Here is a 121,896-nt window from a genome sequence, read left to right on the forward strand (position 1 = left end):
CAGCCTTTTGTCAGTTTGTGTGTGTTGGGGAGGGGGTGGATTATCTTGAGTGACACAAGGTTTGTGTAGCCCTGGCAGGCAGGAACTTGCTATCTACCCGAGACTGACCTCAAACTTTTATTCGTGTCTCCCAAATGCTGGAATTAAAGGCTTGTGCCACCATGTCTGGATAATTTTAATGTATATAATAATATATTTTATATTTACTGTTTATGGAGTGTTTGCTGCCATATATATCTGGGCACCAAGAGAGTTGGGTCCCCTGGAACTGGACTTACGGCTGTGAGCCACCATGTGGGGGCTAGGAATGGAACCCGAGTCCTTTGCAAGAGTAACAAGTCCTCTTAACCACTGAGCCATCTCTGTACCATTACTAGCAATGTTTTGACAGGGACTCATGTAACCCAGATTGGTTTAAAACTTGTGCTGTTAGAAAACCTTGAAATCCTGGTCTGCCTGCCTCTACTGCCCCCCGCCCCCCAAACCCCAGTCCCCAGTGCTGGGATTACAAGTGTGTACCACTGTGCTCAGTTGCTGGGATTACAAGTGTGTACCACTGTGCTCAGTTTATGCATTGAGGATAGGATCCAGGGCTTCTTGCATGCTGAGCTAGTGTACTTCCTACTAAAGTCACCCCAAGCCTGAGCATTATTTCTGTGTGTGTGTGTGTGTGTGTGTGTGCGCGCGCGCGTGTGCGCGCCTTGGCTTATATGTGTATGCGTTTGTGTGTGTGTAGGCCAGAAGACAGCCTTCCTGTCAAGTTCCTGTCACTCACCCTGCCCCCCGCCCACCCCCTCCCACACAGTCTCACCTGGAACTTGCCAAGTAGGCTATGCCGGCTGGTCAGTGAGCCTCGGAGAACTTGCCTGGCCCCATCTCCAAGTGCTGCTATGATAAGCATGTGCTACTCTACCCGGATTTACTTTTTACTTCCTATTTGAATGCTTTGTCTTCGTGTGTATCTGTGCACCTCTTGTATGGCTGGTGTATGTAGAGCCAAAAGGAGTTGTTGGGTGGATCCCCTGGAACTGGGGGTATAGATGGTTGTGGGAATAAAACCCAGGTTCTCTGGAAGAAGAGCCAGCGCTCTAAACAACAAAAGCATCTCTCCTCAGTACACCGGGTGGCTGAAAAGCCACTTCTTCAGCCCCAGATTTTTTTGGTTTTTTGTTTTTGAATACAGGGTTTCTCTGCGTAGCCCTAGCTGTCCTGGAACTAGCTCTATAAACCACGCTGGCCTCGACCTCACAGAAATCTGCCTGCCTCTGCCTCCTTAGTGCTAGGGAAAAGGCAAGCACTACCATCATCTGGATAACTTTTCTTTAAAAATTGAGTTCTGGGGATAGAACTGAGGTCCTGAGACAGCCATTTCCGATAGATTAATAAATAAATCCCGAAGACTTTATTTCCTGAGAATTTCAAACAATATATTTTGATTATATTCTTTCTCATTCCCCAACTCTTTCCAGATAGTCCCTTACCCTCCTACCCATTCAACTTTATGTTCTCTTGCTTGAACAACAAGAAAGAAAAAGTGTACACACATCTTGTGCAGTGATTTGTGTTGGCCAACTACTTTGTCATACTGATTTAAAGACAAAAGCTCTTGTAGCCCAGACTGGTTTCAAATTCCATAGCCAGGGTTAACCTTAAGATTCCTGGTCCTCCTACCAAGTTGCTTGGATTATAGGTCTGTGCCACCATGCCTGGCTTTAGAATGTTTGTAAAGTTTTTCTTTCCTACGTCAGAAATCATTACAATCATTAACAATGAAAAACAAACAAACAAAAAAGTCCACCCTTCATATAGCATGTACTAGAAAAGACTCCAGAGAGTACTACAGAGCTCAGTCAGGTTCTAATGTGGCCCTGGAGGGCTTACTTGGAGATAGGCAGTGCTGGGATGGGAAGCAGGCCCTCAACACTCACACGGGAAGTTCCTGCTCATTCTTTGCAAGTCTGTCTCCAGATCCTGGGGCTTCCTGAAAAGACAAGCATGGCAACTTGGGCTCCTGGTCTGTAAGATGTGAGCAAGAGGGCTTGGGGGACAGGGTTACTGCTGTCACCCCCTTCCACATCTACTAAACCTTCCCATGTAGTATGACATTTCAGCTCCCAAACTGTGATGTTTTGCATATGCTTGTCCCAGGGAGTGGCATTATGAGAAGGTGTGGCCTTGCTGGAAGAAGTGTGTCACTCTGGGGGTGGGCTTGGAGACCCTCCTCTTAGCTGCCTGAGGATGCTTAGTCTGTTCCTAGCTTTCTTCGGATGAAGATGTAGAACTCTCAGCTCCTCCTGCACCTTGCCTGCCTGCACACTACCATGCTCTCACCTTGATAATATACTGAACCTCTGAACCTGTAAGCCAGCTCCGATTAAATGTTGTCCTTAGAAGACTTGCCTTGGTCATGGTGTCTGTTCACGGCAGTAAAACCCTAAGACACAAACCCTCCGAGCTTCTTTAGCAGGCCTGCCCTTAAGCTCTTCTTCGGGCCAACTCCTAAAGCTGTCCCTAGGGCACTTCCCTTTGCTTCAGGTCCCAGTGGCAATGACAGGAAGCAGGAGCTCTATGGACCAGGCTGCCTGGAGAGCTGACCCTCTAGGATCAGCCCCTTTCCCTGCTCCCAGCTTTGGCGCTGGGTAAACGAGAGCCATGTGATGCACACCTCATGCCCACTCAGGCTCTTCCGGATTTAACTAGATCTGCCAGTGTCCTTAGTGTTGTGCCGATTGCTCTCCCTGCTGGTGATGTATAAAGTGGGACTGAGGGGCAGACCATGGAGCTTGTAAAGAGCTGACCAACCTGTGCAGGCCCTGTGCCAACCGAAGCCTTCCCAGGTGGTTGGAGTAGCGAAGTAAGGTGCCTCTTACCTATTAACCTTCTACTGTGAGAACAGATCAGGAGTTCCTGGCTAGCTTCTGTTACATAGCAAAAAAAAAAAAAAAAAATTTTAAAGATTTATTTAATTTTATGTAAGTACACTGTTGCTCTCCTCAGACACACCATAAAAGGGCATCAGATCTCATTACAGATGGTTGTGAGTCACCATGTGGTTGCTGGGATTTGAACTCAGGATCTCTGGAAGAACATCTTAACCTTTAATGGCTGAGCCATCTCTCCAACCCCAGTTACATAGCAAATTTAAGGCCAGCCTGGACTACATGACATACTATTAAAACAACAACAAACCCCACCCCCCCCAAAGAAAACAGAGAAAAAAAAAAGGTGGAGGGAGTGGGGGTGTGAGCCCACTCTGAGCCTTGGAAGAGAGGAGTGTGTGTGTGTTTAGCTTTTCTTTTGGACAGTCAATTTTGTGTGCCTTGTCTCCAGCTCTTGTATGTCTCCTCAAATGTATAAGCCAAGGTGGGTAACTGTGTGGTGTGAGTTTCCCTCTGAGAGTGTGCTGGGAGCTCCAGTGTGAGCCTCAAGAGCTCCTCTCTCAGCACTCTTAGCCAGGAACACCAAAGCCAGACTGAGAAAGTCACCAGTACCCGGGCTTCCATCTTCCAAAGCCACACCAGGGACACTGGGGGACAGGTAGAGACAGAGACAGCTTGTTGAGTGACAGTTTATTGGTCCTTAGCATTACATCTTAATCTCCAAGTGAAATTCACAGACACAACTGCAGATAAAAACATGTAAAATAATATAAAAATAAATTGAAAGCTACTTTTATATATTTACTAAATTAAGTAGTGTAATAAATACTATAATAAGCAAAAAGCTTCAATCACACAATTCGGTTTCACTGAAGTTATAGTAGTGTTTGTAAATATGAATTTTAAAATTTAAGTTACAAATATTAAAGCATTGAAAAACCAGTATAAAAGTGAATTTTGGCTGTAAGTGAGCTCTTCATTAGTATTTGAAGGTGTGGGACAATGAGAAAGCCACTTCCCACCTATATTTTGAGGTACAGCTATCCGACTAGTCAGCAGCATGGCTGGAATACTTAACAGTTTATAGTCTTTGAATTGAACTTTTTCCCTTTTGAGAAGCCAGAGCTTATTACTGTGCAAAATTTCTCCAAAATCCTAACAGGATTTAGGAGGGACATTTTTATTGATCACAGCCCGAAGGGCTAGTGTGTAGGCCTCAGGTCAGAGAGCCTGAGGCCTTGGTTGGGCTAACTTGTCTCCAATATTTGCTTTCTTTTCTCCCTCCAGTCAACAAGGGGAAATTCGGCAGGAAAACAAAACAGCCCATAACTTCAGTGACTGCACCACTATCACACTCATTCTGTGATAAAAACTGAAGCTGCTAACAGGAAAGCTGGTAGAAAGCATGTAAGCCCCTGGAGGGCTTCTGCCTGTCCTGGAAGCTGATCCCTAAAATCCTTGCTGGGTCCCCTATACCCACTTCTAAGATTAGAGGCTAAGACTATCATAGCTTTGCCTCTGGAGATAGCCTCAGACCACACACTCTGACCCAGAGGATTCGGTGGATGTTAAAACCCACATCAAAGTCAAGGGACCTGCAGGTCATAGGGACGGCACAGGAGCGAGCAGACCCCTCTCCTAGTCCTCAGAACTCACTGTGTGGTGGCTGCCGCCCAGACTTCTGAGCAGGCGAGGGAGCACCCATGGAGGCTTCCGCTAGCTTGCCCTCTTGGCTTAGAAACTGCTGAGCGTTCCTTCTGCCTTTTCTTCAACCACAGTTTTATATTCAAGTTGAGGTAATCAGGTTTCCCTCTGAGGAGGACTGGGGGCGGTGGGGACAGGTTGGTGAAAGCACATGTCTGTGGACAGGGTCAGAAACCGGGTTCACCATGTAGCACAGCCCCAACCCCTCTTTAAAAACTTTTCTGTGCAGCAGCCAGACTGCCAGGCCAAAGCAGCCAGAGCTCTTAATCTAGAGCTTTCACTGAAAACTTCACAGTAACCCGCAGGAAATGAACTGGCCTGTGGTTCTCCCCCCACCCCCAAAGGAAGTAAGATAACTTGTGGTCCCCTTTCCCTTTTCTAAGGCTGCTGGCTCAAAGTTTAGTTTTTAAAAAGAGCTTGGTGAAGATAAAGGGAGCTATAATAACTCATTGCTTATTAATCAATTGCACTTAAGATCTATGTTATTGGCCCCCAGCCAGAAGTCAGGGACTCCCAGCCTAGAGCTCAACAGGAGGGTCCTGGCACCACTGTGTTTTGGAGCTGGGGTTGGAGCATATAGGCCTGAGTCTCACAAGCTTTTCTTAATGCAAGAATTTCTTACCCAATGGGACTTGTAATTTGGTTTGTTCAGTTTCCAATGTTTTTGTCCTAACACAATGTTTTTGTCCTAACACAAGTATATTTTATTGACAAGTCCTTGATTACTACTTTGCTATTTGCCCAAAGAGTGCTGCGTTACCAGGCACACAGACCTATATGCTCCACCTTACATCTCCTCTGTGCCAGGGCCCTTTCTCCAAAACCTCTCTACATTACAGAATTCTATGCTGGTTTTACTATGTGCTTCTTCCTAAGGCATGCAAAAAGTACATGAAACTGAGAAAACGTTTATAGTCCAAGCAGCAGAGGCACTCGTCCTAGCTGACGTCACCTTTAGTGACCTTATTCTTCACAGTACTCAGGAAGGTCGGTCTTGGGAATGTAAATTGGTTTACCTTTGCTGTGCAGTCCAACCTAAATCAAAACCACTGGAGGGACTTGTAATTTAGATATCAGAATGTTTCAAATTCCTGGTCCTGGGGAACCAAGTAAACAAATCCAGGGCCAGGGGCAGTTTTGGGAGGTTTTCTGAAATGTATTGGCTTCCAGGGCAGGGCGTGGAGAGGCTGGGTGCTAGAGATCAACAGTCCCCAAATGGTTCGACCCTGGGCCCGAGACAAACTAGTTACAAGATATCCACCTTAGCCAGGAGGCCAGGGCAGCAGGCTTGTTCTTCTTCCTGAATTAGAGAACCAAATAATGCCACAGAGGAACTCAAGGACCAGCCCCACGAGGTGCTGCTATTAGTGAAGGAGCCTTACATCTCCAAAAGCATCATATCTTACTTCCATTCATCCCACACAAGTGCTCTCATCTAGAAGGCATTGTGGATCTCTGCCTGGCCACTGCTTAGGCAACCAGGGCCCTTCTAAATCCCAGCAGCTACAATGTGCAAGCCAAAGGCTTCTCCTCAGCCTTGCATGGTATCCATCAGTCCAATGCAGTCTTTTGCCAGACCCCCGAGCTGCTGGTACCAGGGCAGTGCTAGCTGCTCATCCTGTGCCCTGCCCTCACTCAGTGGGCCACACAATGCCTTTCAGGGTGCAGAGAGAAGAGAGAATAAAGACAACATGTACTACACTGGCAGGCACAGGCCAGAGAGGACAGAGACAGCCCCTTCAGGAGGGGCCTCCAGGAAAGCTGGACACCATTCATTCATTCATCTCTGGTGGGCACGGGCCCAGCTTTCTTTAGGGCTTCTGCTCAAAGAGGTCCCGGTATTCCTGCTGCTCCAGCTCTCGGTTGTACCTCTCAATCTCCCGATTGGCCTCTTCCACATAATCATTCATGAACTGGTCCATGACTGGCATATGGTTAAGGAGGTGAGGCGTAAACCTGGAGGACAAGGGCAGCTTATCCCAGGGGATCTCGTGGGCAGGTGAGGCATAGGAAACCAAAGTATCTGCCATAATGTATCATAGCTACAGTGAGGTAGCAGCTGTCAGGAAGCCTTAGCCCTGCATTTCACCCTGTCTGTCTCTTCACACATGGGCTGCTCTAACAGCCATCTTCAATTTGTTTGTCATGACCCCAATGTTACCAATGCTGCCTTCAAACCACACTTCACAAAGTAACCATTACAACTGCTCAACAAAGGGCAGATTTAACACCAACTGTGTGCCTGTGGGGTTTGTCCCAATGCCCGCCCCCAGGACTGCAGACCCTGTCTGCTCCTAGAGTACAGCTCTAGGTCCTAGCAGACACCCATTTTGCAGAAGATACTTGTATCTCCCAGATCTTCATACTAGGATCAAACTGTTTCCAAGGATACGTGGGTGAAAATCAGTCTTGTCCCCAAAGAAGTTAACAAACTGGGTGCCATTGTAAAAGTAGCCTGCAGGTAGGGGGTCCAAGTGGCGTTTCACCTGTTGGAAAAGAATCCTGTTGTATTATCTGAATTTTTTATCATTTCTTTTATTCATCCATTCATCCATCCATCCATTCATTCATTCATTCATAACAAACAAACAGAGCTGTTCATGGTGGCCCATGCCTTTAATCCCAGAACCCTGCCGTATATGGATTTCTAGGAGTTTGAAGTTAGCCTGGTCTACATGGTGAGTTCCAGGTCAGCTAACCGCATAGGTGGCTCAATAGTTAGGAGTACCAGCTGCTCTTTCAGAGGGTCCAGATTCAGTTCCAAACACACAAATGACCTGTAACCCCAGTCTCAGGGATCTCAACTTTTTCTGGCTTCTTCAGGCACCAAGCATGCTGCATAGACACTGAGACTAGTGGCAGCCCATGATGGGGCTCAGGCTGTGACTTTTGGTCTTTTGTCACAAGACCCTTGAGAAAAGGCCTCCAAAGGTTGGGAAAGGGGTTTAGGAGTCAGTCTGCTACTAGAAAGGTTCACCCAGAAAAATCTCATTTTGGCTTTAGAATCCCACAGCCGGAAGGATCAGCTCTGTCTATACAGCTTTCTTCTGTGCCTCAGCCGACTTCTGGGTGGTTCATCTTAAGCAGAGATCTTAAGCTACTTGGGCGCCTGGGCCTCCCATTATCCAGTCCTCTTACAGGGACCAGATCTTTTTCACTTCTTCCACAGGTCTCAGCAGCAGTGGCCACTCCACTCACTGAAGCTACAAGGTTAGGCTTCTTGACCAGCCTCCCCTTGTCTCCTGAGAGAAGCGAGACCACCAGGGCATCCTGCAAATAGACCCTTACTCTGGGAAACCAAGACAGTAGAACAAGTCTAGCACAAGCTAGGGCGGGGTACTCACATGGATGTTCTTGATTTCTTGCTGGGTCAGCATGCCCCTGGTTTTCAGAGCTTTCCTCTGAGGCTTCTATGCAGACATAGAGAAAATAGAAACAGACATTTCAACAGAGCTGATGGAGCACAAGGGTAGCCGAAGGCTCCAAAGTGTTTGGGGCCAGTTACATATCAAAGACCCCAGAAGAGGGAAGAGCGTATAAACTGGCTTCCATGGACATGCTATTTTGCTTTTCTATTCCTGAGGAAACTACTTTGCTACCAGAGCCCTGCAAGATAGCCAGGACCAAAGGGTAGTAGCCGAGCCCAGTGCTTTGCAGATGGGAATAATCCTGCCTCTTGGCAGATTCTCATGCACAGAAGACAACAAAGACAGGTAATTCGCAAAAGCCTGAAGTTCCAGTCTATAACATTTAAGACCTCCAAAACAGGGGTGGTGACACAAAGCTGAAATCCCTGTACTTGGGAGGCTGAAACAGGAGGACTAAAAATCTGAAGGAAGTCTGGGCTACATAGTAAGAGTCAGCCTAACCACTGCAGCTGAGACACCCAACCTCCTCAACACACCTCCTTAAACAGAAGCAAGGACAGAGGAGCTCAGCCCACAAGGCAGCCTACCGCCCTGGAAGATCATCACCAATACACAAGACCTGGGACCCAGCAATGCTACTCCTGGCGTTCCAGGATGAGCCAAACCACCAGCACTCTCTGTGCCAGGAGGTTTAGCACCCACGGCTCCTAGAGAGTCTGGGTGGAAAAACGATACAGCATTGAGGCTGGATAGATGGTTCAGCAGTTAAAAATATTGCCTTCTCTTTCAGAGGACCTGGTTTTGATTTCTAGTGCAAAAATTATGTTATCTCCAGTTCCAGGAGTTCTGGCCTCTTCTGGCCTCCACAGGTTCCAAACATGCATGTGGTACAGACATATACGTAAGCAAAGTACCCATACACATAAAATAATAAAAGCTACACTATCGCCTTTAATATCAGCGCTCTGGAGGCAGGAGGATCTCTGAGTTTGAGACCAGCCTGGTCTACAGAGTGAGTTCCAGGACAGAAAGGACTGCACAGAAAAACTCTTATCTTGGAAACAAAACAAAAAACCCAGATGGGTATGGTGGTACATGACTTTGAACCTAGTACTAGGGAGTCAAAGGCAGGTTTGGATCTCTGAGTTTGAGGCCAGCCTGGTCTACAGGATGAGTTCTAGAAGACCTTGTCCAGAAAAAAACAAAACAAAAGCCTCCCCCCATCCCACTCCGCAATACAATATTGCAATGTCTACCTGGAGTTTGTCCCCAAAGGCTTCTTCCTAATCTCAAAATGTCCCTAAAGAGTATTGGCTGAGTCTTGAGGTATAAATAGACTAGGGGGTGACAGAGGGAAGGGTGCCAGGCTCTGTAGGGTGTACTGGTCATATCCAGGCTCAGCTGTGTAGACTTTGTAAGTCACCTGCTTAGCTGACTGCCGAAGCCAGTCTTTGAGGCTGTCTTCCTTCAGGGAGCAGCCAATGAACACGAGGTAGCATTCTGGCTGCCCATTGTCTTGAGGAGTGCTTCTTGAGTTGGGGGGTGGCGTGGGTCCCTCCAAAACTGGCACAATGGTCAAGGAGTTGGTTAAAGTGTTGTGGCAGACCTCCATGGTCTTTTCCGAATCTGCACAGAGAACACATCTGTTCCTGAGACCAAATACCAAAAGAATGCTCCACGGGAACAGTGCTGGCAGAAGAACTGCCAAGATGGAAGGGCTGGGTAGAAGTTCACACTGGGTGGATGCGGGTGATCAGACACACAGTGTTAACGGGCAGAGAGATGTAGGAGGAAGGAAAGGCCAGTTAGGCAAGAGGAGAAGCTGGACCATTCCACCTGGCACCTGCATTGACAGTGACACTCAGGAAGGTGGCGGCCTCTCCTCAGGGCTCAAAGGAGGGCAAGGAGGAAGCCATGGGTGGCTCAAGGGCTGGGGTGCAGTTCTTGAGAATGTAGGAGCTATAGATGTGAGAAAAGTAACTCAAGAGCAGAGGGAAGATTCTCCACTGTGGGAAAACAGGGCTGGAGCAGGAGGTCCTTGGAGCACAGCAATGCCAGAAGGCCAGAAGACACCATGGGCTTATACCGTGGGCCCATGGCCCACACCGTGAGCTGTGAGTGAGCTCGACACCAGGACTCACCCTCTTTACCTGAGAACTTTACTTTGCCAAGGATGTGGTAGATGTTTCCAGAGAAGGGGCTTGGCTTGATGGAAGACTGGATTGCTGGTGGAGAAAAAGGACAGGGGTGTCAGCAATTGGAAGCTGAGGTCAGGCTTAGGCCAACCTAGCTGTATAGGTCAGAGCTGCTATCTCCATCCCTCCATCAAAGTGTGGCCATACACAATAGAAAATGGGCTCTGAGCCATCAAACCCCCAACTTGCTTTTAAGAAAACACCAAGGATACTGACTGAAATGAGGCCATAGGGAAGGTACAACTCTTCCATCTGGGTGAAACATGTCACAGCTCACCTTTACACTTGGCCACAAAGCGGGTTTTCTCCAGGGGACGGTCAAACCACACACAGATCTGAACCATTAGTGGAAAGACGGATCCAGCATCAAATTTACCTTCATACCTTAAAACATTTTTAAATATATAAGGACAAGTATTTTAAATTTATTTTTACTTCATTGTCAGACTCATGTATACACACAATATTGTAGTCCCTTTGCTCCCATCTCATGGGCTCAGTGGCTAGGGATTGGTGCCTTTGGATGAACAATGGGGTCATTTGTTCGCTAAGATCTGATCCCCTCTCACTAAAATATACTATTTTACTTACAACAAACCTCTCTCTCTCTCCTTTCTTTCCTCTCTCTCTTTTCTTCTTCCTCTCCCTCCTCCCCTCCCCCTTAACTAGAGTCTCATCTATCTCTGGTTGGCCTCACTTGCTTTGTAACCAGGGACTAGATGAAGCTTCTGGCCTTGAGCTCACAGATCCACCCACCTCTGCTACAAGAAAGGTGTGCCCACCACACCCGTTTGCTTGCTTTCTTTAATTTATGATTTTAATTTTCGTTTTGAAACAGGATTTTATGCAGTGTAAGCTAGGCTGAAACTTGGTGTGTAGCTGAGGGTGACCTTGAGGCTTTGAACCCCCTTCACAGACTACAAGCACACACCATATGCCTGGGTTGTATGGTGCTGGGGAGAGAACACAGCTCCAAAATGCTAGGCAGCACTCTACAACTGATGTGCACCCTCCAGCCTCCACCGCTTGCTTCTTCTTTTAAGAAAGATCTATTAATATATTATATATAAGCACACTGTAGCTGTCTTCAGACACACCAGAAGAACATTGGATCCCATTACAGATGGCTGTAAGCCACCATGTGGTTGCTGGGAATTGAACTCAGGACCTCTCAGAGCAGTCAGTGAGCCATCTTTCCAGCCCTTCTCGATTCTTCCTAGATAAGATAGAACTATCTTGTTTATACACAAGGATACACCCACTATTAAGGAAGTGTGATATGACTTCAGTCAAAGGTTTCTTCTTAAGAATATGGCTGAAAACTTCTGAGTTTTATATCAACCTGAGGTTATGTATATTTTGAGACAGGGTCTTTCTATCTTAGAACTCAAAGTGATTCTACTGCCTCTGTCTCTGAAATGCTGGGCCAGCAACCAAGGCTAAACCTTAAACTAAGTTTCTAAAAAAAAAAAAAAAACCTTTTCCCGCATGACAGGGTTTCTCTGTGTAGCCTTGGCTATCCTAGAACTTGCACAGTAGAGCAGCCTGGGATTAAAGGCGTGGGCCACCACTGCCCAGATTAAAAACCACTCTGTTTTGTTTTACAGCATAGTGAAGTGTTTAAATTCATATGATAAATGGTGGTAGAGGGGCTGTGTCTGAATAACGTGCCTGGGGAAGTGAGAACAGCAAAGATCATTTACAAAAATAGGAGAGATGAATTCTGGCCAAGTTTTAACAATTTCTCCAATTAAACCTTTCTTCTAAACCTATAAAACGGAAGTATCTATTGTATACAAAAACAAATGCAGCCAGGGTTCAATAAAACCGTCTCTGGAGTCGGAGAGATGGTAACATGTTTGCCAAACCGTTATAAGAACCCACATTTAAATCACCAGCACTCACGGAAACCACATGTGTGATGTGTGCTTGTAACCGCAGTCAAGGGGATGAGATGGGGGTGGGGGAGGTAAACACGTGTCCTAAGAGATTGCTGGCCAGCCAGCGAGCTCCAGGCTTACGGAGACACTGTCTTAAAACACAGAGAAAGCAAGACACCTGACCTTGGCTACATGCTCAGCTCCAGACAAATGCACTTGCACACACACACTTAAGTTTTCTCAGAGGGAAAGAAGAAGTGAGAGGGGGAGGGAAGGAGAGAGGAAGAGAGAGAAGATAGGTTTAGAGCTAGATATGGTGTCTCAGGCCTTAATTCTGGCACTTGGGAAGCTGAAACAAGATGGCCATCATGAGTTCAAGGCCAGCTAGGGTACACAGTGAGATATCCGCCACCCCTCTCTCTCTCTCTCTCACACACACACACACACACACACACGCACGCACACGTACACACCAAAAAGCCTGGCATAGTGGAACAAGCCTGTAATCCCAGCATTTGATAGTTGAAGGCAGGAGAGAGCAGGAAAGGTATGGGGTTCAAGACTAGCTGGGGCATGGTAGGGCTGTGTCTTCAAAGTGGGCTGTGGACTCAGATAACCTGACTGGGTTCTGGCTCTTTAAGTTACTAGTTGTGTTTCTTGGACACATTAGTGAACTTCTTGCTGCTTCTGTTATTTCATCTATAAGATGTGAACAATAATGACATTTATTATATATTATGCTGATATGAGAATAAAGAAGTCAAGACAGGCAAAGCTCTGAGGCAGTTTCCTGCCATTGTGAGAATGCTCTGGTTCTACACTACCCAGGGCTGTGGCCACCAGCCATAGGCAGCCATGATGAACTCTACAGTTTGTTTGAGTTTTACTAATTTATATGTAAGTCACATGCAGCAGCTGTGTGGCTGGTCCAGAGCAGTCTCAAAACAGTGCATGCCCCAGGGATAGCTCACCATGGTGAGCAAGGCTATGGTAGACTGTAAATGGCTCCTTCCCTCTTTCCCTGGAGAGGTCGTGGGCTGTGAGGCAGCTGTGAGAACAGTCCGGAGAGCTCATTAGCAGAAGCCTACCTCTAGATGAGGAGGCAAGAGTACTGACTACTGGGCAGAGTGCTTTTCTACCTTGGGAGTTCAAGTCTTGGTACTTGGCGCCTGCGGGATGACCCGAATGGGAACACCCAGAGAGGCTGATGTGGGGCACCGGCAGCTGAAAGGGTTACTGCCGTGTGACATGTTATCCCGTTAACACATGTGGCCCTTGTGAAGCATGTCTGCCATTCACATCTTGGCTCTCACTGCTGTAGATGAATGAGCCATCTGACTCACAGTTCTTTTAAAGCCACAACTCAGGACAGATACTTGCCAGCCGGGAAACAGTAGGTATCGAGAACGGAGCATCTGGGGACTGGAAAAACTATTTTCTGAGAGAATCAGCTCAATGTCTTCATTCCTTCAAAAACACAGAGAAGACGGGTAATCAGGACGGTCAGTGTTCACCTGTTGCACATGCATGCTTTTCCCCTGACACACTTCTAAATACTGCAATCTGCATCCTCTAAGAATAGCTTTATACAGGCAGAGGCAGGCAGATCGCTGTAAGTTTGAGGACAGCTTGGTTCCACATACACGGTGAGCTTCAGACCAGCTGGGCTACAGAGATCCTGTCTCACAACAAACAACAAAATGAAACAACAACTGCCAAAACCCAAAAAGGATACTTTCTCTTATAGGACCACAATATACTATTATCTGAAGAATCAGCATAATCAGTAATATATATGTTCTATATATAATTCTATATATAATCAGCAGTAGTAAATGTAAAATTTCAGGCCCTTTCCCTAACTGACTGAATCAGATTTTTTTTGATACAAGATCTCCTGTAGCCCAGGCTGGCCTTGAACTCACTAAATAGCTGAGGATGACCTGATCCTCTGAGCTCTCCTTTTTCAAGTGTTGAGACTGTGGACATGAGGCACCAGGCCTGTTCTGTGTGGTGCTGTCTTCGGTAACTCACAGCAGAGAGGCGCACGGCAGCAGAACGCCCTCTTACTGCCTTTGCAGTTCAATCATGTGGTCAACACAGTGCCTGCCAGATCCTAAGAATGTAAAGGTGGGGGCTGGAAAGCTGGCTCAGAACACTTGTTATTCTCACGAGGACATGAGTTTGGGTCAAGGCTCTCCTAGTGGCACACAACCATCCATAATCTTTGTTCCAGGGGATTACACGCCCTTGACTGACCTTCCCAGGACCAAGCAAGCATGTGGTGCACAGTCATGTCTCCAGCCTGCCATCTTTTGTCTCTGTATAAGAAGGGACTGGATCTAGGGTGTTGCACCTGCTGATAAGCACGCAGCACATCACTCAGTCTTTTACATGGGTGCTGAGGTTGACCTGAGGTCCCCCCTTGTATGGCAAGTACTTTACTCACTGAGGTACTTCCCTGGATACCCAAACTATTTTCTTTTAAAACATTTTTTTTTAAAGATTTACTTATTTATTTCATGTATATGAGTACACTGTCTTCAGACACTCCAGAAGAGAGCATCAGATCTCATTACAGATGGTTGTGAGCCACCATGTGGTTGCTGGGAATTGAACTCAGGACCCCTAGAAGAGCAGTCAGTGCTCTTAACCGCTGATCCATCTCTCCAGCCCCTATTTTCTTTTAAATTTATTTTTTGTGGGTTCACACCTGAAGTTGACCTCTGTTTTTCATACCTAGGCCCATAGAGATGCACCTCCCAAATGCTGCTTACGGTGTGTGCACTCATGTGGCCATGGTATGTGTGGATATTCTAGGACAGCTGTGGGAGTCACTTCTCTCCTCTGCAATGTCAATTCTAGGGATCAAACTGCCATGCTTGGTGGCAAGTCCTTTTGCCTGCTAAGTCATGCTGCCTGCCATGGCTGGTCTTATCTTAAGATAGTTCTTAGTATGTAGGCCAGGCTGGTTTGAACTTGAACTCATCTTGGCTTCTCAAATGCTGGGGATTGAGGAACATACACCATGACCAGCGCGCGCACACACACACACACACACACACACACACACACACACACACACACACACACACACACGTGTATATGTGTGTGTGTGTGTGTGTGTGTGTGTGTGTGTGTGTGTATTTATACATAAGGTACTTACATGGTTTGAAAAACTGAAACTATATAAAATACTGTATTCCTTTGAGTCTGCCAGTGCAGAAAAATCAAACTTCAACATAACAAGTGCTTTTTTCTTTTATGAATTCTGGACCAAGACCATGAAGTGAAGAGGTCATTTCTCTGTATTCCACAAGCCACTTCTCTCACACCTTAACACATGGGCCATCAGACACAGTCCTAACTTCTAGTCTGCTATACGTGAGTGACTCTGACAGAGCAAGATATCTAAAGAAGTTGGCATGGTGGTAACCGGCATCTCCGTGGTGACTTTCACGGAACGTTAGAAGTACTGCTGTATTATACAAGAGTGAAGTGGTGACTGATTTTAAGGCACAGCCTAGTAGTGAGCAGAGGCAGGAAGACTCTCTGAGTTCCAAGCCAGCCAGGGCTTTATCAAACAAACAAAACCAGCACTTTACAGGGCTGGAGAGCAGTTAAGAGCACTGGCTCCTCTTCCAGAGGACCCTGGTCCAATTCCTAGCACCCACATGGTAGGTCACAATCATCAATAACTCCAGTTCCAGACACTCGCTTCTGGCCTCCGTGGGCACCAGGCATGCAAGTAAGTGCACACACACACACACACACACACACACACACACACACGGGCACCAGGCATGCAAGTAAGTGTACAGACACACACACAAGCACCAGGCATGCAAGTAAGTGTACAGACACACACACATGGGCACCAGGCATGCAAGTAAGTGCACACACACACACACACATGGGCACCAGGCATGCATGTAAGTGTACAGACACACACATGGGCAAAACACCTGCATACATTAAAAAATATTTAACAACAAATTTTTTATATGTGTGTGCATGTTCATGTGTGTGTGTACCAGCATGCATGGGGAAGTAAGAGGACACTGTGCAGAAGTGTGTTCTGAGATTTAGTGGGAAGACCATGTGATCCAGCCAGGTGTGTCTCCAGGAAAGAAGCAGGGCACTAGAGTGAAGTCTGTACAAGCTTACCTTGTAACAATCCCATTTTCTGCAAGAATGAAGGCTGCCGTAGGATTGGCAGCCCTGATGAGGGTCTGCAGCTGAACAAGGAGAGGGTGCCGCTGCTCCATTGTGTGACTGGTAAAGACCACGTTACTCACCACACCTAAAGAATAAAACAAAAACTTATCAGCCTTCAGAATCCTGATTGGGGATGCAGGCTCATACGAACAGGGTGAACCTCTGCTCCTTCCACTGACCAGCTTTTCTTGGTCACCTCTGCCTCAACATCAACAGATCTGCCATTCTTTCTCCCCTTCTAGGAAGTGCCACATCTTAAGAGTACACGGGCTTCACGTCTTACCCGCCTCACTTCCTACTCTCATATACTTTGTTTTGTGTTTGCTTAGCTTTTGTTTTATTTTTGAATCAGGGTTTCATTTGTAGCTCTGGCTGGCTTGGAACTCACTAAGTAGAACGGAATGGCCTTTAAATAGTGATCGTTCTGCTTCTGCCTCCTGAATGCTGGGATTATAGGAATGTACCACATGGCTGGCTTTTTGCGACATGACTTTACTAAGATGCAGCTCAAACCTGCCTGGAAATCATACTGTACCCAGGGTGGCTGTGGATCCCAGCGGTCCTGACTCGGAAGCCTACATATTGGGATTATAAACTTGGGCCACCAAGCCTAGCTGCTCTTCCATTTTTCACACTCTCAAAAATGTATTGTGCATGTGTACTATAAAAGTTTGCAAGAGCCAGCTCTCTTCCATCACATGGGTAAACAGGAACTGGGTTCATCCTAACCACTAAGCCATCTATCTCACAGGCCTCCAAGCTTATCTAACCTCTTAATTCAGGTTTTGGTAGTTTCTTGGTGTTCTTGAAAGAGCTTTCCTGCATCCTTTACATTCACCCTCATCAGAAACTGGTACCATCTGGCTTCAGTAGCTCAGCCATCTACTTACCACGTACACATTAGGTGCTGACAATTATACTCAGAGTCACACAATTCTATGATCAGTGATGACACAGATATTCATACAATGACATGCTAAGAAAGGAGCCCAAGTAAGGATTTGTAGAATGGGTAGAATGACATCATTTGTAGAATGACATCACTTTTGTGTTAATATCACATCCATGTAACATGGAGAATTTGGTGCCCAGCAAAGGGATTACCCATTCTAACTTAATTATGCTTCTTCTAGATTCATACTTATTTTCACACAGCTATAAACTAAGTTTAGAAACTTCTCTCTGATGCAGGCCATTTCTGCAGTAAGATAATCTGCCTTTTTTGGGGGTGGGGGTCACAGTTTCATATAGCCCAGGATGTCCTAGAACTGAGAATGACCTCGAGGCTTTAATCCTCCTGTTTCTACCTCCTGAGTTCTGGGACTACAGGCACACACTAGTATATGGAGTGTTAGAGACCAAACCTAGAATTTCTCAAATGCCAGGTAGGCACGCTACCAACTGAAACACATCTAGAACCTCTCCAATTACATTTTTGTCAATCAGCAAAATTATTTTTTGAGATAAAGTCTCACTTTATAGCTTTCGCTGGCCTGGAACTCACTATGTAGATTAGATTGGCTTTAACTTTACAGATCACTGCCTGGCTATCCAATATTGTTTAATTAATTAGTTCTTTTTTTTAAAAAAAAGATTTATTTATTTATTTTATAAGTACACTGTCACTGTCTTCAGACACACCAGAAGAGGGCATCAGATCTCAATACAGATGGTTGTGAACCACCATGTGGTTGCTGGGATTTGAACTCAGGACCTCTGGAAGAGCAGTCAGTGCTGTTAACCACTGAACCATCTCTCCAGCCCTAATTAGTTAATTTTTTAAAGAAAGGTTTCTCTGTGTAGCCCTGACAGTCTTGAAAGTCACTCTGTTGACCAGGCTGGCTCTGAACTCAGAGATCTGCCTGTCTCCTGAGTGCTGGGATTAAAGGCATGAACCACCACTGCATGGCTAAATAATTTTTATTTATATCATTTTGTGAGAATTTCAAGCATAGCGGGTTGAAGAGATGTCTTAATGGTTAAGATCACTTGCACTTCTTGCACAGGATCCAGGTTTGGTTTCCAGTAACCATATGGTGGCTTACACTCATTAATAGGCGTGTACATGGTGCATAAACATATATACATGTTTATGTGCATATGCATGCAAGCAAAACACTAATAGAAAAAAATAAAACGACCAAGAAAACTTTGACTATTTTCATGTTACGTTTTGTTTTACATGTACTTTATGCTTATGGTAACTAGTAAGATTTCAATGCGTGCCATCAAACCTTAAAAAAAAATCAAATACTGACAAAGATATATACATATAGTTTTATGCCAAAATGCTTTTAAAAATCTGTATATGTATCTCTCTTTTTTAAAAAATAAAGTTACCCAATCAGGCTCTAAGACCTAGACACTCAGGTTGTAGCACATACCAGATGATTTTTAAGCCAATGTCACATATCAGTGTGGGCCTAAAAGTATGTGCCATCTGCCTAATTTTATTATTTTTATATTTTTAAAGACTTTTATTTATGTGTATGTGTCTGCATCAATTTATGTGCACCACGTGTATGCAGGAGCTCAGAGAAGTCATGTGTTACGACCCCGAGAACTAGAGTTATACGTTGGTAGCCACTATGTAGGTGTTAGGAACCGAACCTGGTCCCTCCAAACAAAAGCAGTAAGTTCTAGTAACTGCTGAGCCATCTCTCTAACGTCTCTTAATTTTTAAATTTATGTGAATGTGTTTGTGTGTATGAAAATAGGTGTATATATAGATCATGGAAGCCAGAAGGTGTTGTGTTTAGGGAACTATGGAAATTGTGAGCTACCACATGGATGCTGGTAACCAAACCTGGGTCCTAATAGAGGAGTAGCAGGTGCACTTAGCCACTCAACTAGCTCTCCAGCCTGTCTCATCTGCTTTAACTCCAAAGGTTCCTCACATTCCCTCTCCTCACTGCCAGTGCCAGGGAAGCCTCCAAACGAGGGCACTCTGGTGGCATCTGTGCTTTGACACCTGTGTTTGGGGAAGGCAGGGAAACACGAAACATCAAGGGCTTGCCTAGAAGGCCGGATGCCAGACACCTGTGCCTTGGTACAGACACAGGAAGCCATTGGAGCCTTTGAATACCGAGTTAAGTCGAGGTCAGAAGGCAATGCCCAAAAAGTGACACCACAGGCAAGCAGAGAGAATTCCTGGAGTATCAGTATATTCTGGATTAGCAGAAAAGGGAGTCAAGGCCTTGCAAAGTGACCAAGCACCATAGGCAGAACAGACAATGTGGTAGGCCTTGTAGTGAGGAGCCAGGAAAAGCTAGCTAAGACCTACAGGGGCCCAGAGACTGTGACATTTCCTTGGCCAAAAGAAGCAAGTTAAATGACTACAAACTTGCCCCTTCTAAGCAGTGTGTACCAGGATCACAGACATAGTCCTAGCCTGACTCCTTTCTTGCCCAGGTTGTGAGGTTTGTTAAGACGAACCTCGGCTAATGTTCTGCTTGCTACATACATACGCTATGGACTCATTTTGCAGGGGAGGATTTTAGGTCAGGAACTGGACACAGAAAGGGGACTTTACTGCACAGTGAAAAAGCAAAAGGATTATCTCTGGCATTCCTTAGCCCAGCTATGTAAACTACTACCTGCCAAGAGGAAATGCCTTCTGTGAGGCAGGTAGAGCTGTTGTTTAGCACACAGGGCAAACAGACCACAGTGAGGAGCTTCACCTTACTGGGGTCAGGAGCTTCTTTCTGCTCTGCATCAAGAGTGAACACCAATAGCCTGGAGAGATGGCTCAGGTCAAGAGCACTGACTGCTCTTCCAGAGGTCCCGAGTTCAAATCCCAGCAACCACATGGTGGCTTACAACCATCTGTAATGGGATCTGATGCCCTCTTCTGGTGTGTCTGAAGACAAGTTCTCATATATAATTAGTATATGTACTCATATATAATGAGTAAATAAATCTTTGAAAAAAACAAAAAAGAGTGAACACCAAGACTAAGATTACCAGCTAAGCTGTAAGCAGGCTGTCTAGCTTGGCCTGTTCCCAAGATCAGAGAAACAGGTTTGCTGTCTTTCAGCAGCCTAGGAATAAACGAAACACCTTTCTTTTATCTATATGCACTTCTAGAGGCAGGGAGTTAAAACATCTCCACTTTGCTTACAGTCAGCTTTATAATGAGCCCTGCTAAACATGATGTGAGCCTTTGCTATCATTAAATGCCACAGAAGATTACGCACAGAAACAGAGCCCACTTCCAAGACAGCCATTGATTCTCTAATGAGAAGGAACACAATTGATGGTTTCTATTTCCTGCCCATACAAGGTGAGCCAAGTCTGTCAGCTCAGAGTCCTCAGGCCCAGAAACAAAGGGAAGATAATTTACCAAGACACTGCAACTCCTTAGTTCCTCAGCATTCAATGGGACAAGATTTGGGTTGTGCGGCAGTATATGCCTGTAATCCAGGAAAGCAGAGGTGGGTGGATCTTATAAGGCCAGCCTGGTCTACCACTAAGTTCCAGGACAGCCAAGGATACACAAAGAGATCCTGTCTCCAGAGAGGAAAAGAATCAGTGGATGGCATCAAGCTCCTCTGCCCACACACCAGCAAGTACAAATTCTGAGACAAACTGCCGTTGAACAGTGTATCGGAAGGGACCGTTCTCTTAGCACTACCAAAAGCTAAGGGAATTCAGCCTGGCTCAGCCTAGAAGGATGGACACTAAAGAGGCTTTCTGCTTGACACAGGTTTCTGCTCTAGGTTTGTGGATAATGAAGTCAGAGCATTTCCTCAAGGCTCTCTGCCAGGGGACCTGACCACCTGTGCTTATGCTCCACAAAGAAAAATGGGAAAACATTAAGATGTGGCTTCAACACTGACAAGAAGACAGGGTCAAGGCAGGTCACCACACTTTTTTAAGCTGTTTGTTCGTGTGAGATGGGATCTCACTTTGTACCAAGGTGCCCTTGAACTTGTGACAATTCTCCTGCTTCAGGCTCCTAAGTCTGTGATTGTCAGTGTGAGCCACCAAGCCCAGGTTGGTCAGCGAGTGCTACCTGCCAAGTTAATGCTCCCTCCCTCAGCTTCCTCAGAAGTTATCGTTGTCTAGCTGGCCTTTATTTCCCAGCTGTAGATGTAGACTCTCAGATGTCCTCTATCCAGACAAGTGGCTTTCTTAGCCCACAGGCTTACTTTTCAGTGAATGACTCAGAAAAATATAACTGTTTTTTAAAGACAGGGTCTCACCTGCCAATAGGTGGTGTTGCACACCTTTAATACCAGCAGTCGGGAGGCAGAGGCAGGTGGATCTCTGTGTTCCGGGCCAACCTCGTCTACAGAGAGAGTTGCAGGATAGCCAGGACTACACAGAGAAGCTCTGCCTTGAAAACCATGAATGAATGAATGAATGAGTGAATGAATGAATAAATGCAGAAGAAAATTAGTTCTGTGACTGCTACTCTCTGACAGAAATGGCAAAAGTTTTCTCAGACTGACCTGGAACTTACTATATGTTTCCTCTAACTCAGAGAGATCCACCTGCCTCTGCCTCCTGACTTATGATGAAAGGTGTGTTAGAATGAACGCCATGTTAGAAATGACAGGTTTTTAAAAGTATCACACTCTGGCTGTCACTGCCCGAAGCCCTGACGTTCCCACTCCCTCACCTGCGATGTCTAACTGGTTATTCTAACTCAGCTTCCTTCACTTCTCACCTATCTACTCAGATATTCCTGTGAGGTCACCAGTGCACGTCACACTTGCAAAACCAATGGGTTTTGTTGTTGTTATTTTTAAATCGTTTTCCCTTGAGGTCTCTGCAACATTGAACATAACTGGATTTTCCAATCTCCTTACAATATCTGTCTGGGCCTTTTAATCATGACTTTCAAGTCCAGAACCAAGGGCCAGAAAGCCTCCCTTCTTATCTCCCGCTCCAGTGTTTTCTCCAAGTACACGGATCTGCAGCTTTCCTAACCCTCTAAACTAGAAAGCAGAATATCCTTTTCCTGAATATCTCTTTTCCAATTTATGCCCTACAACTAGTTTGTCAACAGGTACTACTAACTGAAGACCAGGTATGGTGGTCTACACCTTTAATCCCTGCAATTGGGAGGCAGAGACAGGTAGATCTCTGAGTTTGAGGTCAGCCAGGTCTACGGAGTGAGTTCTAGGACAGCCAGGCTACTCTGACTTGAAAAACCAAACCACAGCCACCAAACCCAACACATCCTGAATCTACCCGGATTAGACATTATGGATATGCCCAGGCAGCCTTCCTTTTACTCTTGCTGCTGCTGAAGGCAGGTGTGACTGTTTACACAACCACTGCACGTGGGAGGTTGAAGCAGGAGGATCAGGAGTCCAAGGCTAATTTGGGATTCACAGTAATTTGAAGCCAGGTGGGACTACGTGCGATTCTGTCTCAAAAAAGCCAAGGGGCACTGCCTCTATCTGGTATACCAAGTCCAACAAGAACATTCTTCCTCCTTAGCCTCCTGCCTGCACAGCAGCTAGCTCAGCTGTCTGCCAAGACAACAGTTTTTGCTGTCCCCGTGGACTGGCAATGGGATCAGCAGGACACAAGTACACTGGGGACACCAAGCTGTTTTCTTCTATCACATATTTGCTTGCTGGGCTGATTCAGAAAGCTTAATCTCAACAAACGTATCCCCAGTCAGCACCCCCAACCCCCGGCATATCCCCTGTCACACACACCTCCACACACCCCAAGCACATCTCCTGAGAGAACTGAGTGTCTCAGCAGCACCACAGGGACTTTATAATTTATTCTGGATCTCCAGGACCCCTAAGGATCTTGCTGATTTAGAGGTTCCATGTACTGTTCATTGGCTGCAAGGCCAGGGCAGGAATGCTGCTGCTGCTCCGAGGGAGCTTTAGTGCATTAAGAGAAATCCTGAGCACGATGTCTATCCAGCAGGATATGAGGAAGTTGCCAGAGTTTTCCCTGAACAAGTCCATATGCTGTAGTTGATCAGAATGTGACGGGCATAGAAACAGAAACATATTGCTTACCTTGTGAACACTGGTCAAGACATTTAGGAAAGAGAAATCTGAAAAGAAAAAAAAAAAATCAAAACCATTTATTTCAAAGTGATCATTATTTCCTCCAAAAGTATGAATCTGGGAGATAATGCAAGTGCCAGGTGGTACTAAGCAATGAGTAGGCTGTAGGTATCCAAGATACAAGATACAGAGGCTAATGTTCATGTTCCACAGCAATTCCTACATGCCCCATTGCAGGGAGGATGCTGGGAGTGCTGGGAGTTCTTCTGATCACAAGAGACAGAAGAAAGCTGCTCATCCCAGCTCCTCCTTTGTCTTTTACGGGGGCCAGTGAAGCACTTATCACTGAGTTGCTAAATTACAACCTCAGCTCAAGCTGGTCTTTTAGAAAACTATATTGTTGGGCCTGGAGAGATGGCTTAGCAGATGAGGGCACTGAGCGTTCTTTCAGAGGACCCTGGTTTGATTCCCAGCACCCACAGGGTTCACAGGCATATGTAACTCTAGTTCCAGGGGATCCAACACCTTCTTCTGGCTTCGACAGGCCCTGCATGCATGTGTTACACATCCTTATATGTAGGCAAAACACCCATAAACATAAAATAAAATCTTTAAAAAGATAAAAAGATGCCTTTTGGAGTAATAGGAAATGTGAGGGGAAAAAATAAGGGTTCCGGCCACGAGGCCTCTACTAGGGCCTCCGGGTCCAACGTTCCATGCCTCTGTTCTGTAAAGTTACTTAGTACTTTGTCTGTGTCAGTGTCCTTTCCCTGCAGTGTGCCATCTTGTTGGCCCTATTGTGCCTCCCTTCTCTTCTTTTTTGTCGTCATCATTATTGTTCTTGTCGTTAAGGGTCTCTTTGTAGCCCTGGCTATCTTAGAGCTCACTCTGTAGACCAGGCTGGTCTCAAACTCACAGAGAAGAAAGCCCCCTGCCTCTGCATCCTGAGTGCGGGGACTAAAGGCTTATGCCACTATGGCTGGCCTTGTCATGCTTTTCTGCATTCCTTTATGTGCAAGCCATGACCTCAGTTCCTCTTTAATCTTTTCCCCAAAACGTGTTGGGGCAACCAAATCCAGGGAACTCTGCATTCTGGGAAAACACTCTGTAACTGGACCCAGTCCAATCCTCCTCTCAAGTCTAAAAAAGAACAGAAGCGGGAAGAAGACTGACCAGGTAGAGGGAGGAGGAGGTGGGAAGATCCAAGTGAGAGGAAGCTGGGGCAGGGGCTCTTTTCTTTCAAATCAAGATTGAGACCAGCAGGGCTTCGAGAGGCCCATTTCCAAAACACTGATATAGACAAAAACCAAACAAGAAGGAGCTGATCTTTATCTCTTCAGTATGCAGAAGAAAAAAAATTCACACTCCCAAAATACAGATCTGGAATGGTGGTGTGTGCCTTTAATGCCAGCACTCGGGTGGCAGAGGCAGGTAGATCTCTGAGCCCAATCTATAGCCTGGGCTATATAGTAAAACCCTGTCTCAAAAAGTAAAAATAATTAAATTTAAAATAAGAAACAAATTTCCAATGTTATAATACTCCTCTTAGAGAGGGGACCTACCAATGTTGAGAGGAGCTGCCTTGTGTCAAGTTCCCACTAAGGATGGGCAACATCCAAGCAGTTAGGCCTGACTTAGCTGTTATCTATTAGCAGGTGAGAAGAGTAGACTGAGGACAGGAAAGGAGACTAGCATCTTGCCCCAGGCCTTCCACACAGTGGGCCTGAGGAAAGGCCTAGACATGTCTGGATCCACAGAGCTCTAAGGATTCCAAGTATGATGCTTAGGAACACATACGATAGCTGCTCACATACCCTAAGAACCAAATTTGGTGAATCCTATTTTAGGCTGAGAATCCAGTTATTTTTCCTGACTCTCTCATGGTTTGTTCCTTAAGATTCTAGGAGGAACTCTGTGTGCTAAAAGTAGGGCCAAAAGACCAGGAACAAAGACAGAGGCTCTGACTTCATTGTGAGGTGTCAGAAGTGTCTGTGTCATTAAGTGCCTGTCATTTTGGAGTTCAATCACTTAGGCCCTTCATGAGACCCACCTCCTTTCTCAAAGCAGCCCCTGGCAATTCACAAAGATTTTCCACAAGGCATCATATCCTGTCAAAGGCTGGATATAAGAAATCTGACATGGGAAGGGGCCAGTAAATTGTTGATGTAAAAGCTGGAGGAGATAAGTATTTAGAACACACGAACTTACATGTTGTCTTAGTTGCCTTTCTATTCCTATGATAATCCAAGACAACTCTTTTTTTTTTTTAAGACAACTCTTAAAAGAAAGTGTTTGACATATGGTTTGGCTAGAGTCCATACTGGAGGAGGAAAGATATGATGGCAGGAACAGCTCAGAGCTCACATGATAATCCAAAAGCAGGGGGCAGAGGTCCAGAGAGCACTCAAAGTCAATGACACACCTCCTCCAGCAAGGCTACACCTCCTAATCCTTCCCAAACAGTCCCATCAACAGGCATTCAAATGTATGAGCCTATGGGTGGCATTCTAATTCAAACCACCACATATGTATATGCATGACTTCTTAAAAATAGAATGAAATTTCTTATCTCGATATTCTTGCCCTTCCAATTAATATGGTGGCTTTCTTTTCTTCCTTCAGTTTTTTGAAATAGGGTTCTTTATGTAGCTCTGGCTGTTCTGGAACAAGCTCTATAGACCAGGCTGGCCTCAAACTCACAAAACCTGCCTGCCTCTGTCTCTTCAAGTGCTGGGATTAAAGGCGTACACCACTGTGTCAGTGGCTTTCTTCTTAATCCAACTAAAAGATATTCATGTTTTTCTTTTTGTTGTTTGAGAAAGGATTTCCTGTAGCCTAGGCTGGCTTCTGTATTTAAATATCCACTCAATTTAGCTTTTCTCACATTTTCTTATTTTCTCCCTCCCTCTCCCATTCCCGTTCTCCACCCTTCTCTCTGTTACCTTCTTTCCTATTTTGCACTGCTTGGGACTGAACCCAAGGTTCATTACATATACTTGGCAAAACCCACCTCCAACTGATCCTTCATGAATACTTTCTATGCACTAAGCACTGAAAAGCCATGGCTCTTGCTCTCACAGGGATGAATAAAGCCTGTCTTCCATAATCTCATTCATTATGTGGTTCCACAAGCCAAATTTGCATGAAAACCTGTCTCATTCTGGTGGGGAGGAAAATTCAATACAGTTTACTTCATGGGCACATCGTGTGGTGAGAGGCTTAAGGGTCTACCTGTGCTCCATGTAGCAGCTCAGGGGCTCCACACACACCGTGACAGCACCAATGGTGAAGGAGGACTTGACATTGGGGTCTGGGTGAGTCTGCAGGGCTTGGACAACATCAATGACATCTGTGTAGCTGAAGGGAGAGAGCACAGGTTAGCTTCCTGGTGGGGCTACAGAATAGGAAAAAGGGGGACACTGAGTGCTGAGTGGGTGAGGGCTGAAGAGAGACCCACAGAGTCCCTTTGTTACCCCATGGTGTGATTAGAGCCCCTAGAATCCGCAGTGTGTTTCTGCATTTCCCAAGCTCTTTCTATTCCCCTCAGAGGAAGAGTGGGCGCAGGAGCCAACCTGTTCTGGAGGTAAGAACGGAGCAAGCTCTGAAGGCGGACTGTGTTTTCTAGCAGAACGCAGGAGCTCTGCCAGACTCTGTTTTCTTTAGTTCTTCCCCTTCTCCTCCCATTTCACAAGGTCATCAGATCCATCAAATACCATTCTATTCCCATCTTTTGCCTGGAACTCCCTCCAATCTGGATTTACAGAACCAGTCTGATGTCTTCACTTAGGAGTCAATGTTTGTAATCCAAACCCTCAAGCCAGTTCCTCCCAAGTTCCTGTTATTCTAAGCCCAGGGGACTTTACTCTTTCAGATGCTGGGCCAAAAGATCTTTGATTCCACTTTCTCTTAGTCTTCAGCATAAACCTGAAAGAGACCACTGCTCAGACTCCCATTGGGTCCAGCCTGCTACCATACTTTACCTAGGACACCCCAATGGTCTCCCTGCTGCTCCCCTACTTTTGTCCTGCCTTGATGCAAACTGTCCTCAACACAGAGGCTAGAGGGCTGTGCTCAGCCCTCTGACCTGACAGATCCAGTTACTGTTCTGCTCAAACCCTCTAGTGGTTTTCATCTCAGAGCAGAAGCTGAGGCCCTTACAGTGGCCCAGGCAGCCCTGCACCATCTGACCCCTCACAGCGCAGAGGGGAATTTCCTTACTTATCCCAGCCTGTCCCCCAGTCCCTGCACGTTGGCCTCCTGGGTCGTCTCTGAACATGCCAGGCATACCTCTACTTTGTTCCCTCAGGCCGGAAGGCTCTCTTCCTCTGCCATCCACCTGGCTGCCTTCCTCTGGTTTCTGCTCAAGTGTCACTTTGTTGGGGTCTGTGGCACTGGGGCTCGAACTCAGAGTGTTGCACGTTAGCTGAGTGCTCCACCTCTGAGCTATGTTGAGTGGCATCTTATGAGACATCTTGTGCCTTTACAGATGCTGTCGTCATGGTGATGCTTCTTGTACCCTTGTATCTCCCTCCCACAGGCTTCTCTGAACACACCGACTGTCAGCTACAGACTCTCCGTGCTACGTGGTTATCTTCCTGTGCTTCTTTGGCCCCATCTTTTCTCATTTAATTCTCTGCAATAAGGTGTCTGTTCAGTGTTACAGTCTCTGACGCCTGAAGCACAACAGATTAATAAACTGGACATTCAACCTCCGTCAGACCTTGGGCTGCTCTAAGAAGGGGCCTCCTCACCCCACAGAGGACAGCACTGCCCCCAGGACACTTTTGACTGTTATCAAAAGTTCTGAGTCTATGGAGAGACATCACACCTGATGGCCGTCTGGAGTTCCTATGAACAAGTCACCTGTAAAAAGGGCCCTGGCTTTATCCCAGATTAGAACACTGTCCTCAGTCCTGTCCAATCATCAGAGCCTCAGGGAGAACAGGCTGTGCTAAATTCTAGAGTTTCCCCATGGGAGTCTGGCTGTTCAAGTGTTATTTACTTACTTTTCATTTTACAGAGGCTCTCACTAGGTAGCCCAATGACAGCTTGGATTTGCAACCTAGAACATGCTGGCCTTGACCTTGTGAAGTATAAAGTATAAAGATTACCAGCCTGTGTCACTGTGCATGGCTTGCAGTATGGTTGGCTTGCTCAAGAAACTGCTGAGTGAGTCTTAGCAGGCCCCTGCTCCCTGGCTTCTCTCCTTGGACATGTATGTATCTATATCCAGTGCAGTGCATGTGTGAGCCTGGGACAGGAGAACTGCAGACACTGCTCCCATGCATATATGTATACTGTGTGCATGGTATAAGGGGAAGGAACCTGAGGCCTTTACAGCAACACGTTTGAAAATAAAGGATTCCTGAGGGGAAAAGGCTTATGTGAGGTGAGTTCAAGGCTAGCATGGGTTAGGTAACAAGGTACCTGGTCAGCTAAGGCTATGGAACAAGGCCAGTCTTTTCTTGTTTGCTTGGCAAGTATACATCTGACTCTTGAGTTAGAGCGCAGCCTAGGAGCTGAGGGCATAGCTTGGCTAATAGTGTAGAAGCAACAGTGTCGATCCCCTGAAAGTAAAGCTGGGCACAGTGACACATGCCCATAATCCCTGCATTTGGGATGCAGATCACGAATTCAAGGTTATCCTCAGCTACTTCTGAGGTTAGCTCACAAGAATTAAGGCCCTGTCTCAAAAACAAAACAGAAACAGAAACAAATAAAAACCCTTTACTTTCATTTTTGAAACAACAGTTCTCACAGTATCTCAGATGGTACTAAGCTGAGTGGAAACATGCTACTTTGGAAACTAACGAAAGCTCAGTCCTGTATCATAAGTTTTCTCCAAAGACCAAAGATGTGCTGATGACCAGGGAGGGAGAGGGGCTGGAGAGATAGGTCAGCCATTGGGAGAGCTTGCTGTTCTTCCAGAGGCCCTGAGTTTGAGATTCAGAATTCACCCTGAGAAGCTCAGAGCCTCCCATAACTGGCTCCAGAAGGTCTGATGCCCTTCCTAGGCCTCTGTGAACACCAGCATACACATGACATATATAGATAGACACGACACATAAAAATCAAACAAAAACCAGGACTGCAGAGATGGCTCTGGAGTTAAGAGCACTTGCTGAGAAGACTCAGGTTCAGTTTCTAACACCTATGTGGTGGCTTACAATAGCCTCTAACTCTAGTGCTAGGGGAATTTGATGCCCTCTTCTGGTGTGTCTGAAGACAGCGACAGTGTACTTATAATAATAAATAGATAAATAGATAGATAGATAGATAGATAGATAGATAGATAGATAGATAGATAGATAGATAGATAGATTTATTTTAAAAATGGGTCGAAATCTCTAAGTGTCTTAGTAAAGAGCCACAGCCCTTGGCACCTATTCTCATATAATTCATGTTGACCTTGAACTCATGATGTAGCCAAAGGCTGATCTTCCTGATTCTACCTCCCACGTTCTGGATTTGTAAGTGTGTGCCATCATGGCTGGACATAGCTGTTAGACTGACTGGAGTCCATTAGGGTATCCATTGATGTCCCTCACATTCTGTGGTATGACTAGGTAAATGTTGGGTCTTAAAGCAGACCAGAAGCAGGCATGTGTCTGTTGCAGTTCTGCATGGGAACCGATAGACAAAGATCTTTTTTCTTTTGACTGTAAGGCAAGTCCAACATTTTTACAAGTGTGTAGAGTCAGATAAGGCATCAAGCTGTGTATACTGACAAGCTGGCAAGTTCTCTTCCAGGTCCCTACTCCCAGTGACTCTCAGTTCTGGCCTGGGCAGAAGGTAGGATGCTGGGTTGTCCCATTCCTCTGAGTAGTACGAGCAACAGAAAACCTGAAGAAAACAAGCCAGATTCTCCCTTTGATTGTCACACGGCCTAAAGGGCTGGGAGAAGGAAACTGCAGATGGGGTCAGATTGCAACAAGATCTGTGAGTGCAGGAAAGCCCCATGGATACGTTCGCACCTGCCTCCCTTCTCAGGAACACCATCCCAGCTCCTTCTAGATGCCATCATTACGACCGGGAGCCCAAACAGAGCTTTGGATCTGGGCCTATTCTTTACTGGAATCAACCAGCCTGCTGCAAACACTAATTATTGTGAGAATAGCACAAAGGTTCTTTACAACCATAACACTAGAACCAAGCCCAGCCCTGTTCTATTCTTCTACCCAACACACTCCCTCTTGGGTCCAGGTGATAAAGGACTTGTAAGGCACTCCTCCGTGGTAACAGGAGTTCTCTGGAGCAACGGCAAATACTCTGCCAAATCTTCCTTCTTAGCTGGCGGATGCCCAGTGGGTAAAGCACTTGCTGCGCAAGCACAAGGATGCCAGTCTGGATCCCAGCACCAGGCTAAGAGAAAGACACGGCGGTGCCTCCTGTAACCCCAGTGCTGGGAGAGACAGGCAGGAGGCCGTCAGCAGTCATTCTATGTCTCTTCTGGCTCTACAGGGATACATGCATACACATACCATCCATCTACACACACACACACACACACACACACACACACACACACACAGAAAGAGAGACAGGGACAGAGAGAGACAGGAGACACACATCCCCTCTGACAATAATGGTGCTTACCAGAGACTTAGGACATGAGTTAGAAAGCAGAAACCCCCTGCTCAACTGTACTCTGCACATGGCTCACGGTGGGTCCCAGAAACTCTTCTGGGGCAGCTACTGGGAAATGGGCAAGGTGCTTATTAAGTACGTAGGTGCTATGTCTGCAGTTCCAGAAGAGGGGGAGTAGAACAGATGAGGCTCATGTGTCTAGATGACTATTGCTCTAAGAATTACTGGAGAACTGTTACGAGATCCCCTAATTCCTCGCCTCTTGGAGATACTATAATATGGAAGCCAAATCGAAACGTGTAGCTAACAGCCACTCTTAGCCACACTATGGCAATAGCATCCTGGTCTTTCTTAGGAGTGTTGACAGCAATGAGGCACATATAAAGTAACAACCATGTCGAGGTCCCCATCTTCACTTCCGGGTCTCCAACACTCACCCTTGTAGTACCACCAGCAACCTGGTCTTCTTGCGGGTGTAGGCGGACTGGCGGGCAGAGCGGTTCTGTTGGGCCTCCAGGGCACTGGAGAGGTATTTTTGGAAGTGGGCGGCATGGAAACATTCAGAGCTGTCCATGATTTGGCGGTATACCATCCATCTGGAAGCAGCAAAGGAAATCTAAGCATGAGACGACACTGAGAAGCCTGGTCACGGATGGAAATGTGACCAGTATCCTCAAAGGTATGCAGCCAAAGAGTATGGAGAGAAGCTACTGTGGCCTCACAAAGACAGAGGGCACTAGCTGGGCTGGAAGCTCAGTAACCCGAAACCCAAATCCATGGAGTTTTCAATAGGAAATATCTTTTCACAGGGAAAAAAGACAGGCCATGCATGGTCAGAAAGCCTCAGCAGCGACTTGGCAATGGTTTCCAGAATAAAACGGCTTTAGTTTTACGCTCAGCAAAGCTAGTAAGAGATGGGAAGTAAAGAACTCAGACACTGAAGCAGAGGACCGCCAATCGGTATGCGGTCACTGGTTATTATCTCAGAGACAGAGGCAAGGTTGGGGAAAGCGAGCAGGAAAGGAAAAAGAGGAAGAAGAAAGGAGGGAGAGGGAAAAGAGGGGGAAGGAGAGAGGGAGGGAGAAAAAGAGGAGCACACACAAACTAGGCATCTGGAATATGCAAGCAGAAAGATCAAGAATCCGAGGTCACCTTCAGCCATAACTACAGCAAGTTCAAGGCTGTCCCCAAATTAAAAATAAATAAAGCACATAGGACAAAATCCTAGATGTGAGGATCTGGTTAGCCTGTTTATTAAGTCTACTGAGTCAAGAGATTGAGGATGGCTGCTGTGTCAATAACGATCATTATGTTAAACGCCAGCAGATGTCTAATGTTTCCCACACCAGGGCAGGCCCAGGAACTTGACCTCTTTCCCCACAGCAAACACAGATGCCCCACTGACCTGCCATACTCCTTATGCAGAGTGACCAGGAAAGCACAGAGCTCGCTAGCATGACAGCCTGGGAGACCAGTTACAATGCTGATGACGACCTACAGGAAAGAAAGCATGTGGGTTTCTAATTCAACAGAGGAGCCCTAAAGAGGTAAAAAGACCAATGTCCAGCGCAAGGCTTTGTGGGGCTGAACTTGAGCACCACTGCTCACTAGCTCCTAGATTTAGAGTGAATGGCAAAGTCTGAGGTCCTGAGCAGTTTTCTCTTAACCTGACGGGAGCCAGAGTCAAATGGGAAGAGGTATCTTAATTGGAAAAATGTCTTCATCAGATTGGCCAGTTGCTCTGGAAGACAAGTCAGTCAGTCAGTGCTCTGAACCACTGAGCCATCTCTCCAGATGTGGGTTTCTTAAGAGTCATCCAGCCAGGTACTCTGATTAAAGCCTAGTCCTACAGCACTTTTTAAATAAACTATCACAAGGTAGGCATTTTTCTTTTTTTTCTTTACCCTGTCATCTAAAGGAAAAATGACGAATTCTATTGAAGTGCCATCACCTTTTATAGATGAGCGTCTTTTACACGTCACAGAAACAAACTATAGCTTCCACAGGAATGGCAGACACAGGCAAGTGTTAGAAACATGAGGCAGGAGCACATTAAAGTCTATCCTGGGCAGAAAAATGCTTAGAATATCACCTCACTCTGGTGACAGCAATGTGGCAGCCTTCCCTTTCCTAACATGCTGTGTCACCCACTAGTAGGTTAAGTCATTGTCACAACAAGAAAGAACTGACAGCCTGAGAGGACACAGTGAGAGTTTAAAAGAAGCAAGGAAGGCCCGGCAAGATGTCACAGCTGGTCCCTGTCATGGGTCCTGACCTGACAGCCAGTGTACAAAGTGGGTTTCCTGTGTCTCATTATCGGTGTTTAGGGAGGGGACACACTTACGGAAGGACTCCGCCTGTGCAGGTGACTGACACAGATGGTCCCTCTGTAAACTCCCAGCACACACTTGGTGAACCCCCTACCTTGTCACTTTCTAACCCACGAGTGGGGCTGATCTCAGCTTGCTGCAGCAGGCCTAGAAGATGGGCTCGTATCACAGGCTCCTGACCAATGCTGCTGATGGCAAAATGCTGCAGAAACCTAGAACAAAAATTGTCACATCACTGTCACCAGCCTTGCTTGACATGTCTACTCACATTAGTAACTTCTCACCTAAATGTTAAAATGTAACCCTTAGAGAGATTCTTCCTATGATATGTGTGTGTGGCAGACCCTTTTTAGGCGTCTGTCAGAAGCTGTAAGAAGGGAGCTCAGAAAGGACCAACACTTAAGTCTCCTACATTTCAAAAGCTGACACAGTAAACATCTAGAGCTAGACACATAGAACTCACCGGTCCAACTCAGGGAGTTTGGCTGAGAGCAGTTTCAGGGCGCTCCAGTCCTGTGCAGGATGGCTCAGAGCACTGAAGAGCTTCTGTGCATTGGAGTGCCTAGATCACCAAGGGCTCAGATTAGTCTGCACCGCCCACAGCAAAGGCATCTGCATAGCTAGTTCCAAGGAAGCCAGAGACGTAACAGCCAATGCCTCCAAAATGAGCACTGCACTGACTTGAGCAAAGGCTGGTGCCAGTGGACGGCAGATGCCATGCCCATTCAAGGCTGCTCTCCTGTTTTTGTGTTTGACAAGGTCTCAGGTTTTAATTCTGAGTTATAGTGGTTTGCAAGAGATGTCCCCTAAAAGTCTTGGGCATCTGACTGCTTAGTCTCTAGCTGGTGGCTGTTTGGAGAGAATAAGGAAAGTGGTCTTGCTGGAGGAGATGTGTCATCGCTCTCTCTGCTTCCTGTCTGTAGTTTGAGACATGTGAGCTCTGAGCTGCTGTTCTAGCCACCTGCTGTCCAACTCCACCATCATGGACTTTTATACCTTTGGAACCGTAAGCCCAAATAAATCCTTCTGTAAACTGACTTCATGGTGTTTTCACAGCATCAGAAACCCCGAAAAGACATCACTGGACTTCCTCCTCCCCCTCTACTCTTTCTAGAGTCTCAAGTAGCCTCAGCTAGTCTCCAACTTGTTACATAGCTGAGTACGTTCTTGAGCTTCTGCTCTTCCTGCCTCTCTCTCAAGGACTGGGATACAGGAATGTGCTACCATGCCACTGAGGCAGGAATAAGATCAGACCCATCTTGCATGCTAGGCAAGTGTTCTTCCAACTGAGCCACCTCCTCAGCTTGGATTTCATCTGTCTGTCTCCTCAAGCACACCCACCACCTGCATGTGGGCAACAATGACATGACTATAGGCCCTTTCAGAAGCCAAGACCCCTCTGTTACATAATGTGAGTCACCCTGCAGAGAAAGCACACCCACAAAGCTTAGGGAATCCAGCACAAACACTGGGGACAGCCACTTACAATCTCTTTTGTTCCACAGATAATCCATCCTCCTGGATCACTTTTAAAGAAAGCCCTGAGTTATCCTGCTGTTGCCAAGGGGAGAAGACCTAAACAAAACAGAATTTAAACAAAGAACACTTTAAAGCAATAACAGGATATGGAATCCACATGGGATCTGATGACTGCTGAAAACCAACACTGTCCGTGCAGAGAAAAACATCATCACAAACAAGTTTGCTTCAAAATGACACCGGAAAGCAATTCTGTTCAGTGTTTTTCAGAGCCAGAAATGCCTTTTTGGGTTCCTGTCCTCAGAGACTGTGACCTTCCAGAAGTAGGAAGCCTGGAATAAGGTGTCAGGAACACTGTTCTGGCTGCAGGAGCATGTTCCTCCCTGGTGGCAGGACCAGAAGGCAGTGGTGGCCTCAGGGGCAGATATACCTGAAAGGAATGCTTTAAAGGCTCTGTCTAGGTTCCCAGGTGCACCGCAAGCACAAGCAGGTGGCAGGCAGGTCAACCCAGCAGGAAGGGAGACACAGCCTGATGAGAACTCTTCAGCTGACAGTCCTGTTTCCTCTACTCTATGGCTGTCCTGAAGAGGGCTCTGATGAAGTGATCTGCATCCTTTCAAGAAGTTCTACCAGTAATGACCCTAGCCACTACTCTGGCTTTGGCTGTGTTGTGGTCTCTAAGTACATCACAGAATCCATTCATTCTTTCTCTCTCTTCCTCACCCTCTTTTAGAAACAGGGTCTCCAATACCCCAAAATAGTCTCATGCTTGCTCTGTAGCTGAGGTTAGTTTTAGAACTCCTGATATTCCTGCCCTACCTGCAAAGTGCTCACTCGAATTATTTTATAGTCATGTACCACTATGCCTTATGGAGCCATGGACTCTGTGGTCAGTCTGTTCCCTTATAAAAAATGTACTGAGCATGACCGTGAGCAGACTATCAGATAGAGCCATTTAAAAAGGCAGGGAGCGAACTGCAGTCCACAGGGACGGGGAGCATAGGGTAGGACAGCGAGCTCTAGCCCAGTAAGTAAGAACATAGGAGGGGACACGCAGATTTCATTTTTGTATATTCCCATACCTCACCACTCAAAATCAAACCGTTTATCAAAATCTCTCCAACACCTCCATTCCCTAAATCTTCAACATTGTTTTTAATCTTATTTTTGTTGTCATTTATGCTATTAGAGAGTGTATTACATAGCCCAGGCTGGCCTTGAAACCCTGATCCTCCTGTCTCTACCTCCTAGGTACTAGGATTATAGGTTTGCACTTCCACACCTGGCTTCAACTCTCACTTTAATGACATCACTGTTAGTTCTAATTGAAAAACAAAACCCAAACATTTATAGATGTTTGTACAGGTGTTTTGCTGTGTACTGCCCTCAGGGGCCAGAAAAGGGCATTGGATCCCCTGGACTGGAATGGTTGTGATGAAAATCAAGCCACAGTCCTCTACAAGAGTGGCCAGAGCTCTTCGCCACTGAGCCATCTCTTCAGGTTCCCACTCCGTACCTTTTTTGGAGACAGGGTCTTAACATGTGACTTTAGGTGGCCTGAAATTCACTATGGAGACCAGGCTGGCCTCAAATTCACAAGAGGTCCATCTGCCTCTGCCTCTCAAATTCTGGGAATAAAGGAATAAGCCACTACTGCCTTTCCATCACCACTGGTTTGCTCTAAGACACTATCTTACTGTTTAGATTGCTACAACAAGAAAAAAAAAAAAGGTAGCTATTTTGCTAATTAATAACTGGTTACCTCTGAGTAAAATGCTTGATATATCTTTGATTTGGGGAAAAGGGCAATCATCAGGAAATTGCTCGATCCGTGGAAATGAACTGGGAGATGAGGAAGCACAGAGCTTCGGAAGTCTATGAGAAGGATGGCCACTACGCTGGTAGAGTCCTGCAGAGAGAAGGAGGAGGAGCTTCAGAGAGAGTCTTCTGCAGTATCTCAGTCCCACAGGTGTCAGCACACACAGGACCAACCGCTTTTCATTATTTCCAGTTATTAATGACTTTACAAACAGATATGCTTCCCAACCCCCTCCTACAGGAGAAAAAAGAGACCTCTACAGGGTCACTTTTATTTGGAGGGGGAATGGTCTCACCAAAGACCCAAGCAGCCTTGAACTCACAATCCTCTTGCCTCAAAATAGCTGGGATTAGAGGCATGTGTTGGTCCACTGGCTCAGGTATTTATTTTCCCAAACAGAAAGCACTTCTGCTATTCAGTGGGTTGTTCGTTCTTTTGAGGCTCCTTTGATGCACAGAAACTTTTTAAATTTGTCTTTATTTTTTTGAAAAGGGTTTTGCTATGTAGCCTTGATTGACCCGGAACTCACAGTGAGTCTCCTGCCTCAGCCTCCCAAGTACTGGGGTTACAGACAAATGTCATCAAGCTCATCTAGCACAAATTTTAAGAACTATCTAAGCCTGTGAGATGGCTCAGCTGGTAAAAGTGACTGCTGCCAAGCTTGACAACCTGAGTTTGATTCCAGGAGCTCTACACAGTGGAGGGAGAGAATCATGTCCCACAAGCTTTCCTATGACACCCCCCCCTCGCCGCCACACACACAACTCACGTTAAACTCTACTACAAGGAACAGCAATCTCAGGGCTCACAGGATGATCAAATATCCTGCTACAGTGCTTAACCTCACAAAGTGCTGTGATTAAAGGCCCATAGCACCCTGCCCAGCCTCAGGTTAAGCAAGTATTTTAACCACTGAGTCATCTCTAGTTCTTCTTTAGAACTTAAATTAATTTTTTAAAACACAAGGTATGATATTTCCTTCTTGTCTGTCTGAAACAGGGTCTATTAAATAGCACTAGAACTAGCTATGCAGATGAGACTGACCTTGAAATCAGAGAGATCTACCTGCCTCAGCCTCTAGCATACTGGGATTAAAGGTTTGTGCCTGGTGTGATGGTTAGTTTTTAATCTGTCAATTTGACATAATCTAGAATCACCTAGGAAGAGTGTTGATGGAAGGATTGTCATAACAAGTTGGTCTGTGGGTGTGTTTATGGAGGACTATCTTGATTAGTAACTGGTGTGGGAAGACCAGATCAGCTGTGGGTAGCAACCATCCCCTGTATGTGTATGAACAGAGAACTTATGAGTAGAAAAAGGCAAGTGAGCACAAGCAAGTAGACAAGCAAGGGTGAGGTCAGATCAGACTGGCCTATGACCTCATCTGTAGAGGACTGTCTTGTTTGATGTAGACCCAGTCCACTGTGCACCAGACGCATCATTTTCTAGGCAAGGGATCCTCAACGGTATAAGAAAGGCAAAGCTAAACAACAAACAGGCAAGCATGGATGTGTCCATTTATCTCTGCTCTGTTATGTGAACTGTATGTGTATGAGTGTTTTGCCTGCATTTCTGTCTGTGCACTATGTGTGTGCACTACCCATAGAGATCAGAGGACCCTGGATTTCCTGGGAATGGAGTCAGGCCCTCTGGAAGAACAGCCAGAACTTTTAACTGCTCAGCCATCTCTTTGGGCCATTCTTTGCTCCTGCCTATGGAGGTAATATGGCTATCTGCTTCACGTTCTTAGCACTGTGACTTCCCTTCCTAAATGAACTGTAACCTGAAACTCCTTTCTTTTTATCAGAGTATTTGTTATAACTGAAAGAAGTGAGTGCACAAGGTCTCTATATAGCCCTGGCTGGCCTCAAACTTGTGCAATCTTTTGGCATCTGTTCCTGTGTGCTGGGGCTACCGTTACTTACCACTATATCTAGTGCTTTTAAATATTTCCTAAGCTTAGAAAGTCTTTCTGTCCTTGAGATTAATTATATCTTATCTATTTATGAAATTTTAAAACATTTAAGTTTGGGTGGAGAGATGGCTCAGGAAGTAAAAGTACTTGTCACACAGTCTGATAACCTGAGTTTAATGACCAGAACTCACAAGAAGAAACTGAGTCCTGAACACTGCCCTGAGATCTCCACGTGTATTTCATGTGCAATGAGTACCTCTTCCTTACCAGTAATAAGTTAAAGAAAAATGAAAAGTTAAAATTATTTAAATCTATTAGACATTTATTTTGATTGAAAGGCTTTATTCAATTATATATGTGTATACATGTCTGCATGTGAGTGCCGGCAGCTGGAAAGAGACTGTGGGTTTTGCTGACACTGGTCTTCACTGACAATGCTGGGTGGTATTGGTATGCCTTACCATTCTTTGCTGGTCATCATTTGTTGTGACTTCATAGAAACACACCAAGAAACTTCTGGTGGTATTCTGGCAGCTTCTTGCCACTTCCTCAGATTAAGGCTGACTGGCAGAGCCTTTTGGTTTCTTCTGATAGACCTTTCCTTGCTGCTAAGTGAATGGTGTTTGCTAGACCTGACATTGTTGATTCGTGAATGGTGTTTGTGAGTGGATTGAGCTGCCACTGGTCACTTGAGTAAAACGAACTGCTGATATCTTGGCAATATAGATTGGATTTGCTACAAAGAAGCAATATCCAAGCAGGTCCGTGGCCTCCTTTGCTCTGTTAACCTTTCCTTTCCACTACCTTTGGTGGTAGTGGTGGTGGACTAGAAGGGAGGTTAAAGCATTTGAAAACCCTTATTAAAATTAAGTTTTGAAGAATCCAAGCCTACAGTTAGATTTGGTGCTGCTGAGTATTCAAATACTAAATTCTGGGCCCCAAGATCTAGGGCCCCAAGACTAGTCAATTTTTACATAAACTATCTTTTGTTGTACAAACCTTGCACCCCAATTTAAACCTATTGGTTAAATAAAAATGGCTACAGCCAATTACTAGAGGGAATACAGTTAGGTGGGTTTTCAGTTACCTGCCTGGGATCACAGGTAGGAAAGAAGGGGGTGGGGAGCACAGAGGAGGAGACAGAACAGGAGGTCTCCATTATGGATGGAACAGCAGCAGGTACCAGAGTGAAATGACTCCTAAGAACACAAGACTGCTGGAGCAGAAGTTATCTACAAATTTCAAATAGCAATTATTTGGGCATATACTAGGGGAGTGGCCAGTTGTTAAAGAATTAGATTGGGGCAATCCTTGACAATTGTGCAGAACCTAATAAATATATCATAGGATGAGTTTCATTCATTTGGAAGCTGGAGGGAGATAGAAGTAATATGAATTTACAATGAATGTTTTGTCTGCATATATTTATATGTACCACATGTGTGCCTGATATCCATGAAAGTCAGAAGAGGACATTGGATCCCCTGGAACTAGAATTACTGATGTTTGTGAGCTGCCCTGTGGGTGCTGGGAACTGAACCTGGGTCCTCTGCTGGAGCAACAAGGCCTCTTAACTGATTAACCATTACTTAAATAAATCCCATTTTTTATTTTTAGGAAAATATTTTTTTAATTTATTTATGTGCATGTCTGAGTATCTGCCCTGTATCTGTCATGTCAGAATCCCTGGAGTCCAAGTTACAAGTGGTTGTGATCTATCTGACATGGGTACTGGGAAACAAACTTGGGTCCTCTGGAATCCATGTGCTTGTAACCACTAAGCCATCTCTCTAGCCTCCTTAGCACTGTTTTTTAAATGATTTATACTTTCTTGATGATGAAAGAAAGAAGAGGAGGAGGAGAAAGATGAAAGGAAAAGAAAAAGGAGGAAGAAGAGGAGGAGGAGGAGGAGGAGGAGGAAGAAACAGTTGTTTTGTTATTGTTGTTTTTGAGACAGGATTTCTCTGTATAATCCTGGGCTGACCTGGAACTCACTCCGTCTGCTCGACAGACCAGGCTGGCCTCAAACTTAGAGATCCATCTGCCTCTGTCTCTCAAGTGCTGGGATTAAGGTGTGCACCAGCACTGCCCAGCTGATAGGAGAAGACTATTTATTCATCACTGGAGAAATGGCTAAGTGATGTAAGAGTGCTTGCTGTTCTTCCAGAGAACCTGAGTGCAAGTTCCAGAACTCCGTGTTAGGCAGTTATAACTCCTCATCATCACAGCTGTCTGGATTCAGTGCCCTCTTTGCCTTTTGCAGGAAACTGTACTCGTGTACATATAGAGACAAATTAAAACAAAACAAAACAACAACAAAAAGCCAAGTGGTGGCTCACACCTTTAATCTCAGCATTCAAGAGGCAAGGGAAGGTTAATTTCTGTGAGTTCGAGGCCACCCTGGTCTACATTGTGAGCTCCAGAAAAGCCAGAGCTACATATAAAATCTTGTCAAAACAAACAAACAAACAAACTAATAAAAACAAACAAACGCTTTCTTATCTAACAAGATTATCCAATGTGCCTAGTTGATGCTCCAAAATTTCTGAACAACCTTGAGCAGGTTTTTGTCAAAGAAAGATCTGATCATGAATTTATCTGCTGAGCCAAACCTCCGTGTTGTTCTAGTTGAGGCTGAGACCAGACCAAGTGGAAGGCCCACCCCTCTACTCTAGTATTGCACTGAGAGAGACCAGCTATGTTCTGGCTGGTGAGTACAGAATGGGAGAAACCTGGATCTACCACCTTCTCCCTAAGGGGTGAGCAATCCTGGAGTAGACAGTTCTTAGGGACATATGTGGAGGCAGAGGTTAAACCTGATGTTGAACTCTCATGGAGGAAGTAAGCAATGTTTACACCTTTGTTGTATGTATAATTCTTTCTTGGGGTCAGAGCCCCATCAAGACTACAGGATGAACCTTCCAGCTCTGAAGTGTGTGAGCCTTAGGTTTGGGTGAAGAGCCATTGAAGGTCTTTTTCAGCTACTTTCTACAAGTCTTTGGGATCAAAGAGTGGCCATGGGGCTGGGCTGACTCTTCCGAGCAGAAGGCCTTTCTAGTTAAGCATGGAAGTGTTCTGGGAGTGCATAAGCTTCTGCTCACTCTCCTTGCTGGCTTGCTCCAGTGGCTACTGCGTTCCTGGCACCCTGTCACACAAAAGGAAAGGGAAACCCGGATGTATTCAGAGCACTAAAGCCAGGGCCGAAAGCCACATACCCCATCATAGAAGGAGACAGAATTCATGTGTTCCTTGGAAATGACGATACTTGCGTGATGACGGTGAGAAAATAGAAGGCCACCAGAGAAGAAATGCACATTACCTAGAAGAAAAAGAATGCTGGTCAGAGCTCAGTGCTAGAGCCTTGGGCTAGATTCTTGAAGGTACTAGAATGATAATGTGGCCTTCCTAGAAGGAAAGGAAACAGTCTGAAGAAAGACACTTATGTTTCTACTTTTGGTATTCTGACTATTCAAATAATATATCCCAAAGAATTAAAATTTCCCAAGGAATCACATGCTGAAAAAGGGAAAGGCAACAGTCCCGAGAGCAGAGTTCTCACACCTCTGAGAGCTGATCCAACAGGCAGGGTAGAGGAGGGCTGAGGCAATGGTGGTAGATCCGGTGAGTGGGACAGCAGCGTTCTCCTGCCTCTGTTCGCCTTCTTTATTAACTCACTCATTTACTTATCATTTTCAAGACAAGGCTTCTCTATGTAGACCAGGCTGGCCTCAAACTCAGAGATCCACCTGCTTCTGTCTTTCAAGTGCTGAGATTAAGGGTGTGTGCCACCAAGCCTGGCTTCTTGCCCACTATTCAAACCTAACCCTCCAGACAGAAATGTAGCTCCGTTCTCTGAACCGTACAGAGTGTGGCTGCAGTCCATGCCTATAACCCAGGACTCAGAGAGTGAGAGGTGGAGATTAGGGAGTTCAACATCACCGCTGACTGTACAGTAAACCAAGGCCAGCTTGTACCATATAAGCAACGAAATTTAGAAAAGAAAAAAACAACTAAACAACTAAGTCTAAAAACCAGCACACCACACCCTCTCTCTTAAACAAAACCAATGAAACAGAAAACTGAAATCCCGCCCTGCACAGAACCTGGAAGACAGACTTAGAATCACTCTGCTCCATGATGGGTTATTTGCCCTTTTCTAATGAGACTACATGGGATCCATCTCTAGTCTCTGCCTTTTGCTACTGCCTGTCTCTTTAACTGTGTGTGGGGGTGAGTGGCCCAGCCTATCTTGTGTGGTAGCTTGTATTCCTGAGACTCAGGGAAAATAAAAACAGAAAACAGCCATACATTCACGTTGAACAACCATAGGAGACTATACGAAACATTAAAAAAGAGTTGAAGCTTCCTATTAAACTCTGTAAACCTTTACTATGGAAAGGGTTTCAAATCTTTTATCTCCTTGAGTAAAACCTTTATGCTGAAGGCTTAATTTTCTCACCAGTGGTAACACCTTTTTTTAGACAAGCTGCAGCTATGTTTTCAGAGCGGAAAAGTCACCTAATTGTCCAAGCTTCCCCCCATTCTTCCCTTTCCCTTTTGATGACTCTAAAAATTAGCCAATCTCAAAACTGCAGTTGACAGACCCCCTTCCCCAATGATATGCGCAGCATAATTAAGAGCTGTTTTTCTGAAGACGCCTCGCCCCTCACTGGGGCAGCAGACCAGGCTTTCGCCTGATAATTCCAGGAGTGGTAACTAGACACCACTGTCAGGTGCGCTTACACAACTGCCTGCTGATCCTCTGGCCTGGGGAAGCTCAAATAACCTCCCAGAGCCTCAAACAGAAATGAAGCACAGATACAGTTTTTGCATAAGAATAAGGGGAAAAATGGGTGTGGCTGTTCAGTAGGTGCCTGTTATTCCAGCACAGTGCAAGCTGCTGGAGGAACACGGCCAGAACTGGGCTAGCCTGGGCTACATAGAAAGACTGTGTCTCCAAAAAATTCCCAAAGAAACAAAAAGCAGAAAACAAACACCCCCCCCACCCCAAAACAAAACATAACAACAAGCAGACATTGACAGCTGATGTGGAGAAGCAAAATTCACATTCCTTTAGTGGGTGTCTTCAAAGGAAATATGTATAAAACAACTTGGATATGTCTGCTCTCTCTCTCTCTCTCTCTCTCTCTCTCTCTCTCTCTCTCTGTGTGTGTGTGTGTGTGTGTGTTTTAAAATCTCCCTTACCTTGTAGAACTTGTATGTAAATTTTTAATCTTTCCCACCTAGATCTTGATAGAACTTGACTCCTCCCTCTTCTCTATCATTCCTTTTATGCTGATCATTTTTAAAATTAGCCAAATTTGAATGATTGTGAGGTTAGACCCATGCCAATACCGTGACCACCAGTGTTAGAATAAAAGCCAAGGTGTGTCCTGTTAGACATCAAACCCAAAACAAGTTTCACTCAGTCCCTGTGGCTTTGCCACAATGGGTTTCAGCTGGATTTCTGCTTCCCTCCCCTGGCCTGACCTCTACAGAACTCAGACATTTTGGTGCCTGGTTGGTGGCTCTTCTCTTGCCCTCCCTCCCTATCTCTTCTCCAGGTCGAGTTTAGTCAGCAGCCGTGTCAGCCTGGCCTCTGCAGAGACTCTCCGGCTGTAGTGGAGTATTTGCCTCCTCCTCCGTTATCCAACTCTCACATTCACTTCCTGGCCCTGTCTGGGTTCTGGTCCACACCCTTTTCTACAAAAAGAAACTGCTTTTGCTTTCTTTGCATGGTCCTTTGTGTCACCCCGAGTTATTCTTTAGACACTAACACATTGGTGAGTTCTCCGGGGTTGGCCGAAACTGGCTCAACCCTAAAGAGATCACATTGCTCATCTAGGGCCCCAAAAGATTTGACAAATATCTAATAGGTCTTTTAGATTTATTTATCTTATGTATATAAATGTTTGCCTGCATGTATGTATGTATAAAACATATACCCGGTGCCCACAGAGGCCAGAAGAGAGTGTCAAATATAACTAAAGTTATAGATGGTTATTACCTATCATTGTGGGTGGTTTATTGATCTAGTCCCTGGAAACACTCTTAAATTTTTTTCCTTTCTTTGTATTTTATGTGTTTGAGTGTTTGTCTGTATGCATGTGTATGTACCACATGTGTGCAGTAGCTTTAGAAGCCAGAAGGTGCTGGGTGCCCTGGGGCTGGCATTACAGATAATTATAAGTCATCCCGTGGGTGCTAGAGATTGCGCCCAAGTCCTCTGTGAGACTGCAGTAGAATAAGGCAGACAGGACCAATGACATTCTGACTGACTTAGTGATACATATGGCATTACCGTAGTGCTCATTTCCAAGCGTGACTTCATGTTACCTGGAACAGAGTGACCTGGAGAAGCAGCTGAAACACTGCCCTTAACAGGATGACCACAGAAGCTTAAGGCTCACACCAGTCAGCTCTAACATATTCCTGAAAAGAGTGGACTACCACGTACACTTCTGTAAAATCTTCCTTGCCTGCTCACCCATCTTGTGGTTTTAGAGTACAAAAAGAGAATGCAGCCCTTTCAGGAGCTGTTCTGGCTTCAGTCTTCCTGTGACATCCCCTGCTTTCCACTCATCACCAGTGCCAAAGTGTGATTTCCACAAAGACCCCACACGGCCAGCCAGTGCTCTTAACTGCTGGGCCATCTCTATAGCCCGACTTTCTTTTCTTCCTTTTTTTTAATGTCTGTTAGCAGCCTCCTGTGGACATAGAGAAGTGAATAGGGGCGGAGTGAAGGCAGACCTTTACTGTCATATAGGTAAAAGCAGCGTAGGCTCCAGAGTCTTCAAGGCCTTTCACTGTCCCATGCATGTGGCCGACACCTCTGCTCCTCACTGCTGAGCAAACTCTCCCAAAGGAGACAAACAGCAGCAGCAACAAAACTCTCAGGTTTGATCCCCACAGGAGAATAAAGGAGCAAGAAGCAACTGGGCCCTACAGGGAACAATAAACCTACAAATACACGGTCAGCTGATTTTCAACAACCATAATTAAATAAATGCATTTTCAACAAAGACAAGTCGAAGGAAAAAGGAAGGTCTTTTTAACAAATGGTGCTGCAAAAACTAGATATTCATATGTAAAACAAGCTTTCAAAAAGATCCCTGACTTTGGAAATTCTACCCTCAGCCACCAGCACAGAAGAATATGTCATTATTTCACAGAACAGTGAGTACTGAGAAGGATTCCAACTCAGGTAAAACAAAATTCCTGTCTAACGAACAAAGCTTCAAAGTAAAAGTCATACATCCGGTGTGGTGGCCCACCCCTTTAATCCCCGAACTCAGGAAGCAGGGGCTGGAGATTTCTGTGAGTTCTAGGCCAGCCTGGTCTACAGAATAAGTTCCAGGTCAGTCAGAGCTGCCTCCTGAGACTAAAACAAAACAGAAACACAGATGAAAGGACGTGGGAAAGAGACAACAGAACCATGTCTGAGCTGCAGCCTCAGTGCCTCAGTGTGAGGGCCTGACCATCCGATTATAACCAGATTCTACACGGTCAAGAGTCAGGGGAATTACATTAGCTTGGTATATAAAGACTAATTTTTAAAAGGTTCAAAATGACAGAAGAATTTCCCAATTCTATTTTGCGGAAAAGTATAAATGCACTCACTGATCCATAAAGTTAAGCAACTCCAAACAAATCCAGAAGCCCAGAGGCAGTCAAACACAAACCAAGTAGCCTGCAAGTGAGTAGTGCAGTTTGTTAGTGTGACAAAGTCTCATCCACAGCACCCACAGAACAAAATAAAACAAAATCAAACAAGAGTCAGTGATAAAATGGAAATCTTTAAAACAGACAGAGGGGAAAACATACCACAATAGCAGATTTCTGCTCAAGAACAATGTAAGAGCATGACAAACAGGAAGCCACAGCATTAGAACACCCAGGGGAAACCACACAACAGCCCTCAGAGGTGTGTGGAAATCTGGACATCTCTACTTTTTAATTTATGATTATTATTGACTTGAGACAGATTTTGTTTGTGTGTGTGTAGCCTTGTTCATCCTGGTACTCTGTAGACCAGGCTGGCCTTGAACTCACAGACATCTGCCTTCCTCCTGAGTACTGGGATTAAAGGTGTGTGATACCACCTCCCAGCTGGATAGCTCTACATTTTATCATTGTTACTTATTATTTTATGTGTATGAGTGGTTTTTAAAAGAAGATTTATTTATTTATTTATTCATTCATTCAATGTGAGTACACTGTGGCTGTCTTCAGACACACCAGAAGAGAGCATCAGATCTCATTTAGATGGTTGTGGTTGCTGGAATTTGAACTCCGGACCTCTGGAAGAGCAGTCAGTGCTCTTAACTGAGAGCTCATCTCTTCAGCCCTATCTCTAGTTTTACAAAGCAGAAGAGGAAATGAGAGAGAACACCATTAGTAGACAGCCAGAAGCAGAGAGGCTCAGGAGATCTTAGTAAGAGGCATTTCCATAAAGACCACAAAGAGGTGAGTGCAGTCCACACTGATGCTAGGGAAGCCCTTTCCCTAGCACCAGATCTGCGTCGGTTGGCATGGCGACGCTGCAACACCTGTGGGCCATCAGAATATGAAACCTGACCAAGAGGATATCTAAAGACTGTGGAGAAGAAACTTTAACCAAAATTGCACAAGGTTCAGGAAGGTAGATTCTTGTTCAGAGCCAGAGTCTGCAGGGGAACGAAGACTCAGGCTCCAAGAGGCCTGGGTACCAGGAAGGACTGGTGAGGCCAACATCTACAAGCCACTGAAGATGAGACCAGCATCAGGACCTTGTGAGGAGCTTCCAAGCTCACAGTCAGCATTCATAACCATCCAGAGGCATCACTTGGGAGGTCTTTCTACTGACTGGGCCAGCGTGTGAGTTTGATCTCAGAAGACTGCTCAGGGCCACACCCTGCACTTAAAACCCAACTCAGATAAGGTGCATTCTGGGATATGACTGGCACAGGGAAGTGGAGAAGGAAATCTAAGAGCTCAAAGCCTGGAAACAGCACACGGGGCAGACAGCATTCTTACTCAACAGCCCCATCCAGCGGTCTCTTCTTCATACACAATGATAATTTAGCAGCCCTGCTGCTTGTGTCCTTTCTGTCTCCTCCTCTTGTCCCAGTATTTTCCCTTTTTATGGACGTTTTTAAAGGACACTGGCCGGCCTCCTCTGTAGAGTCTCTGCCTCAGACTTCTAGGTTTTTTAGAGTATTTGACTGAATTTTTTTTTTACCCTTTCTTTTACCTTAACTGCCTCATACCTCCTATCCTACCATTTCTCCTTTCTATTTATATTCCTCTCATTTTTTAAAAATCAGCCCAATGCTAATTACAAGCCTTTCTGTGCTTTTCTGCCTTCCTACCCATAACTGTACTATCCTCTCTATCAACACACACCAACTCCATTCATAACCATATTATCCATGTAATATGTCAGTGCTCTTAACCACTGAGCCATCTCTCCAGCCCGGTCTTGTAATTCCTAACGTGACTGGCACTCAAGGGATGATGTTTATCATTAGGCCATTACTGTACTTTCACAGTAAGAGTACCATTTGCTAGTGTTTGTAGACAAGAGTCTACTCTCAGGTGAACAACGGGTCAAGCTTGAAATCCAGAGCAGAGAAGAGCATCTTACCCCACAACTGCCTTGACTATTGTAAATATTTCTGTACCGGCTGGTTTTTGTGTCAACTTGACACAAGCTGGAGTTGTCACAGAGAAAGGAGCCTCAGTTGAAGAAATGCCTCCATGAGATCCAGTTGTAAGGCCTTTTCACAACTAGTGATCAAGGGGTAGGGCCCAGCCCATTGTGGGTGGTGCCATCCCTGGGCTGGTAGACCTGGGTTCTAGAAGAAAGCAGGCTGAGCAAACCAGGGGAAGCAAGCCAGTAAGTAACATCCCTCCATGGCCTCTGCATCAGCTCCTGCTTCCTGACCTGCTTGAGTTCCAGTCCTGACTTCCTCTGGTGATGAACAGCAATGTGGAAGTGTAAGCTGAATAAACCTTTTCCTCCCCAACTTGCTTCTTGGTCATGATATTTGTGCAGGAATAAAAAACCTGACTAAGACAATTTCCAATGAAAGAATTAAGAGAATTTCAGCAATATACAAGTGCCAAAGCAAAAAGACAATAAACAGGAAAAAACAAGGCCAAAGGACCCCACCAAAATCACTAATCTTGGTAATGAATGGAACTCCAGACAAAGAATCCAAGAGACTAGTTAAAAGTATGTTTAAAAAAATCAAAGAGAATACAAATAAACTACTAGACAAATTCTAAGAAAACACAAATAACAGCTGAATGAATAGTCAATATAATATGTGAACATGAAACTCAATAAAAATACTAAAAACAATCAAAAATGAAAAATTCAGTAATTCAAATGGAAAGTTTTACCTCTAGAATCAATCAAGAGAATGACAGTAAATCAGGACTTGAAAAAAGATGAAGGGCTCAGGCTTAAGAGCACTGGCTGCTCTTTCAGAGGTCCTGAGTTCAAATCCCAACAACCATATGGTGGCTTACAACCATCTGTAATGGGATCTGATGCCCTCTTCTGGTGTGTCTGAAGATAGCCACAGTGTACTCATCTATAATAAATAAATAAATCTTTAAAAAAAAGTATGAGGGACATAAGGATGGAATAATGAGAGGAATAATAGAAAATGTCTCCTCTTTAAAAAAGAAAAAGAAAAAAGATGAAGAGATTGGAACATTCAGACATAAATAAAGACAAATTAATTAGAAAGCATAAATCGTAACACTGGGAGGCACATCTTTGTGAGTTCAAAGCCAGTGTGGTCTATCTAGTAAGTTTCAGGCTGGCCAGGGCTATGCTGTGAGATGCTGTCCCAATCAATAAATTAATATCAAAACAAAACCAAAAACAAACCCCAGGAGAATGAGACCCAAAGAGCTCACCCTTCCTGTATACCCTGTGTACGTAAGAAGTTGTTTTGGTAAATAGAGACATGGTAGTCTCCTGTAAGCAAAGGCAAGCAGTCTCAAAACAAAGCCTACCTTGTCTCTACTTTTACTTTTGGACTTCCTAGCCTCTAGAATTGCCTAAAAGTGTTAATATTTAAGTCACTGTTTTAGGGCTTTACAGTTGTGAACAGACACCATGGTTAAGGGAATTCTTAGGACAACATTTAGTTGGGGCTGACTTCCAGGTTCAGAGGTTGATTCCATTATTATTTAGGTGGGAACATGGCAGCATATAGGCAGGCATGGTGCAGGAGGAGCTGAGAGTTCTACACTTTCATCTGAAGGCCTCTAGGGGAAGACTGCAGGCAGCTAGGGCTAGGGTCGTAAAGCCCACGCCCACGGTGACACACCTACCCCAGAAGGCCACACCTCCTAATAATACCACTCCCTGGGCCAAGGGTATTCAAACCACCACTGTCACCCAGTCTTAAATGTATTAGAAATCTAACTTGAGACTAAGGTATCTTCTCAAGGAAGAATTAAATAATGGGACAGAACAGAGGGGCCATAGAACAAGACTTGATTCACAGGTTGAATGAGCTCAGCATGGGCTGCAGAAGGATTTCTGACAGTTAGATAAAGGCCAGCATTCCTCAGGAACTCGTAAAGCTGCTTTCCCTACCAAAATGAACCATGTCCCTTACCTCTGCAGCAAGGACATGGCTACCTGTGGCACCTGTCAGCACATCACTGGCCTCCAGGCTCCTCAGTATCTCAAGTACCTGCCACACATTTGGAAGTCACATACTAGCATCTTCTCACCTCCTCCTCACCCTAAGCTCACAGCTTCCCTCCCCCCAGTCACCCATCCTCCTTATAATCCTGTGTTCTCCATGTTTTCTCTCTGCTCTGCTCCTGCTTCTTGCTGTTTCTTACGTCTGTTTCTCTGACCTCTGCTCTTCTGTCTCACAGACGGCCCTGCCATGTCAGTCTGCCTCCCTCCCACCCTGCTCTAGACTCTTCCAGTTGCCTCTGGCTTTTCTCATATCTACAATAAAAACCTGACCCTTGATCATACCAGGGGGTGCTCATATTGTCAGTCTGTATACTTAGGAGACTTCACTGTGAAACCAGTCTGCCTCTGCCTCCTCCTCCTCCTCCTCTGGGAAAGGGTATGTAGATATAGCCCACAGTGTTTCAGAACTCATAATAGGTTGTCACAGCCTCCTAAATGCTACAATTCCAAGTGTGCACCGTACTTAAGTTAAAACTTTTTTTGCTTTCAAAAATACTATGATTAGGCCCAGGGATGTAGGTCAGTGTATAATGCTTACGTAGTATGCAGAAGATCCTGGGTTCAATCGCCAGTAAACAAAACAACAAACATTACAAATAAAATTCAGGGATGGTGGTTTACCTTACTGACAGAACACTGGCCAATCATAAGCAAGGCTCTGGGTTCAATCCCTAGACTTGCTTTCCTCCCTCCAAAGAAGAAAAAGAATCCAGCTAAAAAGTGTCATAAATCAAATGAAGATACACAAGGAAAACCTATTGTGATATATTTCCTGACAAAAGATTAGTGCCTTACATCTATAAATAACTTCTACAAGAAATTTCTACAAGAAACCAAACAAGATGAGGGCATGGCCAATAACTGAGAATGTGGCCAATGCTCACTAAGAAGCAGAGATGCACAACCCAAACCGACCCTGACAGCACAGCACTGCACTGTCACCAGGTAACAGAACACTGCACCCCACTCCCCAAAGCACACCTTGGTACTAGCACTCTCGGGAATGGGCTGGCCTGCTGCTCTCTACCAAATTCTGGAGAAACTGGGGTTTCTAGGACTCAAAAGAGTCAAGTAAGAATTCTAAGAACAGGCCAGGTGGTGCTGGCACACTCTAATCCCAGCACTGAGGAAGCAGAGGCAGGGGGATCCTTGTGAGTTTGAGGACATCCTGGTTTAGGACAGCCAAGGCTACCCAAAGAAACCTTGTATCAAAAACAAAACAAAAAGAATTCTAAGAATTGGCTCTTCAAGGTAGCTCACACCTTTAATCCTAGTACAAGAGAGGCAGACTGTGAGTCCAAGACAAGCCACCCCTCCCCACCAAAAAGAAAAAAAAATGCTAGCAATTACTGCTGCCACAACGACTAAACAATGCAAGGCTGCAAACAAAACAAATGATCACCAAGAATAAAAATAAGGGGCTGGAGAGATGGCTCCGGAGTTAAGAATACTTTCAGAGGATTTGCATCAATTCCCAGAGCCCAATGTCAGCTCACGGCCATTTGTAACTCTAGATCCAAAGGACCTGACGCCCTCTTCTGGCCTCCTGGGCATCAGGCATACACACGGTGCACAGACATCTATGCAGGCAAAACATCTATACAAATGAAATAAAAATGACAAATGCCCCCTTTTATATAAAGGAATACTTTGGAGCTATGGAAATCAACAAACTATTTGAATATGTATAACTGTGAACAGTGAAAGTTTTAAGAATCTAAACTGAGCTCCTCTGTATCAGCCCTTTCAGAAGGTAAGTAATGTCAGTTATGAAGGGTTTTAGCCATGAGTGTTTGACAGAGGTACAGCCTGCACAGCATCCACTCCCCTAAGTTACAAAGTTACAAGGACATCTACCTAGCAACGGTCTGTTTCACCTTCAACTGACACCAGGTTTGTTATTAATCAGCAAAGCCACAGCTGCCTTTTGAAATATCTGATGTAGTCTTCCTCGTTTTTGTCATTAAAAATTTGCCCTTGTCTTAGCCTCTGAGGCCACAGCGGCAGTAGGCTGCCCAAGCACCCCCTCTGTAAGTTCTGCTCCCCGCTGCACCGCTGAGCTGGCCCCAAGCAAACACAACACAGTCTGGATAAATTCTAGTAGCATAATACCAAACCCCAAAGCAAGCCCAAGGACAACACACATGCTGTGATTTTATTTAGGTTAAGTTAAAAACAGAAAATGCTTAAGGCTAATGGTCTGAGGCTAAAGCAAGGTTTTAGGGATTAGGTACTGGCAACCTGCCTGGCCAAGGACACATGAAGGGCAGGAGTGACCGAAAGCTGAACAGCAACAAGTCTTATGACAGTAAAAGCCACTGGGCTAGGGAAGGGAAAATGGACTGGGCTGGAAGCAGTTCAAGAGGTGCTCTTCCCAGCCACGAGCACTCTGAAGGGCAGAACACTGTATCCCAACCACCATACAGACGCCTCTGCCAACTCCCACAGCCACAGGCAAGTGCTCCCCTTCAACAGAGCCCAGGATCTGACCAATCCATATTTTGATCAAGTTTTGATCAAACACACTAAGAAGATCAAGACAAATACGTTTAGGGATGAAAAGACACCAGTTTCAAACTCACCATATTCTAAGTACAGGCTGATTCTAAGATACTAACAACATTTGAACCTCAGGGCCTTTTATCTTTGCAATCCCCCTTCCAAAGCCTGAGAAAAGCCTTAGGCATATTATGTTATTTTCTTCTGAGAAGAATCCCTAGCAGGACAGGGCAGTCAGTACATGCCTGAGATCTCCTGAGGCAGAAGCATCTCAAGTTCAATGATTCTGGAGTATAGTGTGTGTTCAAGGCCAGTTTGAGAAACTGAGACCACACACCAAAATTAAAATTAGCAATAGTAACCCCAGAACATATATAGCTTAGTGGAAGAGTTACTGCCTTTATCTGTAAGGTTTTATGTGGTAACCTCTAGTACCACAAAAGGGGGCAGGGGAGAAATAAATGAAGAGTGCTTTGACCCTAAATGGCATAACTCAGAGCTCTATTAACCCTGTGACACTAATTCTAAACTAGTCAAATGCTTAGTGCGCAGAGGAGGGAACTCTAGTTAAAGTTTTCTGCTTCTATAGAATTGTTCTGCAGCACAAACTAGATACAGTGGGGTCAATGTGAAATCTAAGTTTTCTAGACATAGAGGACTAAAAGACGGTTTTGCTATCCAGCCTTGAACTTAGTATGTGGACAGGCTGGCCTTGAAAGGGTGACCTGCTTACCTCAATTTTCCAAGCACTGGGAGCACAAGAGTGCTGGATTACAAATACGTCACCATACCCCACTGAGGTTTAAGATCTTAAGATGGCGTGACTGGGTTGGGGCGTGGCTCAGGGGTAGAGTGTTTGCACTGCATACAGAAGAAATTGCAGAACACAAACCATGTGACTAAGAAGGACACAGACATTTCTAATTCAATCTTCATTATTACAGAGACTGGATACCTCAAATCTTCTTGGACAATACAATAATGCAGAATCAGTTTTCTAATAGTCCTTTGATGAGATGCAAAAACTTGGAAGGCAGAGTAGGTGGACCTCCTGCTTGAGACCAACCTGGGAGACACAAGAATCCCCCTCACACACATACACCCCATGTCATCTTGCTCCAAGGTTAGTGCTACCGTCACACTACATAATTTCCACAATGCCCCTGACTCCCAGGTCTTCGCCAAGATCTGGAGAAGCAGAAAAGAAAGGCAGAACACAACTCCCCGGCACATCATGGGCTAAAATCAGAGATTGGTGTGTTTTGTCTGCTATGTGAATGGAGAAGCTGAACCAATAATCTAAGGAGAGGGAGAGGAATTTGCCACCAGCTAAAATATTTTCAATAAGAACAAATCATCCAGAAAGAGGATTTGCTTTGTAGAGGCTGAGGAATTTGTGAAGTCAGAGTTCAAACTCCACAGAACTGCTATATTCAACAGGGAATGAACTGGACTCACAGGGAATGTTATTTGTAGGACTGGGGCACAGCCACAGCTGAGTAGCACAATATCTGCCCAGCATGCACGAGGCCTGGGTCAGATCCCTAACTAATCAGTCTCTGTTTCCTAACCCCACCCCCAAACACACACACACACACACACACACACACACACACACACACACACACACACACACACACACACACACACAAGAGGACAGAGACAGAGAAAAACAGTTATTCTGAGAAATCCAAAAAAAGGGACAGGGAAATGAATTCCATGAAACCCACTTAAGATATTTAAGAAAATCTACATTTTCAAGCTATTTTCCATTAGCAAAACCACTGCCAGCTCACATTGAAAAGGACAAACTATGGAAGGGAAGGGAGAAAAGAAGGATTTTCTCAACTCCCCAAATTCTACTGGCAAGAGGCAGGTGTATGAAATTACTAAGCTGTGCTTACTACAAAGTAAGCTCTACCTTCTGAGGAAAATGGAACACTGAGATGCAATGCCCAGGGTGAGAGCCAGAGTTCTGAGGGCTGGGATGGCCAGATGGTTCAGTAGGTAGAGGCAGCTGCCACCGAGTCTGAATGTTTGAGTATAATCTCCAGAACCGCTGTGGTGGACAGAGAACCGATTCCCTCGTGTCCTCTAACCAGTAAATGAATACTGCGGCACATGGATGGCCATGTGCATACACACAGTAATCTCTTTAAAGGAGCCCTAACAGTGAAAACAAGAGCCAGGGGCAGGGCTGAGACACGTGGAGAACTATTTCTAGGTCCTGAACCTTAAGGGATGGCTATCTTTCATAGGAAACAAGGTACCACAGAGGTCAGAGTTTGTGAAAAAAGGAGCCCAAAAGGTAAAACTAACATCTCAGAGGGCAGAACTAAAAACGACAAGAACAATTTCCAGGCCTTGATCATAGTAAAAAAACCCTACCATTTGGCCACCTGATTAGACACCCTGTACTGGGTATTAAACCAAGGTAGCCAGATTCAGAGCATGTTGGCAAGCATTCTACCACTGAGCTACATCCCAAGAATTATTTATTTATTTTTCTTGAGATTTTATTTTGGTTGGGAAGTGGTGGCAGATGCCAAGGCCAGCCTGGTCTACAGAGAGTTCCAGGACAGCCAGGGCTACACAGAAAAACCCTGTCTCGAAAAAAAAAATTGTGTATGAGTACTTTGTCTGTCTGTCTGTAAGTGCATCATGTGCATGCAATGTGTGCTCTTGGGGACCAGAAGAGGGCATGAGATACCCTGGGCCTGGGATTACAGACAGTTGTGAGCCATCATGTGGGTGCTAGAAATTGAACCCAGGTCCTCTGGAAGCTGACATGCCTTTACTTTTATTCTGAGATGAGATAGGGTTTTAGTATGTTGCCCAGGGGCTAGTCTTGAACCTGAGATCCCCTGACCTTTACCTCCCATGGTTGAGGATAAAGGCCTGGACACCAGGCTCAACTTACTTCCAAGCTGAATTCTGAAGCTGCTTTAGGCTTTTCCTTCTGCTTTTGACCCTGATGCTGTGGTGGTTATCCCAGGCTAGCTCTGTCTTTATATCGGGAGAGCAAGGCACAAGCAGTTAGTTTCGTGAGTCCATAAAGAGGAAAGTAACATCTTAGAGCTGTCCTTGGTTACTGTCCTGAGCCTTCTCTATACAGGGTTCAGGTGTGTCCAGCTTGAACATTGCAACACAGCTGCCATCTAGGAAGGTCATACTTGAGAACCACAGAATCAAGTTCCCTGGACACCATACAATTTGCAGAAAGAAAAGTCTCAACGTTTGCACTAACTTCATGATCCTGTGTTGGGCCGCATTCCCAGCTACCCTATGTTAGATGCCCCATGGGCTGGACATGCCTGGAGCTGTTCTGTCTTTTAAAAAGGTTTTTATTCTCTCTCTCTTTTCCCCTTTTTATTTTTTCAGTTTTTCTGTGTAATCCTGTATGTTCTAGAGCTCACTCCATAGATCAGGCTGGCCTTGAACTCAGAGATCCTCCTGCCTTTCTCTCCTGAGTGCTGGGATTAAAGGCATGCACCACCACCATCTGGCTAAGGTTTAAAAAAGCATTTTAAACTTATGCATGTTTATGCTTCTGTGTGGGCTTGTGCGCTTGAGCACAGGAGCCCTTGGGAGCCAAAGGGACTGGATTTCCCCTGGAAGTGAGCGGGATTGTGAGCGGTCTAACGTGGGTACTGGGAATTGAACTTGGATCCTCTGCAAGAGGAATGAGTATGCTTAGCTGCTGAGCATCTGTCCAGTCCTTGATGAAGATCATGATGATGCGGTTTAAGGCCTTTAACTGCTTCCATAAAAGAATGAGACGCTTGCTGCTGCTGACTATACAGTAAAGGAAGTAATCTGAACCACAGCAGCCAGAGAGCAGACTGATGTGAGAAAGAGTCAACACAAAGGCCATTCTTGGTTGCTGAGGGCTCAAGGGAGGGTATGAGCGCAGACCAAATCCAGTAGCCAGGCATAAACTGGGAGCTTCAATCCTAGAAACAGAGGGAAGTGGTGGACCCACAACTCAGATAAGCCTGGAAACAGACTCTTCCTCCAGAGCCTCTAGATTAAACTGCCAGGCCTGGTTGATCCTTGACTTGGGCCTCATTAGATCTTGATCTACATAAGCTTGCCTGGTGTTCTCTTTTAAGACTATTTCATTAAAATCTCCATATGACACCAGAGTCATGATGTAGTCCAGGCTGCCTTTAACACATGGTCAGAATGTCCTGCCTCTGCCTTCCTGGTGCTGGGATTACACTCATGTGCCACCAGACCCTGCTTGCTTAGGTTTTTGACTTGAAAAACTCTGAGTAATAACAAGGTGTTGTTTTAAAATATGAAGTCATAGTAGTTTGTTACACAGAAGAAAACTATGTGGTCTACGGCTGGGAGTGTTGTCACTCTGGCCCATCCTGAGAACCAAGCTCTGGGAGCAAGCGAGGTGACCAGGGGCAGTTCTGGCGCCAGGCCTGTGCTCATGAAACCAGCACAAGTTTCTTCATCCTCAAGTGGTGGAGCCAAAGGGAAGCAGCCATAGGAAAACAACACTCTTTTCAAAGAGCAGGTGATTATTAACTACAACAGTTGTGCTAACCCTGCAAATAAGGGGGTAAGACACAGCCACAGCTGCTTACCTTCCTCAGGCCCGGACTGTGGACTGCTGGAATAAAGATATGCTCCTTTTCCTCCTGTTAGCAAAGTGCCCAGGAAACAGTCGTCCCCCTTTCAAAACAGCAGCAACAACAAAAAACTGGTCAGGTACGGCATAAACACGACCAGAACCAAACTCTTATCCATTTTATCAGCACCAAAAACGTGAGTCAGACTTGAATATACCAAAAATATACCATCTGCTTTGGCATCATTTGGGTCTTTGGCATAATAGAGACATTCTGAATTCTGAGTCGTGTGTGTGTGTGTGTGTGTGTGTGTGTGTGTGTAAAAGAGAGAGAGAGAGAGAGAGAGAGAGAGAGAGGGAGAGAGAGATTGAGATCCTCACTGTAGCCCAGGCTGGCTCAGGACTTGCAGTGGTTTTCCCGATTCAGCTTCCTGAGTGTAGGAACAATTACGCACTTTCCGTCATGCTTGGCTTCGGTACTGTTTGTGGTGTTCTGGTTCTGGTGCACTGATGTCTGGGAAAAAGAAATCACCTTCTTGGCCTAACACTTTGCCATCTCAGCTTCTGTACAGGCCGGTTGGGAATCTGCTTTGAATAGTGCTCAAGATAGGTGGGGGAGGTAGCTCCTGGGTAGAGTGTGCTTGGCTAGAGTGCGCAAGGCCTTTGGTTTGATCCCCAGTGCTACCATATATGGAGATTTTTTAAATCCTTAAAAAGACAGGGAGACTCCCTCTCACTTTGTTCCCCATAAGCACTGTTCTTTCCCCAGAGGCCTAACAGGAAGTGGGGAATGCAAACAGGAGGTAAAGACAGAAAGTACAGAATCTTCCTTTGTTTAGAAGTAAGATGAACTATATTTATGTACTCTATATGTATGGGTGTTTCTGTGTGCATGTATGACTGTGTATGATATGAACGCTTGGTGCCTTGGAGGCTAGAAGAGAGAATGGGGTTCCAGGAGCAGAGTTACAGGTGGTTGTGAGCCACCACGTAGGGGCCAGAAATAGAACCTGGGTCTTCAGGAGGAGCATCTAGTGCTCAACTGCTAAGCCATCTCTCCATCCCAAGTTGCTTATATTTGGGCCATCTTACAAAACTATGCATGTGTATGAGTGCTTTGCTTGCATGCATGTTGTGCTCCATGTGTTTATTTGGTGCTCAGGGAGGCCAGAAGAGGGCACAGAATCTCCTGGAACTGGAGTTACAAACAGCTATGACCCTCCATGTAGGTGCTGGGAACCCAACCCAGGTCCTCTGCAAGAGCAGCATGCGACCTAACTGCGGAGCCACCTCTCCAGCCCCATCTCATGCTAACAATGATGCTGGAACCAAAGTCTGCTTACCTTTGTTGCTTGCAGGGTTTTCTCAGACAGTTTTATTTCATTATCTTCTACCTGTGTCCAACAGAAATGAATAGTGTTCAATTTAGTGCTTCAAGGATAGACTCCTGCTGTTTCTGCTAAGGTAGTCTCTCTACAGCATCCAGTTCTTTTAGGCCTGACATACTGGCAAAGATGCTGATGGTCATCAGGGCTCAAACTAGGTCAAAGTGGGTTTTCTTTGGAGGATTGTAGGGCCAGCTAATAAGCCTCAGATACATAGAGAAGATGCCTAATCTCTATTTACCTTTCACTGTAGGGGGAAGATCACTTTACAATGAATGGGAATACAGTAAAATATTTCTGGTAAGTACTCTTGAGACAGGGTCTTTATGTAACCTGGACTGGCCTGAAACTTACTATGTAGATCAGGCTAGCCTCAAACTCATAGAGCTCTGCCTGCCTCTGCCTGAGTGCTGAGATTAAAGGTGTGTGCCATAAAGCCTGGCTTGAGTACACTCTTACTTAAACAATGTGATTAGATGACCTTTTGTTCCCCCATAACTATGTCAGAACTATAGAAACAGGTTCTAAAATAAGTCCTAAGACCTTGTCTTTTAAAGGCAGGCCTTGCTCTCAGTCCAGGCGGCTGCAGAACTACGTGATACTATGTAATCCTAACCAGCCTCAAGCTTGTAATCTCTTGCTTCAGCCTCCCGGTGCTGGGCTTGTGTGTACTACCTTGCCTGTTTACGGCATGTAAACTGTGCTCTGCATATGGTTAATCTCAAGTGTCTTAGATTTAATTACTGGAAGCAAATCATATGTAAAGCTTTTAATAAAAAAAGAGTTACATGTCAGTGCCCTCTGCAAACTGAGTTGGGACAAAATAAGACTTCCCTTTGACCTTGTCCTTTCCTAAGAAGAACCCTGCAGTGCCCTGGAACACAGCCCGGAAAGGGAGACTGCAGGCTAAGTGTTGAAGTCACTGAGCTACCACTTACTCCTGGCCAGCGTCCAGAGCGGTTTTACCCGTCCCCCCCAACCCCTCCCCCCCCACCGCTGGTCAGCACCCATCTTTCTGTGACCTCATCCGCTGTTACCAAGAAATTTGTGCATCACTGAAGTACTTGAACTTTTTGTTTTGTTTCATTTTTTGTTTTTCAAGACAGGGTTTCTCTGTGTAACACTGGCTGTCCTGGAACTCAACTTGTGAACCAGACTGGCCTCAAACTCACAGAGATTCTTTTGACTTTACCTCCCCAGTGCTGGGATTAAAGGCTAATACTACCACACCCAACTAGTACTTAAACTTTTAAATACAAGATGTCCTGCTAGCATATGCTCTAAGTCCCAAAAACACTAATCTGAAAATGGTGGTGCAATGTAGTCCCAGGATGTGAAAGGTGGAGGCAAAAGGATCAAGTATTCAAGGCAGCCCTGTCCACAGAGTGAGGCTTGTAGCCATCCCCAGTCTAAAACAAAACAAAACAGCCAAACCAAACCAACAATGAACCAAACTGCACTTCAGACCTGGCCTCATCAAAGAAAAGGAGGCTTTTCTACATGTACAGAGATACTTAGAAAAGATGCAGCAATCACTCTGACCAGAGAAGGAGTCCACGTCTCAAAAGTCTGCGAGACCCTGGTCAGGAGAGTCTCGATGAAGCACTAGAACCAGCCGCTGGTTATCAGCAGGCTCTCGGATTGTCATCCCCAACGTGAGGCTGTCAAATCTTCCTTGCATGACTTCACAAATAACTTAGCTTCCTTTTCTGAAACTTTCCAAGACTATAATTAGATTCTATTCCTAAATAAAAGCTAGATCACAATCGAACAGCCCTCCAGGGACCCCGTAAGGAGGTTCTTCCTTAAACTTTTGTCCCAGGATTTTCTGGTTAGGTCACTGTGACCTGTATAGAATACTGACCAGCCAGGAACAGAATCTGGGGATGGCAGCTGTCAGGATGATGTAGCTGGTCTCTGGGGTAATAGTGCCATCTGTGGGAAGACCAAAGACATGTCAGTTATGTAGCAACCTAAGGCCACCCACCTTACACCCACATCTACTATCACCAGGTGTTACTGATGTGTTTATAAAAAGATAAGGGGGGGAGATATGTTCTATGGAGGTGTGGTCAGGTATGGGGGAAGGGGATACCTCAGTGGGCCCGAGCTGAGACATTCCTCCCCCCCTCCACCGACAGACCAGCCACGTGTGATGGTATAGTATAGAATAGAGTTTTATTCAGGGCATGGGAGAGGGGAGAGAGGGGAGTCAAAAGGGTGGTAGAGGCAGAGAAAGGCGGGGATGAGGGGGGAGTAGAGAGGAGAAGAGAAGTAGAAAAGTAGAGGAGTAGAGGCCAGCAATGAACACATGGAGAGAGAGTGGGGAAGAGAAGGCAAGAACAAGAGCAAGAGAGAATAAGAGAGTGAGGAAGGGCACACAGCCTCTTTTATAGTGTTAGGCATACCAGGCTATTGCCAGGTAACTGTGGGGTGGAGCTTAGACAGAATGCTAACAGTTACAGACAGCAAAACTGGAACAAATCCTTTGACATCAGACACAGACACAGCTCTGTTGGGCTTTGGTTTAGGTTTAGTCAAGTATTTCTTCAGTATGCCATGATCCCTCCCCTTTTGAAATGATAATGTATGTTCTGTGCCATTGTATGTTGTAAATATGTAATTTGCTTTTTGATTTTATAGTTTACAATTAGCAGATTGCTTGAGGGGCTGGAGAGATGGCTCGGCAGTTAAGAGCACTGTTCTTCTAGAGTTCAATTCCCAGCAGCCACATGGTGGCTCAGGACTGTTTGTGGCTCCTGTTCCAGGGGATCAGACACTCTCACACACAGTTAAGTCAAAACACCACTGTACATAAAATAAAATAATTTTTATAAAAGACAAAGCTTTGAGTCTCAGAAAGGACTTTTAAACTCTGGACCTTTAAGCAGTATTGAGACTGAAAGACTATGAGGACTTCAGGAGTTGTCTTGAATGCATTTTTATGATACCGAGGTCAGAGGAAAGTTGTGTAGTTTCAGAATGGGCTCCATAGGCTCATATGTTTGAATACCTGGTCCCCAGTTGGTGGAGCTGTTGCCTGGGGCTGAGAAGTCTCAAATCTGCATAGGAAGTGACACTTGTAGAAACAGCACCCTAGTTTCCTAGGCCTATAAAAGAGTGGCTCACACTCAGGAGAACCTGGAGCTCTACAACCCCAGGACATAATGAGGGTTACAACACTAGAGGGGGCACCTGCTGCTCTGCTGCTGCTGCTGTCAGACACTGAGATTTACAAAGGTTGCTGAAGCATTTAATAGACTTATGTATACCATGCTTTCTGTCCAGGAAGAAAAAGAAAAAAAAACACAGCCATTAATGGTGAAACTGCACAGCCGTTAATGGTGACACTGCACAGCCGTTAATGGTAAAACTGCACAGCTGTTAATGGTGACACTGCACAGCCGTTAATGGTAAAACTGCACAGCCGTTAATGGTGACACTGCACAGCTGTGACACTGGTGGCACTGCACACCCAGCACCACACATTATCATCCTCTATAGTTCTTTCCTTTGGCCAACATAAGGAGCAGTAAATGGAAATTGAGCTTTAGTTTAAGTTGTTGCCTCCTGACCATTATTGAGGCTGCAAATCTTCGCACGTAAACCCATCTTGCCTTATTTTTCATTTTCTACTTCTGTGAACAGCCTGTTAGCATTTTTGACATGTAACTACTGAATAATATTTTCCTATTTATTTGCTATTCAGCAATTACAATATATACTATTTGCTTACTTTAAGTAGTCTAACATTAATTAGTGTCATCTATGGCTTTGTTTACAGTTTATTTTGTAAAAAAAAATTAACAACAACAAAAAGCTCAAAAAACCAAAGTGTCTTTCAAGGTTTGCTTTCTTGACATCACATGCACTTACCCTTTTCTCTAACCAGGATCCGAGATGTCAAAAAGGACTCTGAGAAGACCACAGATCCTAAGCATCCTCCTCCTCCCAGCAAGTCTGGAATGTCGTAGACGGCCATGCGAGCCTGTGCCAGTGAGAAACAGGGCCAGGCCGTTATCAGCAACTCAGAAGGAGGCAGGTCCACAGCAAGCCGACAGGAACGCAGCGAAGAACACTGACAAACCTCTAAGGACCTAAGCTGAAGTACACTTCGACCTGGAAGGTACCTCGGGCTTTCCCACAGATCCGTGATTAGAGCTATGCACATGTTGAAAGGCAGAATTTTTATAAATTCTACCAAACTGTCATCCTCTAAAACAACACAGTCTTCCGGATTTTCCTTTTTTTTTCCTTTTTAATTTTTAAACTTGTTTAAAATTTTTTTTAACTTAAAATTTATTATTTATTGCTGGCCATATTTAATTCCACTACTGGGGTTACACAGAGAAGCTCTGTCTCGAAAAAACAAATAGAACTTTATTTATGTGTCTGTTTATGTTTATGCTGTGCGTGCGAGTGTCTACAGAAGCCTGGATGTCTCGGAGCTGGAGCTGCAGCTGTGAGCCTCCGAGGTGCTATGAACTGGAGCCGGGTCCTCTGCTAGAGCAGCACTGCTTGTAACTGCCGAGCCGTCTCTCCAGCCCCACGGCCTTCACTCTTAGAAAAACTTCTCCCATCTACAGAGTCAGGGCTAGTTTCTCTAGCTTCTGAACACCGCACACGTCACAGCCAGCACCACATTAACCGGTCCTTTGGCTTAGGCGTCAGTCCTCTCAGCTGGGAAAGGTGCTGGGAGCGGCGTCCACTGGGCTGCTGTACACATGACTCCAGGGGAATTTCCGAGTGCACAGCAGTACCTGTAAGCGATCCTTCCAGCACAGCAGAGCTTCCCCCTTTAGCCATGGCCGGCTCACTGTGATTCCCGATATTCAGGGCCAATGGTCAAAAAACATTACAGGTCAACCCCAGAAACACGAGGCACATGGCTTTCCAAGTGTACGCCACTCTGGAGAGAATGACTACATCTTGCTGTCTCTCACCATCTTGCTGAGGATATGAATCGTGTCTTTAAACAGAGCACTCTTTTTAAGAGTTGGGACTTAATGAAGATGTTTTGGGCTGGAGAGATGTCTCAGTGGTTAAGAGCACTGACTGCTCTTCCAGAGGTCCTGAGTTCAACTCCCAGGGACCACATGGTGGCTGACAACCATCTGTAATGAGATCTGATGCCCTCTTCTGGTGAGTGTGAAAACAGCGACAAGTGTACTTATATATAATAAATAAATAAGTCTAAAAAATGTTTTAGCACAGGTTTGAGCATAAGTGATAAGAAGGGAAGAGAGGCACTAAGAAAGAAAAGTCAATTATCTGTAACAGACAATTATCTATAAATTTAAGGCCAGCCTGGTCTACTTAGTAAGTTCCAGACCAGCCAATAATGGATACAACCCTAAGACAGTTGCCAATTAATTCTAATTTAATTGAAATTGACCATAAACTGGGCACAGCAGTACACACCTTCAATCCCAGCACTTGGGAGGCAAAAAGACTTGAGCATTTCCATGATCTCCAGGCCAGCCTGGTTTACAGAGCTAGTTCCACCATAGCCAAGGTTACGCTGACAGTGAGACAATATCTCAAAAAAAAAAAAAAACCAACTCAAGGCAAAAGAGTAAAACCTGGGCTGGAGAGATGACTCAATGGTTTAGAGCAATGACTGCTCTTCCAGAGGTCCTGAGTTCAATTCCCAGCAACCACATGGTGGCTCACAACCATCTGTAATGAGATCTGATTGGATGCCTTCTTCTGGTGTGTCTGAAGACAGCTACAGAGTGCTCATATACATAAAATAAATCGTAAAAAAAGAAAAAAAAAAACATTACACACACACACACACTGCTTCCTGAAACATTAGGTACCCACAGGAGCCTTATAATGTAGCTCTACTGAAAAGGGAAGCAATTAACCAATTCAAGCTTTCATGGTGTCTTAGTGTTTTACTGCTCTGAACAGAACCATGACCAAGGCAACTCTTATATGGACAACACTTAATTCAGGCTGTCTTACGGGTTCAGAGGTTCAGTTCATTATCATCAAGGTTGGAACATGGCAGTGTTCAAACAGGCATGGCATAGGAGGAACTGAGAACTCTACATCTTACCAAAGACAAACAGGGTGGTCTTCTAGGAAGCTAGGACAAGGGTCTCAAAGCCCATGCCCACAGAGACATACCTACCCCAACAAGGCCACACCTACTCCAAGAAAGACACACCTTCTAACAGTCCCACTTCCTGGGCAGAACACATAGAAACCATCACACATTACAAAATAAATAAGATGAAAGGGTTTTAGTGAATTAGAAACAAAATTAGATCGAGATTTGGCCATAGATGGTCGCGAAGCTGTTTGTATTTTAATGTTAACTCCACTTCCTTCAAGCTGCCGCCAACTGAACCTTCCCATTTTAATTAGTAAAATAAAGGAAAGCCAGTGACTAGGTGGGGCAAGGGAGGCAGAGAGGGCTGAGAGAGGTTTGAGGAGGTCAGAGGATGGAGGTCGTGGCAACATGGAGTTTCCCAAGGACCAGCTGGACCCAGGTGGGATTCATTGGTGCTAGAAAGCTATGTACATTAAGGATTTTACAGGTCTAACATCTCATATAGAAGGGCAGTCTGTATCTTGGTCTATTTGATGCAATCTTGTTGTGTAGAGGGTTTGTGGATTTGAGAGTTGAATATATAAACCTGGATGAAAAGCTATCAGCTATAGAGTTATATTTATGTGGGATTTTGGGGTAGAGAAACACCCCGGGATAGAGGCAGAGAATAGGCGGTAGAAAACCGCCAGGAAGGGAGTTGGGCCTTGGTGGCTCAGACTGGGCGCCCGAGGCTCCGTATCAGGATCGGGTCTGAGGAGTGGGACCTCAGGGCCGGTTAAGAGATAAACCTTTTGTGTTCTTTAATATTTACTGTAACACATGGCCAAGTCAAAAGTTTCTTAACTTCATCCCCTAAAATAGAGTATCAAAGACAAAAGTTGGTACCAGGAACTAAAGCTATTGGTGTGATAGACCTGATCATGTGTTGTTTCTCCTTCTTCCTTCCTTTCTTCCTTATCTTTCTTTCTTTCTTGTTTTTTTTTTTTTTAAAGGAGTGTGGAAGCCCTTGGGACTGAGAACTAGAAAAGCTGTTGAATACTCTAAGCAAAGCTTAATGAGCCATCTTAGTAGGAGCTTGGCAGACAGTAGTGCTAAGAGCCATTCAGACTGTGAAGGTTTAATTTAATGGGTTTCAGTGGGAACAGTATTAGCAACTGGGCCAGAGCCTGTTCCTGTGATACTTTGGCAGAGAATGTGGCTGTCTTAAGATGCTGCTTGAAGACAGATTTAAAAGTAATGGAGTAATTTCTGTGGCAGAAGAGAATCCAAGACAAATACTGATTCTGTTGCACAATTATTAATAATCACTCTTATGCTGGTCTACGATGAAAAGAACAAGTGGAGCAGAAAGAAATACAAAATGCACAGATGGAGAGAACAGGGACACTGGCAAGAGAAAGGGTACAGCCAAGGCTTGTACGGGAAGAAAGGCTACAACTGTTAAGGATATTAGTGCCATTGAAGAGGGTCCAAATCTGCCTTGGGATAAAGAGAGTGTCCTTAAGGCAAGATCCTACTTGTGAAAGGAAAAGGACTTTTCTGCTTCTAGACAGGAACAAGAAACAAAAGTGCCTGCAAGTGTGATCCAAGGGAGTGAGGGTGCATCCTAAGCTGGGAGCTGAAGTTAGCAATGTCTTCCACTTGGCTCTTCATTAGTCACGAAAGATACACTCATCTGTGGCTAAGGAGAGCCACTGACACCAAGAGTGTGGCAGGGGAGTCCCTGCATGGAAGCCCCATGAGATGAACGAATCCCGAGTTTCATTAGAGAACACAAAATGTAAGGCGTGCTAGAGCCAGGTGATGTCTGCTAAGCAGAGCTGCAGACAGAAACAGAGGCAACCCACGAGTCTGACGTATCCTGCAGGGAGTAAAGCCAGAGGAGCAGAGCCCTCTAAATCCTTTCACACTGGACGGACTTCCGAGATTTGGACTTTACTCTTCTTCACTGCGCCCTGACTCCTCCCTTTGGGAGTAGTTATGTATATTCTGTGCCTTTGTATGTTGGACACGTGTGATTTGCTTTTTAATTTCACAGAGTTATAATTAAGAGATTGCTTTGGCACAAATACTTAATTACAACCTTAAAAATGTATTCGGGAAAAAAAAAAAGAGAGATTGCTTTGAGTCTCAGAAGAGACTGGACCTTCTAAGTCTTGAGACTGAAAGACAGTGAAGCTGAACTGAATTTGCATTATGGTGTGGTCCTGAGACTGTGGGGAGCAGGCGATGGAATGCAGTGGTTTGAATGAGATGACCCCCATCTTGGACATTTGAATACCTGTTTCCTGGTTGGTGGTTGTTTGGGAGAATTAGGAGATGTGTCCTTGTTGGAGACAGTACATCACTGGGGGTAGACTCTGAGGTTTCAAAAGACTGTGCCACTTACAGTTAGCTCTCTCTGCTGCCTGTACGTGGACTGAGATAGAGGCTCATAGTTGCTGTTCCAGTGCTATGCCTGCCTTGCTGCCATGCGTCCCTGATGCTGCTGCTGGACTCATATCCCCAAACTCTACCTTCTATAAGTACACTTGGCTATGGTGTTTTATTTACCATAGTAATAGGAGCTCTAACTAAGACACTCACTAAAGTGGACACTTGCCTCTTTTCGTTAAGGTGGATGGCCAGAGCACTCTTGACATTCACTGGCTTTCATGGTTCCAACACTGGAGTTACAGGTACATGTAGCCATGCCTGGCTTTTTACATAGTGTTGGGAATCAGATTTAGGACCTCATGCTTGCTGAGGCACTGAGCCACCAATTCCCTGGCTCCACTTTCATTTGTTGATTCTTTAACCACACACTTCCCTTTGTATTTTGCGTCTTTCCTTCTTCCCCATTCCTCCTTCACTTCACTACTTAAATACTGATATACTTAGCCCAGTATTTGTGTTCTATAGTCTCTACCCATTACCCTAGTATAGTATCCCTGTCTCTAAACCTTATGGGGATGTAACAGGACCACCTCTATACCCGACACTGGGAAATGCCTTCGAGCTTTCACAGTTGCTAATGTTGAGGTGTCCCTCTAACCATAAATCCAGGGTGAAGACAACTCATCAGGAGCACTCACATAAAATAAACAAAAAACAGTGTTCATAAATGGCTCTGTGGGTAAAGTATATGCTGCCCAAGTGTAAGAACCTCAGTTTGGATCCATCCCCAACACCTACATAAAGCCAGCACATAAACCCCAGCACTGATGGGTAGAGACATGCAGATCCAGAGGGCTTGCTGAATAGCAACATTACTCAAACTATTTCACAAAATACCAAGGTAGGGACGCTAATCCATTCTAAAGCCATTATATATTATAACCCTGATGCCAAAACTGGACAAAGACAAAGACAAAACCAGGAAAGTACACACCAAATTCCTGATAAGCTCAGATATAAAAATTCTCAACAAAATACTTGCAAAACAGAATTTAAAAAATTAAGATCATATATCACTTCTAAACTGGTTTCATAGCAGGGATGAAAGGTTAGCTTAATATACACAAATCAATAAATGAAAAATACAATAATAGAAACAGACCTAAAGACAGAAATCATATGATCATTTCAGCACATGCTGGAGACATTTGACATGGTTTAGCATGCCCTAATAAAAGTCCTGAAGAAACTACGAATGGTCAGCCCCTGTTCCCCATATGGTGGTATTAAAGTTCCCAAGTATTCTACCAGAAAGCTTGTAGATTTGATAAACATGTTCAGTAAAGTGGCAGGATACACAATTAAGAGTGTGTGTGTGTGTGCACACATGTACCTGCTGGGAAGAAAACTGGGAAAAGTATCCATTCATAAATTCTTAATAGCTTTAAAAACTAAAAAAACCTAACTAGGTGAAAGACAGCTACAAGGAATATAGTAAGACACTGAAAACAAAACAAAACAAAACTGATGATGACAGCTCACCAGAGGGGAAGGCCTGTGCAAACGATTCTGCTAGAACTAATCTACAGATTAAAAACCTCGCAAAAGCCACAAGGACAGATTTAGCTCATTGGATTAGCAAGCACAAGGCCTTGAGGTCAGTTTCTAGTACCAGGGAAGAAGTTTCAATGCCATTTTTACAAAAGTAGAAAAACTAGGACGCAGCAGTAGCTGTGCTCTAGTTTAGTTTCCACTGTGAAAGACACCATGACCAAGAGCAGCCTCAGGAGGAAGTGCTTGTTTGGCTTACAGGCTGCAGTCCAAAGTCAGAAAAGCCAAAGCAGGAACTGAAGCAGACAGCATGGAGGATTGGCACTTACTGGCTAACCTTCCCTAGCTTGCCCAGCTACCTTTCTTATACAATCTAGGACCACCTGCCTAAGGGTGACACCACCCAGAGGCCAGGCGCTCCTCCACCATCAATTAGCAATGTCCCACATGCCCACAAACCAATCTGGTGGAGGCAATTCCTCAAATGAAGGTCCCTCTTCCCAGGGAGCTCAGTTCCTATTAAGCTGTTAAAAACTAACCAACACCCTGCAAACATGAGGATCTGTGTTCAAATCCTAGTACCCACATAAAAAGCTGAACTAGTGCTGGGGGTGGGCAGAGACGAGGAGAGCTGGGCCTGCTCACCAGCCTAGATCCAGGTTTCTGAGACCCTGTCTCAAAAGAATGAAGCGTAAAGAGCAGAACAGCAGGACTTCTGCATTCTGTCTTTCTTTTTGATTCTATCTGCTAAGTGCTGGATCACAGGCATGCGCTTGTGTGCCCAGTTCAGACTGTGCTGGAGATCAAACTCTGGGTTTGGTGCTCGTATGCAGTATGGTGCAGCACGCCACCCAGGCTGGTCCGTAAGTTAGAGGTTCAAGGACTCCTCTGCCTCAGCCTCCCAGGTCACTCACACTACAGTGCTGTGGCACAGTGCCTGGCTTTAAATGAATTAATAACAAAAAGTAACACAACTTAACTTGTTACAAATCACTTCTTACTGTATAAAAGCACCTTAAAAAGTGATGCACAAAACCTAAGAGAAGTCGGGGCTAGAGGTCAGCAGGGACAGACTGGGGCTGGACAGATGACTTAGCAGTTAAGTGTAGGCACAGAAGTACCTGGTTTGATCCCCAGCAAACCACACGTCTGCTCACACCATCTGAAACTCTAATCCCAGAGGCTCAACACTCGTTCTGGCCTTAGTAGGTACAACGTATATATGGTATACAGATGCCTGTCAGGCAAAACACTCACACATATAAAATAAAAATAAATCTAAGACAAATAAAACAATAAAAACTAAATCATTTCCAGCATCTAAGTGATTTTTTTTTTTTAAATAAAAGATATCGTCTCACTATTTATCCCTGGAAATCACTATGTGGACCAGGCTGGCCTTAAGCTCACAGAGACCCGCCTGCCTCCCAAATGCTGGGATTAAAGGTGTGTACTACTACTATGATGCTAATTTAGTCTTTTTCAAAGGGACCATGTATAGTATAAAATGTTCATTACTCACAACTTTAAAAACTATTCTTGCAGTGTTAAGAACTCTGAGGTGCTTTTCTACTGGAGATGGGGATACCTTTTTATTATTTTTTGAGAGGGAAAAGAGGATACATTTGTACCAAGTCATCTACAGCTACCCCACACATTTGTCCAAGACCAAAGCCTTCTGAAATTCAGAAAATGGACATGTGTACTAAAACCAGAATCTTGGCTGTAAATAACCATCTTCTCACATTCTGTTTGCTAGCGCTCTTTACATCAGGGTTGCCCTGGAGTAAATGAAGCCCTTGGCTTATGGCTGAAAATAGCCTACAAATTCTGACTTCCTCAGACTATATCTATGGGCCACAACAACCTACCTATCCCCCTCCCCACCTAGCTCCCACCCACCCCCACCTACCTATTTTTATTTTGAGGCTATGTAGTACTAGCAGGTGTGGAACTCTGTAGACCAGTCTAGCTTCAAACTCACAGAGACCCATCTGCCTCTGCCTCCCAAGTGCTGGAATTAAGGCATACCATGCCTGGCTCAGTGTATTTTAAAATTATTCCATGGCCCCAGCAGAAAATAGGGATAACTCTGACTACCCAGCTCCACATGGGCATCTGTGGATTGCTGCTTAATTTCCCCCTGGTCTGTTAAGGCAACAAGAGCAGATTTTATAATAAAAAGGAGCCCTTGAGGGGCTGGAGAGAGATGGCTCAGCAGTTAGGACAAGTGTTACTCTTTCAGAAGGCCTGAGTTTAGTTCCAGCACCAATGCTGGGCAGCTCACTACTGCCTGTAACTCCAACTTCAGATGATCTGACACCCTCTTCTGGTTTTCACTGGCACCAGCACCAGCACACATGTGGTATATACATACAAATAAAAATAAAACTTAAAACAACCCAGAACAATAGAACCATGGAAGACTTGGCTTGCTATGCTCAGTTCACAATTCTTCACAAGGTTGTCACAACCTCAGCTGCCTGCAGAACTTCCCAGTTGTTTCTCACAAGTCCTTTGCAGATATCCCTCTGCAGCCTGTGACAGTTCTGCCACCTGCTTACCGTTTTCACAGAGGACACGCTATCCTCGTTATTCAGAGGCACAGTTCTAGAAGAAAGAGACAGTAGAGAAGACATTAAAGGATGTGTTTCTTCTTAAAAAACAGGATCTCCTGTAACCCAGGTTGACCCCAAGCTCACTATGCAGTTGAGGATTGAAGGCAGGAATGTAGAAGTTTAAGGCCACCCTGGGGCTATATGAGACTCTCACAAAGAACAAAACAATAAGTGTTGGGTTACAGAGTGCAACATTAGCACTGGAGAAAGTAATGTGAGCACCTGGCCCAGTCTCCCAACTTCCCATGGATTCAGTTAAGCCAAGGTCCAAGTGTGGAAGGGCACTTCTCCCAAAACGGAATGTGCTAACATCAATAATGGTAGCAGCTTTAAGGGTCTGTCTGTCTGTCTGTCTGTGTCTCTTTATCTCAACTACAGCCTTCTGTAAACTTTCTAGGTATCAGAGGATGATCATGAACTTCTGTTCTTCTTGACACTTCTGAGTCATCTCACTGGTACTCAGGTCTCAAGTTCTGGGTCCTCCTGCCTCTGTCTCCTGAGTGTTGAAATTCCAGGTGTGGACCACAATTGGATCCCCTTTTCTTTGTGTCCTCATACTTTCCCATGACAGGAGTCACCATAACTGCACCTACCTTCCCTGGTTATTCACAGCATGTATATGAAAAGCCACCTTGGAGCTGCAGAGCAGAAAGGAAATACACCAGAAGTCAGGGCTCTTGTTCAGGACAAGAAATACTTGTTTCTACCCTGTATATTCCCTAGACTGTCACAGCCACTCCATCAAAAATGGCGTCTCCTTTTCCATTGTTGTTTCTATTTTTGAGACAGGGTCTTACTATGTAGCTCTGGCTGTCCTAAAACTCACTATGTAGACCAGGCTGGCCTCAATTCATAGAGATCTACCTGCCTCTGCCTCCTGAGTGGTGGGATCAAAGGTGTCCCCTACTACAGCTAGAGTGTCATCCTTCCTTAGCTATTCTAGATGCTTTTCTCAAGGTCCCAGTACACCACCAGGTATGTGTGAAACCAGGTATGAAGCCAGGATACTATCCCATCCATGGCCCTGCATCTGCACTGCCTCTCGAGACTGCCTCAACTCTTATCTATGAGCAGACACAATGGCCAGTGCGGCCTGCCTAGGAATGGCCCTCTCCTATCCCAGAGCCTCTGTTCCTCAGTGTGTGCAGACTACTCGGATCCACCTCCTTGTTAGTACCTCTGGGTCACCTTGCCAGCCCTGCTCCGTTTGCTATTCAAAGTCAAGTACTATGGGTCCACAGCAGGGTCAAGCTTCGGCTGAAGAAGAACTTTCCTGCTCTCGCTCTGGGAGTCATGGATCTTTCTGAGACAGTATCACTGTGTAGCCTTGGCTGGCCTAGAACTTGCTGTAGATCAGGCTGTTCTCAAACCTGCAGAGATGCTCCTCTCTGCCTCTGCTGCCTGAGTGCTGAAATACAGACATGCGCAGCTATGCTCAGCCCTGGCTTACTCTTTCTGAAAGTTTTTTTTTTTAAACATTTAGTTGTGTGTGGAGGGGGTGGGGCAGTGAGCATCCCACCATGCTCATGTGGAGGTCAGATGAAAACTTGCAGGAGTTAGTTCTCTCCTTCATGTGGGTCCTGGGAATTACATTCAGGTCATCAGAGTGGCAGTGAGTTCCCTTACCTGGTACACCATCTTGCCAGCACAAGAAAGTCACTAAGTTGTATGTGCTTACATAAGCTTACTTTCATGTCTCAGCAAGGATGAGTCAGGAACACATGAGCTTCCTGTGTTTATTAACTGCTCCATCTTCCTTCGCCTTCTAGGAGAAGATGTGCGTATGTGATGTACTTAGGGACCTCAGTGAGGTGGTCCTGGTGGAGGAGGAGTTATGATTTCAGTCTGAACACTAACTACCCTGGGAGAGTTTCTCCTCCTTCCTTCCTCCAGCTAGGATGGTATTCATTCAGACCCAGGAACCTTTACAGGTGGTAGGGGCAAGAGCTGGAATAACAGGAGGCCCAGGATGGCTGTATCAGCCTGGGTGGTCATAGAGAAGGGCTGAGGACCACAGCAACTAAGATCTACTGCCCAACCACTCTGCAGAACGAGCCGTCCAGGACACACGTGGGAGGTCTCCACTGTGCTTAGATCAGCACAGCTGGGAAGGGAAGGCACATTCTCAGTTAAGACCTCAACACAAGAGAAGAGTTCCTCCAGTTCTCCTGTTTCAAACCTGGGAGCCTTGGGAAAGGAGACCTTCGACAAGATGGAAGTCTTGCATCACAGAGTTCTGGATCTTCTTTCCACCCATGGAGCTGCAGCTCAACAACAGACTCCTCCCTGTCCTGTCAGCCGGCTAACCCACCTACCCAACGCTCCTCTCTCACGATGCAGAACCACAGATGTGCAGCATGGAACATGCTGTATCAGGCAATACGGCAAAGCACGCCCAGTTTTTTTTTTTTTTTTTTTTTTTTTTAAAGATAAGGTGTCCTACTATGTAGTTCTAACTGTCCTAGAGCTCACCTCTAACTCATGCAGAGTTCTGGCCATCTGTTTCTGGGGTGCTGGGACTAGAGGCATGTGCCACCAAGGGCTCCAAGTATTCTTAAATAAACTTTTCCAGAGTTGGTCTTTCATAACCTTTGTATAAAACTGTACAAAACGGTCCTCTTATGGGGCAGAGGGTGGAGAGGACTGAGCTCATGAAAATGTAGCTAAGGACAAAGGCAGCACATAACTGTAACAGGACATACTGGGGATGTGACAGGGGAACTTCAAGAAACTAGGCTCCCTGCTGTCAGGAAGGAGCTGGGCTGAAGTAAGCTCTCTTTTGTTAGTGGTCCCCTGCTTTTCATCAGCTTTGGCACCAGGCGGGCCAGGCCCCCACAGTTCCAGTGTCAATCTGCCTCACATTCTAGTACCGCAGCAGACGCGTGTCTGCCTGAGAAACTTTCTCCATGCTGATAACAAGGGGATGGGTCTCTTTCATACTCCTATTATTTGACTTGAACATTTCTCAAAATGAGAGAGAGGTGAAATCTAAGTTATAAGGGACAAGGGGATCTTAATGTTTTTAAAATAAATTCTCATAAAAAATACCAGCGATTGCTTACCGTAGATCTGCTTTGAATGGAGCCAACTCAGTGAACACTAACCCAGACTCCAGGGCATGCTCTGCTACCTCCTTGGCCTGTAAAAGCAGCAACAAAAACAATCACCTTTCAAGCAGCAAAAGCACACACACCTCTGATAGGAAAGGCCCTTCTAAAAGCTGGCCAGTGCCCTTCCCTTCTATGTGACTACTTTGTATACCTCAAAAGATTAAAGTGAAAGCATCAGGTTAGGGGAACAGGTGCCTGCTGGCGTCGCAGGAAACGTACTTAGGCAGGGGCACACTGGCATCTGATCTGCTGGAGAGATTAAGCAGCTGGTTAGGCAGCTGGAGAGCTGTGGGCACTGGAAATGTGCTTCCTCCTCCCTTCTCCTGCCTCTGGGGACAGACCAGTGCCCTCCGTGTCTGCTAGACATTGAGAATATTCAGATAACTCAGCCTACAGAAGATCAGTGAGGGAAAGAGAGGTGAGAGCTAAAGCTGAAGGACAGCTAATGGCTTTGCAGAGCTTTGACTATGTAGCAGCTAAAGGAGCCGAGGAAACCCACATCCCTACAAGGAATGGAGCTCATAGGGAGGGGATGCCAAGGGGCTGGTGACTACAGCTACAGTCTCTCTGATATCTACATCATACACAACCTTTCCACTGTCAACTGGCTTCCTTCAGGAAAAGTCCTACTGGCTTTGGAAGGCATCAAGCCGTCTCTTCTCATCTTACTGGGTCAGATTTAGGAATCCAACTCAGCAGGGCAGGTTAACCGCAAAACAGCAAGGAAGAAAATGGTCAGAGAGCAAGTATACGCATGCTTGCCTAGGAAAGGTAATTCAGAGTTTCCAACCTGTATTGAGTTTTAAACACTGAATTACAGGAAACCAACTATGTAGCTCAGAATAAGCTTTAATAGCTTCATTAAAATCCAAGGGGACAATCTGCTCTTCTTTAACTTCTAAAAGTGTCTTGTCTAAATTATTAACAATGATGTCCTTTAACACAATCAGGTGTTTATAAAGGCTCATGAAATAGCAGCACCATGGCCCCAGGCAGCAGCAGGCCAAGTGCTACACTTGGCTGTCAGGGCCTCGTCACAGAAGTGAGCACTGCACGGCATCCAAAGAACAAATCGGTTAGGATGAGTTACATGGAAATGACGACACCAAAACAGAAATACAGTACTTAAATTACCTTCGCCAGACTGCAAGTTTTAGCATAACATGCAATGCCAGCCAAAACAGCCTCAACAACAGCAGCATATATCTGGGATAAGAGCCTACTTTAAAAACAAAAAATAATGGTTAATATAGTAGCACATAGTCTTGAAAAAGCTGTATGCCTGTGGCAGAGGAGATGGCTCACTGGTTAAGAGCACTGGCTGCTCTTCCAAGAGGACCTGGGTTCAATTCCCAGCAACCACACAGCAGCTCACAACTGTCTGTAAGTCCAGTTCCGGGGGACGAGATGTCATTTTCTGGTCTCCACACATAGTACACAACATACAAGCAGACAAAACACTCACATAAAGTTTAAAGACCCTTTAAGAAAAGCTGTATGCCCATAAATGGTGGTTTATAGTGATGCTGAAAAAGGTGAAATCCTGTATGTAAGGCAGGCTGGCCTCCAACTATCTTCTCGCCTCCCAAACTGCTGGTATTATAGGAATAAAGCTCCATGTCTGCATCCCAAGAAATCAACGTTAAAATAAACCAAGAAAGTGCCAAAGTGGAACTAATTGAAAAACAGAACTCTAAACTCATTGTCAAAAGAAGCTGCCAACATTAACTCACAGCTCCTTAAACTGTGAGTGCTGGAAATCGACCCTGGTCTTCTAGAAGAACAGACAGTACTTTCAACTGCTGGACCATCTCTCCAGACTTGGTTTTGTTGTCATTTTGTCAGGGTCTTATTAGAGACCTCGACTGGCACAGAAGTCACAATATAGACCAGGCTGGCCTCAAACATGTAAGATCTTGCAGACCCTATGTCCTACGTGCTGAGATTAGAGGTGTGTTACAATGTCCAGCTTCTGGGTTATTAATCTATTATTTAATGTATTATATAATCTGTATAGCTATTTCTATTCATATATGCTCAGAGTCTTGAAGAAAAAGAAGGATTGTTAAGCCAGAAAGATAGCTCAGTGGTTAGGAACACTTGTTGCTTTTGCAGAGGATCTTGGTTTAAGTCCCAGCACCTATAGTGACTCACAACCACCTTTAACTCCAGTTCCAGGGGAGCTGCGGGTCTTCACTGATCTCCACAAGTATACACGAGGTACATATAAATGCATGCTTTCAGGCAAAATACTCATATATAAACAATTTAAATAAAAAAGTATAGTCGAGTGAAAAAAGTCTAAGAAGCCCTACTTTAACTCACTAAAAAAAATTTTTTTTCAACTTTTAAAAAGTCCTGTGTTTATTTCCTGTACTCCACTCTTGTTAATTTTTTGGGTTTTTTTTTAGACTGCTTTATTTCACCATGTGGCCTGGGTTGTCAGGAGCTCACTATCTAGACCAGGTTGGCCTTGAACTCACAGAGACCTACCTGTCTCTGCCTCAAGTACTGAGATTACAAGAATGCTTCAGTTTGCCCAATAAATCTTTTCAAGAACAAGAGTGACAGCGATAGGCTAGGCAGGTGGCTCAGGATTTAAAGCACACACTGTGCTCCCAGAGGGCCTCAGTTTGATCTCTACACTCTTGTCAGATGGCTCACAACCACTATAACTCTAGCTCCAGGGACCTGACATGTCTGGCCTCCTCTGCCACTGTTACTCCTGTGCACATATATACCCATAAAGACATACAAATACATCTAATCAAAAATAATAAAAAATAAGTTTTCAAAAATGGAGTAAAATAAAACCATAAAACTCGTTAGCTCACTGTAAAAAAACAACTTTCCCTACTTGTGAGCAAACAATAAAATCAGTGGACTTCCTGGGCCTCTGTGAGCAGGAGTAACTACCAGACACCAGGAGCCTGTGAGCTGAAACAGACAGAAGGGTTCCGCAAGCATCAGCACACTCGTCACGTCCTCTCATTAGTAAACAAGAACTATTATGAACTCAGGATAGAAATCTCAGGTGGTCAGCAAAAGAGAGGTTGAGTTCAATGAAGGAAACGGGCACGCCACTGTCCAGGTACCATGCCTGACTAAGGATGCCCGGGCTCTTCTCAGTTAGGACGATTACAGAGAAACGGGCCTTATTCACTGGACATTGGAAGGCAAGAGGATTTCTTGGCAAGGAATTGATAAGACTCACATGGACTGAAATCTGTGAGACTCTCTCAGAGGGTAGAAAATGGTAAGAGTTTGACATCTGGGCTAACCCAGCAAGCAATGTCTCTGAAAGTAAAATATGTTGTCTAAGGTCACAGAGACAGAAAACATGAACTTCACTCTCAGCTGGGTGCCTCTCCTCTGTGCCACACAGTCACTTCCTTCAATTCCTTCCTACCCTCTGTCACACGCCTCCATTGTACAGCCATAGATTAGAGCAAAGAACAAGATGGAACAAAGAATCTCAAATAACAAAATGACAATGGTGGTGCACTAATCCCAGCACTAAGGAAGCAAAGACAGGCAGATCTTTGTGAGTGCGAGGCTAGCCTGGTCTACACAGTGAGACCATATAGGATATGCTGAAGAGAGAAGCAGGAGGAGAGGGGTTGAGACCAGCACAGACTATGTATTTCATCCTAGCGAGATTGCTGAGTGGTTACAAACAGTTGCAGCCCCACCTGCACTGGATTCCCAGAACTCACACCAGCAGCTCACGACCACCAAGGCATCCAGCACATTCTTCTGGTTTCCTGAGCACTGAACTCGAATGTGTGCGTGCACACACACACAATTAAAATGAGAAAAACAAGGCAAGTTCCCCCTGGTTGAGGCAGGTCACAGCAGAGGGTTGGTAATAGAAAGAGGCCTGTGAGGTACACTAACCTTGAGTCTGTTTACTTCTTGGTGAGACTAGAAAGATTTTTCCATACCATGACACTTAAGTGAATGATTTATGTTTTTTGTTGTTATTGTTTTGACTGTTTGGTTTTTGAGGCAGGGGCTTCTAAGGCCTAAGACAACCCTGAAGTTGTTATGTAGCCAAGAATGATCTTGAACCCTGGCTCCTCCCAACCCTGTGTCCTTAACACAAATATGTGCTACCACACTGAATGGGGTGAAGTTTTATAAAGCCCAACTTTATGACATACAAAGACATCTCCTCATTGTTCAATATCAATCAATCCAACACAGGCTAGGTGCCCCTCCCCTCTGCATTACCTCAACTCATCCATCACCCAATCCAATGCTAGATACCCCTCTTTACTTGGCCTACCCTATACAGAACTTTAGACAATAGCTCAGTACGTAAACCAATGTCTGGTTACTAAGCCACTCAACAGCCTGGTTGTGTTGCTGTCACAGGTCCTCACTGCCACTGTGATCTGGAATATCTCACATGGGCTTAAGTACATCTTAATATTAATCCCCGATGTAGGCAAATTTCAAATGGTCCAGAATGAGGACCCTAAGCAGTGGCTAAGCAGAAAGGGCATAGAAATGGGAAAAAAAGTCAACTTACTATTAAGTGAAAGAAATGTATAAAAAAAGAAAAACCAGATACACACATTATGGTTAAAGTGACATATAACCTAAAAGCACAATCTTCTACCTCCCAAATCTGAATTGTGTGTGTAGCACCCAGAAGGCAGCAGAGCTCCCAGACACAGAGCTACAGGCGGCTGTGATGAAATGGCTAGTGTGGTGACGTACTGTCCGACTATTTTATGTCTGCCTAGACACTCCTCAGTCTTCCATCTCCTCAACAGCCACAATTGCCTCAGCAACGCTGTTGGGACTGCCTGTGTCCCTGACCATGGTCCAGAAGTATTAACCAGAGTAACTGACGTTTGTGCAGACTAAAACATAAACTAAACTAGCTAATAGGAAGTGTATAAGTCAGAAACAACTGTCATGCAGGATCTGAAAAATACTGCTAAGCTCCAGAAAGATGTTGCTCTGATCCCCTCAAACACTGATACAATTGTGAGGGTTTGTCTTTAAAATCTCTGTACCTTACTGAGCTTCAGCCCCGAGACTCTGAGGCATGAGCAGTCTTTGGTCACCAGCTAATAAAATAACTCATGCCTTTTTATTGGTTTAATTGTTGTGGTTTTCAATAACTCTCCAGTGGATTACTTCAGTGAGCTGCCTGACATTGGTGCTGGGAATTTAACTCTGGTCCTCCATGAGAGCAATATGCTCTCTTAACCACTGAGCTATCTTCCCAGCCCCCCAAAATACAACCTATTTTAGCTGCATAGGAAGACAGACTATATATAAGATATCAGAGATAACACCAGAGAGAATTATGATATATTTTCCTATTTTCTGTCTAATCATATAATTTGTATTATATTTTCCCAGACAGGGACTCACTCTGTAGATCAGGCTAGCCTGGAAACTTGTGGCAATTCATGTATTTCATTCTCCTCAGTGCTGAGATTCCAGGTGTGAACTGCCACACCTGACTCCCCTGTCCATCCCCCTAATAAAAGACAGATTAAGCAAGACATGGTGGTACACACAGAAGAGATCTCAGCAAGTTCCACACCAGCCTGAGCTATACAATAGGATCCTTGTAATGGTTACTATTATCAACTTGACAGATCTAGAATTACTTAGGAGAAAGCTTTGGGCAAGTCTGTAAGAGATTATCCAGAATGGTCAGCTGTGTTGACTCAGCAAAATGTGAACCTTAGTCCTACACACAGGCAACCATCTTTCCTTGACTCCTCTGACTGTGGCTGCAATGACATCAGCCACTTCATGTTCTTCCTGCCATGAATTCTCTGCCATAACAGAGTGTACACTGAACTGGTCAGGTTTATTTATCATTATTATTACCGAGTGCAGACATATGGTATGCATTTTACAGGGTGAGGAGTATGCATGTGCCACAACACATGTCTAGAGGACAACATCTTTCCTATCGCCTTGCTGAAGCAGGGTCTTTCTGGTTGTTCCTGCTGCTCCGTGGATTCTATGCTACTTGGCCCATGGCTTCCAGGCAATACTTGTCTCTGCCTTCTGTCTTGACACAGGAATATTGGAATTACAAATGCAAGTCATGCCATCCACTTGTTTGTGGGTTCTGGGAATAGAAGTGTGCAGCATTTTCCTCCCAGATTAAACACTCCATCTTGGAGGGAATGCTTAAAACTCAGTTAAAACTCAGGAAATTCTCCTTTATTTTATTAACTTTTTTTTGGTTTTTTAGGACAGGGTTTCTCTGTGTAGCCCAGGCTGTCCTAGAATTCAGTGTATAGACGAGGCTGGTTTTGAACTCAGTAGATTTACCTGCATTTGCCTCCCAGGTCCCAAGACTCAGAAAATACTAAGAAAAGTTAAGACTCAGAAAGTAAACAACTTGCTAAGTCTCAGAAGTCCCTGAAACTGAACAATCCCACAAGACCCCCTCCCTCTCTCCAGGGCTATGTGAGCAGTAAAGGCTGCTGAGAGTCTCCAGTCTGTTGAGCTGCCTGCAAGCTATGCAGAGAGCTTCATCACCCAAGCTGGAGTGAGGGGCCAGTGTCGCAGTTGTGGCTGCCTTTGAGGTCATCCACACTTCTGGAAGTAACCCCATAAACTCACTGGTTTACCAAGCTCAACATTTGTGGTGAAGTGAGATGCTTGCTTATCCCTCCCCAGAAAGAGTGTCACAGCCAGTGCACCATGTGCACGAGGTCAGAGAACAACTCTAAGGAGTCAGGTCTCAGTCCCCTCCCTCTATGAGGTCAGAGAACAACTCTAAGGAGTCAGTTCTCAGTCCCCTCCCTCCATGAGGTCAGAGAAAAACTCTAAGGAGTCAGTTCTCAGTCCCCTCCCTCCAGTAGCGAGTGCTCTCACCTGCTGAGCCATCTTGACACTCCCTCCCTTTTTAATTTTTATTTTTTGCCTGGGTATTTTACCACAATGACAAGCAAAGTAACTAACATGATACTGTCTCAAGGGGAAAACCAGACTGGGCAGATGTCACGTGCAGTAGGCAGATGTCATGTGTAGCCTGTCACAGTCACTGTAGCCTGACTGTGGTCAATACATGGTCCCTGGGAGCTTGTTTGGGGATTCTAATAGGAGAGTGCACTACCTTCGCAGCTTCGACTGACCACTCCTCTCCAACGGGAGAAGGAAGGCTTCATTCTGCAGAGTCCGAGCCTGTGTGAGAAGGGGTGACACTGACTAACACCTAAGCAAAGCAGCTCTGATGTTCAATGGGAACGCTGCAGCCACATCACTGCATGCCCGGGAGTTTAAAGAGATCTATAGACAATTATCTGTGGTCAGTCTTTGCTGGCTTTTGCAAAGAAGTAGTCTAGTCTTTCTGGGGAGTCGGGTGGAGAGGATACTTATTAGAACTTCAAGCATCTATTTCCGGTCTGTGCATTCCTCCTTTATGTACAGGGAGGGAAGTCAGTATAAGTAGGACCGCTCCAACGCACACGACTGAGACTGAGCACAGCTCGGGCATAAGTCTGAATGTCAAGTCCAGAGAGAACTCTGCAGACCACATAAGATATCAGATTTTTCCCAAGGGATCGCAGAAAGTTTTGGTTTTGGAAAAATCCTCAATTTTTTTTTTTTTTTTTTTTTTTTTACTATGTATGAAATGCAAGAAGAGAAGTTATGTCATACAAATGTATGGGCATATGCACATATGAAGTCTTAGAGGCATTCCAGGGGGAGGAGCAGATGGCAAAGCTGGCACAGTCCTTTGGCCTAGGCTCCAGACTGAGTGGTTCTGGGACTGGCTGGGTCATAGACAGCAGTGTCTGCCTCATAAGCAGCAGTCCTCAGCAGTGCTGATGCCAAGGGGAAGCAGGAGGGCCTCGGAGAGAAACTCAGCTTTGAGAAGAGAAAACAAATCTGGCACAAGGACTTACATTTGCTCAGTTGTCCTCGGCAGCTTCTCATCATCACCTGTAAGGGGAAATGTTTCCGTTTAAGTTAAATACAACACACGGACAAATGGCAAGTGGTACTTGCCTTTTCCCACAATTTCCTTGGATTTTCATTTACCCCTGACCCTTTTTCAATTCTTTGTGTGTGTGTGTGTGTGTGTGTGTGTGTGTGTGTGTGTGTGTGTGTGTGTGCATTTCTGTTTTTTAATTTTCCTAATTATTTGACCTAAGTAATTTTCCTTTCCAGAGTCTCCTGGCTTCTATATTAACAGTCTGTGATGTCCTGGCCTCTGGGTAGCAATGCTGAGAGCCACACTCAATTCAAAAGTTTTCCCCATGTCTCTCTGGATATCTGAAGATTCAGAGTCACCTACTCAGCTAGCATTCCTGAAGCTCACTGCTGCAGGTCTTCAGCCATGGGTGTCTCTCTTCTCACAAAGCCACCAGGCAGGAGTTCAGTCATGTTCTCCAACTGGAGCTCACATCTGCTAGTTCAAGCTGCCTCATTAATCCTGGCCTTTCTTCACTGAGCACAGATAAACAATACAGCTAGACTTCAAACTATAGGTTGAACAAATAGTTTTTCTCCTGAAATGCATTCTGTGAGGAATGAGTTAGACAAGTTGACTCTTAGTTGAAATCAGAGAAGGAATCAATGCCCACAAGACAGAATTTTTCATAAAATAGTGAACGGTATGTTAACTTCTCCATCGTACCATTAGGTAAGAGCTGGTAAGATAACTATTTGCAGAGACTTACCCAGGTAAGGAACATGAGTGGCCCCAAAAAAATATGTTCTTGAACATGCCAGAGGCCCCTTTGGTGAGACACACTGAGCGACCTGAATGGTTTTGGGAGGGAAAGAAAGATGAGTATGTTGGGAGCTGGTGAGCTGGCCATCTAAATTCAGCCCCCAGAAACCACGGAAAGATGGAAGTGGGAACAGACTTCACAAGACTGTCCCCAGGCCTCTACTGACCTGCCATGGCACATGCATAGCCCACTTCATGAGCATACACACGATAACCGGACTTTAAAAAGGAGCATGCTTAGACAAGTAAAGATGAGGAAAGGAAAGGCAAACAGTTAATGGGACGAAGTTTATTTAACTGAATCTGATTTACTTTTTATAGACAAAGATGACTTAATTTGATTTAAACAATATTATTTGTTTAAACTGAAACATTTGTTTTTAATTTTGGTTTTATTTATTTACATGAGGGGTGCAAACAAGTATACTATAGTGTACATGTAGGATTCAGAAAACAACTTCTGGAGAGCTGGTTCTCTCCTTCTCCGTGAGTTGAAGTGGGGTTCTAGCTAGCTTTAACTGTCAATATGACTGAGTCTAAATCACTAGAGTCTCAGCTGAGGGATTACCCAGGTCAGACTGTTCTGTGGGCACGTCTATAGGGAAACTGTCCTAAGGAATGGATGGAAGAGAGCCCAACCCACTGTGGGGAGTGCTCTTAGGCTGTACAAGGAAGCTAAGCCTGTGAGCAAACTGGCAAGCAGTGCTTGCTTTTCCATAGTCTCCAATTCAACTTCCCTCAGCGATGAACTGTGATCTCAAAGTATGAGTCTAATACAGCCTTTCCCTCACTAAATTAATTCAGTTAGTGTTTTATCACAACAATAGAAAGGAAACAGAACACAGAGATCAAATCAGATTTTCAGAGTCAACAGTAAGCAGCTTCAGCCACCTCTGTGTTCACTTTTGCTGTTTCTCCAACCTTGGCTACACTGTGAGGTTGAGCAGAGTCAGCCCAGGATATTAATGGGTTTACAACTGGTAAGGAAAAGCAGACAATACATTGGATTTGCTGCCATTGTCATTCAGCCCAGAGAATTTACAGTAAACACCTTGGCCCACATAATAGCAGAATACAAGGAACAGCTACAAATTCAGGAAACACAGATTCCCAGCTTCATTTGAATTTCACCTGTGTACAGAAAAAGCTCCTCTAGGTTTTTTAATCTTGTCCCTTGCTCGAAGCTGTTCTTTTACATCAAGATAGAAATGCTGGGGCTGGAGAGATGGCTCAACAGTTAAGAGCTCTTCCAGAGGACACCAGTTCAATTCTCAGAATCTCCCTGACAGCTCCCTGGGAGGCAGAGGCAGGCAGATCACTAAGTTCAAGGCCAGCCTGGTCTACAGAGTTCCAGGACACTCAAAGCTACACAGAGAAACTCTGTCTCAAAAAACAACAACAAACAAAACTAAAAGTGGGCTGCAGAGATAATTTAAGTTAATTTAAGGCCCTGGTTTTTCGGACACAGCGATGGTTCCCAGAACACACACAGTGGCTCACAACCAAATCTGCAGGTCTGAGGCATGTACAGTGCACATGCAGGCAAAACATTCCTACAACAAGATAAAATAAATCTTTAAAAAAGTGCTAAAAAAAACCCAAACTAAAGGAGGCCAGTGAAATATCTCAGCAGGTAAAGGCACCTATTTGTCACTGACAACTTGAGTTGATCCATGGGACCTACAGGGTGAAGGGACAGACTTACTCCCATGAATACACATACATACACTAAAATAAATTTTAAAAAAGTGAAACAAAGAAAAACCATAAAGGAATGCTGGTGTGGTGCTAAGTGCATATTATCTTGGGAGGGTTCAAGGTATCTTTAGTCACATAGTGAGTTCAAGGCCAGTCTGGGTTACACAAGACCTTGTCTCAAAGGACAAACCAAAAGCAAAAAAACAAGCCATAAAAGAATGGAAATTAGGACAATATAAAAAGCAGCTACATATTTACCAATATTCATTCTTTCCAGTTTAGTCTACTAGTAGAAACCATAATAGAGACACAGCATTTTTCTTCATTCATGTTTATGGTGTCTAATTTGCATGTATATTTATGACCACTTGTTTTGTTTGGTATGCATGGAGGTCACCAGTGGGTGTCATACCCTAAGGATCAGAATTTCAGAAGGTTGTGAGCTACCATGTGGGTGCTGGGAATTGAACCTGGGTCCTCTAGAAGAACAGCCAGTGCTCTTAACTACAGAGCCATCTCTCTAACCCCACAAAGCATTTTTCTGAAATGATAACAGAATTCTTTACAGAACACGAAGCTGCTTTTGTTATGAATCTGTACATTTTCACGTCTCTTCTTAATTTTTAAATTATCCACAGCTGATGCAGAAGTGGATGTGTAAGATCTGCCTGTTGCCCATTGTTTTTTTCTTTATATTTTAACTTTGGAGGCTTTATTTTTTAAATTGCATTTATTTTTCGTGTGCGTGCGTGCATATGCCAGAACAGTTTATGGGAAGGCAGTTCTGCACACACCAGACTGCCTAATCCTCAAACTTTTGGAGTGTCCTATTCCTGCCTCTGTGATGGGACACACCGGAATCATGCAGATTTGATCCACTGAGTCAGGCTCTTATGTGGGCTTTAGGGATCTCAACCCTGAGACAGTTCCTTGACTGCTAATGTTTTAAAGATATATATCATGTAATAATGAACAATCAGAGGGCAGGTGAGACAGCTCAGTGGGTAAAGCCTAAGGACCCGAGTTCAATCCCTAGAACCCATGTAAAGGCAGAAGGAAAGAACAGGCTCTATAGCATTTGTGCTTTGGCTTCACACATGTGCGGTTATATACAGGAGACCTGTCCCTCTGTACCACACACACACACACACACACACACACACACACACACACAAAACTATAAACAAATGTTTTCAAAATCATATCTAATACTCAGAATATATATAGTCATTATTACAAGTCACTTCTTTTCACTGTAAAACTGTAGTAACAATTTTGGAATTTTGGTTTCTTTAAAAAGCACAGAAATATAAAAATGCGCTTTTATTATAATCCCAGGTGTGGGGGTTGGGGATGCTTCCGACTGCAACAGCTGACTTGAACTGTCTCGTGCTCTAACAGAGGCATAGTTTCGTCAGCAGCAGATAGTTTCTGCAACTGTGTAACATTTGGAATTCTGGGAACTTTTTGGAGGGTGTATAAATGCTAGAGCCCCAAGAGGTAGGGTTGGTGGTTATTCAGGAGGGTTGGTTGTGGTTTGTTAGTAGTCATGCCCAAAGAAACAAAAGGAAAGAAGTTAGATTCTTGGAGATCTCTCCTCTCCTCTTCTCTCCTCTCCTCTCCTATCTAGTGATAGGGGTGAAACTGGGGGAATAAAGGGTGGGAAAAAAGAACCCACAAAGTATCAAAGACCAGCTCCATAAAACAACTTCATATTCAGGATTAAGTCACCATAATAACTGAAAAAGGTTCCTTTTGGCCAGCAGCCCTTTCTTGTTATTAGTTAATAAAATTAATCAAGTCCGAGACAGTCTGGCCACTCACCATGTGTTTGGCAAAGCTCCCTGCAGGACCAGTGTTGCGCACCAGGTGCCCTTCAGAAGGAAAGTTAAAGCTGCCAGCGCTCAGGTTGTCTCTCGTGGAGTGGTTACCAAAGAGAACAAAAGGCTGCCGATGAGGGCTAGAACAGCAAGTCAAAATGTGGTTAGACAAGACCCCATGACTGATCTTAGGCTTTTCTGAGTGGTGTAACCATAGGATGGGCAAAGTCCGATCTATGTAATGTTCCTGGCTGTCTTAGAAAGAATGTCAGATGTCTCTGATCCGTCCTAATGACCCATGGGTGTTAGAACTATATCCCTGCTAAGTTTATGCTTTCCCACCTGACCTCCTTTTTGAGGAACCAGTTATAAGAATCTGCTCTCAAGAATATAATGATAATACCCTGATTTCCATAAGGTAAAATTTTAACAGAAATACAGCTTTTAGAGAATCACAGCAGTTGGACTACTCAGATCCAATAGACAACAGAGCAGCTACCAACTTCTAAGTCCCTTTCAGGAGAGCAGGAGAGAAGGAGACTGACGGTGTCCCTATCGCACACCTCACACAAATCCATTGCCAGTCCTGGTGGTCTCCTCTCTGTCAACTAGACTTCCACCTCCTGCTCATTCCAGAACCAATCCCTTCAGAGTCCTCAGGGAGCTTTTCTAAGAGCCACCAAGGAAACACCACATGGAACATGTAGCAAATCAAACGACTACTCACTTTCCTTTTGAACCTTAGTTCAAGCTAAGCTACGCTTTCAACAGAAAAGGAAGTGTCTAAAACCCAGGAAAGTGGTTTGTCTGTTAGACTGGACAAGACTGGGGGCGGGGGGGGATCAGTTGCCTCCTCTACCCACCAACTAAAATTCCTGTTGATCATGACAAAGATGGAGAAGGAACAACTCAGAAACCCTTACTCCTTCCATCTTTTGCAAGGTACTTAGCTTAATTAATTTTACAGCCCCAACCCCACCCCAATACTGCTGTTCCCTGTCTGTAGTTTTGCTTTCCTGAGCTAGGTATAAATTAAAATTTCCTTTCTTTAGATTGAGGCTGATTATAATATTTTAAACTTTAATATAAGATTACAAAAAAATAAAAAGCAAATACAAAAGTACAAAGCACCAAGACAAATGAATCACAACTACAGATTCCCCCGCTTTTTTAGACAGGATTTCTCAGTGTGCCTCTGGCTGTCCTAAAACTCACTCTATAGACTAGGCTGCTCTTGAGCTCACAGAGATCTGCCTGCCCCACCCTCCCAAATGTTGAAATTAAAGGCATGCATCACTGTTGCCTGGCACAGCTATGATTCTTATGAAGTAACTATAGTCAACTCAGAACGTCAATGTTCCCCAAATGCGACACCCCTGCTCTCAACTCCATTTTCTCTCTCACTAATTGTACTTCCTTCCCGGGAAACATACCTGTTTTCAGTAATATGGCTGGAGATCATTCCATGACTGAAGTAGCTTCTGAATGGCTAAAAGGAAGCCAACAGATGATGTGAGATAACAGCTTTGGAAATAATAAAGTTTACACATTTGCCTATTCACTGCAAAAACATCTTTCGAAAAAGCAGTTGGAACTGGGAGTGGTGACTCTCATCTGTGGGGGTTCAAATGAGAATGGCCCCACAGGCTCATACACTTGAATATTTGGTCCCCAGTAGAACTGTTTGGGAAGAACTAGGTGGTGTGGTGTAGGCTTTTTGGAGGAGGTGTGTCACTGGGGGTCATTGCCAGTGTCTCTCTGCCTCTTGAATGTGACTCGGATGTACTGCTACTGCCCCAGTGTTAGACCCTGCCTGTTGCCAAGCTCCCTGTCATGATGGGTATGGACTATGTATCCTCTGGAACTGTAAGCCCCAATAAACTCATTCTTCTCTACGTTGCCTGGGTCAAGGTGTCTTCATGGCAAAAATAAAATAATCAACATATTATCAGTTTCCCCAGCACTTGGGAGGTAGAAACAGCAAGCCAGTGAGTCCAAAGCCAGCCTAGACTATGCAGTGAGACCCTGTCTCCAACCACCACCGCGGGAAAAGAACGTTTCTCTATCATGTTCCCTTGTACATACTGAAGCTAAAAGAATTCAACACCGTAAGATTACAAACAACATTAAAGGACATCTTTAGAGGAGGAAGACATTAAGCAGAAGACTGGTCCATACAGAGGAATGCAGAGCTCCAGAGAAAAGTAAACAGATAACAGATAGATAAGATTCTTTCTTAATTATTAAGATAGTCAAGAATAATAGCAGCAATATATAATATTATATATATATGCACACATACATTATATATATATATATATATATAGTGTGTGTGTGTGTGTGTGTGTGTGTGTGTCCAGATCAACTCCCAATAGTCAGGTGGGGGCTTGTTCTGTTCCACTGTGTTACACTGAAGAACAGTGTAGTGATAGTTAAACCCCAGGTAATCTCAAGACAAGCTCAGGATGGCTCTTCTGAGTCTTCTTGTTGTAAAGTTTTGGGGACTATTTTGTTCCCTAGTTTTTGAAATAGACAGTTCAGTTTAGTCATGAAGGTGCCTAGTCTGAACCAGGTAACTAGTAACTCACTACCAATGTGGGCTTGGAACAACAGCATGGCACTTGTGACCAAGGGGCTCAAGTAGTGTTCAGAGGTACCCAAGTACTAAGTAGTGCTAACATAACTACTGGATGGGGACACCGCTGTGCTGAGAGGTAAATACCCTCCTAATAGAGAAGTTGGCATACAAAACGTATTTTGGGGATGTAGGGGACTGAAACCAGAGCCTTAGATATACTTGTTTTTATAGGCATGGGAAGGGATTTCTTTTGTGACATCTACAACATGGCTTAAAGAAATGATAACCAAAACAAACCTCTACAGTAATGAATCTCAAAAAAATATTAGTAAGTCAGGCAGAGGCAGGTGTATACCTTTAAGTTCCAGGCCAGTCAGGGTCACATAGCAACCACATAATAAAATAAAAACAAAAATAATATAACAACAACAATAATAAATGTACTATTTTTGTTCTTTTTATGACTTTTTACTTACGTACCTCACCCGCCTGAGATTCTGAGAGTTCTAGCAGGAAAGGGACTTCTGTGTCAAAATTAGCAAAGAAGCTTGTCCACTGACGCTCGAACACCGCCAGGTCCTGTGTAAAAACACAAACACAGAGTCATAGAAGAGGTATAGTAGAGAACGAGAACCATGAACTTACCTGGAACCCTAGGCTCTTCTATACATGAACTGTTTATTACATTTGAAAAGAAAATATCCAGAAAAGGAACATCTCTGCAGACACAGTGGGTTGGCAGTACTTACCTGAGAAGTGGGGCCAGACATTGACTGCCCATGGACAAAGGTAAAGTTCTAGGTTGATAAAAATATTCTCTCTTTTATTTTTTATTTTTTTAACAGTGCTTCACTATGCAGCACTGGCTGCCTCTGCCTCCCAAGTGCATGAGTAAAGATGGCTGGCTTTCACTAGAATTCTTTGCTTATTGCTACACGCTACCATAGACATGTCTGGACATGTGTATAAGATACACACACATATATTTGTAAAGTTCACAGTAATCACAGGTGTGGAAATTTGGGGAAAAGGTTGAAATAACATCTTACTATATAGTCCACGCTGACCTCAAATTCATTATCCTCCTGCCTCAGCCTCCTGTATACTGAGATTCTATGCATATACCATTCCTTACTAGATGTTTTGGATAATGACAGACCAAACATATAACGGCATACACCAAGCACTGTTTCATTTAGGTTTATGTAATCATGCTTTATAATGCTTACATTACACAAGACAAAATTGCCTAAAAATACCCTTCTTGGTACCTACATCCTTTTTTATCTTTTTTAAAGGTTTATTTTTATTTTATGAATATGAGTGTTTTGCTTCCATGTATGTATAGCCATTATGTGTGTTCCTGGTGCTCAAGAAGGTCAGAAGAAGTCCTCTTCCCCTGGAACTAAAGTTCCAGACGCTGTAAACCACCATGTGGGTGCTGGGAGCCTGTGCTACCTGGAAGAAGAGTAATCCTTAACCACCCCGCAGCCCTGTCCGCCCTCAAATCCTATGTATTGCACATAGTTAACATGAACAATGAAGGGAGCTTCGGCTACTAGAGGTCTAGAAATGGGACCACACAGTCACAGGGAACATCCCCAACAGTCATCATACTGATGAGATACTGTTTCCCACTCAAAGTAACCAGCATTTAGAGAAAAGATCAGCTCCAAGTCTAGGCCAGAAAATTTACAAAATATGGGCATGGAACATCTCATAGTGACTGGTAAGGAAATTTCAAAGACTTTGGCTATCAGCTTAAAAGGATGTAAAAACCACTATCCAAAACCAAACCAATATGAGTACCACCAAAGATTACAGTATCAGCAACGTGTATACAAATATATCAAATGCTTAGATCTAGGAACTCAAATTATATACACTTAGAAAACTAATATATCTTTAGTTTTCAATCTTTCGACTACTTTTCTTATATTCTGATAGCTAATTTCTTCTTAAGGTGTACATGTGGAAGCCAGAGGACAATTTTATGTAGTTGGTTCTCTCATTCTACCTTATGTATAGTCAGGGAATATCTCAGATCACTAGCCTCAAGCAAGTGCCATTGCTGGCCAAAGCTGTTTGCTTTTTAACCAGCCCTTTCTTCCCTAGTATTTAATTTGATACTTATTTTCATTTAAAAATTACTTCTAAGTGATATTCTATTTCAGTTATTAATAAATAACTTTGCTTCTTGATACCCCCGGTTTTAGTTTTATAGAAAACTAAAAGAAAGTTTAAAATTTAATAAGTTGTTTTTAAAAATTGTTATTGCTTTTCAGTTCCTAGAGGTTTACCTGTTAACTATTGTAAAGATCCTAATGCACAATTTCCTCAATAATTATTAAACCCCAACCATGCCCAGTAATAAGATTAGTTACATTATTGTGAAAAATATATCTGACTTTCTTCCCGGTTCCTGGATATACAGCCCTAACATGTACACTTACTTTACTCCTAAGTGACTTTCTTCCCAGTAATTTGAGTGCCTAAATCTGTTTAAAATCTCTTAATCAAACTTTAATTTTGCATTGAGAGAGAGAGAGAGAGAGAGAGAGAGAGAGAGAGAGAGAGAGAGAGAGAGAGAGAGAGAGAGAGAGAGAGAGAGAGAGAAAGGCAAGAAGAAAAGATTGGGTCTGGAGAGATGGCTCAGCGGTTAAAAGCAGGTACGTTCTTTTAGAGGACCAGAGTTCGATTCTCAGAACCCACATGATGTAACTGCCTGAGAAACAGTTGTGTAGTGCTTCACAATATAACATTCTGGGAGTTATACTTGGAGGCAGCGTATAAGTGAAGCTTTATTGTTCTTTTAGTTTTTTTTTTTTTTTTTGTTTTTCTTTTGTTGTTTTTAGTTTTTGTATTGAAAAAAATCTAAACCAGCCTGAATCTTACCTTTTTATCTGTTTATGGATGCCAAAGCATTTACTGCTTTTTGTTTGTGTTTGATAAAGAGGGGAGGGAACTATGTCTCAGTACTGACCATTCTGGAGAAAGTTTCTCTGGGACATGAAATAACTTTTTGTCTCTTCCTCTTTCTCTTCCTCCTCCTCTTCTTCTTCCTCCTCATCTCCTCTTCCACCTTCTCCTCACCTCCTCTTCCTTCTCATCCTTTTTTTTTTTTTTTTTTTTTTTTTTTTTTTTTGACAAAGGGTTATCATTACGTAGTCCTAGATGGCATGGAACTCACTCCGAGACCAGGCTGGTCTCAAACTCAGTGATCCACCCACCTCTGCCTTCCAGACAGCCCAGAAGTGGGCATCTGATCCCATCCCAAGGTTGTGAGCCACCATGTGGTTACTGGGATTTGAACTCAGGACCTTTGGAAGAACAATCAGTGCTCTTAACCACTGAGCCATCTCTCCAGCTCAGCACCTCTGCCTTCCAAATACCAGGATTTTTAAAGGTAAGTGGCACCATGACTGAATGAATACCTTTTTCAATATATAGACAAAAATTCCTGCTACTCTAAGGAAAAACAATTAACATTCTTAGTCACTGGGAAATGCAAATCAAATGACTCTGAGATTCCACCTTACACCTTAAGAATGGCTGAGGTCAAACACTCGGGTGCTATCACATGCTGGGGAGGATGTGGAGCAAGGAGAACACTCCTCCATTGCTGGTGGAAGTGCAAACTTACACAACCAATTTGGAAATCAAATTGGCAGTTTCTCAGAAAATTGTGAATTTTTCTACCTCAAGTCCCAGCTTTACCACTCCTGGGCATATACTCTAAAGATGGTCCACCATCCTACAAGGACACTTGCTCAACTATGTACATAGCAGCCTTATTTATTTATTACATATCCAGAAACTGGAAACAACCTAAATGATGTCCCTCAACTGAAGAATGCATAAAGAAAATGTGGTTCATCTACACAATGGAATACTATTCAGCTATTAAAAACAAAAGCATCATGAATTCTGAAGGCAAATGGATAGGACTAGAAAACATCATCCTGAGTGAGGTAACCCAGACCCAAAAGGGCATGTATAGTATGTACTTACTTATAAATGGATATTAGCCATAAAGCACAGGATAACCACACTATAATCAACAGACCCAGAGAAGCCAAATAACAAGGAGGCCCAAGGGAGGATGGTGGAACCTTTTCCAGAAGGGGTAATGAAATAGCTATCAGAGGTGGATGAAGGGAGGGAACTGGGAAGGAGAGGGGAGGGGAGCAGGGTGAGGGGATAATCAGATGTGGGAGAACAGGAGAGAGAGAATGGAAATGGGTAGAGAGGGGCATCTCTAGGTTGTGCCAGAGATGTGTGATGGGAGAAGCTCTATAAGGGTGATTCTAGCTAAGACACTAGGAGTCAGGTATATGGATCCCAAAGTGGTCACTTCCTGTAGCCAGGCATGACTCCCAGTGGAGGGGTAAGGACAGCAACCCACCCACAAAACCTCCGACCCAAAATGTGTCCTGCCTACAAGATGTGCAGGGACAAAGACAGAGCAGAGACTGAGGGAATGGCCAACCCATGACTGCCCCAAATCAAGACCCAGCCCACGGGCAAGCACCAATCCCTCACACTATTAATGATGCTACTGTTATGTTTACAGACAGAAGATTGGCATAACTGTCCTCTGCAAGGCTCCACACAGCAACCAATGGAGATGCAGAAACCCATAGCCAAACATTAGACAGAACTTGGGGAGTCTAATGGAAGAGTTGAGGGAAGGACTGTGGGACCCAAAGAAGACAGGGACTCTACAGAAAGACCAACAAAGTCAACTAACCTGTACCTTTGGGGATTCCCAGGACATATAAAGTGGGAACATGAAAGGCAGCCTGGTTCCCAGTCAAGCTAAGGCTTGAAACCCTGGAAATCCTGAAGGGACAGTAGGCGCTTCCCTGTTCCCAGGCACACAGGCCCCTGTCACTAGCCACAGCCCCCATAGATTTGTGACTATCAGTTACGTATGGGCAATACCCTAAGCCCCTCCACATGTACAGGAGTGCACATGTGTGTGCTATGTGCTTGCGTAGGCTCAAGACAGATCTCCATTTTAATGAGGTACCGCAAGGTCTGAAGAGCGCAGACAACCAACTTCCCGTCCAGACACTCCTCCCTGCAGAAGGTATTTAACCTCAGGCCCATCCTGAGAAGTGGGGATGGTTTTACTCGTCTACTTTCTGCCACTACAATAAATGTCTAAAAATCACTGACTGCCTCTTTCCATCAGGACCTGCTGTGGAGAGCCATGGAGAAGGCCTTCACCTATAGAGCCGCTATCTAATCTCATGTAGAAGGCCTCTCTGTGCTCCCAGTCACAACTGCCACCAAGCCAAGCTCAAGCCCGCCACAGTCAAGCCAGGACTCATCCCTGCGGGACCAGCCAGAGCTCCCCTGCCCTTCCCACCCCCCAGGGCTAGATCCAGTCTGTGGTGTCCTGAGTGTCTGGGAGCCTGAGAACCAGACATCCCGACATCCTTGCAGTCCTGGGGACCCCGAGCCAGCTCCGGCTGTCCCATGCCTCAGATTGTGATTCCCCGCACCAGGATGTCCCTGGACTTCCCCTACAGCCTGACATCCACCCAATGATAGTGTGGTTAGTAAGCAAGGTCAACTCCCTGTGCCCTGCCTCCTCAGAGGCCATGCCTCGGGACCACACAACCATACAATACAAGAGCTGGACCTACGCACCCTGCACATATGTAGCTTGGTCTTAATTCGGGTCCCCAACAAGAAGAATAGGGGCTGTCCCTGAACCTGCTGCCGGCCTGCCTGTGGATTCTGCTTCCCTAACTGGACTGCCTTATCTGGCCTCAGTGGGAGGGGAAAGTGGCAGTGGGAGAGATGATATCTAGAGGAGGGCTCCCCTTCTCAAAGCAGAAGGGAAGAGGAATGGGGGGAGGATGTGCTGGGAGAAGAAGGGAGCTGACACTGGATTATAAAGTGAATAAAGAAATTTAATAAAAAATATCTATTTTCCTTTTTTTTTTTTTTTTTTTTACTTTTACTTCCTTTTGCCCAAAGGAGCTAGAAACAATGCTCACAGTAGTACAAAACTCAACTGTGGCCTCTAAACTCACTCCTTAAACACACAGGGGCTCTGTCTCTATAAGAAAATGGTTGGTTCTAGGTGAGAAGCAGCAAACAGTCAAGATCATGTGAAGAAGATCACAAGATCTCTGGCAATGCTGGAGAATGGGGAGATGGGAGGGAGACAGAGCCTAATGTCCTTTGTACAATGTCCAAGTAGATAAGTCTTAGGGACTCTTTTTCTAATTACCTCCCTTCCCCCCCCCCCCCCATTCTAAATGGTTAGTGCAAAGTATACGTGACACATCTCAGAGAATCCTGATAAACTACGACCATTTATTTATCTATTTTATAGGTTAGGGGACAATTTTGTGATCGGTTCCCTCCTTTGTGGATGTCCTTGGGCTTGGCAACAAGTGTTCCTACCTGCCCAGTTATCTCACCAGCCCCATACCAAGATTTTGTTTGTTGCCTTTGTTATTTCTTTTGAGGCAGGGTCTCAGAGTGTAGTCAGGGCTAGTCTGGAACTCATTATTTAACTGGGGATGGTCTTGAATTCATAGAGCTCCAGCGGCTGTGCTTCCAGAGTGCTGAGAGAAAGGCATGCACCACCACACCCAGATGAACGATTAAGAACTCAAGGGTTGGAAAATTACACTCTAGCTAGGGTGGGACACATTTCTGTAAACAGGACTGCAGGAGAACACAGACACGCCCAGTTTAAGGACTATCTAGAACAGCTTTTGTGCCACAGTGAGAATGCTGAGCACTTGTTAGGACCTGGGCCGGATGTTAAATACTGCTGTCTAGGCAATAGGACATGTTTGCCATCTGTTTCAGACTTTGATCTCTTTAAGCAATTTGTCATCCTAATCTTTCATGCTACAGGACAACCTCTGCATTGTTTTTATTAAAGTCCAGTATAATATCCCTCCCTGAGAGAAAAAATAACCAAAAGTCTTTAGGTGAAACAGCTGCCTCAGCAGGTTTTCCTCAAAGAAAAGCCTCAATTCTCCCAGGTTTTCTCTTTCAAGAGTGCAGAACAAAGTAGGAAGATATGTTCCACTCTTTGATTAAAGCAAACAAGATGTACTTTGCATTTCTTCAAGTTAAATACCTTTGGTGGATAATTGGCTAGGATAATTTAACATAATTATGTTAAACACACTCTGGCTCCTTACTTCTGAAAGCATGGTCTCCAGAGACACAGGATCCATCCTGCTGTACACATTCCACAGGCTCAAACTCACGTCCTGCAACTGCAACAAAAGGCAGAGCATCAGCATCAGTAAGTCAATTACTAGGACGGTCAATTACTTCTCATCTTCTGAGACTCAAAAATTACTATCTTGGTATAAATAGTTACTAGAATAATAACTGAAAATGTATTATGTTATTTTTAAATTATTAATTTTAACTGTATTTATTATAAAACCAATGCTCTCTTAATTCTATTAGAATAAACCACAATTTTATTAATCTTATTTGACCCTGTAAAATTAATAAATGTTTTTTCATTCAAGAAAATTATTTTCAGAATCTTCAATATATCACCTGGTTACATTCAATAATGGCACAAACACATTTACACACACACACACACACACACACACACATATATACACTATGTTTTTTCTTGGTAATTTTAATTAAAATAATACATTCTTGTAACATTTTTTTGTTAAGAAAAATAAACAATACAAAAGGCTTACAATAAAAAAACTGAATCTTCTACTTTAACCTTTCAGAAAGTACTTGTCTCATTCAAAAACTTAGAGCCTTTTTTTGTTATTTATGTCTAGATTTATGTTATTTACATAGAGATGTCTATTTCTTATCAATTTAGAAGTATTAATGTATGCAAAGATGCAGGTCTTCTCTATCATCACCCTCATACTTTTTCTCTACACACATATTAGCTGTTTACAGTATCAAAATCATACACATATACTCCATCTCATTCAAAGCCAAGCATAATGACACACACCTTTAATCCCAGCACTTGGGAAGCAGAGGCAGACGGATCACTGGAAGTTCCAGGCCCAGTCTGGTCTACACAGTGAGCTCTTGGGTTGGTTGGTTTGTGTTTGTTTAATGCACATTAACTTTGTGACAAGACTTAAACACACTAGTTTTCACACGTACCTCATATTTCATGGTGAAAAATCCATCTCCTCCAATGCCTTCGAGTGCAAAGGCCTGTACAATTGGCCACTTCTCTACCACAAACATATCAAATATCTGTAAGTGACCTAGAAGAATCACACATCAACACACATCAAATACCATCCTGGACAGTTGAGCCCAACCTCATGTGGTTAGACAGGAATCATTCCTTATAAATTTGCCAGGACAGTAAGAGGATTAGATATTGAAACTAAAAATATAGAGTGAAATTCAAGAAAAATTAGAATCACAATCAAGTATTATAAATTCAGATTATAGCACCTTTATATTTTGTTTTCTTTTTTTTAAAGTAAATAGTATTCTACTACAATTGATTTGTACTATTTAGTGAGTATGTTTATTAACAGACCAGAAGTTGACTCTTCTGTCTAACAAAACAGCTAATCAGCTTCCTCAAGGGAAAACCACAAAACCAAAGGAATCCTTTTTAGCCAGCTGTAATGGCATCTGCCTTCAATTAGCAGCACCTGGGAGGCAGAGGCAGGCGGGTCTACACAGCCAGGGGCAGCTACACAGTGAGACCCTGTGTCAAACAAAACAAAAACAGGTATTATTTTTGTAACAATAATGTCAATATTCAGGGTTCTTTTCTTCCTATAATATCAGCACTGATAAACTTAACGCCCCCCTGTATTCTACACTGAATTTCCCTGTAAATCAGTGGTTCTCAACCTTCTTATGTTGCAACCTTTTTAGATATTTGGCGGCTCCTCATGTCATAGTGACCTCTAGCCATAAGCTTATTTTGTTGCTACTTCATAACTGTGATTTTGCTACTGTTATGAATAATACAAATATCTGAAATGCAGGACATAGAATATGCAACCTCCAAAGGGGTCACAACACACAGGTTGAGAACTGCTAGGGAAACATTTTTGTTTGCTTGCCTGCCTGCTTGTTTGAGATAGGGCCTCTATGTAGTGTTGGTTGGCCTCGAACTCACTATGTAGACCACAATCAGAGAGCCATTTACTTCTGCCTCCCAACTGCTGAGTGAGATTAAAGGTAGATGCTACCACCCTGGCAAAAAGATTTATTTCAATGATGTATATGTATGTGTGAGGGCACTATGGAGTGAGATCCCCTGGATGGAGATACAAGTAGTTGTGAGCTGCCTGGTATGGCTGCTGAGAACCAACTTAGGTCCTCTGAAAGACATGCCTTTTAGCCATCTCTCTAGTCCCATAAGCCTGTTTTTTAAATAGCTACTAAAATTACAATTTTCTGTTATGAAGACACATCATATCTGTAAGTAATAAATAATACAGACTAGATGTCAGTTGTGATAGATCCCCCATCAGTCCTCCTTGACCACAGGTAGCTTATGCTATTGTGGTAACTTCACAGTTATGAACAAGGAGCTCATCTAAGAGTTCCCACACCTCATTCTGGTTGATCCTTTTCCTTTGTGAAAATGGGTCAAATGGTTTTCCAGCCAAATATACACCATGAAAGAGGACCATTCAATTCTCAAACCTTCCAAGCAAGTAACGTTCTTTTTTAAAAGATAGATTTATTTGTTTGTTTGTTTGTTTATTATATATGTAGTGTTCTGCATGCATGTATGCCTGCACACCAGAATAGGACAGCAGATGATAGGACAGCAGATGTAATTACAAATGGTTATGAGCTTCCAAGTGGTTGCTGGGAATTGAACTCAGAATCTCTGGAAGAGCAGCCAGTGCTCAATCTCTGAACCATCTCTCCAGCCCCAAGCAACGTTCTCAAATGGCTTGCTGTCAGATGCTCACCTTGAGAGCTATAAGGAATACCAATTCTACCACAGTCTCGAACCATGTCCACAAAGCTGGAAATCTTAAATTCTTCTGCTGCTTCCTCATCTTCATACTAAGGGAAATTCAAAGAAAGGTGGACTCTAATGAGACACATCATTTAAAGTCCACATCATTTCTGTGTAGTCTCAGGAACTGTGTCACCTCCCCACCCACAACACACACGGGGTCTCTCTGTGTAACAGCCCTGGCTACCCTGGAACTCAGTCTGTAGACTTGAGGGTGGCCTCAAGTGCTGGAATTAAAGGTGGGAGCCACCACCACCAGCCTCAGGGACTGTCTTAAATGGCATTTAAAAGGAACTATTCCTAGTTAAGGAAGGGCTTCCTAAAGCCATCCTATTTGCTGGTCAAAAATAGTCTCCATTTCTGCATCTCATAAACAAATTCAACTCAAAATGTATTGAGACTTAAATGGAAGAGATAAAACCTATTCCTCCAAGTGTCCCCAATAATCGCATAAAAAGAAATGTTCTTAATACTGGGTAGAAATTACAATGACATTCATTACAGGCAGAAAAATCCCAATTTGCTTTCTAGTCATATTCTTCAAAATGACCCAAAGGGAAATAGATACCAAGAAACCCAGACATAAATGTCACAAAGTTTAGGACAATTCTAACCTTTGCAGGCATGTCAGGTTTTTTGACACTGTAATTCTGTCATCTATAAGGTTTAGATTCACTCAAAAATTGTCTAATCAACTTATATATTAAACAGAATAATATATAAACAGATAACAGGCTGGTTGAATGTCTCATTAATCCCAGCACTTGGGAGGCAGAGGCAGGCAGATGTCTGAATTGCAGGCCAGTCAAGGCTACACAGTGAGATGCTGTGGTCTCAAACAAACAAATAAAAATAAGATAAAAGATACAGTAAGACCCCATAACTATTTAAATAAGCCTACAAGCCTGTGCTGAGCAACACAGCTATTCATGCCTGCTGGAGCCCTCAGGCTGCAGGCTGGAAAGACTGTAAAGGCGTCTCTGAGCAGTCAGTCTGGGGACAGGCAGATGGAGACCGGTAAAGGACAGGAAGGACGGTGGGAGGTGGGAGGGGGGTGTTCCTCACACAGGAAGCTTGCTACTTGAATATTAGTTTTTGAGTAAGCACACTCAGACACTAGATCTGTAGTTTCTTAAAGGAGCTTCTGTTGCGAACCAACACTTTCCTGAAGGAAGTCCTTATCCTGTCCTCTCTCCTCACCTCACTTTCCGTCATGCAGTGGAAATGCAGGTTTCTCCAATGTGCCACGTAAGGCAAGAGATAGCGGTAGTTGACAGGGTTGCAGTACAGATGGACACTATCTGATTTAATCAATATAACCACATCTGCAGGAAGAAAAAGGCAAAACACAAACAGGTAGAAAAAGTCAGGGCTTTTCCTTCAGAAGATTAGTAACTCCACTTAATTCACGAGATTGTAGTTCAACAATTCAGTTTGCATGGCCAGACTCTGGGTTCATTTCTAGTGTAACAAACAAACAAGGAAACTCCCAAAACAAAACATACAGCTATTTCAGAAACAATGTAACAAAAGTCTAAATGGGTAATTATTTAATCAAGCAACAGTCGGGTGTGGAAGTAAGGGTTTCCTATCACCTCCGCAATGCTCCTCCTATGGTGGCCTTCTAAATATGACAGTGTAGGCCCCAAATAAGTCAAAAGAGCAGAGTTCATTCCTGAAAGAGTGCACTGCAAATGGTCAGAGCTGTGGTCCCAGTCTTGGTCACGTTACTCATTTACTAACTGATGACGCACTGGTTGCATTACTGAAGATGGAGCCTAGGCTACACACATGCTCAGCAACCAATCTGTCACCCTCAGCCCATTTCACTTGTTTTAAGACAGGGTCTCACTAAGTTGCCTCAACTGGCTTTGAACTCAACATACAACTCAGGCAGACATTGAACTTGAAATCCTCCTGCCTCAGCCTCTCAAACAGCTATGATTTCAGAGCTATGCTACCAGGCCTGGCTTTTTTTTTTTTTTTTTTTTCCTTAAAAGACTATAGCTCTCCCTGATCTGGAATTCACTGTGCAGACCAGGCTAGCCTTGAATTTACAGCAATCCTCCTTCCTGCCTTTGCCTCCTAAATGCTGGGATTACAAACAAGCATCACCACACCAGGCTTCACAATGCATTATCAATGAGGAAATAAGTATTAAACAGCTACTCAATCAAGAAACAGCACCAATTACATTAACCCGGACTCTACGCTAAAACCAGTATTTAAAATTCATGGCCAGAGGCTCATTTGGCTCCAGGCAATTGTGAGCCTGGACGTTGCACATCTGTCTTAGGACAGTCACTGTGTACAGCAGTGAGTTCTGTACACAGGAAGAGGCTTGAAGGAAGGAAACACAGGCAAGGGGGAACGAGCTTCCGGAAGCATACCAACAGATTACAGATTCAGAACAGCATCAACAGAGGTGGAGAGAGTAAATAAAGACATCCCAAGGGTTCAAGGAAAGCCAGGCAAACTCAGGAGCCTTGAGAGGGGAAATGGAATGGGGCAGAAATACTACAAGCTTTGCTCAATAGCTCTCCCATGGCAGAGCCACGAAGCGTCTCTACCAAGACCACACTAGGAACTGATAACGTGAGGGGTTGCAGAGAGAAGAGAAGACCCCCTCTCTCGTGTCTCAGCACTGGGCCTCCTCAAGTCCCAGAGCCCTGTCCTAAATCAACTGTAGACTTCCTGCGAAGGGAGAAATTTTATGACACCTGAGAAAGTGGGGTGGCAGTGCACACACCACGCAGAGTCTGAATAGAACCTTAACGTTTTAGGATCCAAAAACAGATGTATCATAACAACTGCTAGCTAAATCTAATCACACATTTCATATTCTCAATGGACCTGATACCTAACAGAGTACACGGTCAGATAAAAGAAACTATGAAAAAAATAAATAAAAAACAAATAAAAAGAGGAAAATATGGTCAGGTGTGATGGCTTTAATCATTTAATCCAAGCCCTGGGAAGGCAGAGGAAGCCAGATCTCTGTGAGTTTGAGCCCAGCATGGTCTCCATACATAGTTTCAGTTCAGCCAGAGCTACACGGTGAGCCTCTATTTTGAAAGGAGGAGGAGAGAAGGAAGAAAAATACAGCTGGGCATGATGGCACTTGCTGAAGACCTAGCACGAGTCCGAGGATGCCACTCTGATTTACATAGAGACCCTGCGTCAAAAACAACACTAAACTTAAAAAGCTGCAGGAGGAGAATGAGAAGGAAGAAGCAAGAGGAGAGGACAGGATGAGATGGGAGGGTCGGCTAGTAAGCTGGCACAAACTTTCAATCACAGAATTCTGTGAGTGGAGGCCAGCCTAGTCTACACAGCTAGTTCCAGGATAGCCAGAGCTACATAAAGGGAACGTGTCTCAATAAATTAAAGAAAAATTTAAAATCATGTAAAATGTTTTAAAATACCTTTGAAAAGTAAGTATCTCATGTTGGCCGTTTCTATGCACAGTGAGGCTGAGGCAGAAGCCTGAGGGCTGTGGTGGCTACTTTATTCCTCCCAGCACTCAGGCATCTGAGTTCCATCTCTGTGAGTGTGAGGTCAGTGTGGTCTACACAACAAGTTCCAGGACAGCCACCCCTAGAGTGAAACCCTGCCTCAAAACCCAAAAAACCAGAGCATAAATCTGCTGATCTTAGCTTTCTAACTATAAGGATTTAAAGTTGGCTTTATTAATTTGGAGTAAACTGATTAGTACTTTACTAAGTTTCCCCTGTGACAAATGGCAGGATAAAACACACCTCTGGAATGCAAACACACTCCTTATGTTTATACTGAAGCGGCCCTGCAACCACAGTTGCAGTGAAATGTGCAGCAACTGAAGACTTCCAAAGTAAATTCTTCCCAAACCACGACATGTAAGGGAAGATACTTTATTTTATATTTGAGATTTTTGTTTTATTTTATTTATATGGGTATTGTGCTTGCATATATGTCTATGTATCATGCATGTGCTTGGTAGCTGCAAAGACGCCTGGAGAGGGGGTCTGATCCCCTCAGACTCAAGCCACAGATGTGAGTAATCACCTGGGCAAAGGGAATTGGATCCAGCCCTCTGGAAGAACAGCCAGTGCTCCTAATCACTGAGCCATCACCCCAGCCCCCTGAAAGAAATGTTCTTTTATTTACTCAAGGCCGGGTCTCTCTACCTAGCTCTGTCTTGGAATCCACTATGTAGACCAGGCAAGCTTTAACCGAAACAGAGATGCACTGGCCTCTGCCTCCCCAGTGCTGGGATTAAAGACTTGAAACTCTTTGCCTGACCAATAAATTTAAAATCAAAATCTGAAACAAACAAAAAAATGAACTGAAAAACAATTGATGGTGCCTTCTAGTAAAAGTCTCACCAACATGAGCTAAAGAAGGACACCACCAATGGACACGTCAAAGTGGACAGAGTCAAGTCCAGGAAGCCTCAACGCTACTCAAAGAGCTATGGCAACTGAGAAAAGCTGGGCTCAGGAGAGTTGTCCTTTTCCTGGGAACAGCACACCAACTGGTTGTCCAGTGACAAAGAACAAAAAAGCCCTAAAAACATACATACAAATAATATTATATGGAATGAAAAGATTATATATAGGAATACACACACACACACACATGCATGCAATAATAAAGAAAAAAGAGGTCAAGAATTGAAGGAGAAGGAGGGACAAATGAGAGGGTTTAGAGCAGCATTTTTCAACCTCCCTAAAGCTCTGACCCTTTAATACTTTTCCTCAAGTTGTGGTGATTCCCAACTATAAAATGATTATTGTTCTTCATAACTGTTATTTGTCACGATGCACGTGTTTTGTAGACAGGGGGCTGCCAAAGGGGTCATGACCCACAGGTCCTGAACTTTGGTTGAGAGTGAGGAGGAGAAGGAAAGTGAAGAAAAGGTGTTACATTGTATTATAATGTCGAAATCTAAAAATGACCTGATGAAGACCACAGTGGTGGCTCCTGGACACAAACCCAGCACCCAAGAGGCTGAGAAGCACCTGAATCTGAAGCCGGCTGATGCAAAGAGAGAGAGAATACCTCAGACAGGAGGGAAGAAAGAAAGAAGAAAGTACTTTCCGGCTCCTTTTTCTGCACTCATAATAAAAAGAACAGCTCTAACTAAACTATATGGATAGTACTGGGGTCGTTACCAAGGGTACAACTCAGAACTATTGACAGTTTAATAAGAATTGTTTTCATTGTGTAACCGGGGCTTTCTTGTTTATTCTGTGATGTTTAGCAGCAGCCCTGGTGTCCACTAGATGACAGTAGTACCACAGACTGAGCCACAGCCATCAAAGATGTCTTCAGACATTGCTAAATGTCCCCCAAGGGACAAAATGCCCTCCATCTGAGCCCACACTTCTCAAGTGAGATCATCTGACAGCGAATGTTTGCTTTCATGGTCTCCCAGCTGCCTTGCAAGTGTCTTGTCTCTTGTCCAGTTTTACTTGTTTGTTCTATGTCTCCTGACTCATCGTGCAGACAATTTATAATGCTAAGTATATGACAGGAGAAGTAGCTCCCGGGCAACAGCCCACAGGAGCATCAACGCTTGCAGTGTCTCCAGCCAGAGAAGGCAGACTGCAGGCAGAAAGCCTGCATTGTATTAAAGTCACACAAAAAACAATTCCCAAAGACAGCAGGACAATAGCCCCTTGTTCTTCAGCTAAAGATCCACATAAAATCTTCGTTCTCACAAGAGCAGCTCCTCTTTGCCTCAAAGCAGAGAGTGCCTTCACTGGCAACAGCACACAGTCTGAACCTTCAGTGAAAAGGAGCAGCAGCAATGCTAAGAAAAACGACTACCCTGCCAAGAGACAAGGCCAAACACCAAGGCCTCTTTTGGTCTCAAAGATGATTTACTCAATAAATGTATTCTGGAAACTGCTGTTGATAGTCTGTTATCCAGTGCATGGCCAATAGGAATGGTCGATTTTAAAAGGTCAATAAGAAAATGCTATTTTTCACCATTAAAAAGATACAACAAAATAAAGCAAAAATTTACTAGAGCTTTGGACTTCTTAAATTCTGATTATAACTTCCTACTAAAAGATCACAAATGGGGTGCTGGGTATATGTCTTTAATCCTAGTACTAGGAAGGCAGAGGCAGGTAGATCTCAGAATTGAAGGCAAGCGTGTTCTCCACAGTGAGTTTCTAGACAGTTAAAGTTATATGAGACTCTAACTCAAAACAAAAAAACAACAATAACAAAAACCCAAAACCACAGAAACAGAAACAAAAAATCATGAACTGGGGCTGTCGAGATGTTTCAGCAGTTAAAAGTACTTGCTATTCTTCCAGAGGATCTGGGTTTGATTCCCAACACTGAATGGTGGCTCACAACCATCTGTAACTCCAGTTCCAGGGAATCTGATGTTGTTTTCTGGGCACCAAGTATGCATGCATTCCTGCACAAGCATGCGCTCGCGTGCGCGCGCGCGCGCGTGTGTGTGTGTGTGTGTGTGTGTGTGTGTGTGTGTGTGTGTGTGTGCGCGCGCGCAAACACACACACACACACACACACACACACACACACGGTACACATACATACATGTAAGCAACACTCATACAATACAGTAAAATTAAAACAATTTTTACAAAAAGATCATGAATTAAGGGTCCAAAGGAATAAACCGCTGTCTCCTACAATTTGCCAATATAATACAGACTTACCATCTAGAATTTCTTCAGAAAATCCCGTTTTCTCAAAATCAGTGGTATTCTGGCTGTATAAACCAAACAGAAGGTAATTTGCCAGCTCTCTACAGCCTTCATTGTATCTGCTGTCAATTCCTGCAAAGCAAAACAGGCTGTGACTAGCTGTCCCACACCATGGAATACAGTAAGAGCCAAGGATTTGCCCGTTTAGTAAAGCCTTGATGGCCAAACCAGTTCAGTGCTAAAGCTAAATAAACAACCCCTGAAACAAACAAGCTGAGGCATAAGGTACCTTCCTTGGATCTCAAGATCTACACAGGTCAAAGAATTAAGCAACATGGTTACTAGGCTCTTAATTCTGAAAAGCATTTTCTTTCTTTCAGTTTTTACTTACATGTATGGATGTTTAACTTCCATGTATATGTGTATCATGTATGTCTGATACCCAAGGAGGCCAGACGAGCCCCCTCCAAGATCTATCAGATCCCCTAGAATTAGAGTTACAGATAGTTATGAGTCACTATGTGGGTGCTGGGAATTGGCCCTGGGTCCTCTGGAAGAACACAAGTGCTCTTATCTATGGAACCTCCTCCAGCCCATATGAAGCAATTCTTATGGGCAAAAAGAACCAGAAAATAAGGTCTTCTATGGATTTACTACAGATCTTGGCGTATTTTGTTAGCCTAAGAACAGATCTCAAAGAGATCCCTTTGAAACATGTTTATGATCAAATAAAAACAAGTTAAGGTGGTGTGAAAACGAAGAGGACACGTGGATAGACTAATACACACTAACCCTTCCCAAAGGTCAGAAGCAATGCTTAGCACTGCACTGTAAGGTGTGGTGGGGATATGCACTCCTGCAGATGACCTCCACTAAGGTTAGTCTAGTAAGGATGGACCAGAGACAAAAGGAGAATAAATGACTCTTTACTTCTGCCTCTTAATGACTTAGACATCCCATGATACAGCTATTGGCTGGATGGAAGGATCAGAGTCAAGCAACTGCTCTCTATGTGGTTTTGAAAAGAAAGGGTTGTAGCCAGCATGGTCGTGCAGGACTTTAATACTAGTACTAAGAAGGCAGAAGCAGACAAATCTCTGAGTTTGAGGCCAGCCTGATCTACAGAGCAAGTTTCAGGGCAGCCAGGGAAACCCTGTCTCAAATAAAGAAAGGCAGGCAGGTAGGCTTGTGGTGGGAGCTCCCTCTTTATCTCACTGACACCTCTCTTAATAGTCACCCTCATTAATATGGACCAGATGTTTCAGGAATGAAAACTGGGAAGATGCTAGCCTATAGTGTAGCCTATAGTGTACCTTATACAACAGCATTACTAGTATCTTCCTGAGATCAAGGCTACAGACTTATTAGTAAAGCACTGACCTAGGATGCAGAGAATTCCATCAGGTTGAGACTTGCTGCTCTGGGTCAGGATACTTTGAACCTGGCGGAGTCGGCTGCAGCTGTAACAGAACAGAACTTCTTGAGAGTCCATAAAAGGTACACACAAGAGAAATTGTTTTGTTAGGTAAGGAAAGTGGTATCTAGATCTCTAATCAGAACCGTACACTCCTTTTCCATGCTTTAAAAGAGATTTAATATAAGTGGTCTAAAGACTATCTGGAGAACCGATGATGAACTAAACTGCCAGGAGCTCTTTGGCTCAGTGGAAGATGGTACCAAGGTCCCATAATCAGCTGATGCCAAGAGTTTCCAATGTCGTCTCACTTTTGCTGATTCTCAAAGGAAAGTTTCTACACTGCTTTAGCCTAAATTTAGCCTTTCTCAGTTTGTCTCAAAAACAACAAACAAAAACAAAAACTGATATAAAGGCTTCAATAAACTAAGGGCTCTACTGCTTTTCTGTCTCTCTCTATTCCTCTCAGGAACCCAAAGATGAAGACCCAATTTCATGGTCAAGCCTGATTCTTCCCCACCACCTCATGCCCAACGCTCAGACCATAAACATTTTAACTGTTCAATATCATTAACCATTAGCCATGCAAGCTATACTACTTTGAGATTAAGTCTTACCACAGCCATAATGTCTGTCATTAAGAAAACAAGTGACAAAGACTGAAGAGGACATGGGGACACAGTGACCCCTATCTACTAGTTGGTAGGATATATGTATGTTAGGGTATGAAGTACTGCAGACACTATGGAAATCAATGTGTGGGGGTGTTAGGCTAAAAAAGAGCTACCATATGGCCTACCTATCCTGAGCATATACACAAATGACTCCATATCCTACAACAGAAACACCTGCACATCTATATTTATTGCCATCTATTCAAAATAGGTAGGAATGGAATCAGCTTAAATGTCCATCAACTAATGGATAATGAAAATGCAATACATGTATTCATCTGTAAAGAAAAATGAAATTATGAAAGTTTCAGAAAAGCAGATAGAGCTGGAAAATGTTATAGCAAGATAATTTAAGCCCAGAAAGACCCTGCATGCCCTCTATGGGCTGAAGAGACAGCTCAGCAATTAAGACCACTGACTGCTCTTCCAAAGGACCAGGGTTTAACTCCCTCTACCCAGAAGGGAGTTCACAACTGTCTGTAATTCCAGTTCCAGGAGATCTGACACCCTCACACAGATATACATGGAGGTAGAACACAAATGCACATGGTATTTTAATTTTTTAAAATAAAAAAGTTAATTATGTGTGTATTCATGCTAGCACCCACAAGGCCAGAGGCACTGGATCCCTCTGGAGCTGGAGTTAAAGATGATTATGAGCCACTTAATGGGTCATTAATTCAGATCCTCTGCAGGAAAACCATTGCCCCAGCCCCCAGATTCAAGTTTTTAAATTTCTATATTTAACTTGGAATGTTTGTAAAGGGCCAATGAGAGGGGGATGGTAAGATGACGTAATCAGGGGAGGTGACAACAGCACACAGCTGCTCTGAGGGAAGAGGGGAGGACACTGCCGGCTAAAGGTTATGTAGGACAATGGGAGAGAAAGGAGTAGGGGTAGGCTAGCCAAAACCAAGAATTCATAACCAGGCAGTGGTGGTGCATGCTTTTAGTCCCAGCTCTCCAGAGGCAGAGTCAGTCAGATTTCTGTGAGTTCGAAGCCAGCCTGGTCGACAGAGCAAGTTCTAGGATAGCCAGGGATTCACAGAGAACCCTGATCTTGAAAAAACAAAGCTAAACTAAGGATTTACAAAAATGCCTGGTGGAAACCTATGCTACGTCACTATCCAATCAGATGTACGGCTGGAGGAGTGACACAATGACCAGGAGCACTTCCAGAAGACCAGAGTTCAGTTTTCAAGACGTAGGTCCAGCCCAGCACCACAGCAGCAACTTATACATCCTTGTAACCCCAGTCCCAAGGGATGCAACGCCCTCCTCTGGCCTCCCTGGGCACCTGCACATGGTATAACACACACACACACACACACACACACACACACACATACACACACACACACACACACACACAGCCGCACCGCTCCTAACCTTGCTCAGAGAAGTGTCCAGGTGCAGTGGACACTGGTTACTGTAGAGGCTCATGGCTACTCAAAGTGCTGACAAATGCAAGTGACTGTGGCACTAAATGGGACATTCTTTCAACCACCACCTCCCCCTCTGCCACCACCTCACCCCCACCTTCACTGCCTCCTCCACGTCCACCACCACCTTCACCACCCCTACCACTACCTCATCTTCCAATACCTCTACCACAACCCCACCATCCCCACCTTCACCCCCTCTTCCTCCTCCACCTCTACCCCCACCTTCACCACCACCCACCAGCACTTCATCTTCCACCACCTCCACTACCTTTATCACCTCCTCCTCGACCACCATCAGCACCAAGGCTTAGTGAGCATCACTGAAGAGGAGGAAGGAAGAGAGGAAGAGCTGGAGGGCAGAGAGGAGCAAGTGCTGCCTTTAGAAAGGACACAACCACTCACTGGCCAGCTCACAGTTGGTGTGCTTACCTGCATGAGATCAAGCCAGTCGAAATTTCAACATGGACAGGGAGAGGTCATGGGTCCCCATCTCTAGCTGAAGAGCTACTAGCAGTTGATGGTTGCTAGGAGAAGAGTTTGGGGTGCGGTCACCCAGCACACTACAAATACCAGCTCTCCTCAAGTTAGCATAAAGGTTTAATGTGATTCCTATTAAATGCCAGCACTTTTATGGATACAGAAATGTTTATTCTGAAATATATGGTGGCTGGTATGACAACAGGGTTCCAGGCTAGAAGGGCTACATAGTTAGACCCTGTTTCAAAGATACTAACTAATGAAATGTATGTGGTAGGCTCCATGAGTGAACAGCAAACTATTCTTTTACCTTTTCTGGGGTTTTTATAATAAAAATTAGGAGTTATGAGGAAGGGGTTTGCTATGGAATAACAACATTTTATAAGCACGGTGTAAAGGTCATTTTAAATACTAAATGAACATCTTTCCCTGAGCAGCGATACCTGCCCGCCCCTGCACATTTTCTTTTTACCAGGATTGATCCGGGACTCCTTTCCCAGCTAGAAGGACTTTGCTAGTCGGACCTTTGGCCCATTTTTCTGTGAAGGACAGTATGCTGACTGCCTGCCAAGGTTACCAAGAGCTCTTTGGTTTGCAAACTTATAACCAGCCACAGACAAAAAGCATGACCTGATCATGTGACCAAGAAACAAAAGAGTTTCCCTGGCAACTGCTGTTGGAAGCCAAGACAATACAGAAAGTAGGAGACTTTTTTCCTACTTGTACCCTGTCCAGTCCAAGTACAGTGGGAACACACAAATGTAAGAAAAGTATCTTTTTCCTTAAGTAGAACACCATCCTGCCTAGTGCTTTCTTATCCAATGGGTAAAACTAAATTTAGGGGTTTTCCCCTTGTACACTTTCTTGATTCTCAAATTTAATCTTTAACCAGAATATAGTCTGTTTGTGACTGAACCATGAAGCGTTACAGTTACTTAATTATTTACTTTGGGTGGGTGGGGGTAAGACAGGGTTTCTCTGGGTCCTGGCTAGCTTGGGATTCACTGGGGACCAGACTAGCCTCGAACTCACAGAGATTCACCTGCCTCTGCCTCCAGAGTGCTGATATTAAAGGCGTGTGCTGCCAAGGCCCGACGGTTTTATTTTATTTTATTTTGCTTTGTTTTTTGACACAGGGCTTCTCTGTGTCCTAGCCGTCCTAGAACTCACTCTGAAGACCAGGCTGGCCTCAAACTCAGAGCTCCACCTGCCTCTGCTTCTTGCATGCATCCACCCGCATGCATGGTGGTGTGCACCACCACTGCCCGGCTAAATATTTACTTTTAACAAAACCAACCAACCAACCAACAACCCCAAAAGCCACACACATGAAAATCCCTGATGAGTTCAAAGTAAAGCACAATGACCCCATCCCATCCAGCACCCGGAAGTAATCACAGTTGACATCTTGGCACATCTGCTTTTATTCAGACTAGTGCTTTCTGAACTGTATGTGTAAAATATGAGTTATTGTACTTTCATAAGGAATAAACGACATTTATATGAAACTGACATTTTCATTGATCTTTATACTCAAAGGTCATACATGATAGTTTGTCATGTGTCTACACTGCATACACTCAAAATTCTAGTAGTAACACTGCCAATGTAGCTCACAGTACCTGAGCAAGGCTGGTACATCCTGGATAGGCATATATTAGCCCACGACTTACAGAGTTTTACCTTCAGAATTTGTGTAAGGGAGGCTGTAGTCATTAGAAGTCATGTGTGGGTGTGCTGGTCACTTTTATACCAATTTGACATAAGCCAGAGACATTGGAAAGAAGGGAACCTCAACTGAGAAAATACCTCCTTATGGAATGCTGGGCTGTAGGCAAGCCTGTGGGGCACTTTTTAATAGTTATCGATGTGGGACATTGTGGCTGGGGCTACCTCTGGTCTGGTGGTCCTGGGTGCTGTAAGAAAGCAGATTAAATCAGTCATGAGGAGCAAGCCAGTAAGCAGCACTCTTGCATGTTCTTGCCCTGTTTGAGTTGCTGTCCTCAATTTTAACAGTGACATGGAAGAGTAAGCCAAGTAAAGCCAAGTTAACCCTTTCCTCCCCTAGCTGCTTTTAGCCATGGGTTTCATTACAGCAATAGTGACCCTAATACAAGGGGTAAAGGCACTACCAAGAAACCTGAGTGGAGAAAACAACAGATCCTCCCAAGTTGTCCTCTGAGTACCATATATGCACTTGGTAGTCAGTACGAAGCCCCACCCAGCCAAATAATAGATAAATGTAAATAACAACAACAAACTTATGAAGAAGCTGAGGATATAGCTCAATGGTAGAACATCTGCCAGGCTCTGGGTACAATCCCTAGTACTGAAAACACGCACGAACGCTCACACACTCTCCAATGTTTTCAGGCAGATGACATAGCTCCATGGGAAGTGCTACCTAGTGCTACCTTTATACCATTATTTCTTTCTGGGTTTCCCTGGGTTTACACTGAGGCTGACTGAACACAAGAGATGGCAACGCAATCACCAATGGGCACACCACAGAGAACTGGCCCAAAGACAGGAGTGGAGCCCGTGGCATTCTGAGGTTTACAGCTGTTGTGCTTCAAGTTTTTGGAGGGTGAAGAGAACCAGAGACTGCCACTACGGCTGCAGAAAGGTACGGTGGCAACAATGTGGCTGCCACCTCCCTCCTAGAGTGTAGGACATACACCTCTAGACAAATCAGCCTGCACTGAGTTCTTCAGAGAGCACGGCATGAGCTGTGCATTCCTTCCAAGGCACAGGAAGCCCCTGCACGATCTTTCTACTCCCCCGTCTCCCTCAAGTCAGCATTTAAACTAGAAAAGAGACTGCACACTATCTAAACTAGCATCTAACGTGACTCAGCTCTAAAAAGACATTGAACAAACAGTATGTCTTGGTTTTGTTTTGTTTTTCATGGAATTCTAATCAGTCAGCAGTCTAGAATAATGTTTCCCACAGGTTTGGTTTTTTTTCTTTTGGAAATTTCAGGTCCTAAGTGAAATTTTTTGTGTCTGCCAGGTGTGTTCAGGAGTCTGTGGTGGCTAGAAGAGGGCATTGGATCCCTTGGGGCTAGATCCAAACCCCAGAAGAACAGATCAAGAACAAGCTAGATCCAAACGCTACAAGAACAGCAAGAGCTCTTAACCATCAACTGAGAAGTGTTTCTTGAGCGCCTCAGTCCACAGGTGAGCCTTTATTAGAAGTGCTCTGAAAACAGCTGTAACATATGACCCATTATTATTGTGGTGGCTTGAATATGCTTGGCCCATGCAAGTGGCACTAGTAGGAGGTGTGGCCTTGTTGGAGTAGGTGTGGTCCTGTTGGAAGATCTGGGCCACTGAGTAGGCTTTGAAGACTCCTAGTGTTCAAGCTCCACCCAGTGTGGAAGACAGCTTCCTCCTAGCTGCTTGAAGATGCTACTAGTCTCCTGGATGCCTTTGGATAGAGATGTAGAACTCTTGGCTCCTCCAGCACCATGTCTGCTTGCATGATGCCATGTTTTCCACCATGCTGATCATGAACAGAACCTCTGAAATTATGTCAGCCACAATGAAATGTTTGCCTTATGAGTTGCCTTTGTTATGGTGTCTCTTCACAGCAATAAAACCCTAAGACAATTATATAACAGTTATTATAGAACAATATAGACAATATTATTACAGATAGTAAGATGATTATTCTATTTGCTGAGTTGGTAGCAGAGTGAAGGGAACTGAGGACTGAACCTGGGAAGTCAATTAAAAGTCAGTGACAGGTGCACTCCTGTCATCCCAGCAACTGGGAAGCAGAGGTGGGTCAGGACTTTGAGGTCACCCTTGTGCTGAGAGACACTATTCCTGGGTAGACAAACCAATGTCTACTCATCCCAGTAATGGAAGCACCAAAGTTCAACTTGGTGAACCAGTGAGTTTTATTGGGGTTCCTGACATGGCTCACAATGGCTAGAAACCTGGAGCTCACTGCAGTCACAGGCCACTCCACAGGTCTCAGAGAGTCTCCTGCAGGTAGCTGAGTGGTCCAAGCCTCTTTGAGGATGCTTTGGTGACCTCTGTCTCTTCTAGGCTGACTGGCTGGTCTGAGTGTCTCTTAACCGCCCTTACTGAACAGAGGACCAAACCATATTCAGAAGTGGAATAAATGAACTGCCAGGGAAACAGCTCATCAACAAAGGGCTTAACCAGCAACCCCAAAGCTCTGGGATGGGACTCAAGCAGCGCCATAAGAAAACAAACACAATAAAGTTTGGAGTCTGTGTACTTATGGACACGTATGAATGTGCACTGAATAATTCAACTTTTCTGTACTTCTGAAATTCTTCATATTACAGCATTAGAGGAATCACAGTGGGAATAATAGAGGCTGCAGTATCTGCCTCATCTAGACTTCAGGTACTTCAGGTATTGATTAGAATGAGCTCCCTGTACAACCGAGGCAGGTTGACAAGACGTGGCCTTTGCCGCAAAGTGGTCACCATTTACTCCTTGTGGCAAAATTAAGAAACTTGAAGGAATAACAGATTTAGGGCATGTGGCAAGACCATAAAAGCCATTTCCACTGATGCCAGGTGATGGGTGATAGGTAAGACAAAGTTCGCATCGCTATTCTCATGACCAAAAGTGGTTAGCCACTAACCATAAAACGACTCAAACTGACATATATTTTATTACTAAAAAACAGGTTTCTGACTTGTAACTATGTGGTAATCTTAATTTTCTCCCAGCACTTCCATTGTGGTGATGGTTTGAATAAGAATGCTCCCATAGGCTCATATATTTGAATGCTAAGGGACTGCCCCCCTTTGTTAACATAGGTGTGGCCTTCTTGGGGTAAGTGCCACTGAGGTGGGCCTTTGGGTTTCAAATGCTCAAGCCAGGCCCAGGAGATCTGGGTGTAAAACTCTGAGTTACTTCTCTGCCACCATGTCTGCCTGGACGCTGTCATGTTTCCTGTCATGATGACAAGTGTAAGCCCGCCCCAATTCAATGTTTGCCTTTCTAAGAGCTGCCTTAGTCACGGTATCTCTTCACAGCAATGGAACACTGACTAAGACACCCACCTCCACAGCCACAGCAATCCAGTGCAATACAATCCTCATTCTAGAGTTATCTTGCTTAGTAGAAACAGCTGTTGATCCACACCCATCCCCCTCTCAGTGTAACACTCCCGCCTTGCTTAGGTCAGCAATAAGCCAACTGCTCTGCTTCTAGAGCCATCTGACTAATGAGGACAATCCAGAAGCTGTGATAGAAGCTTCTGGAAAAAACTCTTGTAAGGGGACAGAGTTAACTAAGAGGGCTAGCTTCCTCCTCTGACCTGAAAGACACAGTGGTCAAGGGTTCCTTCAGTCATTTTGTGACCATGATGCTATTAAAATGATAAAGTCACTTGCCAATGTCATCAAAGGAAAGTATTTAGAAGTAGCTTGGCTCCTTGCTAATTTTATATCAGAAGTATAATTTTATACTTCTCATCATCTAGAGGACATCTTTTGCAACAGAGAATAAATGCTAAGGCCGTGTATTAATAAGATGCTAAACTCAAGAACTCCAGGAAACGAGTCATCATAAACAGGAAGTGCTATCCAGAGGTCTGCTCAGTGTATTCGGATGTTTTCCACATGGTTCCTTCTCTTGTTCCCTCTCTTTGGCTGACTGTGAGCCCGGCTCTTACTTCCTGCTCTTTGTAAAATCAGTTCCACAAGTATTCATGCAACAAGCATCCAGTTATCTTCCCCCACATCCTTGACTGCTATAAGCATGTCAAATTCAAACATAATGTGGAATCCTAGATTAGATCTTAGAATAGAGAGAGTTCACTTAGAAAAATAAAGTCTGCACTCCAAGTAAGCAAGTTTACTAAGTATACTAAAGCTTTATTCCAACACTGATGCCTTCATTATTATAAATGCACCATGGTTCTGCACTACAATGTATCTAGAAATCTAAAGTTACTCTGAAACTCAAGTTTTTAAAAAGCATGTTTAGGGCACAGTAGATGGCTCAGGGAGTTAAGATACTTGCCCACCCTGAGTTAGATTCCCCAGGCCCTACACCATGAAAGAAGAAACCCTACTCCCTCAAGTTGTCTTCAACTGCCATTCCCTACATACCAACACACACACACACACACACACACACACACACACACACACACACACAATAAACATAATTAAAAATTTTAACAAGATAAAAACTAAACCCAGGTGTGGTAGCACACACCTTCAATTCCAACACCCAGGAGACAGAGGTAACCATGGTCTGCAAACGGAGCTCCTGGTCAGCCAAGGCTACATGGTAAGACCCTGTCTCAAAAAGAAATACACCAGATATGCTACCTTTTCTTCAAACGAGAGTTTTAAATCAAAGGTACTAGTCTTAAGTACCCAAACTATAATACCTCCTTCTTATTTTTTTCTACTGATATATTCATTTGTGTGTGCTATGTGTTGCATGTGTTGACATGTGTATTTCATGATGTGTGTGTAGGTGTATGTGTAATTGTGGAACTGGTTTTATCTGTCTATCATGTGGGTTCTAGGAACTGAACTCAGATTCTCAGGCTGGGGAGCAAGTGCCTTTACCTGCTGAGCTATTTCTCCAGACCCTTTAAAAATAGACTTCAGGGAAAACCGAACAGTTTAAGCTATGTAACACCGTTCACATTTACTCCCCCTTGGATAACAGCACCAAAGCTAGGAAACACCACCATGTTACCTACATGCACATTAGTGATGTCACAGAACTAAAGACCACGGTACACTGTCACCCCAGACATAAGCACAAGGGTAAACAGTGGGGCCACCACCTCCAGGCAGAAACACAGCTACAAGTCTTAACAAGCAAACCTTTCTGCTTCTGCGAGAATCACACTAAGCCTTCCTACTAAGCATCCAAGCAACTATGGGTTTTTGAAGGGTTTTTTTGTTGTTACTTGTTTATCTGACATACCCTAGATTGATCCTAAACTGAAAATTGTTCAGATATATAACTGAAGTTCTTCTTGAACTTCTGAAATTCTGCAAAAGACCCCTACACAAAAAAATAATCTGAAATAGGACAGTATATTTCAGCAAGATTTCCACTAACTTCTTAGTATTAATTCATATAAACTAGGTTTATACTTTGGTTAAGGAAAAATTCTAGGGCCAGAACGATGGCTCAGCGGGTAAAGGTGTTTGCTGCTAAGTATGTTGCCCTGAATTCAATCCCAGGGATTCACAGGGTAGGAGAGAATTTACTCCAGACAAGTAGTTCTCTCTCTCTCTCCCTCTCTCCCTCTCTCCCTCTCTCCCTCTCTCCCTCTCTCTCTCTCTCTCTCTCTCTCTCTCTCTCTCTCTCTCTCTCTCTCTCTCTCTCACACACACACACACACACACACACACACACTTTTTTTTGAGACAAGGTCTCACTATGCAGCCCTAGCTGATCTGAATTATGCAATGTAGACCAGCCTGGCCCCAAACTCAACAGAAATGTTCCTGCTTCTGCCTTCCAAATGCTGGGACCAAAGTAGTGGACCACCATTTGAGACCAAAGCTTTGTATTCAGGTGGGTCAGCAGTAAAGAGCACTAGACACTCATGAGAGGACCTGGGTTAGATTCTCAACACTCACATGGCGGTTCACAACCATGTTACTGATAACTTCAGTTTCAGGAGATTAGATGCCCTCTTCTGACCTCAGCACACACTAAGCATGCACATTGTGCATGGACATATACGCAGGCAAAACATTTACACATAAAATAAAAATTAAAAAATCTAGTAAAAATTAAAATAATTTTTTATTCTATTCTAAAACCCAGTGACCTTTACTGCTTTCTCATGCTCACTCTGGGTTCCAGAGTGATTTGGAGCAAGGGCAGCCATAACAGAGGAAAGAGAATAACAAATTCATGGTTGAGGCTTTTCCTGCCAAGAACTGCAGCATTATTCTTACATACAGTTCATAACCAAGAGCATCTGAAAAGCCAACTCAAAAGGAGAAAGCAACACGCTTGGGGGACAGAAACCAAAATTATCTGATAGCATGATATGGTCATAGCCTTAGAAAGGAGCCTCTCATTCTAAGCAATAATATTTTCACTTTTGATCTCCATTCTCCATCTGTGAGAACGGGCTCCTATAAAAGAGAACCATGCATTCGCCAACACTTCCTACAGTCTCCAAGATCATGACTTCTTCACTAGTTAAGCCTGCCTCTTTCATCAGTGGGGAGTGAGAGAGTACAAAGAAACCAAATGTAGTTGAGGGCAAGATTAGAACCCAAACCTGATAGAAACATCAAAAAGTGCAAGGGAATAGGGGACGGGGCGGCAGGCATGGTGTCAAGGCTTGAAATCTCAGCACCTGGCAGGAAAAGGCAGGAGGATCAACCAAGTTCAAAGCTAGTCTGAGAAACAGATTTAGACCTATTTCAAAAGTACTAGATGTGTTAGAAGGGAAAACTTTAATAGGTAAGAAAAGCATGTTCAACTACAGGGAGGTAGAGAAATGATGTGACCCTTCACCAAAATTCCTTTATCAGAGGCCCACTGTTAAATTATGTACTAAGGCAAGTTTCAGTCAAACTACTTTATGCAAAATTCAGAGTTTAATTATGGTTAATTAAATAAATTAAATTTAGTCAGCTAATACACTTCTTTTTCTTGAGACAGGGTTTCACTGTGTAGCCCTGGCTGTCCTAGAATTTACTCTGTAGATCAGGCTGGCCTCAAACTCACAGAGATCTGCCTGCCTCTGCCTGCCTACCCAGAGCTGGGATTAAAAGCATGAGCCACCATCACCTGGCACATTTTTTAAAAATGTATGTATGTATGCATGTTTGTCTGTGTAAGTATATACGCATGTTTGCCAGTGCCTGCAGAAGCCAGAAGATGACACCGGATCCCTTAGCCATTTATATATATATATAATACACACCACACACACACACACACACACACACACCTGCAAATAATAAATAATAAAAATCTTAAAAAGAAAATAAATAAGCCAAATGTTGATTATGCTGTTGTAATCCCAGCATTCTGGAGACAGAGGAAGGGAAATCACAAGTTCAAGGTGAGCTCAGTAGACACAGCAAGTTCCAGCCCATCCAGGGCTCCTTAACAGGACAGGGACTGGTGGGGGAGTGGGGATGAGAGTAGGTAGTATTCTGGGGGTAGATTTTTATGATAAAGTTGCTTCTCCACATCCAAGACTCAATATTCAAACCAACGGTCAGCAAAATAGCTCAGTGGGTAAAGGAGTTTGTCACCAAGGCTGATGGCATGAACTGGATCCCTGAGGCAAACATTCACACATAAGGGAAGGGAAGAGTAAAATCATCCTCTGACGTCACATGTGCTCTGTGACACTCACTTTCACAGACACATACACATACCTTTGGTTAAGCAAATAAAACTGTGAGGCTGTTGATGGCCCAGCAGTTAAGAGCTCTTGTAGAGCCCCTGAGATCAGGTCCTGACACCCATGTCAGGCAACATACAACGGCCTATAACTCCAGTTCTAGGGATCCAACGCCCTCTTCTGGACTCACTGGGTATCTGCATTCACATGTGCTTTCCTGTATACAGCATGCTCACACTTCAAAATAAATCTATGCAATTGTTTTTAAAATGTAAATAAAGATCCCTGGGCTTGTGCTGGGGATAGAGTTCAGAGACAGCACTTGGCTACCATTCTCAAGGCTCTGGGGTCCATCCCTAGCACCAGATCAAACAAATGTGGCATTGGATACACATAAGGCAGACAAGCAGACACACACCCCTCCAGAGAGGTTTATCACTGGGCTGCTCCAAGTCCTGATGCACCCTGTTTAATTTTCATACAAAGTTTAAATACTTTCAAATAGGGATGCTCTCTTGCAGAATAACTGAGAGAGGATAGAGACTGTTCCCAGGAGCAGCTACCCATTACAAACAGCAGAGCCCAGAAAGAATTCCCATTGGGGGCAAAGAAAGCCATACAGTGTCAAAACAGAAGCAAACCAGGAATCCTAAATGCGCTGTTTCATTACCGTCTAATTGCTTTTCTTCTTTCATGGCTTAGTCATTCAATAAACACGTTACCAGAGTGTTTGAAGGAGTGTGGGAAATGAAAAAAGAATTCGTTTTGGGAACTGAAGAATGGTTCAGTGGGTAAAGGCACCTGGGTGCCAAGAGACCTGCCTGAGTCCAATCTTGGTGACCCACATAGGAGAAAGAGAAGACTCCTGGCAAGTTGTGCCCTGACCTTCATACTCACGGTGGCAAGCACAGTGTTATTCAGACACACACAATACATATATACAGACATAATACATATATACATACATACACAATACAAACATACACACCATACATACACATAGATACATACCATACATACACACCATATATACATACACACAATACATACACAAATACACAACACATACATACACACACAATACATACACACACACACAATTTAAAAATAAAAGAGAAGCCAAGCACAGTGGCTCATGTCTTTAATCCCAGCACTGAGAAGCAGGTGGATCTCTGAATTCAAGACCTGTCAGGCCTACAAAGTGAGACTCTTTTTTTCACTCTTCATAGATTTGATCCAATTAAACAAACAACACCCCCTAAATAAACAAGTAAAAGACAACAGGCTACAAAAAAACAAGGCTAGATGTGCTATAGCATGTTTCTAGCAAAAGCAATGCCCTGGGATTTGACACTCAACACTGGAGAGAAACATTCACACATACACACAGAGAACATTATAATATTCAATGGTGGCATAGCCCTTAATCCCAGCATTCGAGAGGCAGAGGCAGGTGGATCTCTTTGGGTTCAAGGCCAGCCTGGTCTACACAGTGAAACCCTGTCTCAGAAAAAAAAAAAAAAAAAGACAGACTACGGGAACAGCCATTCTACATTCTAACATATTAGTTGACAACCCCCACTCAAGGAAACAATAGCATATTTGCTTGCCAAAGAGCTGCAAGTAAGCAAACAAAAAAGCCTCTTCTGGTTTAATGACAGGTTAGCAATATCCAAACCTCAATGACTCCTCCCTTCCCTTTCTTATAGGTTCCTACTGCAACACCTCCATCACTCCTAACCTCCGCGTTTCGCTGGCAGCCCCATACCAGATCCGTCACAAACAAAGCCCAGACTATCAAGGTCAGCCCCAAAGACAGAGAGCAGAAATTGGAAACATGTCTTCTGTATGGAAAGGGGCAGGGCGGCCCTCCCTAATATCAACTCCCTTCCCAGTATACCGGCATTCCTGCATTCTATCAGGAACCTGGTGTCAGCCGCTTTTTGGGGTTCCAAGCCTCCCTTCCCTTCTCCATCCAGTCTCCTTTTTCTTCCTGCTCTCCCAATGACCTTCAAGTCCCCGAAACAGACGCTCCCCAAGGGGAAGGGGTCGGGTGCAGTGGCCAGGGACCGGTGAGGGGGCTCCATGTATATGCAGGGGACTGGGAACTCTACAACCAGGCTGCGGTCTGGGTCAAAGGCTCTGGACACCTAGGAGCAAAGGGGTTCACGCGGCAGTTTCTGGGGCTCCACTCGCGCGAATACAGGGCCTCTAGCGGTAGCCAAGGTTTAAGGGAAAACCGATCCGCGGGGTGGGGATGTCACAATGGGGTCTTTCCGGGAACCGCGGTGGGTTGTCGGGCTACAGACACAGCACGGTCGCTCCAGAAGGCCGCCGTCCCCCGGCAACCGTTCTCCAAGGAGCCGTTTGAAACAATCCTCCGCAAGGAAGCCATATCAAACCACGCCCTGCCGCCCGAGGCGTAGCCGCCCCAAGGCGCATCCCGGGCCCCCCTCGGCGGTCTCGACGCTGCATACCTGACGGAGGCCGCCCCACGGCCAAAGGTGCCAGCGAGGCGCGCGCGGGACAGCCCCGGCTGCTGGGGGGCGAACGAGTCCATGGAGGCTGGCAGCGAGGACCTGGGGGCAGCAGAGGGTCGCTGGGGCCCGCACCGCAGCGGGCCAGCGGCAGGGAGGAGCGAGGGTGCGCCGAGGGGGCGGGGCCGGCGCGCGCGGGCACGTGGGGGCGGGGCGGGAGCGCGCAGCGGGGGCGTCAGTGTGAGCGGGGCCGAGCGCTGCAGCGAGCTGCGGAGGAGCCAGTCGGACTTGGGGTGCGGGCCGCATGGCGCAGGCTCCAGGACACCACACCTCCGGGCCCT

At 44.4% G+C, this 121,896-nt stretch overlaps 1 protein-coding gene across 1 annotated transcript; it reads right to left on the minus strand.

Annotated features, from left to right (window-relative positions):
* Positions 1–3,566: 3,566 nt before the first annotated feature.
* DNAAF9 (dynein axonemal assembly factor 9) lies at positions 3,567–121,675 on the minus strand. Its single transcript, XM_080931274.1, has 37 exons — positions 121,556–121,675; positions 107,107–107,186; positions 105,739–105,858; positions 100,259–100,383; positions 99,009–99,105; positions 97,216–97,322; positions 96,252–96,329; positions 89,554–89,652; positions 87,929–87,984; positions 86,500–86,635; positions 82,925–83,006; positions 82,148–82,184; positions 75,387–75,474; positions 74,205–74,281; positions 71,736–71,780; positions 71,089–71,134; positions 62,413–62,524; positions 60,401–60,471; positions 58,495–58,545; positions 57,168–57,255; positions 41,573–41,676; positions 36,386–36,532; positions 34,631–34,719; positions 33,608–33,706; positions 33,239–33,356; positions 32,220–32,308; positions 31,252–31,410; positions 26,459–26,584; positions 23,237–23,274; positions 16,194–16,329; positions 13,407–13,493; positions 10,424–10,530; positions 10,102–10,176; positions 9,375–9,577; positions 7,928–7,993; positions 6,976–7,069; positions 3,567–6,507 (listed from the first exon to the last, which is right to left on the minus strand). Exons 1-37 carry the CDS (start codon positions 121,636–121,638, stop codon positions 6,395–6,397), a joined length of 3,528 nt encoding a protein of 1,175 aa, XP_080787400.1. The 5' UTR covers positions 121,639–121,675; the 3' UTR covers positions 3,567–6,394.
* Between the last annotated feature and the right edge of the window lie 221 nt (positions 121,676–121,896).

The sequence above is a fragment of the Micromys minutus genome, assembly GCF_963924665.1.
Source record: "Micromys minutus genome assembly, chromosome: 17".
Taxonomy (NCBI): Eukaryota; Metazoa; Chordata; class Mammalia; order Rodentia; family Muridae; genus Micromys; species Micromys minutus.

Coding starts and splice junctions, on each gene's coding strand:
- DNAAF9 (XM_080931274.1), bottom strand. CDS start 121,638: ATGGACTCGTTCGCCCCCCAGCAGCCGGGGCTGTCCCGCGCGCGCCTC. Junction 60,472..62,412: donor GATCCTGGTTAGAGAAAAGG/GTAAGTGCATGT, acceptor GTCTTCCCACAG/ATGGCACTATTACCCCAGAG. Junction 9,578..10,101: donor TGGCAAAGTAAAGTTCTCAG/GTAAAGAGGGTG, acceptor TTCTCTGTGCAG/ATTCGGAAAAGACCATGGAG.